This window comes from Engystomops pustulosus, chromosome 1 (genome assembly GCF_040894005.1).
Source record: "Engystomops pustulosus chromosome 1, aEngPut4.maternal, whole genome shotgun sequence".
NCBI lineage: Eukaryota > Metazoa > Chordata > Amphibia > Anura > Leptodactylidae > Engystomops > Engystomops pustulosus.
The window spans coordinates 73,107,644-73,251,822 of record NC_092411.1 but is presented as its reverse complement, the minus strand read 5'-3'; the positions used below and the strand labels follow the sequence as shown (position 1 = coordinate 73,251,822).

At 41.2% G+C, this 144,179-nt stretch overlaps 1 protein-coding gene across 1 annotated transcript; it reads right to left on the bottom strand.

Annotated features, from left to right (window-relative positions):
- Nucleotides 1-56,239: 56,239 nt before the first annotated feature.
- GLT1D1 (glycosyltransferase 1 domain containing 1) lies at nt 56,240-137,781 on the bottom strand. The gene is made up of 12 exons (XM_072144371.1): nt 137,496-137,781; nt 128,320-128,468; nt 127,947-128,052; nt 114,091-114,142; nt 112,763-112,799; nt 107,673-107,729; nt 94,239-94,328; nt 91,734-91,783; nt 85,869-85,912; nt 81,031-81,151; nt 80,158-80,256; nt 56,240-56,737 (listed from the first exon to the last, which is right to left on the bottom strand). Exons 1-12 carry the CDS (start codon nt 137,561-137,563, stop codon nt 56,579-56,581), a joined length of 1,032 nt encoding a protein of 343 aa, XP_072000472.1. The 5' UTR covers nt 137,564-137,781; the 3' UTR covers nt 56,240-56,578.
- Between the last annotated feature and the right edge of the window lie 6,398 nt (nt 137,782-144,179).

Sequence of the window (144,179 nt, the reverse complement as noted above, 5' to 3'; positions counted from 1 at the left end):
AGTTTGGGATTTTCTTCCCTTTCTTTAGCTGGCTGGTTTGTTAGATTAGGCCTTGGAGCCTGGGCCTTGCATGGGGAGCTTCCCCACCCCGGGTGGCCCCGCCCTGGGCTAGCTCCAGACATTGAGAGAGTTCAGAAGCACAAACTACGCACAACCTCACCCTCTAGGAGGTAGGATTATAGTAGTTATATTCTTGTACATGGGGGTAGTATTATAGTAGTTATATTCTTGTACATGGGGGCAGTATTATAGTAACTATATTCTTGTACATGGGGGCCATATTATAGTAGTTATATTCTTGTACATAGGGGCAGTATTATAGTTGTTACATTCTTGTATATAATGTAATGCCCTGCAGTACCCCTCAATGATAAAATGCCCAGCAGCCATGCTTCCTCATAGCCATCCTCCCTCACTAATCCAATGCCCAGCAACCGTGGCCCCCACACTAATTACTAATTAAATACCCAGTAGCCATGTCACTGGCACTAATGAAATCCCCAGCTGCAATGCCACCTTAAAATAAAAAAATTTAATACAGCTGTTAAATATCTGCCTGAGAAGGAATATTAAGTACTGTGACCAATCATTCCTGTTTAAACCTATATTGTGCTGGTTGGATAACCTGAGCTGGACACTCCCATTGGAAGTTTATAAAAGCCCTTTTGGGGGAAAGTTCTGGGTAATTTCTAGTAAGAATCTTCATGGAAGCACATGTGTTTGAGGCTTGCTACCCAGACACATGTCCTACAACTAAGGCCTGCAGGTCTCTGAGACCAAATCAGACTACATAGCAGCTCCTCATCTCTATCTTGAAGCTATTGATGCCAGGATGTGAAAAACCTCTGTTGAACACCAGCCAGCAACCTTGAACTAGTTGAATTGCTCCCTGCTATTGTGGTCTTTATGGTGTTCCACATTAAACGTACTGTGAGTTTTAGGGTTGACATTCCTTGTCTCTGAGCGATCCCTGTGTAAACCTGCAAACATCAAGGGCGCCCCATTAACCATCACCAGGGATCCCTACACCTACATCCGGATTGCCCCAGGGAGAACAATCCTATACCTGCAGTATCTCCCTCTTTTCTTGTCAATCCACCTGTTGGATACCTGCCAGACGTGGGCGAGGCCTGTTCCTCCGTTACCCATCGACCATGACCCAGACAAAAGTTAGGCCCTGCTCTGCCAGTCTCTAAGGTACCAAAGCCCAGAAAGTCAAGGCCCCGATGGGGGATGTTGTATATATACAGTAAGCCTTATTGGAGTTGACATGGCCATTAAGAGAACTTCTATGTCTGGCCATTCATCCTAAATGGAGTTGTCAATTAAATCCTAAAGCTTCCAGTAAATAGATGGTAATGTTGTATGATATGTAGTGATCCTATGCCCATATGTTATGTGAAAGGAGAACTTCAACTGTGAGGGCACACAATATACTTGAGAGGGTAAAGAGATGGGCTAGGTGAGAAGCTTGGGGGAACATTTATCGTAGCCGGTACTCTGTGCAAATGGCATATGATAGTGACGCCCATGGCAGATACATCAAGAATCTTAGACCTCTAGGCCACGTCCCATTCATGCACAAATAACATAGAGGAGGCATAGATACAAGCATGATTGCAATTTCTTGATAAAGCTCCCTCTTGGTCAGGGAGCACTGAGATGTCATATAGAATGGATAATATAAAAAAACACACATTTATAAGAAATAAGCCTCATTCATACAAACGTATGCTACAGCCAGCACACACATGCAGCTGGGTGAAGGAGAGAGGAGGATTGAGCATTCTCTCTCCATTGAAAGCTGAACGACTGCTTCCATGGTACGGCATGCCCTATATTATGCATGGTGGTTCCTCAGCACGGCCAGGGTTTGGTGAGACATTGTGGGATCACCAAACCATAACTGGGTCCCATAGACCCCTAATTTGCGCGGCTGCCAAACTTTTCAGTGAATGAGACCTTAATTTGACTAGCTGTTTTGCTGAAAATATGTCAGAAAATAACATTTTGGGCTAAAATTCCAACTTTATAGATTGTACCAATTTCTTTGACATTGTCAAAATACTAAACCAAAACATCGAACAACAAATCAGCCACCACATTTCCCATTATATCCCAAGCTCTACACATGATGTATCCCATTTATTGCATGAGGTGGCTACAATTAGCTTTTTCATTATTCCTATGATTTGTTTTGACACATGATTTAGAGCCAGTTCATTAAACACTTTATGTGCGATTTCTGAGGCAGAAAACCTGCCTAGCAGAGATGAAGTCTGCACATGTCAACCTCTCTGTACAAGGAGGCTTCCTCTATTAAAGTGCAGAAACAGAGAACCAACATATTGTAATAAAATATGTAATGGTTAGCACTTGGCTCATGATACAGATTATATAATTTCCTTTCCTGTAGGGTGGGATAGTTTCTTCTAGCGGAAGCCCACCACTCATAGACACCACAATAAAGCAGGTCCAAAAAAAACTGATGGGATTATACATGTTGTATGTGGTATAGGCTAGATATAGCTATTTGTAAAAATTGAAGAAATTATCATTTTCCCACAAGAAAAAGTTAACTAGTGATATAAGTCAAATGAGTGCACAATATGTCTGTGCACCTGTCACCTGTCACTCATTTTCAGTAAAGACAGGTTGCAGAAGCATATTACAGTGTCATTGCAAATATGCCTTTGGTTTGGATGCATTTAAAAAACATGTGACTTGTCTGTGCTGCTCACTCCTGAGCCCCTACATTTGTCCTCCTGTACATGCACAAAGAAGAGGGCTGTGGAGTGAGTAGCACTGACAAGTCACTTGGTTTTTTAAATGTATCCAAACCAAAGCCCAACCCCTGGGAATACACAGAGGATTCTGTCAGGATGCATGGTAAAGTTTATACTCGAGTATAAGCCGACCCAAGTATAAGCCGAGACCCCTAATTTTACCACAAAAACCTGGTAAAACCTATATTTTTTTTTTACTTGAGTATAAGCCGAGTTTGGGTTTTCATCACATTTTTTGTGCTGAAAAACTAGGCTTATACTCGAGTATATATGGTAAGTTAGAACACCTGATTATATTGTAATACAAATGCTTAGAGAAAGCAGAATGGCATATGTGCAATGATGGTGTGATGGGCTCTTGCAACCTGGATTACTTTGGCTATTTACATATAAACTTTAGAAGCAAATTGGCACTATGGCCTGAGTGAAAAACGATATTATCAGGGCAATTACAAAAGTGAAAATTAGAGGGCAATAAAATGTTACACTTATAAAGACAAACACATTCCCACAATCACTGTCAAGCATTTCTGTTAACCTCCTTTATGTCACTGTACTATTGTTAAGAGAACCTGTCACCGGGAGACCCCTTTTTAGCACCCCACTTTGTCCCCATAGAGCAGTGGTGGCGAAGCTATGGCACTGGTGCCAGAGGTGGCACTGAGAGCCCTTTTTGTGGGCACCCAGGCCATCACCAGAGATGACTCCAGTCATCTTCCTGCAGTCCCAGACAGCCCAGGACTTGCTTCGCACAGAGGTATTTTAAAGTGACAGTGCTACCTGGCACTACTTGAGGAGTGGGAAGGTGTGGACAGATCTGGATCATCATTGAAGCTCCTGCACCGGCCCTGACAATTCTTCCTGTTTATGGGACCCTGGAGGGAAGCTACAAAGATCATCCATATTTCTTCTATTTTCTGCTTTATTGGTGTCCTCATGTGCTGGTATCAATGAAAGCTGTGACAGAGGGAGGCTAAGGGAGGATAAATCACACATAAAATTTCTGTGTTGGCACTTTGCGATAAATAAGTGGGTCTTGGTTGTAGTTAGGGCACTCAGTCTCTTAAAGGTTCGCCTTCACTGCCATAGAGCATTGCATATACACTGCTAAACAATTTTTGTAAGAAAAATTGGTTTTACAGAACAAAATATATTTTATATATTACCTTAGAATGACTTTGCTGTGTTACTAGTCAAGTCGCCCCATGAAGGAGAGGCTGAGGAGGAGTAGTTTCCCCTCCACCCTCGGAAAACCACTCCTCAGTGTGTGATTTTCAAAACAATCCCCCACCTCACCTGCCCTTCTCCATCATTTTTATGCCCCCCCTGCAGACGTCACCTATCCACGTCCCGCTTGCTCTCTGGAACTCTCATAAGGTCCCCGCATTCATCTGCGCAGGTACAACACTACGCTGCTGACTGGGAGTAGCTGCGTAGTTTGAGTAGCTCCCAGCGCCTCACTGTCTACGTAGTTTTGACTGGGTCCACATTAATTCCTAAATGATTTCACAAAAAAGGCCTGGATATGGCTTCACTAAGACCCATTGGTCAAGAAAAAAACACTTATGTGCACATAAAACAAGGGTGGGGGGTAATCTACTCCTCTTCAGCCGCGATCAGGGGGCGACTTGACGAGTCATTGAGCACATGCCATTCTAAGGTAATATATAAGTTATCTTTTGTTCTGTAAAAGCGATTTTTCATACAAAGAATGTTTAGCAGTGTATGTGCAATGCTCTATGGGAATGGGGACTGGTGGTAAAAAGTGGTCTCCTGGTTCCCTTTAACAGTTTTTTTTTCTCACGCTCCCACGCTCTTCGATCCTTCCTTCGCAAACTCCTCTCCTGTACTCTATACTTTATCTAACCCCCATATTCTGTTTGGTGCTGCTGTAAAGCAGATAATACCACCCTTAACTATCTCCTTTCTCTGATGATCCTTCTACTAGCAGCAGGTGATAGCTCTACTAACTCTGATCCTCCTTCCTTCGGCTCCAAACTCTCCACTTTTCACAGAAACCCTGCTAATTAATAAATGTACAGTGCATCCCCTCTTCTCCTTCTCTTCCTCCTTCAGGCTCAAGTGTGCTCTTTGAAACAGCAGTGTACAATAAACCTGAGTCCATTTACAACCCTTATCTTTCTAAATCTTTTAATCTGAAACGTGGATCCAGCAGGATGACACTCCCTTCCCTGCTGCTCAGTGATATTATCGACTGCAATTATTTATTTTTCTCCACTTGCATTTACCAGTACCATCTTCCCTTCTTTTTTTAAGTCCACCCCCACAGGCTTCCAACCTAGTCTCCCTTCTTTTGGCTGTAGTACATCATTTTCGTGGCTCACCTTACCTGTTCTGCGACCACTTTGTTTCTTGGTTTCCACACATTCTATCCTGTGATATTCCAACACTTATCATGGGGAGATTTTAACAATCCTATCAACCCCCCCATCTTCCCTTCTTCCTCTCAGCTTCGATTGCTAGGTACGTCTTTAGGAGTCCTACAATTCTTATACATAATACATACATCAAATCACCAGGAGGGAAACATCCATGACTTGGTCTTTGCCCTACTTTCTTCAGTCTCAGACTTCAATAATACTACTTTTACACCAGACCAGAACCTTTACTCGTTTACTGTAAATAGTTTTTCTCCTATGCCCACTTATCATATATCTCAAAGAAACTGTGCAGTCATCACTGTCCCACATCTTTTCTCTCTCCTGTTCTAACCTGGCTACTAACCATTATAATGTCCTCCAAAATGCCCTGGATGAGGTGGCACCACCCTCAGTCTGAACCTTTTGACATTGATGTTGGCAAAAACCTGGTTTCTTCTGCATTGCTCCAGGAGTGCCAAGAGTCTGTGGAAAAACTCACAAACATCTGAAGACTTTCTCAACTTCAAATTTGTGAATTGTAATTGAGGGTGGCAAGGATGCGCAGGGTGAAAGACAGGACAGTAAGACCTAGGCAGAGCCCCTCCAAAGCTGTCATCTGACTACTTGCCTCACGTGCTCTAAAGGTGGCACGGGACAAGCACAAGGACGATTTGCCTAAGCCACCGTGCAAACACTAACAAGACAAAAAAATAATAGACAAGAATCACAAGTGGTCTAAATCACAACAAGATAGAAGGTGCAGAACAGAATTGGATATAACAAGCAGATACAACTCCGCTTTCCATCTCGCCAAACATGTCTACTTCACTAATCTCATATCCTCTCTAAGGGTCTTTGATAATTTTCACTCCATACTAACACCATAGGTGCAGCCACCTGTCACAGGCTTTGGGTCTGAAGACCTGGCCACCTATTTTAAAGAGCCAGGCCCATAGAAAGAAGTGTACCAGCCCCATTCCTTTGCGTACCCCACTCCCTGAATCAGTGACCTCATCCCCTCACATTTCAAACAGTCCTATACAGTCCTTCAGTCAGTTCTCACCTCACTAAAACCTTCAACCTCTATCTGTTTTGGTGTTATTCCCCCCTTTTTTTCAAGCATGCTGTTGTTGCCCCAATACTAAAGAAACCCTCTATGGACCAATCCAGTGCTGTTAACTACTAACCAATCTCTCTTCTCCCTTTCATCTCCAAACTCCTGGATCACCTGGTCTATTGTTAATGTATCCCTTATCGCTCTGCTAACTCCCTTCTTTACCCCCTACATCCTGGTTTTCGCACCATTCATTCCACTGAAATTGCTTTATCTAAATTCTCCAATGCTTTCCTCACTGCTAAATACAAAGGTGACTCTTCTCTCCTCATTCTTCTGGATTTCTTGGCAGCATTTGATACTGTGGACGACCAGCTCCATCTCAGGATGCTTTGCTTCATTGCCTGAAGGACACTGCACTCTATTGGTTTTCTTCCTATCTCTCTGACCGCACTTTTAGTGTCTCCTGTTCTGGATTTCTCTCTCCTCCTCTTTCTATCACTTTTGGGGTTCCTTAGGGCTCATTTCTCACAATTAAAACCTCTAAAATGCTAATTGTCACTCTGTTTCACTCTTGTCTAGACAACGGTAACTCCCTACTAATTGACTTCCCCTCACTGAACTCTCTCCTCTACAATCTATTCTAAATGCAGCAAAGAGGCCTGTCTTTCAGACCAAATGCTACATGGATGCTTCCAGTTTATCCCAATCAATGCACTAGTTGCCTGATGGTTGTCTAATCCCAAATACAGTTTAAAATAATCACCCTCATCCACAAGGCTCTGCACAATGCTACACCTCCCTACCTCTCCTCTCTTATCTTAGTCTACTGCACAAACCGTGCTCTTCAATCTGCCAGTTATCTTAGATTATTCTCCACCTTAATTCAAACCTCTCACATCTCCAGGACTTCTCCCAAACGACACCATTTAGTTCAAATCTGTTTAAGGAAGCTTATAACACTCGCTAACTGCATGAAATTTCAACTCGCTCATTACAAACCCATCCTGCGAAAGACATCACTACAGACTAAGGACTCGTTAACTTTTTTTTGTCAGGGACTGGATGGGGACGAGTTAAAAGGGTTGATGATTCTTTTACTTAAGTCGTCCACATGTTTTTGGTACTTTGTACATAATTCCTGCTACTTACTATTGTTATATCCTTCTACGTGCCTGAGCTCTGCTGAACAGGTGGAGCTAGAGCAACATAATGTTCCCCCCTCTCCTCTCATCATGGCTCACCCCTTCTCCTACTCTCTCTCCTAGCTCAATCAGTGTGCGGCATCCAGGAAGTAGATGCAAGGGTTGAAGTGGACGGGCATTGTGAAAAGAGTTTGTGTGTGGGCAACCAACTACAGAGAGAGGCTGTCTATTAATGCAGCATGCAGACTGCAGGAAAAGGCTGCAGATTTCAAAGGAGGCAAAGACCCAGGTGCATATATATGCAGAGATATGTTAAGCCCATTCCCAATGCACACTGTATTATTGTGGTGCAGCATCACGTTGGTTGTAGGGAGATGCCACTAAAGGGTAGAGGCCTCTCAGGGGATATTGTAGCAAACACCCACATTAACACCCACTATCAGTGCTGGCACCAATTGCCGGTGTTAAAGGACACCTGTCATCAGGTCTCTGTCACTATTGCTGTCACCTCTACCTGTTGGAGCAGCTCACAAGGATCCCATCTCAGCTTTTATCTAGTTATATCATACATTAATCATTATAAAATCATCTTTTCTTTATCATGTAAATGAGGCTGGTCACATGGTCAGAGGCAGTGATGTCACCCCTGCTACCCCTCTCCTCCCCCTGCTCATGTCTGTGTGTAATGTATAGTAAAGCATTGCTGGTGTCTCTGCTTTACCTGCTGACATGCTCTCCCTCCTAATACACATGTGTGAGGCACAGACATCAGCTACACAAGTATCTGACATGTTCTGCTATAACATGGCTGCCTAGAGCTGTTGTATCTCTCCTATACACACACAGGCTGCAGGGGCCGCCAGCACCAAGAAGCACATGGAGGAGCCATTACACCATTATACAGGCTGTCAATCAAGCACTGTGGCTGTGCCTCCCACTCATGAAAAAGCTGGACAGCTGAATATGATAATAACTCATTGGACCTCTCTCAGGTCATTTGCATACAGCTTTAGAAACTCATTGCTTAAGTTTACAGGCATGTAGAGGGACAATGAAGGGATAGAGACAATGCTTTCTAATGGCAGTTACTTTGCCTGACGGGTTCTCTTTAACCTTTTACATGTTGCCAGCAAACTTGTGATCATTGCTCCCTCTAACATCATCTTTGTAAGACCCGAGGCCTTGTCATGTACAAAATCCCCATATACTGCCATACTGTAGAAGAAGTGGCATCTAGTTATTTGGTAATTGATGAAAATTTTGAGTTATTGGATCCATAACTACATAAAGAATTTCTGCATGAAGAGATTTGTCTTATCAATACAAAATGGCCACACTGCAAACCTAAGAATTCTAAATGGGGCTCATTTACTAAGGGTCACACGCGCACTTCGGTCGGACTGTGCACCTTTTCGGGGCTAAAACAGCTTGCACAGGATATCGAGCGCATGATCTTAGTAAATTGCGGCATGGCGCCTTATAGTCAGACAATGCACTTTATGTGCACTCCAGTGACCCTGTAAGTAAATATGCCCTATTGTGTCCACTTGTAGTACAGCAGGTCCCTGGTAGCAAAAAGGTTGGGAACCACTGATGCTCGGTAGTCTAATAGTCAGTCTTATTCAGTAACTGACAACTATATCTGTATGCATACTCTTATCAATAAGGCTGCCGTGTTCAATACACTTGAAGAATGGTATCAATTATTTGTGAAGATTATATGTCCTTTAATATTCCTTTGCTATTATTTATGGTTCATATATTTTGATAATTGAAGAAAAAATGTCACTATCAGATCTTAGAATCTTAGAATATCAAAAGTACTTGTAACGCTGGAGATGGCTACTGCTCCTGGATGTGTAACCTGCCGCAAGGTTACTTATAGCTACCTTGCCCAGTGACATCCCAGCAAGCCTCTACCACATACTCATATAAACTACTCTGTGTCTCCAGTCAGGTTCCCTGGCATGTTCTCCTCCAGCTCCCACAATGTGCAGACAGGTCTCTCTCAGATGTTTAAGGGTTAGGTGTGTGCAGGTGGATGTGTTTTCCTTACCTATTAATGCTTACCTAGTTCTAGTAGTCCTTCTGTACAGTTATCCTGCTTCTACTGATTCATCATGTTGGAACCTTGGCTTATTCCTTGACCACATTCCTGATTTGTAACCCATAATGTATGACCACAACTCTCTTCTTGTTCCTGTCCTGACTTCGGACTGTGTCCGGGCCTTTTGTCTCCTAATGTGTCATGCACCCATGTCTCTGTGCAAACTGGGCCAAATGTCTCTGTCCAGACTGGAACCCCCACAAGAGGAAGTATTATGATCTTTCCAAAGCAAAGACCAAATCACTTTCTAGGGTAGAAAGGGTGAAAACTAGAGAGGTCTAGGGTTAATGCCATTAGTGTTAACTGACGTGAAACTGGTAGGATTGCAAGGTTTGTCACTGAGCATTTCTGAAGATGGGTCGACGCTCCGAAACCTCACGATATGCTTGACACCGCCTTTCTCAATGGAGTAGGTGTATGCGCGTGTTTGAGCCTGAAGTCCCGTATCTGACACCGGAGAAATGGACTGTTATATGCTGCACAAGGGTGAATATTTATAAGTGGTAATTGTACCATTGAAAAACACCTGTGGTGTCTGGAAATTGATACATATAAAATATAAAATTGTCTTGCAAACTACCCCCGTGTTTGAACAATGCTTGATTCATTAATGCAGTAATTGGCAGGGTTGGAGACCCGAAGTTGTGAGCGCTGAAGGACTGGCCAAGCTTGTGTATATTGTGTTGAAGGATTGCAAAGTTAGTTCAACAACCTGCTGCTTGCTTTGCCACTGCAGAATCCTAGGGCATGAGAGTGTGTACAGGAAGCAAAACAAATGAACTATAGAAAAGTTCAGTAGAACATACATCTTGAAGTTCATGATTGCTTTAGTGTTTTTAGTCTTCAGGATGGTTAAATGTAGCACATATAGAAGACAAACATATTGTGCATCATTTACTCAATGGACTTCTGTATTTGCATATCATTTTCTCAACAGCTTCTGCTTTTGCTAGGCTTTTAATTAATAAGAGGCCATGTCTGTGACCTCAATCATGAAGGTCATCATTAGCCAATGCTGGATCATTGCCAGGATGGCAGATTTCTACTAATAACACCTATTATGACATTTTCCTCCTACTAGAGATTCAGCACACGCAGTACACAAAATTCATCGAGCTGGGAGAAATTTTTAAAATCTTGTGTGCAAATAGAATCCAAGTGTTATCAAAGTGGGAAACATATAAAGCACAAGAAGCAAACGACTGCTGTTTTTTTATTTAGCAAATCTTATAGTGGTCTGTAAAATTGCAGCTTGGGACTTCTGATAAACATTGCAATTTGTTTTGTGGTGCTCTTTAGAGCGGGTGACAGCTTTTTACTATGTGAAGACATTTGTAGCCTTGGATTAGCACAAATTGCTTACAAATAGTATAAGAAAATGGAAGCAGAAAGTGCCTGCCCCAGACCTGTACAAAGCCTTCTGCAGCAGTATAAATTTACTAAGCTGACAGATTAAAGTCCTACTGGGCCAAAGGCAGCCAGAGCTCTTTTTCATTCTAATTGCTTTGCAGACCATTCCTCCTTCAAAAAAAAAGAGCCTTTGCTAAAATATTGCAGTGGTCATAAATTTGATGTGTACTCAAAGGCCAGTGTGATTATTAGGCTGCTTGGGCTACAGCTGTCTGCAGAAGGAGCCAGAACTGAAAATAGTACCACACATTATTGGGCAGGTTATCTGTGGAAAAATAATATCCATTAGTGATTTAAATAATCTGTGCTCAATGATAGTCTTTATCACAGGAAAGCATCTTAAAGGACTGATCGTCTATCACATTTACTGATAGTAGATGTCCCAAACTTACTCGTCCCCATTTGTCAGGGGTTGTTCTTATTAAGTTATTGTCATTGTTTTAAAAAGACTATTGAATATATTTAAATGAGTCAGAGGGACTTGGGGCTATGTCACCCGATAACCTCTAGGCTCCGCCCCTGCTAATAGATGCATGCCCCCTTCTGTGTTCATGGTGCTTGGTCCCGCCCTCCACTCACTTGACATCACAAACGGTGGGCAGGGTGATGTGCCACAAACCAAGTAAGATGTCAAGTAAGTTTGATGGCAGATGTCCTTTAATGGCATTGCTCACACAATATTATTTATGTTCAGTTTTGTTGAGATATTTTGTTATATGTGAAACCAGCTTAACCTCTTCAGAAATGACTGTTACATTGATCTCAAAATTTAGAGCATAAAAAAACTATGGTGGGTGTTTTTTGATTCAGTTCAATAAAGAATGATTCAATTAAACAAATGCACCGTAAAATGGTGGGTTTAAACACAATGGGGCAGATTTACTTACCTGGTCCATTCGCGATCCAGCGGCGCGTTCTCTGCGGTGGATTTGGGTCTTCCGACGATTCACTAAGGCAGTTCCTCCATGCGCTGAAGTCCACCGGAGTTCACGATCCATTGCCGGGTGAAGGTAAGCGCATGTACAGCGACACATTTTTTTTTTTTTTAATGCGGCGGTTTCTCAGAATCTGTTGGGTTTTTGTTCGGGCACGCCGCCCGATTTCCATCATCTGGACACAGCAGCGGCACCTGTAGCAAGAAGCTCCAGTGTGGGTCTGGGAGGAGAAGATGAGACAGGAAAGCTGTGTATTTATTTTTTTAATTTTTCTGGGAGTCTTCATTATTATTGGTATAGGTAGTGTGGTCTGTGATCTCCAATATTACTAGTTGGGTCTGGGATCTCCTTTATTGCTACCTGGGTTGGAGGCCTCCAGTATTAATAGTCTGGGGTCTCCATTATTAGTAATTGGGTCTGAGGGTCTCCAGTTCAAGTAGTTAGGTCTGGGGTCTCCAGTATTATTTTTGTGTGTGTGTGTGGAGGTTTCTAGTATTATTGTCTTCTCTGGGGGTCTCCTGTATTAACACCTTTCCACATTTGGAAGTTCCTAAGCATCCTTTTGCTGAAAGGGACGTATGAAGAGGGCTAAGCAAAGGTGCCTGGGGGATTGGTGTCTGATTTAATAACTTAAATCAGACACCATGTGGCTTCAAGTACCCTAGAAGGTCTAAAAATACAGTAGAACATGTAAAAAAAAAGTCTAAAAATAAAAACATAATAAAATAAAAACTATTACAAAAAACTAAGTTCAAACTACCCTCATAATAATTGTATAAAGCACAGAACCTAAACTCTACCACAGTGTATAAAGCATACCAACCCCATTATAAATTCATATTTTGCATAGCACCCCCATTATTGTATCGGGGCACAGGTTTATCTGTCTAGGCACTGAAATGTCTTGTCCCGACCCTGGTATTAGGATATATTGTGGGAACAGAAGTGTCACTATGTATTGTGTAAATTTCCTCAGCTATAAGTGGATGGCTGTGAATAAAACAAAAGTGAAGGGACAGTATTGTGTAGCCATCAGAAGCATAAATGCACTCCTATTTATGTCTCCTATTTTAGTGAAATGACAGATATGGTTTAATTTGAATAACAACAAGGAAGTAAAATGAAAAAAATTAGAACCCAAAGTTTTCATCATTATTCAGCTTGACAGGTGGCCAACATATTATACATGATGAGCTCCCTAACCTTGGAACAGCAATCTTTATAGATCATGTAATGGCAAGTGCCAACTTAATTTCTTAGCACAGAAAAACATGATGAGATTTTGAAGACTTCAACCTTGAACTACTCACAGAGCTTTAAAACATCAAATAAAATTAAGAAAAAGATGTTCACATATGAAAATACTTGTAGAAAGTCCAAGCAGCAAAATCAAAACCTAGAAACCAATAGACGGGTGCACACCAATAGAGCCGAGCCTCAGGTCCTCCATCTTATATAAGAGGAAAAAAGCAGTACTCCAAATAAATCCTAAATTGTGCATCTTTATATTCCATACTCCAACTGAGCCCTTTTCAAGCAATGTAACAAGGAATTTGGGCCTATATACATGTGGTCAGATGACCCAAAAGATCCAACTCTCTAATTAACATACATACTATATAAAAAATGTGCAAAAGTGCATAATCCATACAAAAGTGCAGTCAATCATTGTATGATAAAGATCCATATGTATAAAAGCTAATATGGTATAACACAGTGATGGCGAACCTATGGCACGGGTGCCAGAGGAGGCACTCGAAGCACCCAGGCTGTTGCCCGAGGACAGTGTTCACCAGACAGGACTCGTACCTTCATGCAGTTGCAGACAACTTGAGATGCTGCTCTCAATGCTCTTTTAAGGTCACATTCTTGACTGATTGGAACTGCAGGAAGAGTGAGAGTGTGTGAACAGGGCCAGATTATCTTTTGAGGTCCCCTTGCTGGCCCCATGATTCTTCCTGTACAGAGAGACTTTAGAGAGAAGCTACAATGTCTGAATTTGCCCTCCTGTTTTCAACTATATCGGTGTACTCAGGGGGCCGATTGAATGTTGTGGAAGAACAGGGAACTATAGGTTAATGTTTAAATTGTCATGTTGGCACTGGATGGTAAATAAGTGGGTTTTGGTTGTAGTTTGGGCACCCAGTCTCTAAAAGGTTAGTCTTTGCTGGTATAATATAATAAATATGTATATCAAACAAGTTATCAAAGTGTCCAGTGCAAAAAACTGATAAAAACATACCCCATGGGGTAGTGGAGCATTCCCCTGTGTAATCTACATGGATAGAATCACAAACAAGCAGGTCGGCATGTGCATAACCAAAATAAGTATATGTGGAACACATACTTGTAATGTACGACCGGAAGTAGTGATTGCACGTGGAAGGACAGAAACGATACAATGGTGCTATAGTAAGTAAAGAAGTTACATAACATAATGAAAGTCCTAGCGAAAGATTGTAGATAGAGCTAAAGGAAAGTATATAGTAAGAGACTATAAACTACATTAGCTTCCCTCAGTCAAGAATTTACCCTTGCACCCACTGTCTTTTATAGTGGGTGCACTCGTCATGCACTCGGGGAACGGTATAGAGGGAAGGACCCAAAAATTGAGTAAAGTCCTTTGGAAACCATTGCTAGAACTAAAAAAAAACAATGAATGGACACACAGATTTCACCCTCTAAAAGAAGCTTTAAGATATTGCAGAGGGATATCCCAGAACTAGAGGACTGCCGCTTTAACCTCTTCCTGCCAAGGTCCTTTTTCGTTTTTGCATTTTCATTATTCTCTCCCTACCTTCAAAAATTCAACTTTTTTACTTTTCCATGTAAAGAATCTTTGGGCGGCATTTTCCATAACGGAGTTAAACTCCAGTAAAAACCGCTAATATATTTTGATAGATTGGACATTTTTGGACATGACGATACCTTACATGTTTATGATTTTTACTGTTTATTTGTATTTACATACGTTCTAGGGAAAGGGGTGTGATTTGAATTTTTAGGGTTTTTTATTCATTTTTTAAAAAAACTTTTTAAAATTTTATTTCTGCTATTTTTTTAGATCCTCTAGAGTGCATTAACCCAGGATGGCCTGATTGTTCCTACCATATACTGCAATATTAATGTATTGCAGTAAATGGCATTTTTGCACAGTACTGTATTCATTACAATGATATTCAGAAGAGAAGTCCAGCTTAACCTGCAGTTGGCTGCACAAGGAACGCCAGAACTTGGAAACAAACTGGACCCCTTGGGTCGAGACGATGTGTTGAGGAAGCCCATGAAGACTAAAGATGTGAAGAAAGAACAAGCTGGTAAGACGTGGAGCCGACGGCAGACCAGGCGGAGGCACAAAGTGGGACATCTTGGAGAACCTATCCGTTACCACCCATATGACTGCATTACCGGAGGAAGATGGGAGATTCGTAATAAAGTCCATGGCTATGTGAATCCACGGGCAACTAGGTATCAGCTACCGGAGGAGCAGACCTGCGGGCTTAAGACATGAAGAATGTTACGGGCACAGGAAGTACAGGAACAAAATCCCAAATGTTTTTGACCATATCTGGCCACCAGTAGTAACGAGATATGAGAGCGATAGATCTCTGCACCCCAGGGTGCCCAGCCACACGAAAGCAGTGTCCCCAAGTTAGTATCCTCTGCCGAAGAGCTGGTCGGATATAGATCTTGTCAGGAGGAACCTGCTGTAGGTCCACAGGAGCAGCAACAACCAGAAGTTCTGGAGGAATGATATGACAAGAACCCGGTTCTTCCCCAACAACATCAGAGGCATGAGAGAGGGCATCAGCTTTCACGTACTGGATGGAAGTATATCAAGAAGTTGAACTGGGAAAAGAAGAGGGACCAACAAGCCTGTCGAGAATTGAGATGCTGGGCGGTTCAGAGGTACAGGAGATTCTTGTGGTCAGTGTAGATATAGACCGGATGATGAGCTCCTTCCAGAAGCTAACGCCATTCCTCCAATGCTAGCTTAATGGCCAGAAGTTCCCAATCACCAATTGAATAATTCCTCTCTGCAGCGGAGAAGGTTTTAGAGAAGAAGCCGCAGGTAAGGGTTCGACCATTAGGCCCTTTCTGGGTGAGACTGGCTGCAGCACCAACTGATGAGGCATCAACCTCTGGCAGGAATGGTCTCTCAGTTTTGGGCTGGGTGAGATCTGTAGCAGAGGCAAAAGCAGATTTCAGCTTTGAGAAAGCCGGAGGCCAGAGATTGGATTGGCGTTCTTCTTGGTCAGCACCACAATAGGAGATACATGAGAGGAAAAATGTGGAATAAATTGCCGGTAATAATTGGCGAAGCCCAGAAATCTCGGTATAGCACGTAGACCCACTGGGCGAGGCCACTGAAGCACGGCAGACAGCTTGGCAGGATCCCTCTGTAGCCGTGTCAGAAATTGTGTATCCCAAGGCTACTTTGATGAAACTGTCATTTCTCAAGCTTGGCATACAAACAATTGGCCCTTAGGCACCTTAGAACTTGCCGGACATGGACCTGATGAGACTGCAGGTCAGGAGAAAACACCAGAATATTGTCCAAGTAGACAACAACATGTGTGGCGCAAGTCTCGGGAGATATCGTTGACAAATTCCTGGAACACTGCTAGAGCATTGCAGAGTCCAAAGGGCATTACAAGATACTCAAAATGCCCATATTGGAGGACGTCTTCCATTCATCACCTTTGCAGATGAGGTTATAAGTCCCCCGCAGATCCAGTTTGGTGAAAACCTTGGCACCTCAAATTCAATCAAAAGGTTCAGTGATGAGAGGCATGGGTAACGTTTTTTCACCGTGACTTTATTGAGGCCACGGTAGTCGATGCACAGGCGGAGGGAACCATCCTTCTTGGCTACAAAGAAGAATCCAGTACCGGCAGGGGAAGACGACTTGCGGATGAATCCCTTCTTCAAATTCTCCTTGATGTAAGCTGACATAGCCGCAGGCACAGATAACGGGTATACTCGACCTTGTGGAGGAGATGTACCCCGCAGCAGGTCAATTGGGCAGTCATAGGGACGGTGCAGAGGCAGAATCTCCACTTGCTTCTCAGAGAAAACATCTGCAAAGTCCTTCTAAGAAGCGGAAAGACCTGTCAAACGCTTGGAGGAGTCCGGAGACAACATGGTGGGAACCGGATGGAGAGCCATGAGACAGCGAAAGTGGCATTCTGCTCCCCAACAAAGGATCTCCCCAGTCTGCCAGTCGAGCACTGGAGCGTGTTGCTGCAACCACATAAGACTCAAAAGCACTGAAGAGGTAGACAGGGGGAGCACGGCCGTCCGTGCCCCCCTTTCACACTGTGCCCCCCTTTCACACAGTGGACCTTCACCAGCAAAAGAAATGGCTCCCCAAACCATCATTGATTTTGGAAACTTTACACTAGACCTCAAGCAGCTAGGATTGTGCCTCTCCACTCTTTCTCCAGACTTTCAGACTTTGATTTCCAAGTTAAATGAAAAATTAACTTTCATCTGAAAACAGCACTTGGACCACTGAGAAACAGTCCAGTTCTTCTTCTTTCTTTTCCCAGGTAAGATGCATTCTGGCATGGTCAGGAGTGGTTTGACACATGGAATACAACACTTGTAGCCCCTGTCCTGGATGCATCTGTGTGTGGTGAATAGTGAAGCACTGACTTGGAATTTGTCAAGAACTGGACCTCTGTGACCTCTGTGTATCTTGATACATAGCTACCATTTATATCTCTTTCCATTTTCATCAATTTAAGGACAATTTCACCTCACCAGCAGCAGCCAACTTCTTGTATGTGCAGAAGATAGATGGTTTTTCTTACCCTTGCATTAAATACTGTGACTTAAGAAAACTTTGCAGGCAAAAATAAATACTTTTTCAGGAGGAACCCATAAATCGAAATATTCACCAAACTTTCACCTGTAAGATGATTATAATTCACATACGCATCTGATACACATCTGGGGAGGTGACAAGTCAAAAATTGCCTTCCATATCAGAGAGAGTCGTTCTATTTTTCTCTATGCAACGCTCTCAATGTGTTCCAAGAATTCATAAATGAATGACGTCTTCCAGAATGTTTTATGAAACATAGAAGATATGCTGATAGACTCGACTGATTATCAACCATAAACGTATTCATCTGATTTTGACATCATACAGGACAACCAGGCTTCACTAGATCGGCACATCCATTGATAAAAGTTCTTATGGTCTACTTTCTTTCTAGGATTTTTTTTTTTAAAAGTCTCAAAATGCATAAAAAGCAGGGGACTAGAATAACTATGAGACTTTTTGTGGGAGATTTTGCAGAACTCCCAAGTCATGAATCTGGCTTTGCACAGTGCTGCACTAGCAGCAGTTCTAAGTTTACCCCAGGTTAATGAAGTGGCGGATATAGCCAAAAAAGCCCAGGAAAACCAATGGTAAATAACCCTTAATGTCTGAAAGTTAGTTGCCTTCTGTGTTTGATCTGAAAGTATGGAAGGATAGGAAAGATATTTTAACACAGTTTTTACCTGTAGAAATTTTGCCAGAAGATTCCAAGCTAAGAAAGAAAATAAAATTATATAAATGGATATAAATAAAGTTTCTGGCACAAGCCCTTCAGTATTATATTATATAATAGTCTAAAAATTCCACATGCAGCTACGTGTATAAAATAATATAAAATAAAATAACAATAATATTCTAGATGACAATGTAGTGGTAGCCCATATAATAATTGGTGCTATGGTATAACATACTGTAAATAATATTCTGAATACTCTACATAATATATATTATATTGAGTATGATATATTAAATAATATTCTATATACTCTATAATAGTATATACACAAAACTGGTATTACAGAAAATTGTATATTACCATGGACATTTCTATTGATAGATATTGCTTGTACACACAAATCCCCATTGAATACACACTATACCACACAAAGAAAGAAAATTCATAAAACTTTTAGAGTGTACAAGAGCATGCAAGAGCATAAAGTTAATGAAGAATATGTAAAAAATATGTAAAATATGTCATGTTGCCAGGAGTGAGAGACCCGCATGCGTTCGGACTTCAGTGTTGCGGTCAGCTGATGGTGACTTGCAATCTGCTGATACAAAGTGGCGTATGAATAGAGATAAATAAAAGTTGTGTTCCGATTTTTTTTAACTATTGTTTGAAATATGACAATTTGACATGTTCATTTTTAAATATCATCTAGTGCAACATGACACTAAATTGTATAGAATATATATTGTATAAATGTATATATATTGAACTAGTTATCATATATTGTATAAATGTAAAATAGTGTTTTTAGACCCATATTTCAGCCCTCTGTGGGATCATTATTTCAATATTTATATCATTGTCTTTTTTTCTCTTTGTATATTTTATTAAAAGCCTCAAATAAAAAGTTCTAAAGAAAAACTGAGCTGCCTAGAGACAGATTCCTGTGTCATAAACCCCCTGAGATCCTGCACAATACATAATACAGCACACCGGTGGTACACTATACCTGATATTCCAGGAGATGTGTGAAAATGAATTCTGTAGGCCCTATGAACAAGACATGTAGACATGTTGATGCATATTTGTTAATCTGAGATTTTGTAACCAGACATATGGGTGATTGTGTTGTTTAGGGGATTTTAACAAGTTGCTCATATGGAATGGAGAATATATATTTATCATTGTGCCCACAAAAATGCAGAGATAATGTTTTGTAATGTAGCATTAAAAGCTTAACAAATTCATGTTAACATAACCATTTGTACATTTTCTGTGTGGTGTGTAATGTACCCAGGCTCCTGACCAGGAAGAGCAATTTATGTCTCCAATGTCATGCACGACATAGAAGAGCTAAGTGACCAAGGTAATTGTAACGCTTAATCTTCAGCTACTATCAATGTGGCTTCTTAACAATACAAATGCCAATAATTTCTACTCAGTGATTTATTATAGGTTAGTACTATTGACCTATACAGTTAGGCCTCTTGTTTTATGCTTCTGTAAAGCTTTGAATATGTAATGTGTTTAACTATTATAACAAAGAAAATGTACTGAATTATAGAAAATGTGTAATAAACTACATTTTTTAATGTACTGAGCATCTGTAGGTCAAGGTGCCACACAATCTAAAGTAAAGGAAGAAACACACAGAAATTTTAAGGGAAATCCAATGGTATATTTAAGATCTTTTATTTGTATTTTACTTCTGTATTTTAGTCTCCCCTTTAGAAAGCTGGCAAGATTTCCCCAGAATCTAGAATTTTTGTAGGAGTGGGACAAAGATTTTGTTAGGGGGTATCCATGTAAAAATTATGCTTGTGAACATGATGTGGGAAAAATAAAAAGAATATACATGCAATCACTGTATACAGCTCCCCCAGCAATCACTATATACAGCTTCCCCTAGCAATCACTATATACACTATATAGTGATTATATCACTATAATAACTATATAGCGTACCCCTATAATAATTACATACAGTCCCCCTATAATAACTACATACAGTAACCCTATAATAACAATATACAGTCCCCCTATAACAACTATATACACCCCCTATAATAACTGTATACAGTCCCCCTATAATAACTATATGCAGATTTCTATTATTGCTATATACCCCCCCCCCAAATAAATATATACAATCCCCAGATTATAACTATATACAGTCCTAAATAAAATACTAAAATTGTACTCACCCTCCATCGTTCCCCCAATGCGCACTGTCCTCATGGCGGCGCCATCTTTATTTACATTCGATCGTCATTGGCAGTGCAGGGAACTTTGTTGTTCTCCCACTATGCCATAGACTAAAGGCAGACACATCGGCAGGATTCTGCCCGCGGCCCGGGGAGCCCGGCACCAAATACATTGTTGGCGATTCAGGGCCCCATTTGGTGGGCAAAGTGGTGGGGGCCCAGCTATGATCCGGCCCTGGTGGTACATCAAAAAATCTTCCAATGTACAAGGGTAGAATAGTCAAAAGTTTCAGCCAGATACTAAAACAAAACAAATGGATTGTTAAAGTGATGTTTACTTAGGGAATAAAAGAAAAGTGAGTGCACAATGGTAAAGTACCTCATTGTGCCGTGTTGAGCAGTTCCAACTGGCAGCTGTTCTCTAGTCCTTCCTCAGGGATCGTTGTAACTCTGACCGCTTTATGGTCTTTATAAGATCCAGAATCCACTGTGCGACTATCATTTCTGTTTGGATAAAGAATTGTGCATGTGCATGTAATGCAAAACATGTTGATTTAAAGAAATACAGGAATATCAAGGAATGATAGCTTTTACATAACAGTAATATACAAAAAATGGTAAACCAGGAAATAACGAGGACAAAGGGGGTGGGTTAGTGAACTACAGTATAATAGTGATTGCTATTGACCTCTATGGACAGGGTAAAGAACCAGCTGTTAGGTCACTGTGATCATTATATTACAACAGAGTTCTGCGGGCTGGTTAGCCAAACACCCCAGTTGTTTGAATAGATATGACCTTTATCCTGTGAGAAAGTTCCATTTTCTAGCTATTCTAGACATGTTCACCTGCAATGAGTGCAAGATTGTAGTTTTAAGGTTGAGTAAAATTATCAGCAATAATTGGTGCCTAATTTGCTCCACAGCTTTCAAATGTTAGTACAATAATACAATTGTATTTTCTAAAGAGCCTGTATAGTTACACCTCCATCATACACTCGGTATATTGTAGAAGCATGGTGTATAGTAGTTTTCTCTTGGACTCTGATTAAAACATTAAGAGATAGAGGACATGGTTAAATGTGCAGAATAACATTGTGAAAGGTTGTGCTCAGATCACATTGCCATTGGACTTTATATTTACACATACCATTGGGGTAAGAATATATGACGGCTTTGTAGCAGAAGGATATACCTTTTTTAATGAGGGGATATTTCTTTCAACCATTTGGCCAGATGAGTTGATTTGCCTGGAAAATAGGTTTTTTTTATAGTTTTTTTTAGGGTAGGATCAAAGTAAACTTTCTCATAGTAGTCCTTTTTAGGTATAGCAAATTTTTTAAGTTAGTTTGCATTAGTTAGTTGTGTACCCAGATATCACTCTAAAGATTAAGTAGGGGATGCTTGCTTCAAATACCTCAAATTGCAATATAGATGTTTTTTGCCAATGTTGTGTCACCATATTTCAAGAATGGAGGTAATTGTAGGGTAATGAGTAGTGGGCTGGATATTCAGTGTGGCAAAAAATAAAATACAGTAGTTTAGGAATTATCAGCTATGCTGCCTAACAAGGATTTAGCACCTATCTGTAACAAGTTTAGCACCATTATAGTTTGTTTTGGTAGTGGAATATAATTGTGGTAAGACAGGTCTATGAACATTTTGGGGGGGAGCATAAGTTTAGCATTAATTAGTTGCATCAATCAAATAACAGAATGTTTTAGAGAACTGTGTCAGCATTTTAGGAATTGTGGTAAGTGATATAAGTGAAGATGTAAAAGCTACAATAATAATATCATCCGCAAATAAACCTATCCGATGGTTGATATGGTTGACTGTCATTCCTGTCATGGGTGCTCCAGCGACCCATGTCTTCGGTTGCGTGCTCACCTGTGCTCCTCCGTGTGCCCTAGCATCCCGTACTTCCGACTCACCAGCCCTCGCTCCCATTTCCGGTCCAGTAGCTGTGCCCCAGTGTCCTGTAGTTCCAACTCGCCTGTCCTCGCTCTCGTCTCCTAGGGTGTGCGCACGCCGGCTTTAGAAACTTGCAAGTGTCAGCGCGCTGCTGATTGTCGCTGGCCATACCCAGAATCCTTTAAATATCAGCCTCTCCATGCACACCCCGCCGTATCGTTGTGCCTTACAGCTTTAGAAAAAGCTTATTTCTATGTCCCCTGCGATAGTGTTATTTCCCGTTGTGACCCCAGACCTGTTCCCCTTTATGCTCCTCCGTTGCCAGCCCTGACCTTCTGCTCTGCCTCTGACCCTGATCCTGTGCCGTCTGTCCTGACCTCCTGGCTGCCACTGTGGACAAAGTCGAACCTGTGGAACCACCTGGTGGTACCACGCCGCAGTAAGTCCAACCCACTTTTCGTCTGGCTCTGGTAAAAAACGGCCACTTAGACTCTGGTCCCATCTTCCAGTTCCAGTCATGGTTTCTTTTGTGGCTCCCAAGCCTCTGGAGGGTCTTCCAGCTTGCTATCAGGACTTTGCTAACGTCTTTTCGAAGAAGCAAGCCAAAACTTTGCCATCTCACCGCCCCTATGACTGCCCTGTTGATCTGCTGCCAATAACGTCTCCTCCTCGGGGCTGGACCTAACTACTCTCTGTGGCTGAAACCGCAGTGATGTCGGATTACATCAAAGAGAACCTGCATAGGGGGTATATACGTAAGTCCTCTTCTCCTACTGGTGCAGGATTCTTCTTTGTGACCAAAAAAGACAGGTCACTCCGTCCATTTATAGACTACCGCGGACTTAACAAGGTTACAGTTAAGAATCGATATCCATGGGCATTGATCACCGAGCTGTTTGACCATCTATGTGGAGCCAAGATCTTCTCCAAACTTCGTGTCCGCGAGGGAGACGAGTGTAAGATCGCTTTTAATACTCGTGATGGACACTTGGACTCTGTAACGCCCCAGCCATCTTACAGGAATTCATTAATGACATCTTTAGTGATTTGCTGTATACCTGTGTCATGGTCTATCAGGACGATATTCTGGTGTTCTCTTCTTTTTCTTGGCTATATCATCTCTGACAGAGGCCTCCAGATGGATCCTGCTAAGTTGTCCTGCTGTTCTTCAATGGCCTCGTCCGTTAGGACTACGTGTAATAGAGAGGTTTATAATCTTTGCAAATTACTATTGCCAGTTTGTTCCGCACTTCTCCTCCCTGATATCTCAAATTGTGGCACTCACCAAGAAGGGCGCCAACACCCCACCGGCTGCTGAAAAGGCCTTCTCTAAATTAAAGACTGACTTTGCCAGTATTCACTTGGCCAGATATAGAGAAGCCCTTCTATCTGGAAGTTGACGCCTCCTCAGTAGGAGCAGGAACAGTGCTTATCAGAAAGGGCCTAAAGACCGAACTATCACGCGTAGTTTCTTTTCTAAGACTGTCTCCTCCGCAGAGAGGAATTACTCCATAGGAGATCGGGTAATATTGGTGATAAAACTTTCCTTAGAAGAGTGGCGTTACATTCTGCAGAGAGCTCATTTTCCAGTCTGCAACTTCACAGATCACAAGAACCTCCTTCATCTCCAGACTGCACAGTGACTCAATCCACAACAAGCCCGTTGGTCACTCTTCTTTTTGAGTTTTAATTTCCTCATCCATTTACGTCCGGCTGAGAAGAACATCAAGGCTGACACCCTCTCTCATGCCTCAGATGTCGTTGGGGAAGAACCGGCTCCTTGGATGTCATCCCTCCTGACTGACTGGTTCTGGCCGCATTTGTGGATCTTCGTTAGCTACCTCCTGGTAAGTACGACCTGCACTCCGGAGGAAATTTATGACTTGGGGACATTGCTCACGCGTGGCTGGGCACCCTGGGGTGCAACGCTCTGTAGCCCTAACTTCCCGATTCTAATGGTAGCCAGTTCTGGCCAAGGATGTTCTGGACTTTGTGGGTTCCTGTGCTTCCTGTGCCCGGAATAACCTGCCACAAACCTGCTGGTCTTCTTCTACCGTCGCTGATACCCAGCTGCCCATGGACTCACATGGCTATGGACTTCATCACGAACCTTCCGACTTCAGGCAATACCGTCATCTGAGTGGTAACTGACCGTTTTTCCAAAATGTTCCATTTTGTTCCTCTGACAGGTCTGCCGTCTGCTCAAAGCCTTGCCAGCCAGTTCTTCCATCACATCCTCTGACTACATGGACTTCCCCAGCACATCATCTTTGACCACGGGGTTCAGTTTGTATCTAAATTCTGGTGATCCCTCTGCAACCAACTTCAAGTGAATTTGGACTTTCGTTCCACATATCATCCCCATTCTAATGTGCAGGTGGAAAGAGTTAATCAGACTCTGGGCTGCTATCTCTGCCATTTTGTTTCTGCCCATCAAGACAACTGGTCCACTCTGTTGCCATGGCCAGAGTTTTCTTACAACTCCCTGGACTCCGCATATTCAGGCTCTGCTCCACTTTTTATCAATTATGGACTGCATCCATGCCTTCCTATTCCTCTACCTGTGTCCTCGGATGTCCTTGCTGTTGAGGAGTTGGTAAGGGACCTGAAGTCCATTTAGACTTGCCTTTCCTTATAGGCTTCAGCCCGAACCAAGCTCCAGGCTGATAAAAAAATGCAGACCTCCCCCTGTCTTCTCTCCAGGTGACAAAGACTGGTTGTCCTCCTTCAGGTATGTTCGACTAAAGATTGCTGGCTACAAGCTTGGTCCTCCTGCGTGTGCCCCAGCACCCCGTAGTTCCGACTCGCTTGTCCTCGCTCCTGTTTCTGGTCCGGTGGCCGTGCGTACGTGTCCCCATCTGCTAGGGCCCGAGCGCCGGCTTTAGAAGATTTAAAAGGCCAGTGCACCACTGATTGTCGCTGGCCATACCCAGAATCCTTTAAATAATACTAAGACTACTACGTTAAGAACTTGGTTGAGCAAATGCATGGGCTTAAGTTAAATTATAATTTAAGGCAACAATTAAAACCTGATCATTGTTCTGCAATTGTCAAAGTAATTGTGAGAGATTACCATGAAATCTGACATTTTATGCTGCATTAAGAGCTAATTGTAATTAATTATTAGTAGGCACCTCATGCTATTATCTGGCTGTCTTCAGATCTAGAATAATAACTTCTGTATCGTAATTGATAAAAAGGAAATTTCTTGGCCAATAAATTGTTTTAAAATGATAGGTCACCATTCATATTGAACCAAGTTTTAACATTTACTCATTCATCTGTGACAGAGAACCATAAATAATGTCAGAAATCACATGATTAATGCTGTATAACCCTTTAATGCATGTGGGACAGTAATATAACATATAATTGTACATTAGTTTAGCCATCAGCAATTTAATGTACTGGAACGGATCAAGACATAACATCACTGAAAAGTTGTACATGTAATATAATACATGTAACCAGCTGTCAGGTGCCAGCTGGTTAATGCGCTTCCCTTCATTTTCTGGTTATTTACTAAAAGACAATGTCAAGTAAAAGGACATGGCAGTCTTATTAAAAAATACATAGCTGGGACATCTAAAGCCATTTTCTCGAATGTATTTTTAAACTTTGAGCAAGGACACACAAAAGCAATAAGGATAATGTTTTTTTATGAGTAAAGCACACCTTACTAACACCAAAGGTGTAGTCCCCTGTCACTGCCCTTGGGGCTGAAGACCTGGCCACTCTAAAGATAAAATAAATTGCATTTCAAAATATATTATTTCCCAATACACTAACTAATCTCCTTCCCTCCTGTACCTCATCCTGTTCTCTCTCTTCCTTTGAGCCATTTACCAAGGAAGAAGTGCCCAGGCTCTTTTCCTCCTTTACTTTCTATCGTTCCATCTATTTTCCTCTTCCTCTCGCAGTTGGAATTCCTCAGGGCTCAGTCCAAGGTCCTTTTCTCTTTTCTCTGTATACTGCCCCATTGGATAAACCATCAGCAGATTTGGTTTTGAGTATCATCGTTATGTTGATGATATCCAGCTGCATAATTCTGAACACAATTTCATCCCTGCATTACTGTTGAACATCAGTGATTGTTTCTTTACTGTCTCCAACATCAAGTCCTCGTTCCACTTAAAACGTAATATTGAACTTTACACCATCTACTAACGCACCAAACCCTAGCCGTTCCATATCCTGTCTGTGTTATCACATAACCTAGAGCCAGTAATTCTGCTGTCTTGGGGTTTTGCTGGACTCTGACCTCTACTTTGCACTGTGCAGTAGGTATGGAAAGTATTCTGACCCTTTTAATGTTTTTACTGTTTCATTGTAACCAATTGGTAAGATCAAAAATAATTTTTTTGCTCATTACTGTACACTCTGCTCCCCATCTTGACAGAAAAAGTATTCAGACCCTTTACTCAATATTAAGTAGAAGCACCTTTAGAGCTAGTACAGCCATGAGTCTTGGGAATGATGTAAAAGTTCTTCACACTAGGATTTGGGGATCCTCTGCCATTCTTCCTTGCAGATCCTTTCCAGTTCCCTCAGGTTGGGAGGTGAACATTGGTGAACAGTCATTTTCAAGTCTCTCCAGAGATGCTAAATTTGGTGTAGTCATGACTAAGACGCACAAGCGTCGAAACGTGTCGATCTTTTAAGCTGTAACTGCATGTTGTTCCAGAGATATGAATAAAAAGAAGACATTTATTTAAACTGAACCTGGTGGCTTCATGGGAGTGCCGAGATTCCTTGTACCTTTTGTAGATACATTCTTTTGATCACTTTTAATTTCTTTTTTTATGGGGACAGAATAGGTAAACCCACATATGTTTTACCTTTTTTACGGCGTTCAGCGTGCAGGTTCATTATTAATGATTTTATTGTACGGGTCATTACGGACATGGTAATACCATATGTGTAGGTTCTGTGTGAGGATTTTCTCTTTTTTTCTATTAAATGTGATTTTTATATGTAACGGAGGCATTGGGGTATGTTTATTCTTTTATTGAATTTTTTTAAATTCAAAAATAATTATCTTTTTTACTTCCAGTATGGAAGTATGGGAAATTTGATTGCTTGTTCATTATAATATCCTACAATACATGAGTATTGCAGGGTATTATCACTGTAAGAGCCTGTCTGCATTATAGGATCTTATAGAGCAGGGCATCAGGCAGCATGTGTTTTATACCTTTCAGTATCACCATGTTTTTTAAGCTTAAATCCAAGCATGTTTAAGAGAATAGTTGCTTCTGGTGGTCCCTTCCCCCCTAGCTTGGCATCCCTTGCCGCTTTCTGGGGTGCCGGTCCTTGCTCTGAACTGTTCTCTTAATCCCTCTTGGATTTAAGGTTAAAAAAATGGTGGTTAATGAATGGGTTAAAGAAGTGTGATCCTGAAAGCTGACATGCCGCCTGATTCCCTGCTTCTCTGGGGCTTGTACTACAGGCTGTATGCAGAGCTGCTGGTAGACTGTGGAAGCCTCTGCCTGCGCTCATCCCTCATGTGCTACCTTGTTATCTGACTGTTCTCTTCAGCAGGAGAGTTCACAGGGAGGTTAACCCCTTGCTCCTAAGCTCCTGCTGTGAAAACTTCTCTCTAGCCTCTATCATTGCATTATCAGGGCGGCTGGGGGCTGCACTTCAGTGGAGGGCTGGGGGGTATCCTGCAGCACTATATGAGGTAGGGTGTGCTTAAGCACACAGGTCAGGGCAGTGCAGCAACATAAATGAGCTCAAGCACCACAGTGCTTGTCTCACTGAATACTCCTTTGCCCTCCCTCATACACAGGACATGCTTTACCTCTGAATGGTGGAGTGGTGACCAGGTGGAGTATTGCAGATCAACAAGTCCTCGTATCGAACCATTAAGCCTTACTAAAAAAAAAAGGTATCATAAGATGTTGTTGGAGTCAGCCTAAGGAGCAGGAGGAGGTACTTGCTGGGAGAAGCGGTTCAGGATGACCGGCTTGAGTAACGCTACATGGAAGCAGTTCAAGATGCGCATGGTGGGAGGAAGGCGCAACTTGTAGGCCACTGGATTGATGCCCCTCACCATCTCAAAGCGACCCAAGAAACGAGGACCAAGTTTGTAGCCAGGGATTTTTAGCCGGACATACCTGGGGATGACCAGACTTTGTCACCTGGAGAGAAGATAGGAGGAGGTCTGCGTTTCTAATCAGCCTGGAACTTGGTTCGGCAGAAGCCTGTAGCAAGGACAGGTGACCGCGAAAGTCTATACATGGATGGAGTGACCCATCCTTTTTGGTCACAAAGAAGAAGCCTGGGTACACCTGAACCCGAGGAGGAGACGTACCCAGCAGCAGATCAACAGGGAAGTCATAGGGACAGTGCGGTGGCAAAGTCTCAGCTTGCTTCTTTGAAAAGAGATCTGCAAAGTCCTGATAAAAAGCTGGGAGACCCTCCAAAGGCTTGGAGACCGCAGAAGAAGCCATGACAGGTACTGGATGAGGAAACACCATACAGCAAGCCTGGCAATCTGATCCCCAACAAATTATCTTCCAAGTCTTCCAGTTAAGCACAGATGTGTGAAGCTGTAACCACAGAAGAAGTGACAGGAGGGAAAACCAAGTTAGCACATAGAAAAACAGTCTCTCTTTATGTAGTGCTCCTCCTTGCAGTAACAAAGGCTCAGTGCAGTACCGCACCGGATCGGAGAGGATTTGGCCGCTGACAGAGTAAATGACCAGGGGCTTATCAGACCACAGGGAAGTCATGCTGGGAGACCAGAGCAGCATCCACGAAGTTTCCTGCAGAACAGGAGTCCAAGAAGGTAGAAACACAAAACTGGCTTCCTGAGCGAGAGCTGAGCAGAACGGGGATGTTCAGACGTGGAGAAGCTTTGTTCTCGCCTAGGGACACTTCTTCCATAAATTCTAGATGTTTCCCTGACGCTGATGAAGGAGTGGACTGGCCAGATGAAGTGTTCTATTAATTTGATATCAATCCAAGTGGCCAGAGAGATGCGATCACTCAGGTCTCGTTCAGACAGCGCGTCTTTAACAGCCTAGGTTAACAGCCTAGGCTCAGTGGCAGGTGGGCAGACTGGAGTAGCAGGAGAAGCCACAAAAATCTGGCACTGTTGCTGAGTAGCCGTCAAGTGCTGTAGCATGGCGGTGACTTGACCAAGCTGTACACCTTGCATGCTAATCTGCTGGGACTACTGGACCACAACGGTGGTAAGATGATCCAGTTTAGGTAGTGGAACCTTGGCAGGGTCCATGGCCGGATCTTACTTTCAGGGGTAGTAGACCCACTGGATCACCACGGACGATGACGTAAGCAGACACCTGGGACCGGAATCTAAGTGGTACCTGGTTTTCACCAGAGCCTGCCACAAAGCTGGTCGTAGTTGCTGCGGGTTGGCACCACCAGGTCATTCCACAGGTGCGAATTGTCGTCGGTGGCAGCCATGGACGAGGTACAAAGTCAGCAGGTAAGTTCGTGGTCGGGGACAGGTTGGAGGTCAAGACAGACGGCAAAGGTTCAGGGTAAGAGACGGAGCAGGAGGTCAGTGTTGACAGCGGAGGAGCGTAATCGGGAACAGGTCCGGGGTCACAACAGGAGGACAATACACGGGAATAGAGCACAGGTAGCTTTCTCTTTCTCTGGCATAAAGCATGAAGATCCAGCAGGGGATGCTGGGAGAAGACAGCTTTTAACTAATTCCGGGAAGTGGCCAGTGCCAATCAGCGGTGCTCAGGCCCTTTAAATTCCATGCGCGCCCTAGGGAACGTGCATGGTGGGAAGCCGGGACGGGAGCTGGAGCGTGGTGAGGTAAGTGAAGTCGGGGAGAGAGGGCACCGCGGAGAGAGGTACAGTGCATCTGCGACCCAGGGCGTGGGTCGCAGGAGCACCTGTGACAGTACCCCACTTTGACCTCCACCTTTTATTGGTCTGGAGAAACCTTTACAGGAGGCTACAGTCCAGAATGTTTTTCTCAGGCTCCCAGGATCTTTCCTCAGCCCCGAACCCCTTCCAGTCAACATGGAAGAACCGCTTACCTTTCACGGTTTCATGTCCAGAACCTCTTTAACCTCGTAGACTTCAGTGAAGTCAGCCTCTGGAGCAGGAGGAGGAGGTTGCTGTGAGAAGCAGTTCAAAATGACTGGTTTCAGGAGGGAGACAAGAAAGGAGTTTGGCATGTGCATAGTGGGAGAAAGATGGAGTTTATACGCCACAGGATTTATGGGCTTCACCACCTCAAATGGACCCATAAAACGTGGTCCAAACTTTTGGCTAGGGATTTTCAGCCAGACGTATCTGGATAATAGCCACACCTTCTCACCCGGAGAGAAGACTGAAGGATACCTATGTTTTTTATCAGCCTGGAACTTGGTGGGAGCAGAGGTAGAGTAAAGACTGAAGAGGGGAGCTTCCCCAGCAGATCCAGAGTCCAGGGAGTTATAGGAAAACTTAGCCTAAGGCAATAGTTTGGACTAGTCATCCTGACAGGCAGAGGCGAAATGGCGGAGATTACAGCCCAAAGTCTGGTTCACCCTTTCAACTTGACCATTCGACTATGGGTGATAAGCGGAAGAAAAGTCCAGATTCACTTGCAGCTGGTTACACGAGGATCGCCAGAACTTATACACAAACTGAACCCCTGGATCAGAAACGATGTGTTAAGGAAGTCCATGATGAAAGAACAAACTGGCAAGATGTGGAGCAGACAGGAGACCTGGAAGGGGATCAAAATGGAAATCTTGGAAAACCAGTCAGTCACCACCCAGGTGACAGTATTGCCAGAGGAAGGTGGAAGGTCTGTGATGAAGTCCAGACGTTTTTAGGCGATATGGTTTATTACGAGCACAGGAAGTGCAGGAACCCACAAAATCCTAAACATCTTTGACCAGGTCAGTCCACCAGTAGAAACAGGAAATAAAGGGGGCACAGAGTGTTGCACCCCAGGGTGCCCAGCCAGACGCGAACAATGTCTCCAAGTCAATATCTTCTTTCTCAGTGCCGGTCGGACATACGTGTTGCCGGGGGGAAGCTGACGAAAATCCACCAGAGCAGCAACAACCAGTTGTTCAGGAGAAATAATATGATGAGGGACCAGCTCTTCTCCTATTACATTAGAGATACGGGAAAGGGCATCAACCTTGATATTCTTCTCAGCAGGATGGAAGTGGATCAGGAGGTTGAAATGTGAAAAGAAAGGTAACCAACAGGCTTGCCTATAGTTGAAACATTGAGCTGTCTGGAGATACAGGAGTTTCTTACACAGACCGGATGGTGAGCTCCCTCCAAAAGATAACGCCACTCTTCCAGGGCAAGTTTGATGGCCAGAAGTTCTCTATCTCCATCTCCAATGGAGTTATACCTCTCAGCGGAGGAAAAAGTCTTAAAGAAAAAGCCGCAATTGAGGGTTCGGCTTTGAGGCCCTTTATGGTTGAGCACCGCCCCTGTACCTACGGAGGATGCCCCCTGGGGGGGCTGATCGAGCGACATATATTTGAATCATGTGATGAAAAGTAGTGGACAGCCTTAGAGTTTATATGTGTCGGACTGCAACGACTTATCATTAGGTTTAGATTAGGTTTACATCTCTACTTACCTTAGACATAGGGAGACAACTAGATACTAGTGGGGACGCAAGTGTGATACCAGTGGGGACGCAAGTGTGAGTGTGTGAGAACTCCTATAATACCCCTTCCTTGCGAGCATGTGTGAATGCGGACAAAGAGAGGATTAATAACATACCACCAAACAGTGGATTCCCTCTGTTGGCATTGGAGACTGTTGGAGCACCACGGGAAGCTCACAGAAGCCTAGCGGCATTCATAATTGAAGAATTTACTCTTATCTCTAAATTGAGGCAAAAAGAATTTACACGGACACACACCCCACGGCTATAGACCTGGACGGTCTCCCTATATGGTAGTATAACATTTATAAATATCTACCCACTACCATCACAAAAATCTTTTAAATAATTTTCGGCTCAGTATACCTATTTCAAACAAGAGACAAACACAGACTGAGCTCTGGTTTATTTATTAAATTAATACAAATAAAAGTTAAATTTTATATATATCTTCTCACTTTATCTCTTGGTCAAAAGACATCTATTTGCAGAAATGCAATTTGAGTTTAAACATTTGTTGGTAGGTACATGTAAATATAATAGTAGGACAAGAAATTTAAAAACATTGGCTACTAACTTCAGATATTTAAAATGATTCAGGAGAGCAATAATCTAGATTAACATTTATGTTTTTGTTTTTTACTCCAGTCATTTAAAAAGCGGTAACATTTTTATTTTTACATTTTTTCCCAAGATTTGTAATGGCTTGTTGTACTGGGGCAAATTATACTTTTTAGTAACACCACTTAATATTCCATGCAATGTACTGAAACGCTGGACAAAAAATTCCAGTGTGGTAAAATTGACAAAAAAACTAATTTGCTGTGTTTTCTTAAGGGCCTTGTTTATATGGATTTCTATGTGCGCTCCACGTGACACCTTCCCTTTTTTCTTTCATTCTGTACAAAGACAGGCATCTAATCACAGGGATACCAAACTATTAAGTTTTATTTTTTTAAAAAAATGAAATTCTTTGTACAAATAAATTAGCCATTTACCCGATCCCGAGGCCAATAACGTCTACATACTTCGGTGTAGGGACCTGTGTAAGGTGTAAATTTTTACAGTACATTATTATTTATATCAATTTGGGACCAATATGAGTGTTTTTATGGATGGAAAAATGGCGAAATAGTGGCAATTCAGACATTTGGGTGCTATTTTCCATTACAGTGTTCATGGCAGGGAATAATCTTTTTTATATTTTGAATACAGTAGTATTTAATCTTACTGTTGATCCTCAGCCTGTGAGCTCTCACCATACACCCCACGCAGCATCACAATGTTATATGATGTTGTGGAGCAGAAAGAAGTTAAGATGGGTCCAGCAGTGGGAGGTAGTTTTTTGGAAACCTCTTCTGGATTTTCTGATTGTTGTATATAGCGTTACTTATTTCACGAATAGACGGTACATTAGCAGAATTCTTAACTCTTAGTTCTTAACTATTAAGTTTCTAGTCACTTTGAGAGTATGTGAAATAATAGTGTAGTACAGAGTCAAGGTTGAGTGAGATAAGAGCTATTTGTGGGCCACAAAGGATGGGGTCTGGAATTACTTGGGATAATAATATAAAGACTTGATTCCACAGAGGTTGAATAAGTGAACAGTTCCATCAAGTGGAGTAGTGTTCCTACCTCTGCATAGGTTTTGTCTATGATGGTGTTTTTTATTAGGTTCAGACTGTTATCTTACAGGACTAGCCATGAACGAAATGAGCCGGCAGGATCCTGGAGCAGACAGAACCATGCCTCTTTTAACATTCTGGAAAATTACAGAATTTACAAGCATTATCATAATGATGAAATTCTTTTTTTTATTTCTTTCTGAGTTGTTCCCTCTACTATGCAGCATGCCAAAAAATAATTAGAACATTGTCATGTGGGTGGAGGTTTTCTATTTTTAATGCAGAAGGCAATATTATATAAGATGACATTCTAAATATATCATGATTACAGACAGTCAAAGTTTATTTAAGATAAGATAATCCCTTATTAGTCCTACAGTGGGGAAATTCACAGCGTTGCAGCAGCAGAGAGGGTACAGAGAGTGAAGTACAAACAATGACAACAATAATATTAGGGATAAATGAACAAAAAGAAAAAAAGGGGATAAAAAGACAAAAAAGAGACAAGCAATGATCGGCAGTTTGGTGTTCAGTCTGTGGATGGAACCTGCAGGGACTGCTTAGGTGGGGGGCACAGGTTACTTCTGTTTGGGCCTTGTTTGTTGAACAGCCTGATGGCAGCGGGGAGGAATGACTTATGATAATGCTCCCTCTCACACTTGGGGTGAAGCAGTCGGTCACTGAAGGTGCTCCCCAATGCCACCACAGAGCTGGCTTTCCTAATCAGTTTGTCCAGTCTGCTCCTCTCTCTAGCTGAGATGCTGCTTCCCCAACAGACTACACCAAAAAGATGGCTGATGCCACTACAGAGTTGAAGAAGGTCTTAAGAAGAGCCCCCCGCACTCCGAATGCCCTCAGCCTCCTCAGCAGGTGTAGCCGGCTCTGACCCCTCCTGTGAAGTGCGTTTATGTTCTCTGCCCACTCCAGTTTATTGTTGAGGAGTACACCCAAGTACTTATAGGACTTCACTGCCTCAATGTCTGTCCCATGGATAACCACCGGTTGAGAAGGAGGACTGTGCTTACAAAAGTCCACCACCATCTCCTTGGTCTTCCCAGCATTAATCCTAAGGTGGTTTCGCTGGCACCAGTCCACACATTTCCGGATGAGTTCTTTGTACTCCCTGTCATTCTCACCTTTAATGAGGCCATCTATTGCAGAGTCATCAGAGAACTTCTGGAGGTAGCAGCTACATGAATTGTACCTGAAGTCTGTTGTGTATAATGTAAAGAGGAAGGGAGCCAGAACTGTACCTTGAGGTGCACCTGTACTACTCATCACAGTATCTGACACACAGTCCCGGGCTGTGTGTCGGTTTGTGAGGTAGTCTAGGATCCAACTAGAGAGATGGTGGTCCGCCCCAACCAGATCCATTTGGGAAGACAAAATAAAATTTTAATACAAAAAATAAACCAAAAAAGTTACTGTTTTTATAAGAAAAAGAAAAGAATGCCAGCTCACCAGAAGCAACTCACCAGGAATGCTCTCCACCATGCAAAAGATCCCACTCTGACAGGTATAGGCAGAATCCAAAGCCGTTCCTGCACCAATTAGTAAATAAATTGTAGTTAATTGATTTTGTCTCCTATGGAAAATGGTTTATTCATTACATGCCATGTATAGCAGGTTCCATCCCTGGTCTTGCTCCTCTTACCTTCAGCCGCCATGTCTGTCCATGTCCGCCATGTCTCCCTTAGGGCGTGGGCATCACCTCTCTCTCACTCATGAAGCAGCAGGGCGTATTCCAGCGGCATGTTTCAGCCAATCTGGTTGCACCTCCTGTCTTATTGTCCAGCATGCCCTGCTCCCCATGCCTGAGCAAGGTTGTTAGTTTTGTCTAACTTACTGAATGGTTTCTGTTTCTTGTTTATCTTGTGACCCCGGCTCGTCCTCCAACTCTGTTTCTGCTCCGTGTTCTCTGGTATTTGACCCAAGCTTCTATTGAACTTGTGCTGCCTGCCAGGACCCTCTGCCTGTTTACGTCTCTGCTTGTAAGCTGCCTGCCTCAACTTCAGACTGAGTTTTACTGCCCGCTCTGCCTGACCTCTTGGTACCACGTACCAGTGTCTCTGTGGCTGTTGGGATGGCTGCTATCCTTACTGGGATCACCACAGGAGGAAGTGCCCTTGCGACCTCTTCGCAGCGAAGTCCAGATCCCTATTCAGGGGTTAAAGAGTGAATACCGGAGAGGTCCAGAGATAATGCGGCAGATTTATCAAGCTGTCTGAAAGTTCGAATATTTGTAGTTGCCCATGGCAACCAATCACAGCTCAGCTTTCATTTTACCAGTGCTCATGAATATTTTAAAGGGGAACTGTGATTGGTTGCAATGGGCAACTAGAAATATTCTGACTGTCAGAAGGTTTGATAAATCTGCCCCAATGCTCTTGGTGTGTGGCCCAAAGTCAAACCAGTGCTATAGCACAGTGGGTTCACAACCCACTGCTTGTTATACAATGTTTTCTAACTATTCAGTCATTTCTAGGTACAGAAGGTACTACAGGGAGTAGTAAGTGATGAAGATTGCATGCAAAATTTCACTTAGATCTTCAAACCTTTATTATGGATCTGTCTGCAATATATTTTTAGCTTGCAAATAATTATCCCTGTGTTGTGACATCTGGTGTGATGATAGTATAGTAAAATTACTGTTTAATTTTTCATTATACTGGGATAGCACTCTATACACAATATATATTCATTTACTGTGGCTTCAGAGTATTATCCCTGTAATGTGACATGCATGGCCGCATTATCTAAGTCTTTTAAAACATATTGAAAGTGTCATGTTGTAGTGGAGGCCCAATCACAAGTTTTGCCATGTGGCCCAATAACTAGTGGTTAGGCCTCTGGGCACACGTAATATCTTTACACCACATCTTTGTTTATGGTTTTATGTCTAAATGTGATGTTGTCCCTCTCTCACTTTCCTTTAAGTTTTGTATATAAGACCCAGTTTATATCTCCATGAGATATTTCCGGTATTATGTGAAAAAATAACAAAATAATTATCTTGTGTAAACCAAAGCAATGGTTTCCCTTCCATTAGGCATTTTATATTTATTACAGGTAATAGAGTTGTGGCCTGTATTATTTTGTTAGTAAAAATATTAAGTGTATGATGAAGTGAGCCTTTCAGTACTTCAAATAAATGGAGACTGATGGTACTTGCTGTTTGATATCATTATTTTATTTCTGTTATTCTCTTCCATAGAAGAAGCTAATAAAGGAAATGCATAGGAAGGATGGGAATGTAGCATATAGTTTTTATTTCTATGTGTATATATAAGTAGCAGACATACCAGGATTTAGATATAACTGCAATGGCAGGAGTCACATTGGGGCAGATTTACTTACCCGGGCCGTTCACGATCCAGCGGCGCGTTCTCTGCGGTGGATTCGGGTCCGGCCGGGATTCACTAAGGTAGTTCCTCCGCCGTCCACCAAGTGGCGCTGCTGCGCTGAAGTTCCCCGGAGGCGCGCTGGAATGCCCTGAAATTCACCGGCCTATACCTGGTGAAGGTAAGTGTAATTTTCCCAACACATTTTTTGTCTTAAATGCGGCGGTTTTTCCGAATCCGTCGGGTTTTCGTTCGGCCACGCCCCTCGATTTCCATCGCGTGCATGCCAGCGCCGATGCGCCACAATCTGATCGCGTGCGCCAAAATCCCGGGGCAATTCAGGTACAATCGTCGCAAATCGGAAATATTCGGGTAACACGTCGGGAAAACGCGAATCGGGCCCTTAGTAAATGACCCCCATTATGTTATATTAGTGGCTATGGGAAGAGTGGTGTCTACTAGTAGGTCACTTTACTTTGTTAGGAAGTCAAAGCTTAGAACAACATTAGCATTAGGCTATCCTTTCATATTTTTTGGACATAACGCTTGTTGAGTTATGGTATAAGTTAAGTGACGGTGTTAAGTTATATTGAAATAAAGAATTTGGAATTGTTCCCTTCAGTGAAGACCTATTTGGAGGGATAATATGAGCTTGTGTGGACATAATTTAACATATATTTCATGAATTTAACTGGAACAAAATAAGAGGATGGGGGAAAGGTGAATGTTTCCTATTTCTGGTGCTGCTACATGATTATGTATGGAAAATAACTTTGGACTCCGAAGGATTTGCGATTATTGGTTTTTTATTGTTTACATTTGAACAGTAATCCACATGATTATCACCAAGGTGACATATACCTTTTTATAAAGAAGTATAATCGCCCACTATGTCATGAAGACAGAATGCTTTTTATGGCTACGATGGAGATGGCTTGCTGGCTTTCTTCATAGTTGACAACTAGAAAAACATTCCAGTAGTTGTATCAGCAGCAACACGTCATATACAGGGACTTCACAAGGAAAAACATATGTAATAATGTTTAATGGAAACCTTTCCTGCTTGTACAGTCCTGCTTCCCTGCCCATTTCACACTTCCATGCAGGGCCGCCACTAGGATTTTTGCCCCTCCCCCCGCTCACGTTAGTTCCCATATTATTCTACAATGTCACATCACATAACAAACAGCTTCCACAATGTACAGATCAGGATTATGATTGCTTTGCTGCAATCTCTGCCCAGAGCAGCCCAGGATGTAAAGCACAAGCATGCTCTGCATTTAACTCTTACAGCACATAATGTATTCATCAAAGCTGAATGATGATGTTATATGAAATATATTATTTGTTACCTGCCATGTATTGTGTTTTTCCATGTACCATCTGTGCTGAAGGGGGCGGTGTTTTTTACACATGCTTGTTTAAATATTTGGTCAGCCATGATTACGAACAGTACATCTGTTTGAAATGCGTTGTATGTTTTACTGGATGTCACTATTAAAATTGTAATGTTTTGCCAATAAAGTTACAGCGTCTGCAGTTCAGCTGGTCCATTCAACTTTTCATAGGATCACTTACCTGTGCTCTCTGCAGTTGGCCCGTCTTCACTACCTGGGTCTTAAGGGCGGTGATGGATGCCAACATCCACTCTTCTCTATGACCCAGGCACCGCTGCCACAGTTGCTTAGGCAATGGTGCCTGTGTCATACAGAGGAGTGGATGCACTGAAGTCTTCCAGCATTGACTCCTCTCTATGACCACAGCGCCATTGCCTGGGTTGTACAAAGGAAACAGGAAGCAGTAACATCGCTGCCTGCATCAAATGATCAGCTCTGTGTGTGTGTCAAACTGCAGCTCGGGTCCATCCAGTGGCTGGGCCCAGGACTGCAGTTTGATGTCTACCCCTATGATGGTGGCCATGCTTCCAAGTAACAGACCCAGTGTAAGAAAAACATAGGACTGTAGTTCCCAGCATCATAATGCTGATCAGGATTCAGAGAATTGTGCCCCACCTGCTGACCAAGTCAACTCACTGCCAATGGGATCAATGTCACCAAGCATTCAACAGAGACCACTGTGCATATAATAAAACCCCACAATACGGGTTTTTTTTTTCTATATGACACACTCTTACAGAGTAGAATTTAAAATACATTGTAAACGATCAGTAATACAGAATTGAAATGTTGAACATTGCAATAAACTGTCTTAACCAAGATGAGCTGTGTCCAAAGGTGATATTTTAATCTATTCAACACATAGTCAACTGGAACCAATTTTACATTACTATAGGGCTCCAACAGTTAAAAATTATTAAAGGAAACCAATCATAGATCCAGGCACTGTGACTGTGGACATCTTCTTATATGTGTTGTCCAGGGCCTCCTTCCTTCTAAAATCTCTTCTCGGTTACAGGAGAAGGACTTTTGGAGGGAGCAGGGAACTTTAACTGTACTTTCTCATCATGTAAATGTTACAGGCATATTTACAGCTCAGGCTACTCCAGGCACAAAGGCTATCGGACTCCCTGCATGAAAGACAGTGATGGCTTAGGAGGCTGGTTGTATTTCATCTGTATCAGGGCTTGCACTTCAGCAAATAAGCAATTAAAAAATAATGCAATATTAAGTTACAGTGGGGAACTAGCCTTGGTGCTGATTCTTACCTACTGGAAAAAAATCTCTGTAGTTATGGATAAGGTTATTACAATACTAACAGAAGGGACACTTGATTGTGACAAACCATGCCAATAATTTTAAATATTGAACTTATACTATCCTGTTATAACTGTAGTGTACTGTACCTATTAGATTTATGTCCCTTTACCATAAATGTATTGTTCGATAACCCAGCACATCAATTCCATCAAACCCACATGAGCAGATTGTAAACTCATACTCAAATATTAAAACTATATTTCAAAAAAACGTTCTAGCCTAATACACTTAAAGTAGCAAGTAGGACATTGCACAATCTAACATATTAATAAACAGAATTTTACCCTTGAAGATCCTGGGGACGTGCGCTACTGAAAAGTCATTTATTTGAAAGCAAAGCCATCACCTGCATAACTCCTCTTTTAGAGTGAATAAATAGCATGTCTGTTCATGACAAGTCCCTTGCCAAGAAAATCTAATACTTGTCTATTGTAGATATTCAGAAAAGAGAATATCTTGCCAGCTGGAAGATTGTCCTCTGACATCATTATTCAGCTACCGGCAGAGTTACATGATCTCAACAGTTCAAGCATAATATGTGTTGGATTTAATATACATCCCATCTATCAAATGCAGAACATGGAGAAAGTTTAGTAATTGTAGACTGTAACTACAGAAACCTTAAAGCATTTAATCCATGCTCACTATTTTATATGGCGGTTTATTATCAACCTTTTTGTAATATATTTTATTAATAAAATATTTATTTGATTAAAAAACATCCCCTAAACATCCTTCTAAATGAGTGTTGCTGCAGAATCATACAAATTCAGAGCATATAGAGAGGGTTTGCAGGTTTTTATTCATTTTTTTACTTGTGCTGTTTATTATTTAGAAGGGAACACATGATATATGTATACATATATTTTGTGAATAGATTCCATTGAACAGTAAGCTAATGGTTACAGCCAATTAGAGTGTTGCCGGTGATCTGTGCACATAAACAAGGAAAGATAGCACACATTTGTGCACATTTACTTACCCGGTCACTGGAGTTCACCGAAAGTGCATTGCATTCACTAAGATCGTGTCCCAATTTCATGAATGTGTTGCTTCCCCGCTCAGGTCGGACAGAGATCACCATATTTTTAGTGGTGTATGTAAGTGCTTGGACTTAAGACACAATTTAAAAGTTAAATCCCGCACTCAGTCATAATCAGTCGGATCGTCCGACGGCACGCCACCTGATTTGTGCCGCATGGAAACCAGCACCGCTGCGCCAAAAAAGGGTTGTGTGTGCCACAATCCCAGTGCACAAACTTCTTAAATACCTGTGCAAGCCGTGTAATCCCCAAAAAGATGTACAGTCCGATGAAAGTGCAGTGCTCAACCCTTAGTAAATGAGCCCCATTTCATCATACCTGCATGCTTCTGAGCCCACTCTGGGACGCTATCACAGCTCAGCCACATTCTGGTGCAGATCGCTCAATATCACCTCTATTTCTGAGGATCTTTCGTGATTGGGAACTGATATTATCGGTCCCCTGCCACAGTACGGGATTGTGCTTTCAAAGTGACAGCCTCATCCTTTTGATGGAATTGTGTACAGTACATCAAAAACACCTTTGTAAATTAATGGGATGCAGCAACAGGCATCAGAAACCAAAAATAAACACAAATTGGAGCCGATCCAAATCTGTACAGTAAATATTACACTTGAATACCTACTAGTATAGACAGGAAACAAAAGTAAAAATAGAAAGTAAACTGTAACAAAGTAGTTGTAGAGACCTTCTGCTTACCATAATTTTAAAAGTTGATTTTAGATGGAAGGAGGCCATGTATAGCAAATATAAGAAGATAACCACAGTCACTTGGTGCCTGGATCTATGAGTAAGTGTTCCTGGTTTTTCATAATTGGTTTTGATGTTGGATTTGCTTTAACATTCTGTGCAATGTACAGAAAAGTTGGAAGACTCTCCAAATGAGGTGAACATGATGCATAATATTTGTCTGGCTGGTGATAAAGTATCCCTGTCTGTTTAGGAGAGCTACTCACAGCAATGTGCACTCTCTCAACCCCTTTTTTTGCTCAGTTTTGTACAATAAGTGTGATACCAGATTTATATATTATATATTTATATATTAATACATTTTCACATATAAAAACAATGTATACGGGGAAAAAAAACAGTTTTGTTGTCTACTGACTCTAATAACTCTTTTTTTCCTTCGTGTATGGAGCTGTGTATTTATTTGCAAGGTAAGCTGATGTTTTCAAATCTACCATTTTGAGGACAATGTGACCTTTTGATCAATTTTTATTGAATTTATAATGTTATGTAAAATGGTGTAAAAGTCGCGTTTCGGACATGTGGGCACTATTTTGTGTTTTGTAGAATGCAACGATCCAGTACAGTTCTCTTTGGATTTTTTTTAAAACTATATCATCTTTTATTAAAATTTCTAAGGATTCCCCTGAGTACAGTAAAGTAGATTGACGTGTTTCAGCCATGCCGGCTTTAGTCATGATCCGTTAAGTGGTTCACTGCCAGCAATTACCGTTTTTATATTATGATAGATTAGGCACTTTTGGGATGCGGTGATACCTAAGATGTGTATGATTTTTACTGTTTATTTTGGTTTATATCAGTTCTAGGGAAAGAGGTATATCAAGCGGCAATCAAGGGGTTAACACCTGCAATCGGCGCTAGCACCGACCTTGGGTGTTAGCGATGGGTGTTTGCTGCAATATGCAGCAAACCCCATGTCTGTATGAAGAGGGCTCAGCCCGTGAAATCTCTTCACACATCTTTAATAGCTTACTGATGGATATATACATCATTGAACGTTAAAGCCTTCACTGGACATTTTCAATAATAATATTTATTTCATTTTTGGTTATATTCACACACAATAGATTTGCTGCACAGATTTGTTTAAAAAGGTTTTTTTAGATGGGAATGTATTTCTAAAAGCATATTCAGATAAAGAATAGCTGGACCATTGTGCAAGTATTGTTCCCTCTTGTGCCATTTCATAGTCTGAAAGCTCTTGTGAGAAGGGCACTCATTCCTAGTGTTTCACCTGAATATGTTATTGCTCTGTAACTTTTTTTATTAAAATTTTTAATTCTACAAAATCATTACAGTGCTAAAAAACAGCAACAATAACAGATCCAAAAGTGTAAATGTCCTTTGGATATAAAGATGTCCTAATCTCGCGTTCCCGCTGTAATGAGTCCTAGGGAAGAAGAGTGAAGGAGAAAGCAAACAAAAATGGGGGAAGGAAGGAGAAAAATAAAAGAGTGTAGAAAAATATAGAGATATCTTGTTCTATTTAGTTAAATAGCCGACCACTATCTATTGTTTAATCAATGTTGTATCCATTGTTTCCAAAAAGATTTTGCAACTCTTTAATGATTGTAATCTCTTATTTTGTCTGTATATGTATCTCATGATCTTTAAAGCACCAAGGAATATGTTGACGATATAGAAATATATTTTTTATGTGCATAGCTACTAAAAACCAATCCAAACAGATTTGTGGCTGCCATTGTAGCTAAAAGGTAATACTACAAATAATTGATTTGGGGCTCAATAAATATATTCGCCACACGTATCAGTTTTTTAGTGTGCAAGAATTTACAAAACCACTTATCATTTTCTTTTCACCTCTGAAATTTAGTATTTGATTCTTTTATCACATAAAATATTCTTAAAATACAGACAGTTCCCGGGTTACATACAAGATAGGGTCTGTAGGTTTGTTCTTAAGTTGAATTTGTATGTAAGACGGAACTATATATTTTATCATTGTAATCCCAGCCAGAACTTTTTTGGTCTCTGTGACAATTGGATTTTAAAAATGTTGGGTTGTCATAAGAACCAGGATTAACACTAAAGTTTCAGTATAGACACCTGTGATAACTGTTACAGCTGATCATTGTAGCCTAGAACTAAAGCACAATAAATTACCAATATCCAGAGGTCCGTTTGTAACTAGGGGTCGTATGTAAGTCGAGTGTTCTTAAGTAGGGGACCGCCTTTACACTTAAGGTAATGGTTATAATATTTATTATTGCTGGTAAGGGATAAAACAACAGCGGTAGTTCCATGTTCCTGGCACAAAATCCAATACAAGACAATTTAATGCACTCTAACAAGACCATAAAAGCTGTTGCAGTCAGGATTGCTGTTGTAGAACAATATATTACATTGCAGTAATGATGAATCAATAGCCATCAGACCAGTTGTTTGTACCATTGACAAGTTCACAGATGCCACATTACCTATCAATGAAAAATTGCCAGAATAATACAACTCTTACACCTGAGTACAGAAGTCACAATAGAACTGAACTGTTAATCTTTTGATGTTAGAGAAAACAAGCAGTATTTTATATGCAGTTCAGATTATAGATTTATCCAGTCACTGGGGTTGAGCCATGTTTTTTACTTTGATATATGCAGAAATGTGATTTAATAAATATGCAAATACATTTTTCAGAATGGGATATGGAAAGCATGGGCTCTTAGCTTCCTTGTAAGGTCACCCCCTTTAACATGAATCAGCACTTTTATTTATCATGAGACCAGCTCTTTGGGACAGTTCTATGTCTAATTTTGGAGCTCAGCTGCCCATCAGATTCATTAAAGTGGCTTTGGCCTGTTAATAAATGTTCTGTTTTCTGTCTGCAATATTTCTTGCGGTATATAGAGTTATAACAAAATGAGTCCTCAGGACCTTATGCAGAAAACAAACTCTGAAAAAATGTAAATGCAAAAACAAAAAAGGGCTGGGTCATTAAAGGTGTTAAATGACAATATCTTTGGAACAGCTTTAAATATCATAACAATTTTCAATTATTTATAATTTTTTTAATGAAATGTGAGACCTTAACATGGTGGATAGTTTGATTAATTACATGTTTTTGTTTATAGACAAATGACTAAAAACAATTACATTTTTTAATAAGCAGCTAAATTGAATAAACCTTTAACAAAATCAGTTAAAATTGTGTATGGTCTCAATCCGTCACACTCTTCCCCAGGTTCAGCTACCGCAGAGTGTGCATGTACATCTGAAGCAGTCAGTTTAGTCTCCCTGCAGCCATCTTCTCCTTCTACTCCATGCTTTCTTCAGATCATAGATTTCAAACAGCTCAACCTTCTGTACTATAGCACCAAGAAGCACAGTTCTGGTGTCAAATGAAAAAGGAATAATCTATAGGAGCTCTATACAATTCACACTCCTGACTGTTACTTTAACAGTGGATATTTCCAGTCTCACCTAGAAACACGATCCTGATGCACTATTAAAAAGTAGATTGTAGATTTTTCTACTGATTTGTTAAACTGACACCAGAACTATGTGCCTAGGTTCAAAATATTTAACCATTTTAAGTGGGTCACTGCCATGTGCCCCTTACATGTACACATTATCAATTTGGATGCATATAGTTGAATGGCAATTGTGAAATGGTTAGAAATCAGAAATATTGCACGCCATTATATTAAGACATAAACCACGTGTTAAGAGTCACTTGAATGTGGTAGCTGCTACCTCTTGAAGCTCATCAAGAGAATGGCAACAGTGTGCAAAGCAGTAATCAAATCAAAAGGCGGCTATTTCCAAGAACCTAGAGTATAAGACATATTTTCACTTGTTTGACGCTAATTTGTTAATTATAGAATTCCACGTGTGTCAATTCATAGTTTTAATACCTTCAGTGTGATTCTATCATTTGTATAGTCATGAAAATACAGAAAACTCTTTGAATGAGAAACTGCGTCCAAACTTTTGGTCTGTAATGAATTTGTGAAGATAAAAATTATGCATAAAGCATATGAAGCCCTCTCCAGACAACTGCTGTAACCTTTTCAGTGCCACATTCAAACACGAGCATGACATGTAAAATAGCGCCAGAGAATGTTCACTGCCATATTGCATAAGGCCGTCGACCACCATGACCCCAGAGGTGGGTTTCTTTGATAGCCAGGAGCCTCTCCGAAGCTCAGGAAGTGACCTGTATTAGACTCTGCAGAGGTCCATATTGAGAACCGTGGGACAATGCTTAAAGTAACACAGCACTTTATATATATTTCACCACTAAATGAGTAGAGATGAATCCCTTCCATTGTTGAGGCCCATAGCTGCTGATACGCCTACTACCCTCAATTACTCCCACGTAATTCCTACTCATTCTTGGTTTGGGTCCAGTAAATGGTCTTATAGTATGAGCACTAAAATGCTCGAGTGCTCGTTATTCGAGACAAACTTTTCCAGATGCTCGAGTGCTCGTCTCGAATAACGAGCCCCATTGAAGTCAATGGGAGACTCGAGCATTTTTCAAAGGGACCATGGTTCAGGAATAAAATGTGTTTAATTAATTGAAAAAGAATGTCTTCTGATAAGTTAGCAGATGTATGCAAACATCTGCAATCTATTCTTCACTGTTCCGCGCGTATGTTATCTCCCGACAAGTTAGCAGATGTGAAGAACAGTGAAGAATAGAATAAAAACAGTGAACACAGTGAACACAGGATCATTTAAGTGAAAAACACAGTGAAGAATAGATAGCAGATGTTCGGCACATCTGCTTATTGTCGGGAGATACGCTGTCCCGGGATCCGCTGCTCTTCTTCCACTGAAGTCTCCCCGATGTCTCCGTGCTGCTCCCCGTGTCTCCGTGCTGCTGCCCGATGTCTCCATGCCACTCCGTGCCGCTGCCCGATGTCTCCGTGCCGCTGCCCCATGTCTCCGTGCTGCCGCTGCCCCATGTCTCCATGCTGCTCCCCGGTGTCTCTGTGCTGCTCCCCGTTGTCTCTGTCCTGCTCACCGTGTTCTTCACACATATATATTGTTCTTCACATGCTATTTTGTTCGCACCGTTCCGCGCGTATCTTCCAAGTAAGCAGATGTGCCGAACATCTGTAATCTATTCTTCACTGTGTTTTTCACTTAAATGATCCTGTGTTCACTGTGTTCACAGTTTTTATTCTATTCTTCATTGTTCTTCACTGTGTTTTTTTAATTAAATGCTCGATCTCGAGCAGGGGAAATACTCGTCCGAGCAACGAGCCGTTTCGAGTACCTTAATACTCGAACGAGCATCAAGCTCGGACGAGTATACTCGCTCATCTCTATTATCTACCTATGTATGTTTGTGAGCAGAACCACTTACAAAACTATCTGCTCATTTCCTTCTTCTGCTACAACATGCTGTCTGCAGATTATACTGCATTTTCATGGGGACAGCTTTACTTTAAATGTCTATGCTATAAAACAGTGATGGCTAACCTATGGCACTGGTGCCCTTTCTGTGGGCACTCAGGCCATCACCAGAGATGACTCCAGGCATCTTCCTGCAGTCCCAGACAGCCCAGGACTTGCTGTGCACAGAGCTATTTTAAAGTGACAGCTGTACCTGGGACTATTTTCTGCTTTATTGGTGTCCTCAGAGTGCTGATATCAATAAAAACTGTGAAAGAGAATGGAGTATATATCACAAATTAAATTTCTGTGTTGGCACTTTGCGATAAATAAGCAGGTCTTTGTTGTAGTTTGGGCACTCGGTCTCTAAAAGGTTTGCCATCACTGCTCTAAAATATATCTAAAATGGTTGTTTTTCATAAAATACACAAGAAAAGTTTTGCTAAAAATGTGGGATTACCTTAATGGAACTGCATTAAAACTATTTCCCGACAAACCAGAAATGTTTTTAATAACTACAGGTCATGATGTAAGGCTGCAGTAGATGCACATGGACATATATTTATGTGCTTCCTGAAATGGTTCAAGTACAGATTATGCTTATGGAAAGTAATGTTAGAAAAATAGTAGATGATGACACATAATAGCTGAAGGTTCACATTTTAGTAATGGTTGAAAAAAATGAATTTTATTCAAAAAGGTTGCATCCAAATGTCACCATGCTTTTTAGTTTTTAAATATATTGTGATGCCTTTACACATGAAGAAACACATGTTGGAAATATATAATATTTTAGGGCAGACACTTAAGCACCCCTTACGCCACTGTTACAAAACATGGTCATATTGGGTTATGGCAAGACATGGGATGTGCTTATGCATCTTGACAGTAATATACGTTAAAGTGGCATAAATTGTACATGAAATCTACTCCAGTTTCACGCTGTTCTATAGTAGAGTTTATGATACAAGCGGCGCACCCAATTCATCATGGGAAGAGCACTTCTTATTGAATAAAGTACAATTCTTTACATTGCAGGGAGAGTCAAGACAAGAAGAGAATAGGTTACACTGTAATTCAGAACAAGTGTGAAATGACTGTAGTGCATGTAAAGAATATGGCTCATGATAATTATGTGGCCTGAATACCAATACAGTAAAAATAAGAGTAGAACTGATACTGCTGCACCCGAGGAAAATGATAAGGCAACTCCTATATGGGTCAGCAAAGGGAGAAGACAGATCAGAAAGGCTGCTACCAAACTCTGCTAAAATCTAAAATCACGAAAAAACACACATATTTGGTAACTTTGTTCTAAAAAGCAATCAAAAAAGTTAAAAGCATATAATGACCCAGTATAGATTTAATCTCCCATTTAACATTAGTATCATCATGTGACAGTATTTGATCCCAGTCAATATCCTGTAGTGCAGCCCTGATTTTCAGGAAATTCAATGTTTTCAATTTTCTCACATACTTTTGCTTTTTACAGTTTAAGAGGAAAATAATTATAAAGTTGATAAAATGTCTCCCCTTCACAGATGAAGAAGAGCCCTGACCCCAATTTATATTTGGAAAGTTAAAGTCTCCCATTATCACTACTGTCCCCTCCTGTGCAGCCCACTCCATCTGTTTATATAGTTATACCTATTAAGATATGGCGATGCTAAAACAAATGTGATTTTCTCCATTTTAGTTTTTCTTCAGTAAAATATAAAGAAAACAATATAAACAAGATATCCCTGTAATTGTTTTAATCCATAAAATAGAGATTCTAAAATGCTAAAAAATCCTAAATAAGAAGTGATTTTTTCTCCCACATTAAAGCGTTAATAAAATCTCATCAATAAGCTAAATATCCACTAAAATGAAGTATTTTTAGAGTGCATCTAATCTCACAAGAAAAAAGCCATAAGTTAAAATTGTCCATGAAAATATAGCCTTTTACCCCGTCCCAAAGTGCGTCATAATAGAAGGGTGCGGAGGGAAGTGACTTGCAGACACAGTGATCGGGGCAAGATGGCAGTTGGTCCATGTTGCCTCATAGACCGGAAGGGTTTCTACCCCAGTTCAGGATTGCTGCTGTTGGCTAGTCAATGCAGATCAGCCAATAGCAGCAATTTTACTTATGCCAGCAGTAATACCAATTACTGTGTCTGCAGACACGGTGATCGGGGCAAGATGGCAACTTACCCTGACAATCAACCATTTTGCCTCATCTCTTTATTTTTCCTCCTCCTCTGGTGATGAGGGGTTCTCAAGAAGGCACAGCAGAACCACCACTGAGCATGTCCCCTAGCCTACAAGTGATCCTTGTTGGACCTTAACCCCTGAGAATGAAGTACTCCAAATTCCTGAGTTTGTGGGCAGGTAATGGCCTCATTAAGGGAGGGGTGTCCTTGTTCTCACCAGAATCCATGGGGACTCCACCACCCTCAGCCCTGTACGAGGTAACACTGGCTCACAAATAATACATGGGCGGGGTTGATCTGTCAGATCAGGTGCTAAAGCCAAACAGTGCCCTACGGAAAATGAAAATATGGTACAAAAAATGGCCCTGAACATTGCACAGATAGAACAGTCCAGCTCTAACATGCTGTTTCAATGTACAGGCCATGCCACATCATTCATCCATGTTCATGAATATTGGGACAGGAAGGACAGGGCCCTTGTTCCTTTGGATTAAATATCTCCAGTCTTGCGCTGGGCATCACATAATGTGCACTGACCTGGTGTATTTCCATAAATAAATGCAATTTTCATCTTTAGCATCCTTTGTACATAATATTTGGAAACCATCTGTATGTTCAAAATTCTCCAAGGGTAGTTCAGAAATTGGGGGTCACTTGTTGGGTTCCCCTCTGTTTTGTACCACTAGGACTCTCCAAATGCATCCTGACACATGTAAAGGATTTCTGTCAAATTTGGCTTCTGAATGGCCTACAACCCTCTTTCCCTCTACCGCGTACCCACACAACATTGCATATGCACATGTGGGGTACTTCTACACTTGGGAGAAATCGTTTTACACATTTTTGGGGGTTGTTTTATCTTTTACCTCAATTTTATCTTAGCCACAAGAGATAAAAGTGACTTTTTGGGAAAAATGTTCACCTTTTTCCATTTTGTGGCTTAATTAGATCATACAACAGTAGAGACAAACACACATATTACACCTTGATATATGGGGGCTGTACATTTCAAAATGGTGTCACTTGTTTGGGTTCTCCTCTGTTTTGGCACCACTAGGGCTCTCCAAATGCATCCTGACACATGAAAAGTTTTTCAGACATATTTGTCCTCCAAAAACTAAACAATGTTCTTTCCCTTCCAACTGTCCCCTGTGCCCGTACAGCAGGGTACAGTGACAAAATGGGCGTTGGCATACTCAGATGGAATTGCCCCAAACATTGTGACATGCATTTTCCTTTTTAACCCCTTGTGAAAGTGCAAATTTTGGTGTTCAGTTAATATATTGTTAAATAAAATGTTTTTTTTAAAATAATATTTCATTTTCATATAATTTCATTATCCATTTATTTTTCACAGTCATGAAGCCTTCAAAGGTATTTCAAAAGTTGTTTCAAATATTTTGAGTGGTGCATTCGGTGGCATTTGTTCTATCATATAAGCCTTATAAAGTCACTTCTAACTAAATTGGTCCTTCCAAAAACAGATTTTGATTAATTTTGTAAAAATCGGACAAAAAAATGCACCTAAAGTTACAACTCTTCTAATACCTAAAAAAAGGAAAGGATGTTTATAAAATTATGGCAAGTTGAAGCAGACATATGCAAAATGATAGTTATCAAGTTATTTTGATGATATGACAAACAAAAAAGTAGGCCCTATAACTTACTGATCGGTGGGAGTCTCAATGATAAGAACCAGACACATCATGAGAACTTGTTGTGTGATGTACCTTCATTGGACCTCTCGTTGCTTTATAGGTGATCTGTGTATATGTGAAGGCTGTTACATTAAAGTCAATAGAATTCATTGAAAAATATACATACATAAGGATGATGTACAGCATAAGCGTTCTACAATTTCTTGCCTATTCATGAAGTCGCTTATCCTACAAAATAATGCAGGTTTAGGTGCACGGTTTCTGAAGTCTGCGAATGATGCTTTACATAACATAGTGCCTCACATAAACAGCCCCTGGATAGTATTTAATACCAAACTCTTGTGATTGCAATTTCCCATAAATTTCACAGATCGTGTATAATCAGATCATTACATATTCATTACAAAATAAGATTAGATATTTCTTTCCAGAGCTTGTCTCCTGTGTATAAAAATGACTGAGAATTATCTGGGAACGACAGAAAATCTAAGTTGCTTTAAAAAAGTTTTACATCCCATTTAAACCCCATGTAATATTGCATATTTGTTACTTGCTGCAGTTAAAGAGGTAAGTAAATGTCTGAAGCTCCAAAGAGTCAGTGCCCCCCCCCCCCCTCCCAGTAAAGGAGACGTCATAGACATCAGTGAATGCAAATGGTACACGCAGAGGCTAACCAGAATTGACTTTGTACATATCCTATCCACATGTTGTGTAAAAACCTGTATAGAAATGGAGGAGGTGTACAATATGTGTAATATATTATCAAAGAGGATTTGAAGTACAGATATCTACCTATGTGATGCAAAGTATAAAATCCACCCACTGCAGGTGTACCAATTTATCCTCTCTCCGCCCCTTTGCCGGCATTATGGCCTCCTCTGCGGACACCTCTCACACTTCATGGGACTAAAACCAGTTACTTCACTTCTATTCTAAACATAAGAGACGTCTCAACCTCCATCGACAACTGCGACCCTTTGAGTGTATGTGCACTTCCCCCACGGCTATTCCCCACCCGATCTCAGCACTCTATGGCATGTTTCAAGACGAGTGGGCTAAAGTAAATCCCCCCTACGTAAGCACATGGGAAAGAGAATTGGACAAATCCTACAGTGGTCAAAAGCTTACAAACTTAGTCACAAAGTTTCTGTCTCAGGTAAAGCCCAGGAGACCAACTTCAAAATCTTGTCCAGATGGTACTGGACCCCGGCTAAACTACACTCCATCTATACCTCTTGCCCCGAGGAGTGTTGGAGATGCCGGCAAAATGTAGGTAGTATGCTACAAATATGGTGGGAATGCATGGTACTACAGCCATTTTGGACTCGAGTAGGGGACCTGGTAAACGAATTGAGTGAGAAATAACCCTGCACACCTCCTATTATCCATACTCCCGTTGCCCATCTCCAAGGCAAGAAGGTCACTTGCAGGTTTCTTGCTGATTGCGGCACGTTCGCTGATCCCGCAACTATGGCAGTCCACCTGGGTGCCAACGACGTCAGACTGGTTCGCAGAGATTCTGTTTCTGCAGAGAATGGAAGAGCTTTCGGCGGAATTACACCGCACAGGGCAAAGCCATATTTTGCCATGGGGCCCATGGATGAACTTTATGCGCTCCCCCACTTAAACCACGATGCAGGACTGAGATTCCTCCTTAACCTCCCCCTTCCCCTTTTTCCTCCCCCTCTCCTCCTTTTGTTCCCATAGTTTGCAATTGCTTTTCTTTTCTTAATGAACTCTGATGTAATGATAGTGGGTCAGCTGATTGTAATATCTACAATGTACTTTTGTACCATTTCTTGAAATCTAGCTGATGCATTTTTTGAAAGTTCGAAAGCACTACAATTGACCAACAGGTAAATGCTTGAACATTATGTTGTACCCTTTGTAACTTATTTGTATTTTCAATAAAGCTTTGAATTAGAAAAAAATAAATAAATAATATATATATATTTCTCTAAAAAAACTAATAAAAAATTATGTTCTACGTCTATTTGTCCACTTCAAGATTTCTGTATTTGAAATATAACATTCTAAGAGGTGAAAACTTTTGACATTTAAGGCATAACTGTAAAGTTACTGACATAAAATAGTTTTAGCGTAGTTTGATAACAGTTCCATCAATACATGTATTATGCTTCTGGCTTGAGATATATCTGGTTGATAGAACATTAGATACAGCTATTCCTGCTGTGGGTGGGCACTTTCTGGTTGTGACATCAGCTCACCCCACTGTAGCCAGAAGAGGAGAGCTTGTTTGTAATTGGCCGATACGAAGCATGCGATAAGTCACATACTTGTGACATCACTGAAGGTCCTTTGAAAGTACTTAGTGTGATGCAAATGATGTAGGACAGCTTGTTTGTACCTCTTGTGTCACCCACTTCATCCTCATAGAATGTAAGCAGGGCCCTCACTCCTCCTGTTCCATATGAATTTTATATAAAGTAATATTATATTTGTATATTTTCCTTATGATTTGTAAAGTGCTGCAGAATTTGATGGCGCTATATAAAGATTATTATTGTTTCTAATTGGCTGACATGAAGCATGTGATAAGTCACATGCTTGTGATATCGCCACAGGTCTTACAGCCCCTTTCAACAAGCCTCCTGTCATCTCTAGATGTACTAAACGGTTTCCCATGGCAACAAGAAAGCAAGGCAAATGGAGATTAGCCTGGGGGAGCAAACCTTTGCTAGCAGCTAATCATAGGAAGTTAGAGATTTGCTTATTTTTCCTTAGTGCAGAATTAGGCAAAGTTTTCATACTTTGTAAACAGTTTTATACAGTTGTTCTTTAATATTTATATTACTTTTGTGCCATATATTTGGACTTCATATGGTCCCAAAACAGAATCAAGGTGGAGGGATTATCGGCACATTATGCCCCAGTCGTGATACTCCCACAGTGTGCATGTACCGTGTTGAATTCCACAACATGTGCGGCCAGTTTTGTCCCACTTCCTACCCACTTATCACGGAGATGGTATAGGGCAGTGATGGCTAACCTATGGCACTGGTGCCAGAGTTGGCACTCGGAGCCCTTTCTGTGGGCACTCAGGCCATCACCAGAGATGACTCCAGGTATCTTCCTGCAGTCCCAGACAGCCCAGGACTTGCTGTGCACAGAGCTATTTTAAAGTGACAGCTCTACCTGGGACTATTTTCTGCTATATTGGTGCCTCAGGTGCTGGTATCAATGAAAACTGTGACAGAGAAGGGAGTATAAATCACAAATTACATTTCTGTGTTGGCACTTTGCGATAAATAAGTGGGTCTTTGTTGAAGTTTGGGCATTCGGTCTCTAAGATGTTTGCCATCACTGGTATAGGGGGATTAAAAGTCAAAATTCTAGGCCAAGTGCAGTTTTTTTTTTATCATGGATTACATGTTACAAAACTGGCATACAAGCCATCATAAATGCCCCCACCTCCTGTTTCTTTCATTTTTGAGATTACATAAAGCAGAATGTTTTTGTAATGCACATTGGTAGCAATAGGGTTCATCAAATGTTTTATACAATACAATATTTGTGAATATTTAGCAGTGAAAATCACAAATATACACTGCATCACAGCCAGTGGTATATGACCCTACCTCACTGTAGAGAAATATAGGATGTTTTGGGCTATTCAGCATGACTTGCTGTTTTCTCTGAGCTTCCTGATTTGTATGGTATTTTTACTAGTATGCTCTCACACTGTGCTATGAAATACAAAGCAGGCCACTGGGAATGGCTGTCTAATAAAATAACATTTCTTCTAATGTACGACTTTCTTTAAGGGTACCAAAACCATCCAGTCCTGTGAGCATTCACTAATAAGATTTCAAGTAAGATTTGCAATAAAAGACTTGAGAATATAAAATCCAGCAGTTAATGTACGCCGTATGCTCGCTGTGTTACTTTAGCTTCACACAACTCATTATTAGCCTGCAGCATAAAATAGATGCATTCATTGAAGACTGAAAAATAAGAATATCAACTAATATGATCTGATGTGTAGTGCAGAGCGACAGTCTGTTAAGCTACAGCCAGATTATAGATAGTCATCTAGAGACCGCTTGTCAAGACTCATGACCTGCAAACGCCAGAAACACTTGCTGAAAAGGCGGAAATAAGGTAGAAGGCAAAGAACACACAGAATGTAAGATATGATTTCCACAATAACTCCAGTGCTCAGAGAAAACTAACCAACAGAGACCGAACGGTTGGACTTGTATGATTCAGAACTTTGATGGATAACTTTATTTGATATATTAGAATGCTCTGTAACTATGGTTACATAGTTTATACGGTTGAAAAAAAGACACATGTCCATCAAGTTCAACCTCGGAAGGAAAGGGATTGGATAAGAGATAAGAGAAAAAATTCTATATAACATAACTGTCAATGTTATTTAGGTGAAAAAAGGTATCTAGACCCTTCTTGAAGCTCTCTGCTGTCCCTGCTGTGACCAGAACCTGAGGCAGGCTATTCCACAGATTGACAGTTCTCATAGTTAAAAAAAGCCCTGTCGATTTCTCCAGATGCAGGCAGTGCCCCTTGTTTTTTTTATTTGATTTAACTTGAATTTAGGGGGTTACATATGGTCTATGCTCTACCAACATCCTGTAAAGCTGTCCTGCATAGGCAAACAGAGAGGCCATGCATACTCTGCTGAGGTTTACCAGTGTTGGAAATGATACTAGTCAAAACAGTTAGTCTCTTCTAAAAATAATAGGTAGGCCAGTCTAGCAGAGAGCTGGGTCGGTGGTTGGTGGGCAGGGGCGTGAACTACCCGGTCTGACGTATTTTCTATAACCTCAGCCAGAAAACTGGTGGAAACTATAGCAAAAATCTCTGCTGGGAGGCCGCAGCCTGGTAATGTGTTTGCATATTACCATCCGATACCATCTATGAAGTGAATTACATTTGGTTGTCTTCAAATAGGGCAGCACGGTGGTTGAGTGAGTAGCACTTCTGTCTTGCAGCACTGGGGTCCTGGGTTCGAATCCCACCCAGGTCAACATCTGCAAATAGTTTGTATGTTCTCTCTGTGTTTACGTGGGTTTCCTCCGGGTACTCCGGTTTCCTCCCACACTCCAAAAACATACTGTTAGGTTGTTTAGATTGTGAGCCCCATTGGGGACAGGGACCGATTTGGTATGCTTTGTGCAGCGCTGCATAATCTGTGGGCGCTATTTAAATAAAGAATTATTATTAACATGTTTTCCAATGGATATGTGCAGACAGATATGCAGAGATAATTCAGCCTTCGTTAGTAGAGAACCTATAGTTCTTTATTACAGTACATTTAGATGGCCCCCTGCAAACCACTGTACAAACTGCATGCACTACTGTAAAGGGATCTATCCAGTTCACATAAAACAAGATTTGTAGCACCACAACACTAATGACAAACGCTTTTTTACCAAAGTCTTGTTTTTTTCCCACCCACATCAAAGCGATTCATGGACAACATACAGTACAGTTTATAAAACCTTAGTCTAATACTGAATTACTGGATTACTGGATTGAAATTGACAGAATTAGGGCAACTAAGTGACACCAAATAAATATATTCCCAATTTTTCCCTGTATACAAAAAAATGTATTCCCTTTACTGAATGAGGTATTAGTTTTAAACTAAAATGTAGTTCAAAAGCAGATACAATGTCCAAGTCCTTATGCCACCAAGACAAATAGATTATTTTTATAAGAAAAACATTTATATCTTTAAAAATAGTTCAGATAAAATTATTATTAGAAAAAAAATCCCTTCTCAAAACTAAATGCACAATATGAAAATATCCAGTCAGTTTCCGCTGAAATACATATTTATCCATGGGGTTGGTTTCACTTCAAAGTCCATCAGTTAGGCAGATTTGAACAAGATTTTGATAGGTTTCCCTTTCAAGCTCCCATGAATGGTGAGAACGAATATAGTTCTTCGCATTATTAGTAATTTTCCTTTTCAGGTCTGGTTCGCTCATCAGTCTCTTAGCCAGTTTGACAAACTCCTAAAAGAGAACCAAGAAGATCAATAAGAGCATCATAATCATTCAAAGAGATGTCACATGATCTGCAAAGAGAGGATGCACAAAGAAATGGGCGCTTTACACTGCATCATGCACGAGTGGTTAGAAGTAGAGATTTCACTCTCTACAACTGAAACAATTTATAGAAAAGGACTTCTCAAAAAGAATATATGTCATTCAAGAGTTTTCTTAAACACTCAAGAAAAAAAATCAATAATTGGACAATAAGGTTGTCATTCTTATACAGTCTTCCCAGAGAAATGACCAGATATATCATTGCCCAGCGCCTGCCTGTATATTATACTCGACACTTGGTATTTTGCAGTGCAATCCCTCCACCTTTAAATTTATTCTTTATTTTTCCTTCAGTGGCTCACTGGTATCCCATGATTCTTTAGCACGGCATGTGCTGTCTGGCTAGCAGACAGGGACTCCCTGCATTAAATATCACTATGATGCAAGGACTCGTATCCCCAACAGTGTGTAAGGACCATGGGATCTGACCAGCACAAGGGTCTGTTTTCACAGAGAAGGCATGTCTATGTATGAGCGGCCTAAGGGTAGTTTCACAATATTGATAAGAGGTTTTCATAAGTCTAAACTAAATTGGAAGGTCCCCTTTCGTTATGCATAATGGAAGTGATGGTGCTGAAGTCTACATTAGTTTTGCCTTTTTACAGAACAAGTGGTGGACACAAGTAACAGTGATAAGGTGTGAAGACAAATTATGTAACCTTAACATACAGTAAGGCCGAATTCAGGCGAACATATCCCCACCGGGCCATAGTCAGGCGAGCATATGTGCAGCGCGATGGAGAAGAGGAGGGGTGGCCTATCCCCTCACCTTAGAGATGCACGGCCGTGCACTTGGGGAAAGATAGGACATGTCCTATCTTTTCCCCGTGTACGGAGCCCCACGTGTTTGGCACCATATTGCTCCGTGCATCAATTGCCGTCTGTGGGGGATGTATGTATGGCGTGGTGTGAATTCGGCCTAACAGTAAGAGAATACAGTACACAAGCACATTTTAACAGGACTATCCAGTCGCTGCAAAAAAGGTTATACGCATATATTTTGACTGTTTTGCAAAAACGTTTATGTTAAATATAGTCCTATTCACTAGTGAATGCATTTACAATGTAGGAACTGCTGTTCGGGCGGCAGACAAGGAATCCTTGCATCATATTTCACTATGACGCTAGGACTCCTGTGCTTGGTCTGATTGCACAGATCAAACATGTTTTTGTGCAGACACCCAAGTATGAGTAATTTGCTGATTTAGTTGTGGTTGTTTATGTGAACAATCCAGTTAGGTTCACGCGAAGACTCCAAACAAGATCTAATCTGAACTCACACTGATACACACTGACCCAGTCACATCCACATCTTTCAATTTGCTTAGGTTGACGTTTTGTTTGACCCATGCCTCCACAGAGCTACAGTATGACCAGGTCTGACTACAGACATCAGTATATGTTCATACTTATAAATCATATGGGCCTACCCAAGATTCATCCAGCATTTACACATTAATACAGGCGGTCCCCTACATAAGAACACCTGACTTACATACGATCCCTAGTTACAAACGGACCTCTGGATGGTGGCAATTTACTGTACTTTAGTCTTAGGCTACAAAAAACAGCTATAACAGTTATCACAGGTGTCTGCAATGAAGATTTATGGATAATCCTGGTTCTTACGACAACCCAACATTTTTAAAATCCAATTGTCACAGAGACCAAAAAAATATTTGGCTGGGGTTACAATGATAAAGTATACAGTTCCGACTTACATACAAACTCAACTTAAGAACAAACCTACAGTCCCTATCTTGTATGTAACCCGGGGACTGCCTGTATATTATTTTTTTCAGTCTTAATTTTTTCCCTTTGCTATACATCTAACAGCTACCTTAATGAATGTCAACTGCTTGAAATTTTTTATAACAGTAATATAATTTATTCTTTAAAGACATGGTAGCTTTTCTTGTATGGTTTAACATCAAAATCAACCATGGATACCACTTGCCTGTTTCCCTGGTTTATCATGGTCAATTTTGATGGTATATTTCCTTTGATGACCAGCTAAATTTTTTGAGGTCTACTCAGTGTTCCTTAACAGCCATAACTTTTACACTGATGCAGCTAAGGAGAAACTGCATTATTTTTTAGCATCCTTTAGAGCAGTGATTTTCAACCTTTTTTGAGCCGCGGCACACTTTTTCTACTTAGAAAATCCTGGGGCACACCACCAACCAAAATAGCACAAAATGACACTAAAACAGTCATATTATACATATAGTTAATAATATAGATTCTAAATTTATTTTACTCACTCAGTGTGAACCCTGGGCCTGTTTTGATGAACACAAAAGGGATATCCTCCCTTTACTAATAAAAAGCCCCTAGCGGCCTCCCTTTCCTGATAAAAAGCTCCTAGCTGCCTCCCTTTACTAATAAAGAGCCCATAGCTGCCTCCCTTTACTAATAAAGAGCCCATAGCTGCCTCCCTTTACTAATAAAGAGCCCATAGCTGCCTCCCTTTACTAATAAAAAGTCCCTAGCTGCCTCCCTTTACTAGTAAAAAACCTCTAGCGGCCTCCCTTTACTAATTAAGAGCCCCTAGCGCCCTCCCTCTACTAATAAAAAACCTCTAGCAGCCTCACTTTACTAATAAAAAAACCTCTAGCGGCCTCCCTTTACTAATAAAAAACCTCTAGCGGCCTCCCTTTACTAATTAAGAGCCCCTAGCGGCCTCCCTTTACTAATTAAGAGCCCCTAGCGGCCTCCCTTTACTAATTAAGAGCCCCTAGCGGCCTCCCTTTACTAATAAAAGACCCGAGAGGCCCCCCTTTACTAATAAAAAAAGACCCTAGCTGCCTTCCCTATACAAATAATAACCTTATATACTTACCCTCCGGTGATGTCTTCTTCGGCGTATCTTCACTCCTAATGGCGGCTCGGCTCCTTCAGGTTGCACCGCGCGCCTCTGGTCACGTGACTGGGCTGTATATTAATTATATACAGCCCAGGCCCCTCTCACCAGCCATAGTTTAATTATATGCATCCCCCTCATCGCCCATTATATGCAGCCCCCTCCTTCTCTCCCAAACATTACAGGCAGCCCCCTGCATGCACCCCCCATTCATTATATACAGCCCCCTCCTCATGCCCCCATTCATTATATACAGTCCCCTCCTCATAGCCCCCCCATTCATTATATGTGGCCCGCTCCTCACACCCCCCCCCCCCCGTTCATTATATGTGGCCACCTCCTCAAACACCTCCCCCTGTTCATTATATGTGGCCCCCTCCTCACGCCCCCCCCCATTCATTACATACAGCTCCTTCTCATCCCCATGGACTAGTAAATGTGACATTTAAAATAAAAGAATAGTACTCACCTCAGTCTTCTACTCAGATCCGGAGCTTCCAATTCGTTGTCTTCCTCCTCCTGCCGGCAGCCGCACAGCGCTTCACATGCAGCATCCTGCAGCATACCGCGTGTCACTTTACGGCGCTAGCACCCAGCACAGCCAGGCTGCTGGGGATTACACCACACAGCAGCGTCTTTCGGCAAGCGGAGCGCCGCTTAGCGGTGCCGGCACCCGGCATGGGCCGGCTGCAGGGGAATGAGAGGGGTGCTAGTTCGGGGATCTTTCCCCGCGGCACACTCAACCATGTGTCGCGGCACACTAGTGTGCCGCGGCACACAGGTTGAAAATCGCTGCTTTAGAGTTTACATAATATACCTGTGTAATTTATATCATTTTTGGTGGTGCAAATTAAGAAAATACCCTTTACAACTCAGACATAAACACTGAGCGCCTCTTGGCTCTGGCATGTGGTCAGAGTTAACAAAAAAAGGCATAAAACCTTTAGCCCTCATGCATGGACCTGGCCGAAGCAAATTCTCATCCGTAGCCAGAACCAGCATTTGATATTTCACAGATCCACAAACAGAAACATCTCAATCCGATAACATATATTACACAGTTTCTTATTTTTGTCTGCATTATTGATTTATGGATAGAAGTGACTGTTACACTTTAAGGCAGTAAACGTCCTTTATGTTATCTCGTATGAAGAGATCCCTTCTCCTGCATTACCATAATTCCTCTTTAACATAATGTGATTAGCATCCAATCTCAAGTTTTATCATTAAGCATCCGTTTGCTAATTTCATTATTCACCAATCAATCTGGAGTATCCTTTCCAGCCTAGGTCACTGCAGAAACAGTAAATCTGTAGAAAACTAATGTGCAGTATTGTATTCTATTAGATAGGTAGCCCTTTACACAACTAGTAAAGTAGTCCTGCAATACCGGCGTCCTCTCTATAAAAGTGATATTACACTCCAAGGAAAGAACTCCAGCACTTCCTCTTGCTTCAGATTCTTGTATGTGAGGGACATCTTGTAAAACTGACAGCAGTAGACGATTTGTATAAATCTGATCCATAGAATTAAATAAGAAAACTATTAGAGAAATAAATAAAAGTCTGCGCAGAAATAGGAAGTTATGTCGGTGCAACAAGTATAAATGCGAAGGGTACAGAAACAAATCACATTTTATTTAGAAGCCGGAGGAAGCTTTCTTCTGGTTATCTGTAATAATCAGCAATTTTTAAAGGACACTGTATCTCACTGTCACACGTTCCATAAACTTGCAAATTCAGGTAATAGAAGAAATAAAACAAGGATTGAAAAGCTGAATTCATCTGATCACCTGCGTTGCTGATCTATGCTGAGCTGGGCTATTTGTGAAAGTGTATCTGGAGGTTTAGAGAAAATTGGAAACGACAATATTACTGGGTAAGACAGCTACATAATAATAAACTTCATTTATATAGCACCATCATATTCCATAGCGCTTTACACATCATAGGGGACATGTACAAATATAACATTACATTACAGAGTACAAACAGTCATATGGAACCATAGGAGTGAGCTATAGTGCAACTAAGGGGTTGGGGGATCTTTGAAAGGACGTGTACATGTCATCCAGGGAACCTCCTGTTCAAGATTAGGCTGCATTCACGTATGTAAGTATGTATGGTCCCAAGCTACATCCGCCATAGACCGTCAATGGCCGCACAGAGCGATACGGTGCAGTCTCTGTACATGGGAAAAGATCTTCTCCTGTGTTACGGGCTGTATATAATGCATTGCAATGGAGAGGTGAGGGGTCATCCCTCCTCCTCTCCATCGCTGCTGACGCATTTGCCCGCCCGGCCGTAACCGAGCAGGCATACATCGGTGTGAATGCAGCCTTAGGGTACCAGAGATACCATAACAAAACATCAAACACCTAGGGTGCAAGAAACCAGACCTACAGTCATCAAGAGTTGTTCTCAGTGACCCTGTCACCATACAAAAGTGGAGTGCAATATTTAGAGAACATGTTATAGTTCTGTGGTAAAGGTTATTGTATCAGGGAACGATGGCCTTTGATGCCGATTCACTGAAAGGACCGCCTCCCTGACTTCCTTGCACAGAAAGAATGGGGATTTAACTTTATTACATACAAATTAGAAAGCAATGATCTGATCGTGCTCTAGCAGGAAGAAAAAGAAAATGAGGAGAAGCAAATGGATCCATTAAAATAACATTGATTGAAATGTATCTTTAATGTCTTTTGTTGATGTGCGTTTCCATTCCTTGTGTTATACTTCTGAAGACAATGACATGGGCTGCTGCTATATCTTCTTTTTAACCTCTTAACACATAAACCACCTGTACATGATGGTGTCATAAGGATGTACTGACTGGGCATTACATGGAAAATTCTGTATTGTGCAGCCAGCACCCTGCTGTTAACTGCTTTGTGTAAACCTGACTACTGAAGCCGATTATTACCCATAATGATGTCACTTGGGGGTGGTGATTGTGTACCACGATAGTAAGCAGCCTCTCAGGAGCTGCCACATCTCTCACAATCTGTTTAATAGAAAATCCAAACAAAAAAAAAAAAAAACACAAGATACCAAAATATATCCAAATCACCATCCATGTATTGCAGTGCATTGGAAGTGTCAGCCTATGCATCTGCAGGTATGTGCCAATGGCAGACCAGGGCACCTTCATTAGGTCCCCGGCTGCGTGGATGAGAGGACGGCAGAGTGCCAGGTGGGGCTCCCTCCCTCTAAAGGGACATAGATCCCATGGTCACAACATTGACCACGGGATCTAACGGGTTAACAGTCGGATTGGAATGGACAGACAGAGAAATCCGTATGGGTGGTCACTAAGAGGTTAAAAAGAAGAAATCTCCCTTCATTATGATATCTAGGTGTCACAGTTAATCCTTTAAAGACTTGTGACATACTAAAAGGATTGTTCCCACAAAGACACGATTCTTAAATATACTCAGGATAACAAAATAACACATTCTCTAATTCACTGTTATCAAAAATACAGAGTTTCACAGATATAAGTCCAACCTGTCTCTATCTGTCCTGGTGTATACAATTTTGGCTATCCCTGGATACAAACGTAAATCTTCTGTCTATGATTGGATTCTTCTCATAAATAGCTTCTCTTTTCTGCACTGCTCTCTACCTTCTGCCCCTCCCCCTGCATTACTAGACCAGCTCAGACACAGGCACTTCCTGCCAGCAGAGACTCGCTCTTCTAACTACAGGCATTATAAGCAGAGCTGACTGTGTATTTTATTAATTAGGTGAGGGAGCAAAACTGAGAATTGCATTGTGTGTTATATCAATCTCATGGATCTCATCATTTCTTATCTTTCAATATGTCAAATACTAGAAGAATGTTCAGAAGCTAAATAAAAGTGTAGATAAACCCTGATAATCTAACCAAATTGTTAGCATCTCACAGCACTAGAGGGATCATGAAGTTTTTGCCTAGAGGGTCCCCACCCACACTCTAGAATGATACACTGACCATCAATGAGTGATTGGAGCTAAACATCAATGAAACTGAGTAAAATTGTAAAGTAAGGTGCCAAAAATTATATTTATTGTGTAAACATCACTAGGGGATTAAAATTTGACAACATACTTTCATGGGCAAACCCCTTTAAGTACAAAAATGAAAGTATGGAGGGGACTTATAAGCAGGTCCCTCTACATACTAGCTGGGTGTTTGCTGCATATTACAGCATACATCTGGAACCTTTTCAAGTGTTTTGTGTCTGCACAACACGAATTGTCATTCATAAAAAAGCATGAACATCCTGCAAAAATTTACCCATTTTCGGTTTTGTGTTAATGTTTCTATGAAGAAAGATTTTTATTAGTGCTAAGCATGCAATTTGCTTTAGAAATAATCAGTACTGTATGGAAGCTTTCAAAGACTTTCCAGCTGCTGACAGTAGAGGGTACTAGTGCAGCACTTGAGTATGTTTTCTAGCCACTTATTCTTTCAATCTCTCATACAGATTTGCAATTAATTGTTACATCATGTACTCTGAACGGTTTCCACCCATTTTCGCTAAACACAATAAACCCATTTAACCCCCGATCCTGCAAACTTCTATAATAACAAATTGAAAAAAACATGTTACAAAGACTAATGGTTTCTGTACACTTAGTATGTGAATAATGGTAATGTACACTTTGAATGTAAATCAAAAACATTTGAGTTCAAGGAAAAACATTTATTTCACATAATTCTCAGTAACAAAAGGCTCTGTGAGCCATGTGTTTATTGAATTAACCTCAAGAAGACAAAAGTGAAAACTGTTCCATTAATGATTTTATGGTGTAACATGTAAGGTCAGAACAGGTTTACATAAAGGAAACCTGTCAACATATAGAGCCCTATTAACTAACTGATACCCTTCTTTTAGCTAAAAATTGTTTCCCTCAGATCCCCGTATAATCAGCTTTATGAATTTGCATGGCATCCAGGGATATCTTTATTTCGATTTCAGAGTAAAATCAGTCCAACATAGTTCAGTAAAGTGGGGCAGAGGTAGGAGCAGGGGGTCAAGCAAGGCGGCAGCCATTTTGCGCCGTCCGGCGCTTTCTCTAGCCTATAGAGTGTGGCGTCCTCACCTGGTTCTTAATGCAGCCGGTGAGACGTCACTTTTCCAGTAACCCAGCAACCTAGACGCTATTGTGCATAGCGGAAGTGAATTTACTTAGTGGTGCACAAGAGCGCTATACGGACAGGAGAAAACATACAATATAAAAACCATATAACAGGATGGACTGAACTGTATACATAGCTCTACTTCTTGTAAATGGTATATCATTATACATATGAAGAAAACAATGTAAAACGGCTATTGACGATAGCGGGCTATAGATAAGCAGGGCTAAAAGATACGGCTACAAAGAAGATGGATATAATTATAGAAAAACTCCCATATTTTTTTTTATCATTCCGGCCCAGGGTGCCCATGGCGTTAGTTTTCAGAATCCATTGTGCCTCTTCTCAGCAATTCTCTATGACGATCGCCGCCATTAGGCGGTACTGGGACATATTCCATACTGCCGAAGTAGCACCTCTACCACTTCTTACTGACTGACAGTGTTCACTAAATCTAACATGTAGGGTTCGGATAGTCTTACCAATATAGCAATGGCCATAAGGACAGAGGATAACATATACTAGGTACTGCGATTTGCAAGAAAAAAATTGGCGGATTTTGACTCCTCCTATGCATAAATTTCGCATTTTAATGTTTTGGGAACAGTGCATCTGATGATAACACAAGTAATCAACTTCAACAGTCGCAACCTGGAACATTCCAAACCTTCGATAAGAACATCCCTTTAGGAAAAGGACGAGGAGGGGCGCAGAAAGAGGACGAGGCAAAAAACGGAAGCAAGTGTCTTGGAGACAATAACTGAGGAAAATACAGATAAAGCAAAAGAAAATAATGACATGCTTCTAGTGGTTAATCTAACTGATATTGAATCGAGTCCGGCATGCACATCTGTGCTGTCAAAAGGTCGGGGCTCTCGTTTGTCTGAAAGCTTCGATTTTGTAGATATCGAAATTGATCTCTTTAAAGGGGTACGCAATATCAATTTGAAAAGGATTTTTTTTCTATAAATGCATCCAAAAATATGCGTAGTACAACTCAGAATCCAAAAAAAGAGGGGGCAAAATACCTATCCACATAGGCCCATTGGGATTTATGGTTCATGACCCTTTAGAACCCCAAGATAGAGAATGCCTATTAGCTTTAATGGACCTCAAAAACCCGCAAACCCCTAGGGTGGAGTCTGAAACGGGGACAATTTTTAGGGGAGGTAATAAGTCCACATTCAACCCCCCATTAGTCCCAGGTGGAGCTCTTGACCAGTTCCCAAAAAATTTTTTAACAAATCCTTAAAGCGCTAATATACGAAAAAGACCCTGATAATATCACTAAAGAAGGTAAATGGCTCTTAATTGGTTAAAAGGCAATGACACCTTAATAGTCAAAAGAGCAGACAAAGGGGGTAAAGCGGTGGTCATGACCCCAGAATACTACAAAAAATTAGACAATCCAGAAGTCTATAAAAAACAAACCACTGACCCCACCACAAAAATTAAAAACAAACTCTGTTCTTTGCTCAGAGTAGTAGTAGAAAAGAACATACTAAGTAAAACTATGGCGGAAAAACTATTACCTCCCTTCCCCCAAAAACCAGGGTGGTATTTCTTGCCAAAAATTCCTAAAACTCTCCAATCCCCTCCAGGACGTCCTATAGTGGCAGGAGTTGGCTCCGTCACCAAGCCTCTTTCTTACTTCTTCTTACTTGAAAGACACTAACAACTTCCTACGCAATCTAAAAAATGTTTTGTGGCAAGATGGTTTTAAATTAGCAACTATAGACGAGGAAAGTCTATATACACGAATCCCTCATAAACTAGGGACAGAAGACGTACGGAAGGTCCTGGTCAACTCTAACAGGGACAGTGACTTCATTAATTTCATTTGTGATGCAATTTATTTCATCCTCACCAACAACACTTTCAGATTTGAAAATACTTGGTACAAGCAGATAGATGGAACGGCCATGGGTACCCCCATGGCCTGCAGATATACTGATATGTTTCTAGCTGTTTTTGAAGACAAATATATCTTTTCAGAGGGTAATCAATTTACCAGATACATACATTCATTTTTGAGATATGTGGACAACATTTTCGTCGTATGGTCAGGGACAGAGGCACAATTTCATGAGTTTATGGCTTACATCACTGCCAACACTATGAACATGATTTTTCATCCAAAATCTCAGACACGCAGTGCGAATTTCTTGATGTGCTAGTTAAGATACAGGATTTTACATTGACCACTACCATCTACAGAAAAAGTACAGCCACCAATAGTCTTCTACACCATGATAGTTATCACCCTCAACATGTTAAGACAGCAGTCCCATATGGCCAGTTTGTACGCCTCAGACGAGTAAATAGTGAAAAAGCAGCAGCTCTGAAACGCGAGGACCTTCTACACCCTAAGAATGTTAAAAACAAACATAGAGAACAGAAACGCTTTACTTTCACGTTTAATTACAGCCCTATGGCCCAAAAAATTAATAACGCAATCCATAAAAACTGGTATATGCTGGCAGAGGACCCTCTACTAAAAGATTTAACAAGGTTACCTTTAATTTCCTTTAGAAAAACGAAAAGTATAAAAGATCGTCTGGTACGTAGCCCTTTTCCCCCTATACAAAAGAATTGGCCCAACAAAACGATCCTAGCCGAAATTTCTGTTGTGGCCTATGTAAATTTTGTTCCCAAAACATTGAAATGCGAAATGTATGCATAGGAGGAGTCAAAATACCTTTACAACAATTTTTTTCTTGCAAATCGCAGTACCTAGTATATGTTATCCTCTGTCCTTGTGGCCATTGCTATATTGGTAAGACTATCCGAACCCTACATGTTAGATTTAGTGAACACTGTCAGTCAGTAAGAAGTGGTAGAGGTGCTCCTAAACTTATAGAACATGTGAAAAGGGTACACGACGGGAACACACGCATCCTCCGCTTCGGCAGTATGGAATATGTCCCAGTACCGCCTAATGGCGGCGATCGTCGTAGAGAATTGCTGAGAAGAGGCACAATGGATTCTGAAAACTAACACCATGGGCACCCTGGCACTGAATGATAAAAACATTATGGGAGTTTTTCTATAATTATATCCAGCTTCTTTGTAGCCGTATCTTTTAGCCCTGCTTATCTATAGCCATTTGCCTACTCGGTTCCCTGTATCCCGCTATCGTCAATAACCGTTTTACATTGTTTTCTTCATATGTATAATGATATACCGTTTACAAGAAGTAGAGCTATGTATACAGTTCAGTCAATCCTGTTATATGGTTTTTATATTATATGTTTTCTTCTGTCCGTGCACCGCTAAGTAAATTCACTTCCGCTATGCACAATAGCGTCTAGGTTGCTGGGTTACTGGAGAAGTGACGTCTCAACAGCTGCATTAAGAACCAGGTGAGGACGCCACACTCTATAGCAGTGGTGGCGAACCTATGGCACGGGTACCATAGGTGGCACTCGGAGCCCTTTCTGTGGGCACCCAGTACAGAATTTACCAGATAGGACTCAAGGCTTCTTGCTGCGGTCCAAGACAACCCGGGATGCGCCACGGTCAGTGCTACTTTAAAGTGACACCTACTTGGCTACCAGGACTACAAGAGGAGCCAGAAGGTGTGGAAACAGATGGATTATCTTTGGAGCTCCTGCTTCCTCTTTAGGGGACCTTGGTGGGAAGCTACAATCCAAATGTCTCTGGCTTTCTATTGCATTGGTGTCCTCAGGACGCCAATACGATTAAAACTTGTGATACATCAGAGATCAATAGGTTACTGCTAAAATTGTCATGTTGGCACATTGCGACATAAAAGTGAGTTTTGGTTGTAGTTTGGGCACTCTGTATCTAAAAGGTTCGCCATCACTGCTCTATAGGCTAGAGAAAGTGCCGGGCGGCACGAAATGGCTGTCGCCTTGCTTGACCCCCTGCTCCTACCTCTGCCCCACTTTGGCTGAACTATGTCGAACTGATTTTACTCTGAAATTGAAATAAAGAAACTTCCAACGGGTGAGTGCAGCGATTGTTCCTTCTTTCATTGTTCTATGATATCTGCTTCTTATACGCTGAGCACTGCCCGCATGGTCGTTCATGTTCACTTTTTTATATCATCTCTGAAGACATAAACACACTGCTGGTCTATAGGGAGTAATGATAGTGCCCCGGTTGTATTCACTACTTCGTGCAACTTTTCATCCAGGGATATCTATAGCAACATATCTGATCACATGAAATCACAGCACGTCTCCATGGAATTCTTTACATGGCAATTTACATTGCGGTTACATTTAAGTTTACATGGGATTTGCATGACATTTACACTGCGGTTACATTTGCGTTTACTGTCACATGACATTTGCACTGCATTTGCATTTACATGGCGTTTTTATTGTGTTTGCGTTTACACTTATATTGCGTTTGCCTCATGATTACTTTAAAATTTACATTGCTTTGCGTTTACACTGCATTCACATTTCCATGTTGTTTACATTGAACTCACTTTTTCATCATATTTGTGTCTCTATATTGCTAAATCCAGTTTGCATCGTAATTTGTAATGTGTTAACACAAAGTATAGACGCAGAACGTAGATGAGCATAGAGAGATCACACGCGGTATGGCACTGATTTAACAGTATGAGAGAAGATTAGCATAAGACACCTCCAGCTCCTCCTCTCTGACCATACATAGATTATAATGGTCAGATAGTGGGGCAGATATCTCTGCAACTGCAAGGGCTAGAAAGAAAATTCAAAGTGCCCCTCAATTTGTGTAGAACATTAAGAATTATCATATCCACTAGTGTGAGGTCCTTTTTAAAATAAACGTACCATCACGTACCTACCTAATAGGAAAGATCCAATGGAGGGTTCCTATACTGTGCCCCAGCCTTATGCTTTTTCACAAATTTTACTGTTCCAAAACCTTTTAAAAAGGTTATCTTATATATAGGCAATTTTTGTTTTGAGGCTACAGGGGTGTGGAGTAGCAACATCGTGGAGTGGAAGCTACAGATACTCCATGCCGCAGTAGTCACTCTCTGTGCATGCGCAGTAGCTCCGGCTACTGAGACAAGTGCGTGCAGCTACAGCAAGCTAAAGACAGGAGGATAGGAGGGATCAAAGGAGGCTACTGGTGCGTGGAGAACCCGTAACTCCCGGTCCACAGCACCTCTAGATTAAATTTAAATGTTTTATAAGACTAGAACAATATAAGTTTAAATTTAAAAAAAGCATAGGGCTGGGACACTGTATAGGAACCTACCATTAGATAAACCTTATTATGAAGATCTGTGATGGTACGTTTCCTGTAAATTAGAAATCAGGAAAGGTGGAGGAAAGATTATGTGGTGCATTTACATACCTGGCCGCTGGAGTTCACCGAAAGTGCATTGTCTGACAATAATGCCCCGTGTCGCGATCGACTAAGATCGTGCACCCCATATCATGCATGTATCACTTCCCCACTCAGGTCCAAAAGAGTTCACCATCTTTTTAGTGGTGCATCTAAGTGCTTGGGCTTGCAACAAAATTTGAATGTTAAATCCCACGCTCAGTCCGAATGAGTTGGATTGTCCGAAAGCACGCCCCTAAATTGTGTCACATGGAAGCCAGCGCCGAGGCACCAAAAAAGGATTGCGTGCCCCAAAATCCCAGCGCAGACACCTGTTAAATACCCGTGCAAGATGTGTAATCCCCGAAAAAGGGGATCACAAATGGCTACCACTAATGATTATAACATTACTGGCTTTTTGCATGAATAATTATTAGTAAATCCACCTGCACTGTTATGGATTATTAGACTCTCCCCTTTGTGCTTCTTTTCTATGCTCATTTTAGTTCTAGCATTAGATTTAAGAATCAGGAAACTCAGTATGAAAGTTCTTATCCAGACAACAGTGAAAATGTACTGCATATATTACTGCAGATTAAAGCAGTCTCGACTGCAAGGTGAATAAATAAGTTTGTCTCTTGATTTGAGAATTATTGAAAAAAAGAAATTGCCCAATTGGGGCACTTGTCTAAACTGTGCCAACTAATAATTCAACTTGTCATTTCAGGTCCTGGGACCATAACTTTTGCTGCGACTAAGACATGTGAATACAGAAAATCAGTTCTCATTGTGTAGTCTTGATAAGCAATCGGTAAAGAGTCTGAACTTGATGGAAATAACAGCATGGCGCATAATTCAGTTGCATGTCTAGTTTATGCTATTCACAAACAACGTGCAAGGGCCAATAACCTTAAAATTGCACCCAACAAGAAGCTACACTGGAACGGCGGAACCACAAGGAAATGTGGCACTTGCAGACATGCTTGGACAGAACTCCATTCACTTATATGCAGAATTGGAGTTTGCAGGGGTATTTCAAAGTAGACAATATTATTCAATATACTCAGGATAATAAAATAACACATTCTGTAATTCCTTGTTATTAACAAAAATACAGCATTTCACAGATATAAGTCCAACCTGTCTATCGGTCCTGATGTATACATCAGGTATATTTGGCTGCCCCGGGATCTGACCATAAATCAGAAGTCTAGGGTTGGGCTGGGCAAATTGTTCTCCTGTGACACGGCAGTGATCTTCTCTCTGCATTGGCCCCTTCCCCCTGCATTCAAAGACCAGCTCACTCTCTCACACACAGACTTCCGGCAGGCAAACAGCAGCATGAGGAGACTAAAGCTACAAGCTGATAAGTCCTTTATCCTGGGAAGGGAGGCATAGCAGAGCTGAAAGTGCATGTTATGGCTGAGATAGAACTAAGAATGTCATTGTGTGTTATATGCATCTCATGGATCTCTCATCTCTGACTTGTCTCATCTCTCTTTTTCTATTACTATTGCTTGTACAGAAGCTAAATGAAAGTGTATATAAACCTGTACCCTGATAATCTAACCACACTGTCAGCACATAGCATCTCACAACACTAGAGGGATCATAATGAAAGTCCACACCCACAACAGTAAAATTGTAACATAAGGGGTTAAAAAATTACCTTTATTGTGCAAACATCATTAGGGGATTGAAATGTAAGAATTTTGTTTCATCTGCAAACCCCTTTAATTAGCCAACAATATTTTTAGTGAACTTTTCATGAAACAATAGTACAGAGACAAAAAAAGTACTATGTAATATGCCCCTTTCTATAATTAGTATACTCTTTTTCTATTCTACTTTTTCCTCCTACTAGAAATCTCTTCTCAATCCTTTACTCTACATACTCTATTACTATACTCAACTACTTTTAGCGGAGGTTCACCTACTGAGATCTTTTGTCAAGTGAAAGCCCAAATGAACGACAGGAAAGCACTGACAACAACAACTTGGAGGCAAACAACTATGATCACTTACTGCAGCCATCACAGCAGGAGCCCCATTGTTAATCACCACTAATCTCTTGTGGTGATCGTGCACAGCCCGGTCACCCCATCATAGCTGTATGTCCATTAGCACTAAATTGTTGCACATTTGGAACTACAGCTAGGTCATTTGCATGAAGGATTTAGGGGGGTTTCCAGATTAGAACCCCCTCCATTAGAATCTCCTACCATTCCATCAATTCATTCCATCACTGCTACCTCCCTTAACCCTTTCATCAATGCCTTTTTTTATCCCCATCTATTCCCCTTTATATACTCCTATACCTTCTATAACCACTGCCTCTTCCTCATATACCCAGTCTGTTCTCATAGCGCATCAATCACTGCCTTCCCTACCATTCCTGCATCTTCCTGCCCTTTGACATCTATACTCATCACTGCCTCCTCCCGCCCCTTCACATAGCCCCCCTCCACCAACAAAATCTCTAATGCCACTGAGTGTCACGTGAATTTTTCTCAAAAGTTGTATTCCTTCGAGCCAAAATACCGTCTATGGACACCAGAAAATGGATCAGAATTATAGAATTCCAATAATTACAGTTCCAATTATATAAAGGAACACATTTTCTACACCAGAAACACTGGTTACAGTTTGCAGAATGCACTTTGCAGTTTCTAGAGTGCAACAATTTAATCAGCAAGCAATAATAAAAGACTTAGGATGTAAAATTAGCAGAATGCAGCTAACACAGTTCAGAACATAGGAAGGTAAGCAGTAAGAAATGCAGTGCACATTATTTTTAACTCAAATTTTATTATATATCCCATATAAACTCAAGTATAAGCCAAGACTGCTAATTTTAACACACAAAAACCTATTGACCGAAGGTGGGAAATGCATTGGTCACAGCCTCCCCAGTATATAGCCTGCCAGCCCCTGTAGTGTATAGCCTGCCAGCCCCCTTTAGTATATAGCCTGCCTGCCCGCCCCAGTATATAGCCTGCCAGACTCCTGTAGTATATAGCCTGCCAGTCCTCTGTAGTATATAGCCTGCCAGCCCCCTGTAGCATATAGCCTGCCAGCCCCCTGTAGCATATAGCCTACCAGCCCCCTGTAGCATATAGCCTGCCAGCCCCCTGTAGCATATAGCCTGCCAGCCCCCTGTAGCATATAGCCTGCCAGCCACTGTAGTATATGGCCTGGCAGCAACTGTAGTATATAGCCTGCGGGAAACGGGACGTCAGGGGGTGAGTACACGGAATGTTTGTTTTTTCTTGACTTGAGTATAAGCCGAGTTAGGGTTTTTCGGCACATTTTTTGTGCTGAAAAACTCAGCTTATACTCGAGTATATACGGTAATTGAAACCAAAAGTTTACATCAGAATCAAAATAAACCTATCATGTTTTACGTCAATTAGGATTACAAAAGTTATTTATATTTGCCAAGTGCCAGAATAATGAGAGATTTTTTTAAAGGCTAGGGTGCACAATTTCTAAGGACTTTGCACCAGTTTTCTGTCGGACTTTGCACGTTCTTTTAGATGTAAACTGCTTACACAGGTATTTAAGAAGTGTCTTCACCACAATTGTGGAGCGGCTGCACTAGGCACCATGCGTCACAAATCTGGGGGCGTTCCGATGCTCGGTTGGACCAAGTTGCACCACAAAAAAGGTTGTGAACTTTGCCGGGCAAGTGCAGGGAAGTGACAGAGTCATCATTTCTGGTGCACATTCTTAATGAATCTGGTGAATCCAGCATTATACACAGGCAGAGCAGTTTTAGTGCAGTTTCCTACATTCTTAGTAAATGTGCCCCATTGTATTGCTTTTTGTAAAATAAAAAGTTTACATACATTAGTATTTGGTTCCAGTGCCCTTAAAACTGTAGGACTTGGATGAAACATTTTGGTTATCCTTTCACAAGCTTCTCACAATAGTTTATAGGAATTTGTACCATTCCTCATGACAGAACTGGTGTAACTGAGCCAGGTTTAACCCCTTCCCGAAGCGCCAAGCCCTCTCCATAGCCGGTAAGTCTTTGCTGCATATTGTAGCAAAGGTCTTACAAAGAACTGAGGCTGTCTCGTTTTAACCCATTCATTACAATGTGCTAATTGCACATCCCGCTTCCCAGTACACGGCATGGAATATTAAATACCATCACTATGAAGTGCAATTTGTTACACAGAAAACAAGCCATCACAGAGCTCTTTAAGTTGAAAAATAAAAAAGTTATAGATTTTTGAAGGGCCAGGTCGTTAAGGGGTTAAAGGCCGCCTTGATCATACCTGCCTTTCAGCTTTGCCCACAAATTTTCCATAGGATTAGGGTTTTGTGATGGCCACTTCTAAACACTGACTTTGTTATCCTTGAAGAAAACCCGTCAGCAAAAATGGACGTAATAAAACACTACCGGTAAATTGCCAAGCAAATTAAAGGAAACCTACCACTTGAAGTGGCAGGTTTCCGATGGCAATACCGGGCACCAGCTCAGGGTGAGCTGGTGCAGGAGCTTATTTTAGTTAGTGTTTTAAACCGCGGTATCGCGGTTTAAAACACTTTTTAAACTTTATAGCCGGCGCAGGCAGGTACGCGCTCGGCGCTTACCGTGCACGCGGCTACATAGGAAGTGAATGAGAGCCGCGCGCATGGTAAGCGCCGAGCGCGTACCTGCCTGCGCTGGCTATACAGTTTAAAAAGTGTTTTAAACCGCGATACCGCGGTTTAAAACACTAACTAAAATAAGCTCCGGCACCAGCTCACCCTGAGCTGGTGCTCGGTATTGCCATCGGAAACCTGCCACTACAAGTGGTAGGTTTCCTTTAAAACCTTTCTGCTTATGTTTCTTTCATATAATACATAACAAGCACCCCTTCAATTGTAAAGCAATGGTTCTTTCATGTCCCAGTGTGGTGACATCATCTTAGCCCTTGAAGTGAGATGTGATGTGAGTTGTATCACGTCATGGGGATGGAGAGTTCAGAATTCATGAACAAGGCTTCTTTATAGCAGATTAGTGATGTCCCTGGACGCAGTGGTGTCATTAACAGTAAGGCTACATTCACACAACCGTTGGGGGACGTATATACGATCAATTTACATGTCAAATCAATGTTTGGTTTCTGGATGATGCCATCACACTGGGCCTTGAAAGAAACAGGATCAGGAAGGTGCCAAGAAGCTTGACAACATACTGGTAGTAGTTTACTATGTAATTTTCTGCTGACAGGTTCCACTTTGACCCAGAGCATACTGTCAAACTGTTAACCTTGTCCATTCGGAAGATCAATTAGCACCAAAGATTTAACTTCCTGCAATTTCCAGATAATGTTCTTTTTCTCATGATGCCATCTATTTTGTGAAGTCCCTTCTGCAGCAAAAATTAAGATTTTTGGGCAAGTTAGATAATATTTTTGTATTCACAAATCAATAGATCTTTTGATATACAACAACTTTGCCTATAACTTTGCATATAACCTTAAATACCTACATGCAGCCGTTTCTTTGCTATCTTCATAGACTGTATGCTTTTGCGTGCAGGGTTATCACTCCTATTGTTTTGTATCTTATTATACTGCAGTATTTTATCAAATCTTTTACAAAATATGGGCTTCATTTCTGAGAGCGACGGCGACGCACTGGTTGAAAGTAAGAATGGTCAAGTGTCAAATTTTCAAGCCATTTAGCATTAGCCGGTGTCACAGTTCGTGTAGAGATAATTTTTCAGCAAAATATAGTATACGTATATATATAGTTTCAATTAGGAACCAAAATAAATCTAAGCAATCTTAACCATTTAGAAAGGTGATCCACCTCACAAGACACCTCGCATTGCTTCCAATCACCAGGGTACCTTGCTACCTTTCACCCCATACCAAACTTGGGGTGTCTAGGCCTAACATTAGGGGTGTTCTGCCATTGGCTGGGTTCACCTGCAGCTAGGCTTTTGATTGTCGGGCCATGAGGGTATCCAGATTCTATAACTCTCCCCTATAACTGGGGACCCATAATTATGAATTATGCCCCAGTTATGACCAGCTATGATATTCCTTTGTGTTTTTGGAGGGAAAGTAACACACAGGTCCACTATTCCTCTCCTTCCCCAGAGATGAGCCAGGAGAGGTGTGAATTTTTGCACTCGGGGTTGAGAAGCTTCCTCCTAAACTTTGGTCATCAAGAAGGTGTTGGCTCTAGGAGACAATGAAAGCAACACACAAAAAAAAACTGTACAGTGGTTGCAAAATTATCACAAACACATTTTTTGTTATAAACATAAAAAATAGCCTGAATTTCTATTTGTTTCCGATGGCTTGCATAAACTATAAAAGTCAATCATTCTGAACGGAAGCTACAGCATGTATTTAATAAGTGTAATTTCCCCCTAGAAATAGAAGATTTCTCATCTGAACCATATTTATTGTAGGTATGTAGACAACTTTCTGACCTTTCTTCCTGCACATGCCTCTAAGTGTAGCTTTTTTATTTGATTTCAAATTTTACCTTTGGCAAGTGCATTAAATCAATACAACTTATGTATTTTTCTGCATCCCTCACAGCACTAACTGGATTTGAAAGGAACATTTTCTTCCAAATGTAAGGTTCTTCTGGAGGCCCATAATTGTGTGCTGGGTTAACACTTTCAGACAGCGGGTGCATCTTTTTACAACCAGCAAAAAGGATTAGTGTAGGAACAATTAAAAAGAACTCATTGAGATTGTAGGCCAGAATATGGGAACAGCAAGATTGTACTGACCTACAGCAAAGTACTATTGTATCTGCAATAAATCTAAACAGGACCTCTGTTACAGAAAACCCTGTGTGTACATTAAAGGGGGCGTCCATGTATATATGTTTTTTTTTTTACGGCTGGGATCTTTAAAAAAAAGCATATACTCGCCTCTCACCCGGTCTCTTATTGTGTACAGAGGATGGCAGTGCTGCCCAGACCGCCTCTACAGCCAGATGCTAATCCTATATTTATATACATATACTTTATATAAAAAAAAAACTGTACATAAATGGATAACCCCTTTAAAAAATATACCATACCTCAGGATCAACTTCACTTCTGTACAGACACAGCCAGATGCAGTTAGAAACAGGCACTTTTTGGGAATGGCGCATCAAGGCATAGGTTATATGATGGCAGGTTCCAATTTCCTCTGTCACGTTGATTTCAAAAATGTGTTAGTCGTGCATCTGAATAATTTCACAGCTTTATATTTGTTTCTTTAACATTACCTGCCAGCACCGGGGAGGAAGCAGACGATAGGCTGTTGGGGGGGGGGGGGGGGGTGAGGGTGAGGGAGAGGAGGTAGGGGGATGGCGAAGAAGTGAGTAGGAGACAGTAAGGTGAAGGACAACTCGCACCATTTGAACTACCCCCCTTTCCCTGGGAGCCGCACGCTGCTGGCAGAAAGCCAGATAATGTTAAACAAACAATTAAAAAGAAGTGGAATACAACAAATTCATTTTTGAAATCAACATGAAAGAGGCTATTTGAACCTGTCATCATGTAAAAATGACCTATGTAGAGGGCTGAGCCCTCTACAAAGATGGTAAGTGTTTGCAGCATATTGCAGCAAACACTTAACGGTAACACACGCAATCGGGTGTTAACTTGTCCATGTTGTCATTGGGGAGCGGTAATCTGTTGCTATGACTAAGGCTGTCATTGTTGTTTTAGTCTATTTATTGCAATGAACGATTTGCACATTGAAATAGATGATGTGCATAATTCCCTTCTACTGCCATACTGTAGTATGGCAGTATATGGTAGATCAATCAGACAGTGTAGGGTTAAAGTACCCCAGGAAGTCTGAAAAATTGTAAAAAAATAAAATAAATAAAAAAATAAATAAATAAATGAAAGAAAGAAACCTAAAAATTCAGATCACCTACTTTCCCCAGAACTTTAGGTATCGCCACGCCCCAAAATACAATAACTGTTATTCCCAGCGTTTATTCCCATAATGAAAAATAGCACCTAAAGGCAAAAATGCCACTTTTTTGCCATTTTGAAAAAAATTAAAAATTCAATAAAAAGTGATCAAAAGGCTGCAAAGTCCTAAAAATGGCAGCATTGAAATGTCATCAAAAGCTGCAAAAATGACACCACACACAGCTCCATACACTGAAGTATGAAAAAGTTATTTACACCAGAACATGAAAAAATGAAGAATTTTTTTGTTTTTGTACAGGTTTTAATTTTTGTAAATGTATGTGAAATGTATGAAAACATTATAAAACCTATATGAATGTGGTATCCCCATGATTGTACCGACCCAAACAATAAAGGAAAAATGTCATTTGTGGCGCACAGTGAAAGACATTTGGAATTTTTTATACGATTCCCAGTACACGGCATGGAATATTAAATACCATCACTATGAAGTACAATTTGTTATGCAGAAAACAAGCCCTCACACAACGCTTTACATGGAAAAAGTTATGGATTTTTGAAGGTGGGAAGTGAAAAATGAAAATACAAAAACCAATAACTGCCTGGTTGTTAAGCGGTTAAGGAACCTCTAATGTTGTAACATTTGTACAATAAAAATTATTTAATATATTTTTAAAATAAATTATTAATAACCTCTCAGATCCTCTGATGCTGCTGTTCCTATGCAACTATCGATAATCCATCTAGCTACCGTATATACTTGAGTATAAACCGACCAGATTATAAACCGAGACCCCTTATTTTAACACAAAAAATTGGGAAAACCTATTGACTCGAGTATAAGCCGAGGATGGGAAATGCATTGGTCTCAGTCTCCGCAGTATATAGCCCAGACCCTGTAGTATATAGCCTGCCAGCCCCCTGTAGAATATAGCCTGCCAGCCCCCTGTACTATATAGACAGCCACCTCCCTGTACTATATAGACAGCCACCTCCCTTTAGTATATAGCCAGCCACCCCCCTGTAGTATATATAGCCAGCCAGCCCCCTGTAGTATATATAGCCTGCCAGCCCCTGCAGTATAAAGCCTGCCAGCCCCCTGTAGTATAAAGCCTGCCAGCCCCCTGTAGTATAAAGCCTGCCAGCCCCCTGTAGTATAAAGCCTGCCAGCCCCCTGTAGTATAAAGCCTGCCAGCCCCCTCTAGTATAAAGCCTGCCAGCCCCCTCTAGTATAAAGCCTGCCAGCCCCCTGTAGTTTAAAGCCTGCCAGCCCCCGCAGTATATAGGATGCCAGCCTCCTGTAGTATGTAGCTGTAGTATATAGCCTGCGAGCCCCCTTTAGTATATATAAACTGCCGTCCCCTGTAGTATATATAAACTGCCAGCCCCCTGTAGTATATAGCCTGCAGCCCCTGCCCCCGATATAATGCCTGTAAGAAAAAAAACAAACAAACAGTGTACTTAACCCCCCCCCCAGCAGGTCCTCTTCTATGCAGCAGTGACATTCTACTATGTGCGCCGGCATCGGCACACGCTATGATGTCAGCGAGCAGCTGAAGTCATGGTGCCTGCAACGGATGCTGGAGCATCGCTGGATAGAAGAGGACCTGCCAGGGAGGGGGGGGGGGTTCTGCATCAGAAGGTGAATACACTGTTTGGGTTTTTTCTTGACTCGAGTATAAGTTGAGGTGAGGTTTTTCAGCACATTTTTTTGTGCTGATAAGCTTGCCATATATTCGAGAATTTACCGTATATATGCATAGAAGGGAAGGTACTTTGGGACATTAAAAATATATATATATTTTGCCTCCAATCTAATTCCTGCATTTATAATTATTAATAATACTTCTATGTCTGCATCAGTTTTAGTACAGCAGAGGACAAAATGGCTTCTGTCACACCACTTGCGACAGCTCATCTCTTAGAAGATCAGTCCTTCTTTCCGAATCCAAGAAGGAATTCTGAGAACAGCTTTTTGTTTTTCAATGTTACCATTCGAACAAATGGAACCTGCACCTATTTGCATAAGTAGATAAGGAGAGTTCTCCATCAAGTATTTTATTTTTCCAAATGTTTTGCTTAAAAAATGACAATGTTTGTAGCAGGATATGTTTTTGGAAATGAAAGGTTAGTAACTTAGTAACTTACCGTGGGGTTTGAAAAAATTAAACCAGTGTCTTCATGATTCATTATTGCAGCATTCCCTGGTATATCCCTTGCCAGTACAGGGACTTCTAAATCCATCGCCTAGAAAGACAGAACAAAACATGAATGGTTCTTTCTTAAAAACACTGTACATTCACAGGAGACTTTTTTTTTAACATATTGCTCAAGATAGGTCCAACTGAAACGGGAAGCATCACTTCAGACATAGCCATCATGGACTCCATAGAACCCAATAACATGTAGGGGAATCTCAGCTTTAAACGAGATCTACAATCAGAATCAAGCATAAAACACCAGGGACACCTTCCGATGAATCCAAGGGCTATGACTGTGGGTAACCTTATTCTTGTTATCCGTGGCCTCCATCATTCTAAACGAAACTTTTATAATTATGCTAATGGGTCTGAAAGGCTCTGGGTGGCATCACCAGGAAGGAGGCCATGCATAACAAATAAGATAAGATTGCCACTGTCAAAGTGCCTAGATTTATGAGTAAGTGCCCCTTGTTTATCATGCTTCATTTGATGGCATATTTCCTTTAAAACATAAATCAGAGCCATCATTTTTGTGCAATAGAACCAAAGCAATTTGCACAATTAAAGACATATTTGGAAAACGAAGCGTACATATCTCTGATAGTTCAGCACACATAACTTTAATTCTATGTTTTGCTGAGATTTTCATCTTTAAAACAGAACCAGAAGCAATGTCCGAAGAGAGGTTGCTGCCGCCAGCCTCTAAATGTGAGCCTCCAGCATGCACTTCCAAAATACAGTTTTCTGTACAATATAATTAGTCGTTTCAGTGGTACTTGCTCTGTACCATAGATAAGTGCAAATAGAAGATTTTAAGTACCTCAAGTATGGCAGCCGACATCCCCTCAGATAAGGAGCTGTTCACAACAGCAAAACTACGCTTGATAAGAGCCTGTACATCTGCCAGAGGTATTTCTTCTACAAGGTAAACTCCATCAATGCTGTGAAGATTAACACAACAATGTGTATCACAACGTGTTAACCAGATATTTACATGTCCAAACCTATTGCTATATACTCATCCTATCAGCGTCTGATATATGACTGGATGCAGATGACAGACATATTTACAGATATGCTGTAACAAAGTTACTACAGAATCAGATAAATGAACAGTATGTTTAAAAGGGAACCTGTCACCAGGGACCTCATTTTCACTAAAGACAGGTTACAGAAGCCCATTACAGCTGCAGTGCACATATGTCTTTCTGCTTTCTCTAAGCATTTGTATTACAATATAATTGTGTGTTATAACTTGGATTGCACCCTGACAAATTCCTTCCTCTGTGTAGTCACAGGGGTTGGACTTTGGTTTGGATGGATTTAAAAAAAACAACATGTGACTTGTCTGTGTTGCAGACTGCTCAGCTATCAGCCCCCTTGGCTGTGCTCCTGTACAGCTCCTCCCTTCTGCTCCTTCACAGAGGTCACAGCCTGGTGAGCTGACATCAGTGGGGGAGGTAGGAGCTGTACAGGAGCACAAAGGTAGGTGCTAGGAGCTGAGCAGTCTACAACACAGACAAGTCACATGTTGTTTTTTTGAAATTCATTTGAACCAAAGCCCAATCCCTAGGGGTACACAGAGGAATCTGTCACGGTGCAAGGTAATGTATAACACACAATTATATTGTAATGCAAATGCTTAGAGAAGGCAGAAAGACATATTTGTAATGCAGGTGTGATGGGCTTCTGTAACCTGTCTTTATTGAAAATGAGGTCAATGGTGACAGGCTCAATTTAAGTTTACGATTTCAATCATCTAGTCAAATAAGGTAGTGCTGCTGATACCTAAAAGTGTACTGAAAATGGAAAACCCTACAAAGCCATATTTGTCGCACTATACGTTGCACCCCAGATTTAGTAATTCAAAAAAAAAATCAACTATATTAATTTAACCAATTTAACATTCCCTGTTAGTCACAAGTAAAGCACACTCAGGTCTGTTGCATGCATTCACACAACCACACTCTGCTCTGCCAAGCACACACACACACACACACATATATATATTATATAGTGTCACATACATATAAACACACACTCCTCTTCTTTATATCCATTCCCAACTTGTTCTCTTGCCCCATCCAACATCATCTTATTGTTGCAGTCAGGACAGACCTTCAGACTATTGTAATCCAAAAATATGTATATGAAAAGATCACTAACTAGTAAGTTAGGTGGGCAGCAATACCACAGACATAACCATTTATCTCCATTTGCACAGGTTCCTCTTTTACAGCTTATTTTCCCAACATTTTAGAAAAAGGCACTGAGAGCACATCAAAATATTATACATTGATCTATAATTCTCAGCAAAATCTATGAATATAAACATGAAGTTCTTTGTGAGGGATGCAAAAAGTAAATTGATGTAATTTCCTTGCCAAAAGAAAATGTATAAATTAAATAAAAAATAGAATCTGAAAAAAAACCCACACATGTCTGGTGACAGGGATACTGGTGAGTGCCTCTCTTTGAGGTGCTGTGCTGCATTGCTGGCCGTTGCAGTGTGCTGCAACAATATAGAAAGCATGCTAAGGGGTAAAAATAAATGTCTAATGAAATGGCCAGCAGCCCTCCCCACTAATGAAATGCCAAGCAGCTTCCCCCACTAATGAAATCCCCAGTCCCCTCCCCTACTAATGAAATGCCCAGCAGCCCCCCCCCACTAATGAAATGCCAATCGTCCTCCACAACTAATGAAATGCACAGAAGCTTCCCCCACTACTAAAATGTCCAGCAGCCCTCCCCTCGCTAATGCCCAGCAGAGTCCCCCACTAATAAAATGACCAGCAGCCTCCCCCACTAATGAAATGCCCAGCAGCCTTCCCCACTAATGAAATGGCCAGCAGCCCTCCCCACTAATGAAATGCCAAGCAGCTTCCCCACTAATAAAATGCCCAGTCCCCTCCCCTACTAATGAAATGCCCAGCAGCCTCCCCCCCACCCCCACTAATGAAATGCCAATCGGCCTCCACAACTAATGAAATGCACAGAAGCTTCCCCCCACTACTGAAATGTCCAGCAGACCTCCCCTCGCTAATGAAATGCCCAACAGCCCTCCCCTCGCTAATGATATGCCCAGCTGAGTCCCCCACTAATAAAATCACCAGCAGCCTCCCCCACTAATAAAATGACCAGCAGCCTCCCCCACTAATAAAATGACCAGCAGCCTCCCCCACTAATGAAATGCCCAGCAGCCTCCCCCGCTAATGAAATGGCCAGCAGCCCTCCCCACTAATGAAATACCAAGCAGCTTCCCCCACTAATGAAATGCCCAGTCCCCTCCCCTACTAATGAAATGCCCAGCAGTCTCCCCCCCACCCCCACTAATGAAATGCCAATCGGCATCCACAACTAATGAACTGCACAGAAGCTTCCCCCACTACTGAAATGTCCAGCAGCCCTCCCCTCGCTAATGAAATGCCCAACAGCCCTCCCCTCGCTAATGAAATGCCCAGCAGAGTCCCCCACTAATAAAATGACCAGCAGCCTCCCCCGCTAATGAAATGCCCAGCAGCCTCCCCCGCTAATGAAATGCCCAGCAGCCTCCCCCGCTAATGAAATGGCCAGCAGCCCTCCCCACTAATGAAATGCCAAGCAGCTTCCGCCACTAATGAAATGCCCAGTCCCCTCCCCTACTAATGAAATGCCCAGCAGCCTCCCCTCCACCCCCACTAATGAAGTGCCAATCGGCCTCCACAACTAATGAAATGCACAGAAGCTTCCCCCACTACTGAAATGTCCAGCAGCCCTCCCCTTGCTAATGAAATGCCCAACAGCCCTCCCCTCGCTAATGAAATGACCAGCAGAGTCCCCCACTAATAAAATGACCAGCAGCCTCCCCAACTAATGAAATGCCCAGCAGCCTCCCCCACTAATGAAATGCCCAGCAGCCTCCCCCGCTAATGAAGTGGCCAGCAGCCCTCCCCACTAATGAAATGCCAAGCAGCTTCCCCCACTAATGAAATGCCCAGTCCCCTCCCCTACTAATGAAATGCCCAACAGCCCTCCCCTCGCTAATGAAATGCCCAGCAGAGTCCCCCACTAATAAAATGACCAGCAGCCTCCCCCGCTAATGAAATGCACAGAAGCTTCCCCCACTACTGAAATGCCCAGCTGCCTCCCCACTAATGAAATGCCCAGCTGCCTCCCCACTAATGAAATGCCCAGCAGCCTCCCCCACTAATGAAATGCCCAGCAGCCTCCCCCACTAATGAAATGCCCAGCAGCCTCCCCCACTAATGAAATGCCCAGCAGCCTCCCCCACTAATGAAATGCCCAGCAGCCTCCCCCACTAATGAAATGCCCAGCAGCCTCCCCCACTAATGAAATGCCCAGCAGCCTCCCCCACTAATGAAATGCCCAGCAGCCTCCCCCACTAATGAAATGCCCAGCAGCCTCCCCCACTAGTGAAATGCACAGAAGCTTCCCCCACTACTGAAATGCCCAGCTGCAGCCTCCACTAATGGAATGACTGGCAGCCTCCTCCTCTAATGAAATGCCCAGAAGCCTCTTGTTATGTATTAAAACATAAACTTACCAGTACTTACCTACAGTGCTCCCCAAAGATCCTATTTTCTCTCCGGGTTCCTGTGTAACAGAGGGTATAGGGAGGCTCCGTGCTCTCTGCCTACACACGATACGATGTCATCAACATTGCCATAGTGTCACTGTCATAGTGTGTGTGCAGAGTGCATAGCCCGTCTCTATGTGCGCTGCTACACAAGAACCCTGAAAGAGAAGAAGTGCTGCAGTGAGTTCCAGAGGCAAACACTAACTTTATTTGTATTATATATTCAAGTTATATATACGAGTGGGGCTTTTTCAGTATGTGGTGAAAAACTCTGCTTATAATCAAAGTATATACAGTAATTCCCCACTGTCTTCTAGATCTCTTCACTTCCAGTGGATAGAAATCTATCCCTGGTCATACACCTGTGTTACATGACCATGGAAAAGATTTCCATCCGTAGATAGAAGTTTCATATAGACTGACAGAAAGCAGAGATCTATTGGGAACATAGAAAGTATTTTGGAAAATTGTTTAAACTTTTAGTATACAAACAATGATATTTATTTGCTGAAACACAATAACTCCTTTAATGCTATTTGAATCAAATGTATCCTGATAAGCACACATAATAAGATTATTTTGGATATGTGGCTCATATTTTTATGCTAAGGCGTTGGTAAGCTTCAAATTTCCTGATGCTTAACTAAATTTTGCAGTGTTGTACACAGTCACTCCACCCTTCATACTTCCCACATTAGGGTTAAGGTCATAGAAAGCAAATATGCTGATCTGTATTCTTTAACGTGCACGAAGGATCTGTAGCCTCTTTCATTTGCTGTTTTTCACACAAAACTTGGACCTGGCACCACCTGCGGGATACATCAAGTGGCATAAGCCTCTCTATGTATCCGGCAAGACAAGGAGGAGTGGGGGGAGGGCTTGGCCGCTGTCATCCTCACAAGGGCCAATGTCACCTCTGGTCAAGAAGAACCCAGGAATGACTCAGGAAAATTGTACACTGTTGTTAAGGACAGCAAATACCGTAAGGAGTATGTTACTGCAAGGCCTTTATATCAGAGTTATCTTCCCAAACACAGAACAATGTACAGAATTATTTATTAAACACCAATTAATATACTTACTTATGAAGCTTTGATCTAACCTCACTAGTAAATACTGGGTCGACCTACAACAATAAAAAGGTTTGTTAAAAGAAAACACAAGAAAATAATAAAAACTATAAAATATTATACAATATTGTGAAGCATCAGATCTACCAATACAGCACTGCTTGCATTACAGAAGGAGAGTAGAGCCGTAAAACAAAACCAGACGACTGAATTGGAATATCTTAAAACATCTTTAAAACTATGGGGGAGATTTATCATACACTGAGCTCTGGGCCAAATACAGTATAGAAGTTACCTACTGGAACAGGTTAAATCGGGTAAAAATTAGAGGATCTTTCAGGATAACATAAAACCAAGTGCATCCGGTCTTACATATAAATGCATTGAAACAGTTTGATGTATCACGGGATCAGAAATGCTGCATTTGTCATGTCATTAGTATGTAACGGAGAAAAAGAGGATTTTTGGAAAGAACATACTGTACTTTTAACTAAGGAGATCCTTTAACAAGAGATTTACTTTCCATTATCCTGAGCTGGTTAGCTACTGAAGGCCTAGCCGTACATCAGAGTGGCTCTAAAGTCTAACTAAGCCCAAAAATATCTTCTATTTCATGAAGGAGGAGAACAAGGTCAACTCATCTTGTATTGCTATGAATTGCACAGAATATGCTTTAAGAGGAGCAGATTTTCTGAGGTTACTGCACAAAAGGCAAAATATCTACAGTCAACAAAATAAAACAACTAAAAAAAATTACAAACTGACCCCTTCATGAATGTCATACGCCTATATACGTCCTATTTGCATTTGTCATTAGTATGTATAAAAACCTCATGACAGTGTCAAACTATAAACAGTCAGATCTCCTGTACCATAGCACCCAGCACCACATATTTGATGTCATATTAACCCCTTAAGGACACAGGTTTCTTTCGCTCATTTCTTGCTCTCCACTTTAAAAAATGAATAACGTTTCATTTTCCGTGTACAGAACTGCAAAAAAATTCCAAATGTGGTGAAATTGGCAAAAAATCCTGAGGTCTCAGTTTTTCCGAATTTCATTGTTTGCTTCAAATATCACCTCTGCTTTATTCTTTGGTTTGGAACGATCACGTTGATGCTAAATTTATTCAGGTGTTATTGTGTTTTCATACATTTTCAAAAATTAAACAAAGGTGTACAAAAAAATTTAAAATTTTCGCCATCTCCTGACGCTATGATTTTTTCATACTATGGTGTACGGAGCTGTGTGAGGTGTCATTTTTTGAGAAATGATCTGACTTTTTTATTGCTACCATTTCGAGGACTGTGCGACACTTTTTATGACATTTTTTATGTGATATAAAATGGAGTAAAAGTAGCAGTTCGAACATTTGGGCGCTATTTTCCGTTATGGGGTTAACCGCCAGCAATAACTGTTTTTATATTTTGAAAGATGGGGCATTTTCACTGTTTATTTAGTTTGGATATTTTTGGTGATTTGGTATGAAAAGGGCTCAGCCCGAGAGCCCTCTTCATACAACCCCCGTAACTCTGCGCGATACATGTACGGCGCAGAGCATGAATGGGTTGTAAAATGAATGTGTAAAAAGTAAAAAAATTTTATTTTTAAATACAGATCTTGATTCCTGACTAACTTTAAAAGGGAACCTACCACCACAATTCTACCTATAAAAGCTAGAACGCGTGGCAGGTGCATGTATAGGATATGAGGATAGCCCTTTTTAGAGCTAATCCTCACGACCCCGCTATCTTTTTGAAATCTTTATTGCCCTAATATGTAAATTTTGTAAAGAGGCCTCTGGGGCGCGGAGTAGCCAGACATGAGGCTACATGACACGGCTACTCCACGCCCCAATAGCCCCTTTACTCCACCTACCCTGATATCTTCGGCACCCAGCTCCTCGTAGCTGCGCGCCCTCGTCCGAGAAGCCGGACTTGAGAAACGTGTGAATCTCACAGGCAGCAAACAAGTGTTTCTTTTTTTGGGAGGCACATGTGTCATCGGCATGTGAAGTCCACTCACACCCCGAAAAAAGTCATCAAAAAAGATAAGCAAGACAGCAAAACATGGAGCTTAATATAATGAAGTATGGTTATTGTATGGTTATTGCACCAGTCCCATGTACCTTAATCACCATTTTTCCCCCCATGAATGTCTGGGCATGACTGTCTTTACTTATCTGTGTATCACCATTACAGTCACTGTATCTCTATGTCACTGTAATCTTGTTTCATCAACTATCCTCATCCATGTCTTTTAGTTTTAGCATTTTGTTAATAAAGATTGCTATGCTTTATTTCATCGTGTCATAGTCTTGCCTCTTCTCCCCTTTCTTTTGAAGGGTAAAATTGGATGTACATTTATAATTTTTCGGGGCAATCGACCAGGTGTAAATTACTTGTCGGGGGTACTACACTGTATCTTGGACCTTCTTTCTGTTCCTTCCCCTGCTTTTTCTTGCTCCTATTGTTCGATTATAGTGAGGTAGAAGTAAAGTGACTGGCAACCAGGCTAGGCTACCGGGTGCCGTCTGTATCAGCCCACATTTTTGACACCTCATTATTGTGGTTGCCGAATAGAATAACAGATATAAAAATGGTGAGGTGATAACAGGACAGGAAACGAACGCTTACTATCGGTCACAATGTTACAATGAGCACGTTTTCCCACATCTCTGGAGGTCAGGAAGAATGAGCCTATGCGAAGAAGTAGCTTCAAGGCTGTCATAAAGATGATATAGTCATTATGGCCGAGGCTTTCCTGTGCCTAACACATTGCACTAAACACTCAACAAACAATACAAATAAGATGAGTAATTATTTAGGCAGCTACAGATTACAATAATGGAAAGTGTACTGAGCATTCTAGCATTGCACATTTATCTTCCACGCCACTTCACTTGTAAATATTTTTGTTTAGCAGAGTGTAAAAAAATGCAAAAGAGAAAATTGGATATTCTATATTGTATTATGAAAACATATGCTGTGAATCTAGACTGGAAAAAACAATGAGACAAATGGAAATTACATTTACAACTGGAAATTTAAAGGGGATCTGCAACATGTCATGTGACCCCACAAATTTCTATTGGTGGAAACAAAGCCGGTGTGTGACCACCCAGATACAGTATCACACACACACACACATTTATCCCTAGTAAAACAAAGTAGATCATGGAGTGGCAGGCCTAACACTGGGTTTAAGGCTACATTCACACAATCGTGTGCCGACCGTGCCATAGCACCGGGTGAACACGTCAGCACCCGGGAGAGGAGAAGGGGTGAGCGCCACACAAGGCGCCGTATTGCAGGGAAAGATAGAACATGTCCTATCTTTCTGCCGGCTACGGAATGGTACAGCTTCTGTACGGCGACATGAGACCATTGCCGTCTATGGGGGACTTATACACGGTGTATATATGTCGCCCATATATACATCCCCCATACGGCCGTGTGAATGTAGCCTAAGTGTTGCAGCATGTCAGGGGAACAGCCACAGCACTCCCACGTTTTAAGGGACATCTTCCACAAAGATCAAGGATTGTTAACCAAGCACAATGACATGCTGGTGTGTGCCCCCTCTGGCAGGATCCACTCTTCTTTTAGCTTCTTATCTCCTGGTTTTTACAAAAAAAGGTTTTTAAATTTATGCAAAGGAGTGTAAGGGGTTCTGTGCTCCATAGATGTTAAATGGAGCCTACAGCCCGAGACTCATTTGCATAATTTGTAAAGTCTTATCTTGTTAAAAACAAGGGCATGAGAAGCTAAAAGAAGGGCTATCAGAGGAGGCACACACCAGTATGTATGTCAGTGTGCTTGATTTACAATCCTTCTTCCTTGTGGTAGATATCCTGTACCCCTTACCGACATGTGACGTAATAGTACGTCACACGTCGGGTCCCGGTGCATGGAGAGGGCTCACGATCCGTCGCCATGGTAGCTTCGGGTCTCACGAAGACCCGAAGCTACTTCGGGTTAACCCATTCATTACATTGTGTTATCAGTAGTATGGCAGTATATGATAGGATCGTACAGACACCCTAGGGTTAAAGTACCCTAGAGTGTCTGAAAAATAGTAAAAATAAAAAAAAAATAAAAATTATAATAAAAAAACCTAAAAATTCAAATCACCCCCTTTTCCTAGAACTGATATAAATATAAATAAACAGTAAAAATCATAAACACATTAGGTATCGCGGCGTCCGAAAATGCCCGATGTATCAAAATATGATAATGGGTTTTCACTGCAATTAATCCCATAACGGAAAATCGCGCCCAAAGTAAAAAAATGACACTTTTTTGAAAAAAAATAAAAATTCTATAAAAAGTGATCAAAAGGTCGTACAGTCCTAAAAATGATCATGTAAACGTCATCAAAATCCGCAAAAAACGGCACCACCCACAGCTCCATACAAAATAGGATGAAAAAGTTATTAGTGCCAGAAGATGGCAAAATCCCCCCCCCCGAAAAAAAGGGCTGCGGCGGGAAGGGGTTAGAGGAAATCTACTGCTAAAATCCAGCATGATTAACCACAGGCACTTCCTCATAGATCCCGGCACTGTGACTGTGCTAATCTTATCATATTTGTTATCCATGGCCTCCTTCCAGAGGGGGAGAGTTGGACAGTTTAACAGTCTGTAAAGTGAGAACACAGCATAATTTAATACTGGTAGATATCCTGTGACCCCCAAGGGTCATCTCTACCTGAATGTCCGGGTCAATTTTCACAGCTCTATTCTGCTCTTATTAAAGGGCACCTACCACCCCGATTCTGCCTATAAAGGTAAAAGGGGTGGTAGGTGGATGGATGGGACGTGAGGATAGGTCTTTTTTGGGCTAATCCTCACGTCCCGGGTGTCTTTTAGAAAACTTTATTGTAGCTATATGCTGATTTTTTTTTATGCGGCTACTGGGGCGTGGAGCAGCCGGACATGAGGCTACTAGTCGCGGCTACTCCACGCCCCAGTAGCCACGTTACTCCGCCTACCAGATAATCTTCGGCGCGCAGCTACAAGGAGCGCATGCGCAGAACGCAGGCCTTCGGCTGCGCGGCCGTGGCTCCGGGGCCGGAATTACTGCGCATGCGCAGTAGACGGGGGACTCGGATGAGGGCGCACAGCTACCAGGAGCTGCGCGCCGAGATTATCTGGTAGGCGGAATAACGTGGCTACTGGGGCGTGGAGTAGCCGCGACTAGTAGCCTCATGTCCGGCTACTCCACGCCCCAGTAGCCGCATAAAAAATTAGCATATAGCTACAATAAAGTTTTCTAAAAGACACCCGGGACGTGAGGATTAGCCCAAAAAAGGGCTATCCTCACGTCCCATCCATCCACCTACCACCCCTTCTACCTTTATAGGTAGAATCTGGGTGGTAGGTTCCCTTTAAATATCTTTCTAACTAACTTTCATTTATACATTTTTTTTTAAAAAGTTAAAAAATTTAATAAAAATGTGAAAATATAAGGTTTTTTTGTCGTTTTAATAATACTAATCTTTATTTATATAGCACCATCAAATTCCCCTTAAACATTCTTTAACAAGTGGTAACATTGTATAAACCTTTACAAAAATATGTACAATCCAAATTAACTTTTCAAGGTGCAATGATTCAGGAGATATGACCATTTAATGTTTGACACCGGCATGACGTTTATATACGTGCTATCTGCAAGGGGCATGTGCAAATAGGCCGTATATAGCCGTATGGCAGTCGTGAAGGAGTTACGTTCTAACATAAATAAATGCTATTTATCAATCCATATACTTAATCTGGCGCCGTAATAACTAAATAGTAGTGTACATGTTATCCCATCTCATATATTTGTAGGTAAAATACATACTTTACATGGCTGTGAATAAAGGCAATACTTACTGTTGGACCAATGATGACCAAACAAATACTCGGATCCCTTTCATGCCACTCTAGGAGAAAGTATGTATTGTTACATAATGGTGGGTGGAAGTGTTCTAAATTACAGAGTTATTGGGATTAATTGGCAGATTATCAGTGAAAATGGTTATTTGTGTTATTGGGTTTCTAATCATCTTAGTAGAAGATGCTTCTATGAAATAGATGAAATCACATAATCATATAAGCTAAGCAACGGTCAGAGGTTCTCCACCTGGTTAAAACTCCACTTTAAAACAGGAACATCTGCAAAAAAAGCACAGGGTTCGCTCCCAAACATCTGGGACAGCGCAGACAGCCACAATCTCTCCTAAAAAGGTGATGATGCTTTACAGTTTGGGGACTTTAGGCTTTGTAGTCAATGCCTGGCATATGCCAAATGTAACAATTGTGGGCCGTTCACCCTACAGAAAACCAACGGCAAGTTCTTTTTACCTTCGTTGGACTGGAATGTTTGTATAGTAATAAGGAAACCATGGCTGGGTTTCTCGGTGTTAAACCAATTTTAATCTGGTGAATACAGTCCTACTGGTAGAGTTTTAAAAAGTATTTTTTTTTTTCCTGACAGATTTGTTCCATTAAGATGGAGTATAGAACAGTGTAACTGCTGCCTACCTCCCCTGGCCCCTTTTCCGTTTCTAGAACTTTTAGCTGATTGATTCCAGTCAGAGGGGGAGATGTATCAATCTGTCTATACCATAAAACTTTTCCTTCGAAAAGGAGGAGTGTCCTCGGTAATTAGGGGGAGTGACTAGACAGAAAATAGCCTGTGCACCAAACAATTCAGTATCGCGGCACAGCAAACTGGATCAACTAATAGGTGGTGCAAAGTAGGACTCGCAAGTGTTACGGTGTCTGATGCTGGATGGTTGAACTGGCGCCGCAGAGAAATGTCTACTCTACGCCATTGTGTTGGCCAGATATTCCAGCCTGAAGACACCGCTCTGACCTGCACTCACAGGACCCTAGTTTTCTATGATGCCATGACATCCAGCCGCATTTCTACACTAATGTCTCCTCCTATTCAGATAGGACATTAGCCCCATAGCGAAGCTGGAACGCACAGTATCATGTTAAAATGCTGACATTTCAATACAGCGAGTGTTCCATAATCCAGAGAAGATACACAAAGACTGTTTCCCAGACTCATAAAAGATCATTCACAACGTTGTGTTGTCAAATCTGTTCCCACAAAACTACATATAGACCTGCACCACTTACTTTGTATCTTAACTATCTTTTTGGTAGAGAACCTCTTGAAGCTTTCCGTGTATATTAAATCAATAGATCATCAAAGGTGTTCAAGGATATAGGAGCAGTGCAAATTCTAGAGTTTAATGTTAGACATGAACAAACAGTGCTGAAAACTATGAAAATGATTATTATAAAGCCAGCTAGCGCTTCTGGTCAGAGATAAGCTTCACATACTAAAAATGAGCATCCTTCCACCAGTCTGTCAGAAGAGCCGCCTGTAAAAAGAGGAGACTATCATTACACTACCCACCTGTAGCTTCTGCTATATCTAGCAAGCCGATACGGAGAGAGGACCAAATAAAACCGTTATCAATTAGTTGTTTGAGACCTAAAATTTGTCCGAAAGTGACTGATGAAACCATTGTCTGTTCCTTTACTCATCAGCAAAAAATTCCATTTAAAATATTATTCTGTGTAGTTTTTATTATTACAAACATTATATGGTCAATAATGTTATAATAAACAGTGTCAATGGCCCCTTGCACACAACCGTATATGGCGGCAATATGCTAGCTGTACAAATGGCAGCTGGTATACGGCCGCCATAGGAGTGTACTGTGCACGGCACAATACAGCCCAGCCGCATGTCTCCCTATGGAGAGGGGAGGGGTGAGCGCTCCTCTCCATCCGGCCATATGCATGCCCAGGGCCTGTGTCTATGGAGCCTAATACAGTGTTTCAGTAGAGATATTAGGTCTTTTTATGCAGCGTTTCTCTCTGCCAAGATAACTCCAAAATCTATGCAGAAGACGATAGCTTACAATACACGTTGGAGAAAAGAGGTGTAAGCAGGGTCCCAGGGCGAGGAGAGAGAAGCAGGCACTGTACTGTATCTTACCCCAAGTGTTTTATTCACAAAAAATAAAACTAGTAATGTATGTACTAAAGTCTAAGTAAAGATTAGGAACACATGAAGGTTTGAATTCATAATAAACAACCTTCACAGCTAATAACTATACATAGTATATTTCTCTGAAAATAAGCCTAGGGGATTATATTATTTTTTGTTCTGAAAAACGGGTTAGGTTTGTCTTATTTTTTTTGTCATGAATCAAAATCCACATTTATTAAAGAACAAAAAATAATAATCAACATTTATTTAAATATCTTCATCTTTTGGCTATATCAGCATAGCTACTGAGCCACAGACGGCAATTAATAGTTTAGGTTTCTTTATATGAAGATGTTTATGATAAAAGCTATAGAAAAGCTCACCTGCAAAAGCCTCAACGAGGTACAGAGGGTCTTTAACTCTTCTGAGACCACAGATTAATAGGAAAATGTGTGCTGCGATATGCATCATCCCTACAAATCAGAACACAGATTTATCACACAGCCAAGAAAACCTGTGCAACAGATAGAATGAAAGGTTTAACTACATTGCAGAGATGATTGGTGGACTACATCTGGAACAGAAATGATATGAAATAAAAATAGTCAACGTAGGATAAAGAAATCACACAAACAAACTAAAAGGGAACCTGTCATCAGTAAGGCCATTAAGGTCATTTTTACATCATGACAGGTTCCAATAGCCTCTGTATTCAGATGCACAACAAAGGCTTTTTTTTAAATCAATTTGTCAGACAGTCTCCAGGTTACTTACAATATAAGTTCTTTAGGTTTGTTCTTAAGTTGGATTTTTATGTAAATCAAGACTGGTATATTATATAGTTGTATCTCCAGAGAAACAATTTTTTTTGTCACTAAATTTGGTGCTGTCATGGGAACAATGATTATCACTAAAACTTAATTACAGACACCTTTCAGCTGATCATTGCAGCCTGGGACTAAAGCAATAGCACCCAGGGCCACAATGGCCAGACAGGGCCGTCTGTAACTAGGGGTCGCCTGTAAGTCGGAGAGTGCCTGTAATTTCACAGCTTTTAATTGCTTCTTTAAAGAGAACCCGTCATGCAAAATAACCCCCCTAAACTAAATAGATGTTCATAAACTGCCATTAGAGAGCATTGCCTCTGTCCCTTCATTGTCCCTCTACATGCCTGTAAACCTAAGCAATGAGGTCCTAAAGCTGTATGCAAAATGACCTGTGAAATGTCCAATGAGTCATTAGTATATTCAAGCTGTCCAGGTTATTCATGAGTGGGAGGGACAGACACCCCCCAGTGCTTCACTGACAGCTGCTCCATGTGCTTGCTGGTGGCCACTCCCCCTGCAGCCTGTGTGTGTATAGGAGAGATACAACAGCTCCAGGCAGCCATGTTATAGCAGAACATGTCAGGTACTTGTGTAGCTGATGTCTGTGTCTCTGTGTATTAGGAGGATGCAGCATGTCAGCAGATGCAGCACACACACTAGCAATGCTTTACTATACATTACACACAGACATGAGCAGGGGGAGGAGAGGGGAGGGGGAACAGGGGTGACATCAATGCCTCTGACCATGTGACCAGCCTCATTTACATAATAAAGAAAAGATGATTTTATAATGATTAATGTATGAATTGACTAGATAAAGGCTGTGAGGGGATCCTTGCGAGCTGCTCCAACAGGTAGTGGTGACAGAAATAGTGACAGAAACCTGATGACAGGTGTCCTTTAACATTGGCTCTGGCTCTCTACCAGCAGCATGTGCTGAGTGGCGAGGAGGGAGCTGCTCATATGGTACAATGTCACTTCCCTTTTCTTCACTCTCTGCCCTGCCCTCTCCCAGCCTCCCCACTGCTCACTCCCCCTTCACCAGCAATCACCACATGTTGCTCACAGGGAGCAGGTAATGTTACAGAAACTATTAAAAAGCAGGAATTATTCAGATGCACAACAAAAGCATTTTTTTTTTAAATTCCACTTGGCAGAGGCTATTAATACCTGATATGTAAAAATAGACCTCCCTGATGACAACCTTGTAATAGGAGAAAAATACATAAAACAGTATTTTCTGACACATTTTGGGGCCTTGAATATGCCGTCCAGTTCTAGGCACCACTCCACTAAAAAAATGGAGCTGGAGAATGTCCAAGAAGAGTCACAAAAATGACAAGTAGTATGGAGGGTCTCAGTTATAAAGAAAGATTAAACCAGCTAGATTTTTTTTAGTCTGGAAAAGAGATGACGAATATATGAATGGTCCATACAAAAATATGGTGGAAAATTGTTCCAGATTAAATTAAGTCAAAAGACAAGGGGGCACCATCTCTATCTGGAGAAAACAAGGTTAAATAACCAGGACTTCTTTACTGTGCGAACTGTAAATCTGTGAAATAGCCAAGCTCAGGCTCTGGTTACAGTAAAGACAGCAGAGAACATCAAGAACGATATAGATGCCTTTTTACATCTAAATAACATTGATGGCTACTGTATATACTCGGTGGCAGGCTGGGCTGGCTGTATACTACATTGTTCTGGCTGTATATTACAGGGGGCAGGCTGTATACTACAGGAGGCAGGCTGGGCTGGCTGTATACTACAGGGGGGCAGGCTGTATACTACAGGGGGGCAGGCTGGGCTGGCTGTATACTACAGGGGGGCAGGCTGGGCTGGCTGTATACTACAGGGGGGCAGGCTGGGCTAGCTGTATACTACAGGGGGCTGGCTGCGCTGGCTGTATACTACAGGGGGCTGGTTGTATACTACAGGGGGCTGGCTGTATACTACAGGGGGCTGGCTGTATACTACAGGGGGCTGGCTGTATACTACAGGGGGCTGGCTGTATACTACAGCTGAGCAGACTGGCTCTATGCTACGAGGGGGCAGACTGGCTGTATACTACAGGGGGCTGGCTAGCTGTATACTGGGAGGCTGTGACCAATGCATTTCTCACCCTCTGCTTATACTCAAGTCAATAGATTTTCCCAGTTTTTGGTGGTAAAATTAGGGGTCTCGGCTTATACTCGGGGTGGCTTATACTCGAGTATATACGGTATGTCATTCAATCCCTTCCCTTCCTCGGTTGAACTTGATGGACATGTTTTTTGAACCATATTAACTATGTATATATTTATGCATGTTCACAAATAGATAACATAATAGTAGTTGAAGGGGGTATCCTGTCTGCTACCTTGTAAATATTTCCCTAATCTTGTCTGCAAAGCCATGGCTGTTATTTTATCTAGGTTCTTTAAAAAAAAAAAACTGGAGAAAAATTGTACACATTGTAAAAAAGCTAGGTTAACAGCATAACAATAAATCAATGTGGACTCATTTTTTGACAGGCCATTTTTCCAGAATTATTAAACAGACACTTTAACCCCTTGCCACCAAAGCCTTTTTTCACCTTCCTGACACAGCCCTTTTTTCAAATCTGCCCTGTTGTTATAACTTTGGAACGCTTTAACATATCCAAGTGATTTTTACAATGTTTTCTCGTGACACTTTGTACTTCATGTTAGTTGAAAAATTTTGGTGGTATGTTTTGCATTTATTTATGAGAAAATCAGATGTTTGGTGAAAATTTTTAAAAATTCTTGATATTCGAAATGCAAAATGCTCTACTTTTTCGATAAAAAGTCATAACAGCAAAAAATAAATAAAACTTAAAGGAAACCTACCACTTAGAATGGCAGGGGTAAGCTGTAAGTAGCGAGCACCAGCTCAGGGTGAGCTGGTGCCGGTACTTACTTTCGTTAGTGTTATAAACTGTGGTATCGCGGTTTTAACACTTTTTAAACTTTAGAGCAGAAGGGGCTTCGGCGCGCGCAACATCTCTGTTATTTCCTATGGAGGCGCGCGCGCAGCGCCGAAGCGTCTTCTGCTCTAAAGTTAAAAAAGTGTTAAAACCGCGATACCGCAGTTTATAACACTAACGAAAGTAAGTACCGGCACCTGCTCACCTTGAGCTGGTGCTCGGTACTTACAGCTTACCCCTACCATTCTAAGTGGTAGGTTTCCTTTAATACCTAACATTCACCGAAAGTCTACTTTATGTTGACATGGTTTTTATGCATATTTCGTAGGATGTCATGGGGCTCTGAACTTTAGGTGTGCTGTTTCTCATTTTCATAAAAAATGCAAAACCCTTCTTTTGAGGGACTTGCTCAGGTTTCAAGTCATTTGAGAGGCCTAAATAATAGTGAAACCTTATAAATTACCCAGAAATACAAACTACAACCCTCAACATATGTAATACAACTTTTAAGAAGTTTGTTAATCCTTAAATTGTTTTACAAGGTTTAAAATAAAATCGTGTGCAATTATTAAAATTTTTATTTTTTATGCTAAATGATTGTGTTTTTCAAAAAATATATACATTCTTAGTGGATAAAATACAAAAACCTTCGACAACGTTTGATACCCAATCTCTCCCGAGTATAACAATACTCCATATGTGGTGGTAGCTGCTGTACGGGCACACGCCAGGGCATTGAAGGGAAGCTTCAAATCATGCCGAGCAGATTTGCAATGGATATACAATCTATTTTTTTTGTCAATTTGGACATATAAGGGCTTATTTTCAGCGACGTGAGATGCACTTTACAAATACTTCATTTTAGAGGATCATTAGCTTATTGATGAGATTTGATTAACTCTTGAATGTATGGAGGAAAAGAAAATCGTAAATTCTGGTTTCCTTTCTTCTTGTATTTTTTTAGGGCCATACACAATACCATAAAAATAACATGTTATCTTTATTCTATAGATCACGGTGATACCTCATTCATATAGTTTTTTATATGTCTTCTACATTTTTCATGAAGAAAAGCTAATATAGAGAAAATCTCATTTGTTTTCATATCACCATCTTTTCGGAGACCTAGCTTTCATATTTTTTGGTTGACAGAGCTGGTTTAGGGCTTACTTTTTACGCGTTGAGTTGTCCTTTTCAGTGGTACCATTTTGGAGCACATAACTTTTTTTTTTAACAGTTTTTGGAACATTTTTGAGAAGGGATTTTATGAAAAAAGTTTATCAAGTAAACCTTTATCAAGTTTTTTGGGTTTCATTTTTACGGCGCTCATCAAGCAGGTCCAATAAGGTTTCTAAGTTATTGTACAGATTGTTACGGAAGCTGCAATAACAAATAAGTAAAACATTTTTGGTGATTTTGTATTTTTTTTTTACAGGCTGGCTGTATACTACTGGGGGCAGGCTGGCTGTATACTACTGGGGGCAGGCTGGCTGTATACTACATGGGGACAGGTTGGCTGTATACTACATGGGGACAGGTTGGCTGTATACTACTTGATGGCTGTATACTGGGGGGGGGGAGAACTGTGACTAATGCATTTCCCACCCTCGGCTTATACTTGAGTCAATAGGTTTTCCCAGTATTTGGTGGTAAAATTAGGGGTCTCGGCTTATACTCGAGTATATATGGTATGTCAAATGTCGGAAAGGGTTAAACACTACTAATATATTTTTGTAATTATTCTTCCCTCTATGTTTTTAAATAGGAGACATATAATTGTGTGTTGCAAAGGCAAGAATAGAAGCAGAATTGGCAGCAATTTTTTAAATGATTTTTTACGTATTGTTTTCTTTTTCCTTTATTCTCTTTCTCATTGTCCCACAGAAAGAAGACCAAGTAAGTCTCTGAAAAAAAGGGAAATTACCAAGACAACGAGTGATGGCAAATTAACAAACAAAAATATCACTAGCGAGGACCAGAAAGTGCTTATGGAAGGACATGAAAGTTGGGGCAAAATGACAATGTTGTTCTCCTCCCCATCCAAATTCTTATTAGAATAAGATGTGTAGAATGAGTAGAATTCTAGCAGCTCAGGCTACTTGAGTATTCATGACTGCTTGACAATTGTAATATTAGAGCGCCTGTGTACTTCAGCAATCAACAGAAGTGCCGATGCCTTGGCTTACACATGGAACGATGAGCAGCAACGGTTTCATTCTTTATTAGGAGGCAATAAGCCAGCACTTCAAATGACTGAGGAAGAATAGCCAGCAAATTGTTACACAGGAGAAAATATAAAATGAAATAATGACTGTAACGACTTTAGGATGTAGTTAAATTAAGTGCACGTAAAGAGAAAGAGAGTGAGCAGTGATTGGATTAAATAAACACTTTACTCGGCCACATTTCTTATACAACTAGATAAAAAAATACCTTTTTTTGAGGAAAATTGTTCATATTTTCAGAAATACATATAATAGGAAAGCTGTAATTTATTTTATAAAGGAAAAAGGCACTCTGTGCCTATATTCTGCTCCTTAAGGAAAACCTGTCAGGCAAATTAACTCCAAAAACTTAATATATTTTTATAAACTGCCATTAGAAAGCATTGTCCCTATCCCTTCATTGTCCCTCTACATTCCTGTATACTAAAACTATCAGGGTGCGGTCACACGTTGCGTTTAACAAATTAGTTTAACCCCTTAACGCCGAAGCCACTTTTCACCTTCCTGACATGGCCCATTTTTTCAAATCTGCCCTGTGTCACTATAATGGTTATAACTTTGAAACGCTTTAACATATCCAATTGATTTCGAGATTGTTTTCTCATGACACTTTGTACTTCATGTTTGTTGAAAAATTTTGGTGGTATGTTTTGCATTTATTTATAAGAAAATCAGATATTTGGTGAAAATTTTGAAAAATTCTTGATTTCCGAACTTCAAAAGGTTCTACTTTTTCCACACATAGTCATAACCGCAAAAAAACTAACATTCACTGAATGTCTACTTTATGTGGACATGGTTTTTTATGAATACCCTTATATTTGTAAGATGCTATGGGGCTTTGAACGTTAGGTGCGATTTTTCACATTTTCATAAAAAACGCAAAATTCTGCTATTGAGGGACCTGCTCAGGTTTCAAGTCACTTTGAGAGGCCTAAAAACAACTTTTATGAAGTTTGTTAACCCTTCAATTAGGGGTTACAACAAAATCAGATACAATTTTGAAAGTAATTTTTTTTTGGCTAAATTAATGTGTTTTTCAAAAAATGTACAAATTCTCATTGGATAAAAAAACAAAACATTCTACAAAATGTGATACCCAATCTCTCCCGCGTATAACAATACCCCATATGTGGTGGTAACCTGCTGTATGGGCACACGCCAGGGCATCCAAGGAAACCTGCGCCATTCAGAGCAGATTATGCATTGTCACTTTTTATTGGCTATACAATCTTTATTTTTTTGGCAATTTAGACATATAAGGGCTTATTTTTTGCGACCTGAGATGCACTTTACAAATACTTCATTTTAGTCGGTCATTAGCTTATTGATGAGATTTTATTAACTCTTGAATGTATGGGTGAAAAGAAAATTTGGTTTCCTTTCTTTTTGTATTATTTTGGGGTCGTACACCGTACACTAAAAATACTATATTCTCTTTATTCTACAGATCACTACGATTACGGTGATACCTCATTTATATAGTTTTTCATTTATTTTTACAATTTTACTGGAAAAAAAACTAATATAGAGGAAATCTCATTTGTTTTTGCATCGCCATCTTTTCGGAGACGTAACCTTAATATTTTTTGGTTGGTAGAGCTAGTTTAGGGCTTATTTTTTACGTGTTGAGTTGTCCTTTCAATTGTCCTTTCACTTTTTAAAACATTTTTGTGAAGAGATTTTATGAAGAATGTACATTTTTTGTACGGCGATCACCGAGCGGACCCAATAATGTTATTGTACGGATTGTTACGGACGATACCAAATATATGGGCAAATATAAATTGCCAAATATGTTTTTTTGGCAATTTTGTTTTTTTTTACTTTATTACATGTGTATAGGGAATGTTTGTGTTTAGGGGACTTTAACTTTATTTAATTAATTCTTTTTATTAAAAAATGTTTTTATCTAATGATTTTAACTGTTTTTATTCACTTTTACAGGTTAGCTTGAACAGGCGATTCTTCACCTTACACAGTGTAATACAGATGTATTACACTGTGTAATGTAATGTGGTGTAATGTAGTGTAATGTGCAGATGTATTACACTGTGTAATGTAATGTGGTGTAATGTAGTGTAATGTGCAGATGTATTACACTGTGTAATGCTCATGCTCAGTGTGTTACAGCCGGGTCCTGCCAGAAGGCAGGGACCCGGCACCAGGGAGCAGATCGCGCAGGCTGGGCACTGGCAGTCCCGGGGCTGCGATCGGAACCACGGGGCGTGAGGTGCCCCTAACACGCCGCGGTATATATAATATATAGCCGACACCTGCAGCTTTTGGCCAGAAGTTTGACGTAATACTACTGCATTTTGCGGGAACGCACCTCCCGCGATGCAGTACTATTACGTCAAATGTCGGGAAGGGGTTAAATCAAACAGCTGAAGAGAGATTTGCCTAGTTAAACAGCTGTTAAGACTTGCACCTACAAAATGCAACCATTAACGGATTGTTAACGCATGTGTTAACATCACATTAAAGCATGTGTTTGATAACGCATCTGTTAACGCATGTGTTAACATTTGCGTTTTGTAAACGCAAGTGTTAACTGCTGTTTAATTAGGCAAATTTCTCTTCAGCTGTTGCAATGCGGTTTTAAACGCATGCATTAAACGCGACGTGTGACTGCACCCTCAGGTAGTAAAGCTGTATGCAAATTACCTGAGAGACGTCCAATGTGAATAGCAGAACATTTCAGATACTGTGTAGCTGATGTCTGTCTCACACATGTGAATAGCAGAACATGTCTGGTACTTGTGTAGCTGATGTCTGTGTCTCACATATGTGTATAGGAGGACACAGCATGTCAGCATTACACACAGACATGAGCAGGGGGAGGAGAGAGGAGGGGGAACAGGAGTGACATCACTGCCTCTGACCATGTAACCAGCCTCATTTACAAAATAATGATTCATTTCATAATGATTAATGAATGAATTGACTAGATAAAGGCTGGGATGAATCCTTGTTAGCTGCTCCAACAGGTAGTGGTGACAGAAATAGTTAGACAAGCTAGTGACATAATTTGTCAGCCTTCCTTTTTTCCTTTTTGGCGGATCTGCAAATACAGCACACCTTCATATGCAGGTAGCCTTGGTGAGCAGTGTATCTGAAAGACTTCCCGGGTCTGTACTCAACAGATAGAGATAAGACAAATGAGACTGTAAAGAGTCAAAGGGGTAATCCCATCTGGACAGTTACCTTTATTTTATTTCATTTGTCATATGTAAACATTTCTTCAATTGGATTTTTATTAAAAAAATTACCTATGTGAAGACAATTTCTTATAAATGTAGTCATATGGTCCATTAGAAACAAGACTGTGTGCTTGGATACGACCATCGCTGCTGGAGTGATTGCACAAAGAAACAAAAGGTTTTTATATATAAAAATGGCCGGAAGTTACTGCAGGTCCCACAGCCGTCCTGTGGTAAACACTGAATCCACGTGGTCAAGCTCAATAGCGCATGTCTGGCCACCGCTGCCAGACATAGGGTGATCGTATCCGAGGAAGCTATCTTGTTTCTAAGGGACAACGTGGCTACATTTATTAGAATTTTTTTTCACACAGGAACATTTTTTTAATAACATCCAATTGAAGAAATGTTTACATATGGGAAATGAATAAAAATAAATGAGAATGGCCAGATGGGAACACCCCTTTAAAGGGGCTGTCCACTTGCAATGTCTATATCTGTCACTGTTACTTTTCTTAAAAAATACACAAAATCTCACTTCTAAATGCAGATTACAAGATACTGACAAAAGTATTAACATCCTGTCTTAATAAGGTTATGATACACAAAGATTAATGCGGTTTTTCAGGGTTATGGTACGGCGGCTAATTTACGTCGTACTAAGATACTGCTACAGATGGGACACAAGGAGGATTGGGTCTTGGCTTCACTGGATTCAGGCAAGCGAGGCCTTTGACTTGGTAGTGTGGACCTTGTTACTCCACTCCCTGTACAGGTTTGGGTTTGACCCTGCATTTAATGGGTGGATATCTATAATATATAAGATTCCTCAGGCCTTTATCTCGTTAAATGAACAAGGCTCTGAAAAATGTACTTTGGAGAGAGGTACAAGACAAGGGTGCCCCCTCTCGCTATTACTGTATGCAATAGCAACGGAACCTTTGGCTTTCCAGCTGAGGTCAATTCTGATCTACGTAAGAATACACCATGGGAAGATCGGCTTTGTATGCCAACGACCTTCTTCTCTATATGGCAAAACTGAAAAGGTCCCTTGAGCATTCATGTTCCTACAGGAACCCATAACTGATGATGACCAAGGGAAGGGCCTGAAAGTCGTATTCCATTATAAATGTCTAGGGGTAATCCTTGCCAAAGACACCTCCCGTATGGATGACCTAAACATTAAAGGGGTATTCTCGTCTGGGCATTCACATTCAGTCTCACTAATCTTTCATTTATAAACATTTCTTCAATTGGATGTTATTAAAAAAAATGTTTCTGTGTGAAGATAATTTCCTATAAACATAGCCATGTTGTCCCTTAGAAACGAGATAGCTTCCTTGGTTACGACCACGTCACACTCTGGCAGTGATAGCCAGACATGCGCTATAGAGTCCTGCCTGACCTCCTGGATTCAGCAATCATTACCACAGGATGGCTGTAGGATATCCAGTAGCTCCCGGACATTTCATATACAAAAACTTTTTGTTTCTTTGTGCAATCCCTCCAGCAGAGGTGGTCGTATCCAGGGAGGCTTGTTTCTAAGGGACCATATCACTACATTTATGAGAAATTATCTTCACACAGGACCATTTTTTTTAATAACATCTAATTGAAGAAATGTATATATATGGCAGATTTATCAAACTGTATGTGAATGCCCAGACGAGAATACCCCTTTAAGCTCCTAACAGACCTATTTAAAACCACATTTGATATCTGGTCGAAGCTCTCAATATTTGTGGCAGGGTGAATTAATTTAGTAATAATGGTTTATGTCACCAAGCACATATTCTCCCCTATTCCTCAGTTATTCTTCAGCTCTGTGGAATCCCTCATAGTACCCTTTATATAACATAAAAGGTATAAAATCTAGCTCAACACTTTAGAAACCTGTAGAGGCGCTTTTGCAACAGAAGGTCCCTCAATTAGATCTTAAAAAATGGGGTTACGGTAAGTGAATGAAAGAACAGAGAAGAAACAAAAGATAAAGGAAGGGTGAAGGAGGGGGAGAGAGAAAGTAATACAGTGCAAATGGGCCAGATATAGCAAGGTCTAGGGGTGCAGAGAGGTTGCACCGGAGGAGGGGTGAGTAAAGTCCCAACAAAGAGATAAGATGGGCCAAAACTTAGCATGTCCTTCATTGAGGACAGAGGGGCTTTTCTCATTTAAACATATGAATGCAACAGGGATCAAAATACAACAGGAAACATTGTTAAACCATGAGCTGTCAGTTTTCTTTTGGCATCGGTTCCCCAGACACTACACGTGTAAAGCGCAAATCCTCTCTTCTTCCGAAATAAAGCTTCAACAGCTGAGGTGACAGATGCCAAGGAGCTATTTACTCTAATTTGTCTTTACTGTAAATGATCCAGGTTGCGTGTCCTCAGAAAAAAGTTAATCCAAGCCAACCACAGGGATGATATTTTGTGTCTGAGCGCTTCTTACAATTCACGAGCAGCTAAAGCTCTAATATCGTGGGCTGTGATTTATGCAGTATGTCACCGGCTGGCGTTGTTCTCTTGTAAAGTAGGACACAGGTACTGAATGATGACATGTACTTAGAAATGTGATGAGCCTATTTTCCGGAGCTGGTTCATTTGTTCTACACAGTTGGAATACTGGCATGACAGCCCGAGAGAAACTAAATCCAAAGCTCTTAACATCTTCATTTATCCTAGGCAGCTTGTGTTTTGGCAGACTTCAAGTTTGCCGGATTAACGTGAAGACAAAAGGTCTAAGTGTAGTGTAACACTTTCCCTAGTCCATTCTCCGCTGCTGAAGAGCCTCCTAATCTCTGACCGCAAGACATTTCTAGGTCGCTAGCACTAGTGAGGAACCCTAGAAAGTGCAAGACATTATTCACCTATTGTTTTCTAATTACACTTATGAACACTACAAGCCATCATGCACTGATATGCAAATTCTGGCCGTGTGCTAGACAATGTTTCAGCAGCTGGAACTTGACCATATTCACTTCTATGGGCTCATGCACATGGCTGTCCAAGTCTATTATTATTGTCATCTGCAAACAAGTGGAGCGGACGTTGTTTGAGTCCTGTGAAACTGCACGCATTGGCCCACATTTATTGACCCCTTAACGCTGAGGCCCTTTTTCATTTTTGTGTTTCTATTTTTTACTCCTCACATTCAAAAATCCATAACTCTTTTATTTCTCCATGTAATGTGATGGATTGTTTTCTGCGTAACAAATTGCACTTCAGAGTGATGGTATTTAATATTCTATGCCGTATACTGGGAAGCGGGGAAAAAAAAAATCCAAATGCAGTGAAAATGGGACACCAAATCTGTAAATGTTTTATAATGTTTTCATACAACTTCTGGCGCTAATAACTTTTTCATACTTCGGTGTACAGAGCTGTGTGTGGCATCATATTTTGCAACTTTTGATGTTTTCAATGCTACCATTTTTAGGACTGCATGGCCTTTTGATCACTGATTGATCACTCATTGATATTTTAGATATTTTTCAAAATGTCAAAACAGTGGTATTTTCTACTTTGGGCGCTATTTTCCGTTATGGGGTTAGAAGCCGTGAAAAAACGTTATTAAATTTTGATAAATATATAACTTATTGACCCAAGTAAAACCTATAATTTTTTTACTCGAGTATAAGCTGAGTTTGGGGTTTCAGCACAATTTCTACTCTGATTGATCCTACTATATATTGCCATACTACAGTCACGGAAGACCCAAGGCTGTCATGGCAACCGATTGCTGCCCCCAATGGCGTCAAGTCCAAGATGTCGCCAGGAACCAAATGTCTCCGGCCGGAGGCATTTAGGGGGGTTATCACCCGCAAATCGGTGCCAGCACCGACAAAGGTTGTTACCGGTGAGAGTTTGCTGCAATACAGTATATAAAACATCAAATGCACACACATATAGTATATTACACATGCAGTATATTCACATACATGTATACAGTATAAACACACCATATACACATACAAAAACACACAGATATTATATAGACCATCTATACACATATAACTGTTACAGCTGTTTATTGTAGCTCAAGGATAAAGCACAGTAATTTAACAATATCCAGAGGTCCGTTTGTAACTAGGGGTCATCTGTAAGTCGGGTGTTCTTAAGTAGAGGACCGCCTATATATAGTTATTGTCAGTCAGTGAGTCTTTTTACCCAAGGCCCATTAGCTGCCGACCACATAGGGGAAGTAGACGCTAAGAAGTAGCGATGAAGCATTTCTAGTGCTGCCGTTCTGCTCTCCCCTTCCCGACATTTCTTACTCGGCTGCCGGCTCAGCTGTGTATGTGGAAGATGTGCACTTTGTACAGGGAGTATATAGTTTTTTTTGTTTTTTTTATTTGACATCCTATTCTTTCCACCAGTAATCCCCAGACAAGTGAGCAACAATAGGGAATGTTTACATTTCCAAACTAAATTGTCTTGAGGTTTGTTTCATATATCCGCATTTAAAGTGAGAAAACGAGGCGGATGTTATCCACACCTCAAGCATGGAAAATCTACAGCAATGCAGGTATGTATGAACCTAGCTTACATCTGTATCTACCGGATAAATGCACAAAATAAAATGCGGCAACCATGCGGCGTACTTCTAGGACCAATAGTTTCCGTTGGTCAGTACTTACCTGAATTCTGAAGGAAAGTGTCAATATCAAAAGATACATTTGGTGTAGTTAAAATTCCTACAATGAATCATAAAAATAAATATTACATAAGGTTAGCATGTCAAACATGTCGCTCATGACATATCTATGAATTTGCTTTTAAGGTATTGTATACTTACATTTCAGAAATGCACTTATTAGAACTTTTATTTTCCATAAGTTGCTCTCTATATCCAACTCTTTCAAAATCTATGTTGTGTGATTAAGCACCCCAGTGTATTGTGCAGCCATTTTAGAGGTAGAGTCAATTATAATAAGTAATCAAGGGTCTGCTCTCTCATGAGACAGACCAGAACCAGTAACTAGAGACCATTTAGATGATTAATATTTCCTACAATTGATATAATGTCCAGGGATTATTATACTTACTTTTCTCTTCAGCTACTAAGTGACATTAAATATCTACTATTTATGTCCAAGTGCAAAATGACTATAAAGTAGAAGTTGATACTAGGTTTAGGAAATGGGTCTGCAGCGAGCAATTTCATGTAGCCATGTAATCAGCTCTTCTTATTTATGCTAATTTCATTCACACTCTGAAATACTAAACTTTTAAAAGTTTGGCTTTTTAGCACATGAACCATATTTTGTCTCAGATTCATATTCCAGGAATTAGCACGATTCATATTCAAATGGGTTATTAAAATATAAGCTAATATGTAATTAGTTGTTATTTAAAATTTTACTCCCCTTAGCAAAAAAAATGTTGTGGACATACATTATAATGGAGAATTAAAATGCTACTGGCCCTTGACTGTGACTTTGTCCTTGTGGAAGAGATGCAGGGCAGAAGATGGCCGCTAGTCACATGTCCACATCACATGTCCTGCACCTGCCTGAGCTGGTCATGTGGTCACCACTATGTTTGGCTGTAGTCGGGTGGTTGCAGTGCATCCTCTATGACCACTGTTATGGTGAGACATCATCTCTAGCAGTTACACACATCATTACCATGGTAACAGAGCAGGACAGTCTGTTGCATAATCACTGGGAGCAGTTACTCAGAACTGAAGGATCACGGGAGTTGTAGTTTTAGATTTGGAAATAACTCTACTTTAGAAAGCCCATAACATTTTGTGAATAATTAAAGCAAACTATTTAAAGGACATCTACAACCACGATTTAAGATTAAACGCAAATGAGCCTCAGGGGCTCCGGACTCCATTAATACCTATGGAGCCTGAAGCCCCTCGGGCACATTTGCATTCCGTCCTTCATCCTTGTGGTAGATGCCCTTTACGCTCCATTTTGTGATTAATGGCATTGAGTTTTGTTGTATTCCTTTATTTATAGCATTTTGGGGGTTTTTTGTATCAGGAATACACCTTTAAATAAATGCACAATAAAATCATATAATAACAAGCTCAAAAATTACTCTTTCAACTGAAAAACTGTTGGGTACCAGGGCAGAGGTTGGCAGACCTGCCCCCAACACAACGAGGCATGCAAACAAGGTCTTTAAAACTAATTTCACCTGTAAGGCTAGGTTCATAGCTCTGATTTTCTCATCTGTTAAGACGGATGATGCAACGTACATGTCTAAAAATTTATATTACATTGCCGCATACATTTTTGATCATACGTCTAGGTTTCTTTAACATATATGTCGTATAAGTCACATACGTTAGCATCCGTTTTTACACATAGAAAAAAAAATAATGTTTTTCAGATCCATATTCAGACAAAATAAAAACACATTTCAGGTTCATGCATACACTTTATGCATTCCCTAGACACCAATTTAAAAAAACAAGTTTACTTTTTGCATATGTTTTCCAAAATGACATGAAAACCGCAGCAGCCCACGTTTTCCTCAATCAAACGCATTGGACAACAAACATTCACGGTTTGTGCATTCGTCCTGCCCATAGCAATTGAGTGATAAACCAAGGGACACGTTTAGAAAGATAGGTAATTGGATTTCCCCCTTGGCCTCCACAATGGTGCACACCTTGTGTGCCTCTGCGGAGGTGTGGGGGGAATGTTTTTTTCAGTGAAAAATGTGTCTGTCAGCAGTATGCAAAAGCAAGATATGAACCCAGCCTAAAGGTTACCTTCAAAGGAATTTTCCATAAGCTATTTAACTTCATCACTTCTGTGATCTCTCACCCGTTTTCTATAATCATTTCCAATCAGTACTGTCTACAGTTTGGAGCCTATTCCTTTTGGAAAAGACTGGTTTGGCTATTGTACCACAACCCCACGTCATGTCCCTAAACTGCTTGAAAAAAAATACTTTGCATTGCCATATTCTGAAACCTATAACTTTAGGTGTACAGACCTGGTTAAGAAATCACTGCAGGATGAGACGAAATTTTCATTGTAACCATTTTGACAACTATGCGACCTTTACGCTTATGTGGGTTTGCCACCAGGAATAATCATTTTAATATTCTGACAGATCAGACAGTTTTGGAAGTGGAAATATGTAAAAGTATTATGATTGCCATTACTGTAGGCTCCTTAATGTACTTGAAAACTAGGGTTCTGATCAACTACTACTACAGTATATTATGAGTATTCTGCTTCTTTATTGTAATCTCACTCTATAAAACTGTAACAGAGTGTCGAATAATAGATTATGGTAACCAATCAGCGCACTTCAATCACTGATCCAAGATATCGGCACCCATGTGTAGTAGTGTAAGGTGCTGCAGTCGAGTCTGCCTGCAGCACTATTGGGTTATCTGCTGCAAAGGTTTCAGTCTTATTACCCGCCGCAAATTTAGAAGTGTGCAGTCCGTGAGCCCTCTCCATAGACCACTTCACCAGCAGCATATTAATTTTGGCCAGTCATGAAATAATGGAGCTGCCATATATAAGGTAGCATTGGAGGCATAATTTCCTATTCCTACTTTGAAAAACCTACTTTCACATTTCTTACTCAGAATTTCTTGCATTAAGACTACTTATAGCCCACAAGATTTACTTTCATTTTGTCCCTATGTAATCCAATCGAGCACAGTTTCCTTTGATCATTCTTACTGACTTCATGCAATGTCTAATGCAGCCCCACAAAACTAAAACAGTTGCCAAAAGGTTGTTGTAAGTTTACATACTCAATAAAGCTATTTTAAAACTGCCTTGGAGATTCTCCTTGGAGCCTCTTTTGTAGATTTTCTCAAAAAGTCCTACATGTAGCACTAAGACCCAATTTCCTACTGTTATATACTGCACCGAATAGTAAAGTAGGTAATCCTTTGGGTTATAATGACATATACATACTTCATTATGCCACTAAGGGCTCATTCACACTGCCGTCTGCTAGGCCGTACATGCGGCCGCAAGTACATCCCCATAGACGGCAATAGCGGTACGGCGGGGATCCGATGTGTGGCACCGATCCGGGCCGCACACCGCAAAAAAGATAGAGCATGCTCTATCTTTCGGCAGATGTGTGGCCGCGTGCCGCCATTTCCTATGGAGGAAGGAGGGGTCACCTCCTCCTCCTCTCCAGCACATGGCGGGATGCCCGCACGGCGTGTGCATGTACCCTAAGTGTTTATGCAGAGGGTTTATGAGCTGTGCCCTTTCCACACAGAGCAGGTGTCTGCTGTATTATACTACAAAAAACAAGTGTAAACCCACCACCATATTTGCTCCAAATGGCAACTCCCGATAAGGAATGATTTGCCTCCAGTCATTATGTTGTCGAAACCAGTCTATAAAAGGAGCCTCTGTATTAGAAAAACAAAGCTCCAATCACTATTTGTTTTTGTACATTTATTAAATGGAACCTGTCAGCAGAAATTGAGCAAATAGACCACTACCAGTATGTTGTCAAGCAGCGGAACACCTTCAAGATCATGTTCATTTCATGGCCCATTGGGGTGGCATCATCCAGAAAATCAACTTTGAAGAGAGATGTAATTTGGTTATGATGCCAATCACAGGGGAGGAGGCATCTAGAGATGGAGAGAGCTGGACATCAATAATGAGCTCTCAGCCTCTGAGCTTTGTACAACCACTTTACGTCTCACTTCAAAGTTTATTTTCTGGATGATGCCACCACGCTGGGCCATGAAAGAAAGATGATCTAGAAGGTATTAAGTTGCTTCACAACATACTGGTAAGTGCTATTTTATGTACATTTCTGATGTCAGGTTCCCTATAATAAAAATGTAACATTGACTGAAGCTCAATTAAATACACTTATCTCCTATTACAGAAAGTGTTTAACTGCTGGGGTCTGGCAACTAGGAGCCAAAAAGTACCCTGAAGTGACGCATTAATGCTACCTGCCATTCATATTCTTCAAAAGACATGGGTGGGGGTCTTCTATAATAAGTGCATGATTTTGGTATTGGTAAGCATAACTTTTGACATTCTTAAAGGGAACTTGTCACTTCTGAGTTTATTTTCTGGATGCCACCTCCAACCTGGGCCATGAAAGAGACATGTCCTAGAAGCTGTTAAGCTGCTAGACAACATATTTAGCAAGTCAATTTCTGATGACAGATTCCCTTTAAATACCCTTTCAAGACATGTGAAAACTGGCATTTATTCACAATGATTATGCATTAGGCTACAGAGGACACACGGGGACCTCCTATAGAGACTGTGGATTATAGGCCACGCTTCAGAAGTAAACGTGTCATGTGAAATGACAAAGTTAAAATATTAAGAAGTAAAATCCAGTAATGCTGGATGCCCCCCTCAACTCCACTGATAACATGGTTACTTTTATTTGTCTAGACACAGAAGCCTCAGGGGAACATCTCATCTTATTAGTAGTGTTTTACATTTGTGATATTTTACCCCTAAAACATGTCTGAAGACATCATTGCTTGCTTCAGGGAAACAAAAATCCGGAATAATTTCACTCCACCTCCCATTTCAATAACAGATGCATCATAAAAAACCCATTTCAATAATTTTCAAATATGCAGAGAGTCTATATTATGAGAACTTCACTTCCTTCACCAAGTAAAACATAGAGTTTTCTTTGGAAGTTGTTAACACAGATACTATTGTCAATTCAGAACCAGTAAAACATTGGCGCGGCTCAGGACATTGGCAGCATAGCATTTAATATCACAGTAAAGTCTTACCTTGAGGTTGGATGTGTATTTTAGATATTGCTTGAGGCTAGGAAATAATGAAAAAGGAAAGAAGCCCTTTACTACAGAAAACAGAACATAATTCATACATCAGTAAGCGCAACACTCACGGGCAACTTGTTTCTCCATTCACGGCAAGGCTAATGGGAAGCATCAGTATTTTGGAGGATAAATGTGTTGGAGACAGCCACACGGCTGCCCATAAAACCTTCATGTTTTGCTTTCAGAAGGAATAAATTGTCATTTGGAGAAACATATTACAAACAACAGTAAAACAGACTTAAACACCTAAATCAAAAAGCAGAAATATCTGGAAATTTCAAGTTCAACCAAAACTTTGGTGATAGCAAACATGATTTATTTTCTGGATTTCTATACATTTAAATAATAAAAATTCATTATTATAAAAAAGTTCAAACTCCCACCCACCCCTCACCATAAAAATATTGATCAATAGGGGTTAAAAAGTGTTTAAAGCACGCCTAACCGTTCATGACAAATTTTATAACTCATGTGTAGGTGAGGAAAACATTGTGGGGCACATTTACTTACATGTCTGACGGAGTTCACCTAAAGTGCATTGTCCGACGATAATGCACTGTGCCGCGTTTCACTAACATTGTGCGCCCGATATCCTGTATGTGTCGCTTCCCTGCTCAGGTCCGCCAGAGTTCACCTTCGTCTTCCTGGTGCATGTAAGTGCTTGGTCTTGCGACACAAATTGAAAGTGAAATCCCGCGCTCGGTCCGAATCCGTTGGATCGTCCGACGGACCCCCGATCTCTGTCGCAGTGCAGCTGTGACAAAATCCGATCCCGTGCGACACAATCCCAGTGGAAACCCCTGTTAAATACCTTTCAAAGCTGCAGAAATCCAGAAAACCGTGAACAGTCCGACGAAAGTGCGATCCATAATCCTTAGTAAATAAGCCCCTGTGTGTTCACAGTTTTCCCCTCTGCACAATCTATATGTTATTTATAATTCCCCTAACACTGCTGCTATAACTGCCTCCATCCCCCTCCTCTCTCTGTAGGCAGATATGTAATATGACATGTTCGCCCCAGTAGACTTTCAGGCTCATAAGCATAATTATAAAAGTTGATTTTAGAAGGAAGAGGCCATGGATAACAAATAGAAGAAGATTACCACAGCCACCATTCCTGGATCTATGAGTAAGTGTCCCTGGTTTATCATGATGGATTTTGATGGTAGATTTTCTTTAAGTATAACTCCAGCCAAATACACAAAATTGAAGAAATAGTGTATACTAAATTTGGGATTACAATACTAAATACAATTAATATTTCATTGGTTTCTTACCCAATATTTTGCTGCAGCATCCTTCATCTTGCATGTAAATGCAACTGCAAATCTAAATACGATAGTAAAAATGAAAAAAAGATTGCATAATGAGTTGACAAGACTTTAACATCTGCATCACCTACACAAATAAACTTACTACCGAGAGGTGTAAAAGCTCATGTCTTGTAGGAAAAAAAGAAAGCAGTCCTTGTAATAAAGTTGGCTACAAAAAGTAACAGCTTTTTTAACCCCTTACGATTTGGCACTACTTCATAGTGACTGTATTTTTATTCTTTGCCTTGTACGGTATTGAAATTGGATGAAAAACGCATCCGTGCCATTTACTTGTGGGCTCGGTTCTTACCACTTCACTGTGTGATCCAAATGACACATTTCCTTTATTCTTTGGGTAGGTATGATCACAGCTTATGAAGTTTATATAGGTTTTATTGTGCTTTAATAGATCTTAAAAATTAAATCCTGTACAAACTAAAATTTCTTAGTTTGGCCATCTTCTGTCAATAATAACTTTTTCTATACTCCGGTGGACAAAGCTATGTGAGGTGTGATTTTTTTGAGCTGACGTTTTCTACCATTTTGAGGAGGTTTGACCTTTTGATCACTTATTATTAGATTTAATATGTGTTGAAAAATGGAGAGAAAAAAAGAAAGCAGAGAATAACCATTTTATATCTTGATAGATCAGGGCCTTTGGGACGTAACAATACCTAACATGTTAAGGATTTTATTAATTTATTTTATATTAGTTCTAGGGAAAGGGGGGTCAGATTTGAACTTTTAGGGTTTTTTTTACCATTTTTTTGGACCCCCTACTTGGTTGATCCTACGATATACGGCCATACTACAGTTAGCAGTATATGGAAAATTTTCTATAGGTCTATAAAAGTGTGGCACTGGATCACTGTTACAGATCTTCAGCAAAGAGTCCAGACTTTCATGGCAACTGGTTGTCTCTCCGTGACGTAATGAGGAACGGCGATCAAAGCCAAAAGGTTGTGCCCATGTGCTTCCAGCAGCAGTCAAAGGGTTAACATCCTGTTACTTGTGGGTTTTTACTGCAATATGCAGCAAACACCAAGATTGAATGGAGAGGGCTCATCCCTTGAGTTTTTATGCCACGAAACTATTTACTACAAAAATCTGTCAAAGAGGTTAATATATTTCAAAAATCTATTTGTAATGGTTACCTGGAATTAAAGATACCTTTCTATCTGTTATTATGATGCTTGCTCAGCCTCTATTCTGCTCCAAACAGAAGCAGATGTGGGAGGGGCCTAGCCAGGCACATGCACAGCACTGACAGCGGCAGTTATTGCACAACTCAGTGCTACAGAGCGCTCGGCCTTCAGAGTCTCCTTCCACCTGCTGTGCTCAAATAGTCCCTGCATTTACTGATCCCCACCACAGAAGGAATCTGCTATTGGTGCTGTGTGTCACCTACCAAAGCCCTGACACTGCTTCCTCTCCTTTTATTCAATGTCAATATATACTTGAATAAGAAAATACATGACAAATTAGGGGGCATTCTGGTGCTCAGTCGGACCGTGCGCCAGATTTAACATGCAATATCCAATAGAGATGTGTTACACGCCCCATGTTAAAAGTGCAAAAAAAGTTGGTGCACTCTGTCGGGGCAGTGCAGGGGGCACCAGATTCATGAAGAACGTACGCCAAAAATCCTGAATCTGGCGCCCACTGCACATTACACAGGACACATGTACTATGTATTCTCACAGCATCATGGTCGGTCAGGTTGACATGCATGGCAGAAGTGTAGGTGGGTGCAGGGGAGGCAAACCTGACGTGTATCGTCACTCCAAAGTGACTTCGAAGTGAGGATACGCCTGGAGTTTGCCGTCCCTGCATTTTTCTAGACCTCCAACATATTTACACTTTACTGTCCGTCTGACCGACCATGATGCTTTGAGAATACATTGTTCTGCTCTACTTGTATGCATTGATTTTACAAAATTAGGTGCATTAACGTGGACCTTTTTAGTTGCTTTTATGACTTTTACTAATAAACTTTTGTATTTTTGTATTTTACTTTGGGGCCGTTAATTGCATCTCTTTCTGAGATAGATATAGATGGATGGATGGATAGACATGAGATAGATATGAAAGATAGATATGAGAGATAGATAGATATGAGAGATATATAGATAGATATGATAGATTGATATGAGAGATAGATATGATAGATAGATACTGTAGATAGATAGATAGATGACAGGTGATGGATAGATAGATAGATATGAGATGGATGGATACATATGAGATAGATAGATATGAGATGGATGGATAGATAGATAGATAACAGGTGATAGATAATAGGACTTGGATAGATAAATAGGTGACGGCTTCTCACATGTTACTGATCTTTAGCTACTTCCCTGCTAGTCAGGGACAGGGGCCCCTTTGCAGGACAGCAGGGTAGCATGGAGGGACAGTGAATGAAGGAGAGTACAGGAGGAGGACTGCAGCACAGCAGGGTAACATGGAGGGACAGTGAATGGTGGAGAGTACAGGAGGAGGACAGCAGTGTAGCATGGAGGGACAGTGCATGGTGGAGAGTACAGGAGGAGGACTGCATCAGGAGAGATCAGAGCTCAGCCTGTTACTTGTGTTATCTCTGCAGCCTCCTGTGTGACCTGACTAATGGTGGAGGGAGGGAGGGCTGCTACATTGCTATGCTCCATGTTAGGGGAGGACTCCTCTGTGCAGCAGATGTCATGTCTGGCTGCAGTTACCTTGTATCTGCTACTGCAGCCTCCTGTGTGACCTGACTAATGGCGGAGGGAGGGAGGGCTGCTACATTGCTATGATCCATGTTAGGGGAGGACTCCTCTGTGCAGCAGATGTCATGTCTGGCTGCAGTTACCTTGTATCTGCTACTGCAGCCTCCTGTGTGACCTGACTAATGGCGGAGGGAGGGAGGGCTGCTACATTGCTATGATCCATGTTAGGGGAGGACTCCTCTGTGCAGCAGATAGTCATGTCTGGCTGCAGTTACCTTGCATCTGCTGCTGGAAGCTCCTGTGACGCTGGTAAGCAGTGGCCATCACAGCACAATCTCTGCCCCTCCTCCTCTCTCACCTCCTATTGGCTGCAGTGTGTCAGCTGATCTCTGAGTGTGGAGAGAAGCTGTGAGCCTGTGGAGTGATCTGTAGTGCAGAGCAGCTGGGGGAATCCCTGTGCGCAGACTCAGCTGTTGCTCAGGACGGGACACAGCTACCACTAGAGGGCGCCAGCAACCAGGACAAAAGGAGTTATCTCAGTAAGGCTGCATATTTATAGTATAAGCCGACCCGAGTATAAGCTGAGACCCCTAATTTTACCACCAAAAAACTGGGAAAACCTATTGACTCGAGTATAAGCCGAGGGTGGGAAATGAATTGGTCACAGACCCAGCCAAGTATATAGCCAGCCAGCCCCCTATAATATACAGCTTGCCCCCAGTAGTATACAGCCACCCCAGCCTGCCCCCAGTAGTATACAGCCTGCCCCCCAGTAGTATACAGCCACCCCAGCCTGCCCCCCAGTAGTATACAGCGTGCCCCCAGTAGTATACAGTCAGCCCAGAATTTTAAAACAATAAACGTGCGGCGCCTAGTATGACGCGCCGCTGCTGACGTCATACTAGGCGCCGCACGGGAGAAGAACAATGGCGGCGCCCAGCACGATGTTAAAGAAGACAGAAGACCGCGCGGAAGCAAGAAGAGGAGCCGGGAAGCCAGAAGAGGAGCCGCAATGACATTGGGGGAGCAGCGCTGCGCATCGGGCCACCGGAGGGCGAGTAAATAAGTTTATTTTTTTTAGTCCATTTTTAATTATTTTTTTACAAGTATTGACTCGTGTATAAGCCGAGGGGACGTATTTCAGCACATTTTTTGTGCTGAAAAACTCGGCTTATACACGAGTATATACGGTACTTGTCACAATGCATTGGACCCAATTACAGCCATTTGCTATGGTGACACAACCCCTTTAATGGACTTGTGACGTACTAATAAGACACAAGTAGTCAAAGGATTAAAGGGGTGAACCCGTTTAAGCACATAAACTATGTTTATTGAATAATGAAATATTTTCCAATTTACTTTCTGTATTAATTACTTTGGTTGCAGTCTATTTACAGTCAATTTACATGTTTACTTCTTGGGAATAGAAATCTGTTCATGGTCAAGTGATGTCACACAGGTGCACAAGCCGTCATCACACAGAGTAACAGAGTGCACCTGTGTGACCATGGAAAGATTTCTGTCCACTGACAGCTTCCGATAGAATGACAGCAAGCAGAGATCTGGAAAATCAAGAGGAAAGGATACAGAAAGGATAATGGAGGATAATGGATAACTGTGTAACTTTTCACTATACAAACAATAATGTTTAGTGTCTAAAACTCTCATTCTAAAAGACAAAAAAATATAGAAACAAAAATGGTATCAAAACCTGCAGCTAAATGTGATTAACACTGGTGAGAAATCCAAAATATGTGATGGTGGAAGTCATTGAAAATATTTTATGATATTATAATATGGGAACTATAGCAAACTATGTGCTCAAGGTTTTTTATCTTTAGAGAAGGCATTTTTGGTAGTTTTTGGGGATGTCAAGCACACTTTATAGAAAGTGAGGGGGCCTCAAAAGTCACAGTCAGTCATTCTAATGTATTCAAGGAAGAATTTCAGGCCATACTGCTTAAAGGTCACCTACCACCAGGATGAAGGATTGTAAAGCAAGCACACTTACATACTGGTGTGTGGACCCTCTGGCTGGATCTGCTCTTCTCTTACCTTCTCATGCCATTGTTTCTATTAAAAAAGGCTTTAAAAATTATGCATATTAGACTGAGGGACTCCAAGCTCCATAATTAGTGTTAATGAAGCCTGGAGCCCCTCAGGCTCATTTGCATATCTGTTTTGCCTTTTTTCTTAAAAACAAGTGAATAGGAAGCTTTAAGAAGAGTAGATCCTGTCAGATGGGGCACACATCAGTATGCAAGTGTGCTTAGTTTACAATCCTTCATCCTGGTGGTAGATGTCTTTTAAAGAAAAAGTATGGCTAAATGAATGGATAGATAGGCAGATAAATTGCTGTGTACTAAATTTAGATGTTGCTCCTATTTTTTGAAAATTAAAAGAAAAAAAACCTTATATAATGCATATTTGAGCTAAGCTCCCTTACTGTTTGCTGTGTTGTTACTGATAAAAGGTGGTACTTTTCATTGGAAAAAAAAGTTTTAAAATCGGGCTTGGACACCCCAGCGTGTCACTGCTGGAACGCTCAGCACTCTGTACACAAGCATCTGCTCCTCCCTCCCTCCCTTTCCCGAGAACCGGTGACATTAGCAGTCTCTGCAAATGTTCTATAGCAGTGGTGGCGAACCTATGGCACTGGTGCCAGAGACGGTATTCAGAGCCCTCTCTGTGGGCACCCAGGCCATCGCCCCAGTATGAAGTTCACCAGACAGTAGACACCAGAGGAGATAGAGGGACTGGCACCACCTGAACACAGGCACAGAACAAAGTCCAAGTCCGACAGTCACAGCCACACATTGGGACCGGCAAACAAAACAGTACTGCTGCGGGGTGCTCGTCCAGGCTTCACGGTTCAGTCAAAATACCGGCACGGCAATTGGCACGCCTGGTGCGTGCACATTTGCAAATATTTTTTTGCCCGTGGTTCGAGAATAAATATATTTTTACTACTCGGTACCCGTTCGTCAAACATATTGTAACTTTTTTTCGGTATGTGGACGACATTTTCATGGTGTGGGCAGGCACAGAGAACAAATTTCTTAATTTTGTTTCCTTTCTGAATAAGCAGAACACTATGAATATGCGGTTCACCGCTGTACTTGAGGGTAAAACATTAGAATTCCTTGAGGTTCAGGTAGCGGTGAGTGATGATAGACTTACCACCACCCCCTTCAGAAAGCCTACAGCTACTAACGCCTTATTACACCACACCAAGGAAGGGTTACCTTTCAGTCAGTTTCTCCATTTAAAAAGGTTAAATAGTGACTCTGATTGCTTTGAAGTACAAGCTCTCATGTACCTGTTTTGTGCCCGTGCCGGCACCCATGATACTGTGTGTTTTCATGTTTGTGTCTCGTGACTATGCGCACCCTGTCCTGATTACTTCCTCAATAAAGTTCTCCTGCTTGTGATCGGTGAGTGCCGCTTTCTCTTTCTATGGATGTTGGATTAGTTCACCAGATAGGACTCAAAGAATCTTCCTACAGAATCTTCCTACAATGATAAGCGAATTTTCCCTCCTCCTTTCAACTGCGTTGGTGTCTTTAGGAGGCTGAACGATTGAAAGTTGTCAAAGAACAAGGAGAAATAAATTACTGCTTAAATTGCTGTGCTGACACTTTGCAATAAATAAGTGGCTTTTGGTTGAAGTTTGGGCACTCAGGCTCTAAAAGGTTTGCCATCACTGTTCTATAGCAATGTTATGCAGCTGGCTGCCGAAGAGGGAGGAGAAGGTGCGTATGCCCACAGGAGCATGATTATGCAAAGCCAGAGGGCTGAGCATCCTGGCAGCAACACGCTGGAGCGCCTGAGACCAATTTTAAAACTTTTTTCCCCCAGAATAAAGATTGTTTCCTGTAAAAAAAAATTCCTTTAAAAGGGGTATTCTGGGAATATGAACGTCCCATAATGCTATAAATGAATGAATATAACAAAACTTAAATGTCACTAGTGACAAATGGAGCTTTGATAGATTTTATGGTATGGTCTTTCTAAAGTAGGCGATGCTATCACCAAGATGGCCACCACTGGAAACTACAAGTCCCATGATCCTTCAGTTCTTAGTAACACCTTCTCCCCCTTATGCTCTGCTCCCAGTGATGATCCAACAGACTTTCTTGCACTGTCACCATAGTAATGATGTGTGTAACTGCCATCACTGAACATTACTCACTGCACGGATGACGTCTCACCACAACACTGGCCATTCAGGATGCACTAAAACCTATAGACTACAGCCAAACTGGTGATCACATGACCTGCCCAGGCAGGTGATGTGGACATGTGACCAGCAGCCATCTTCTGTCCTGTGTCTGCTCCGTGTGGAGGAAATCAATGGACTGATTAAAGGGCCAGTAGCATCAAAATTCCTTATTACAGTCTTTGTCAACAGCAGTTTTCTGCTAAGGGGAGTAAAATTTTTAAAAAACAATAATTACATAATAGCCTATATTTTAAGGAACCATTTGTATTATGAATTATGATTATTCATGGAATACCCCATTTCAAGAATCATTTATTTGATTTATACCATTGTTGGTCACTAGGTGGTGCACCATCAATTCAAGCCACAGAACACATGATTTTTACGTGGAAAAGATTGGGGGGCGGGGGCTGAGTGTTTCACTCTAGTTTTTGGTTATTTGCGTTACCTCTTTACCAACAGAAAGCTGTTATTTTAAATTTTTTTTTTCTATCCAAAAAGGAAAAAGAAAACGGTCACCAGTCAATCATAACAGATTAATTACATCCATAATGGATTAAAGACAGGATTCATACCCCCTACTGCTATACACCATAAAGTGTTCATGCATGTCTTTGCAGTATGGATGCACACAGGCTTTGTAGTGTATGGATAATAATAATAATAATAATTCTTTATTTATATACCGCACACAGATTACGCAGCGCTGCACAAAGCATGTCAAATTGGTCCCTGTGCCCATGGGGCTCACAATCTACTGGTATGTTTTGGAGTGTGGGAGGAAACAGGAGTACCAGGAGGAAACCCACGCAAACACGAAGAGAACATACAAACTCTTTGCAGATGTTGACCTGGGTGGGATTCGAACCCAGGACCCCAGTGCTGCAAGGCAGAAGTGCTACCCACTCAGCCACCATGCTGTCTCACAGCATCCCAACTGCATTGGGCAGTCATTTGCCATGGGTGTTGGAGCCCCCAATAATATCAGTTTACTTAAAGCTAAGATAACACAGTGCACACATTTATTTCATATAGTGGTCAGAATGTGGAAGTCACTTAACCCCTAGGCGCACCACGACGTTATACTACGTCCCCGGGGCTAGATGCTTAGCGCACCGGGACGTAGTATAACGTCTAGCTTCTGGGACCGGTACCAGAAGCAGCGGCTGTCAGCTGTCTATCACAGCTGACACCGCGCTGTAACACCCGCGATCGGAGCCGGCTCCGATCGCGGGTGTTAACCCCTTACACGCCGCGGTCAAGCATGACCGCGGCGTGTAAGGGTGTTCCTGCTGTGGATCGGATCCCCCGTGCCGCTTACCGGGGGATCCGATCCTCTTCCGGGCAGCTCCGAGGACTGGCATGTGCCCCGGAGCTGCCCGGTCTCCATGGCAGCCAGACCCCTTCCGGGTCTGGCTGTAAACTGTCTGAGCATGCGCAAGCTTGCTCAGACAGTTTACACTGCTCTACAATAAAATAGTATTGTAGAGCGGTGTATTGAACTTAAACCAGTGATCAGAGCATCACTGGTTTAAGTTCAAGTATGTATAAGTAAAAAAAAATGCAAAAACAGTTAACACTACACATTATAATAAATAAAAAATAAATACATAAAATATAAGCCCCTAAAATGTCACTTTCCCATAAAAAACTTAATAAAGTATAAAAAAACATAAAAACACAAAAAAACCTGCATATTTGGTATTGCCGCGTCCGTAACAATCTGCATAATAAAACAGAATTGTTACTGGACCCGCACGGTAAACGCCGGAGGAAAAAAACGCAAAAAACGTTCCGAAAAAAGATAATTTTTAATTAATACCCTATAAAAAATGCTCTAAAAAGTGATTTTAAAAATTTTTTGCACTCTAAAATAAGCCCACTAAAAAGAACAACTGTTCTCGCAAAAAATAAGCCCCTAACCAGATTTGTCAGCCAAAAAATAAAAAAGTTATGCATATGAAAAGATGGTGATGCTAAAATGAATAAGATTTTCTCCAAATTAGTTTTTATTCAGTACAATTGAATAAAATACACAAAACCCCCACATATTTGGTATCCCTGCGTCCGTAACAATCTGCATAATAAAACAGAATTGTTATTAGATCCGCAAAGTGAACCCCGTAAAAAACAACCTAAAAAAACTCTCTCTGAAAAAGATGATTTTTTATTAATGCCCTTTAAAAATGCTCTAAAAAAAGTGATTTTAAAAAGTTACGCAATCTAAAATAAGACCACTAAAAAGAGCTATCATTCTTGCAAAAAATAAGCCCTTAAACAGATTTGTGAGGTGAAAAATAAAAAAGTTATACATATGAAAGACGGTGATGCTAAAATTAACAACAATTTTGCCAAATTACTTTTTATTCAGTAAAAATGGTAAAAAATAAAAAATATATATAAATGAAGTATTTTCATAATCGTGGCGACCCATAGAATAAAAATAATATACTATTTTTATGGTATGGTTAACGGCCAAATAAAAAACACATAAAAATTTTCCTAAAAATTGATGATTTTCATTTCCTCCACCAACAAAGAGTTAATTAAATCTCACCAATTAGCTGTAGATGCCCCAAAATTACATACCAGAAAAGTGCATCTCATGTGGCAAAAGAAATAAGCCCCTATAGGTCCACATTAAAAAAAAGAAAAAAATTATAGCCTGTACAATGTGACATAGCAAATCTGATTTGGATGGCGCCTCCTTCCCTTCTATGCCCGGCCGCGCGCCCATACAGCAGGTTACCAGCACATATGGGGGATCGGTGTACTCGGGAGAAATTGGGTATCAAACTTTGTGGAGCCTTTTTTAATTTAATCCATTTTAAATGTTTAATTTTCCACCCAAAATGGGTGTATTGTGAAAAAATATTACAATTTGCAGACTCCACCTCCGTTTTGTTTTAACCCCTATAAAACACGTAAAGGGTTAACAAACTTCTTAAAAGTAGTTTTTCATACGTTGAGGGGTGTAGTTTCCACAATGGGGTAATTTACGAGTCTTGCTATTATTTAGGCCTCTCAGTGTCAATTAGAAGTTGATCAGGTCCATCTAAGTACGGGTTTTGGCGATTTTACAAAAAATGTGAAAAATGGCACCCAAATTCTGAGCCTCATAACATTCTAGTAAAATATGTGGAATCTTAAAAAACCATGCCAACATAAAGCAGACATTTGGGAAATGTAAGTTATGAATTTATTTGGGTGCTATGACTATCTGCATCAAAAGTAGAGAATTTAGAACGTTGAAAATAAAGAATTTTTCCAAATTTTTGCCAAATTTAGTTTTTTTTCATAACTAAACACAAAAGATATCATCCAAATTTTTAAACTAATTTGAAGTACAATGTGTCACGAGAAAACAATCTCAAAATCCCCTGGATATCTCATAGCGTTCCAAAGCTATAACCACTTATAGTGACACAGGTCAGATTTGAAAAATGGGACCGCGTCCTTAAGGCCAAAATAGGCTGTGTCCCCTAGGGGTTAACAAGGACAATATGTGGAGCACTTCCCCAGTGACACCAGTGCAAACTTCATGGTGACCTTTGGTCTGTAGTGATCGGGGCCTGCTGACAAGTTCAGCTTTGTATTAAAGAGAACCGTCAGGTAAATTAACCCCCTAAACTAAATATATTTTCATAAACTACCATTACAAAGCATTGCCTCTATCTCTTCATGTCCCTCTACATGCCTGTAAACCTAAGCAATGAAGTCCTAAAGCTGTATGCAAATGACCTGTGAAATGTCCAATGAGTCATTATCATATTCAAGCTGTCCAGCTTATTCGTGAGTGGCACCCAGTACTTGATTGACAGTCTGTGTAATGGTGTAATGGCTCCTCCATGTGCTTCCTGGTGCTGGCACCCCCTGCAGCCTGTGTGTGTATAGGAGAGATACAACAGCTCCAGGCAGCCATGTTATAACAGAACATGTCAGGCACTTGTGTAGCTGATGTCTGTGTCTCCCTCTAGGAGGGAGAGCACGTCAGCAGGTAAAGCACAGACACTAGCAATGCTTTACTATACATTACACACAGACATGAGCAGGGGGAGGAGGGGGGAGGGGTGACATCACTGCCTCTGACCAGCATAATTTACATAATAAAGAAAATATGATTTTATAATGATTAATGTATGAATTGACTAGATAAAGGCAGGTATAGAATCCTTGTGAGCTGCTCCAACAGGGGACAGGAATGGTGACAGACACCTGATGACAGGTGTCCTTTTAAAATGTTAAATGATCTGTAGTAACTTGCATTAAAATATTCAAAACTTTTGAAACCTTGTGCGACTTTATGCTTGGGTTTTCGGAGGACTTCTGATTGGGTCATACTTTTAGCCAAATACATGAAAGCTTCCACAAGCATAAAGTTCAAATTGTGTTTGGTACTTGCTTCCAAATAAGGAATTGGGAATGTAAAAATGTTTTTTTTTCTGTTTTATAAAAGTCATTATTTGTAAATGTTTCAATTGTGAAAGCCCCAGAAATTAAACGGTTAAAACTATTTCAGACTTTCTGCACTATTCTTCACCTCAGAAATGGAGAGGGGTGTCCCCTTTAAAGTTACATCACTTTCAGTTCCTCATTTACACAGGATAACGCAAGTTCGGCGTGTACCAGTGACCAGTTCTGGGATCACTTTCAGGTCCTGCAAGAACTACCTCTTTATTACTGTTTGCACTTTTTCTGTTTTCATACAAAGTAAGATTAAACACCGGATGTATTTTCTTATGACTGAAAAACAAAAACCTAGTTTCATTAAAAATACTTTATCCTAAAATATTTTACTCTGGCCACCAGATTTAATAATAGACTGACACATGTTAATTCTGTAGTAGTAGGAGGAGAAGTTATCACGTTCATTACATCCAGCGCTGACAATAGATCACAACTCATATGCTCCCACCCGACACAGATCACGTCTACAAAATCCTCCCATAGTCCCATAAATGGGCTGGATCCAGTCTATTACCACTTAGGGTCCTGAGGCCTCTGTAAAGCATCTCACTTATTGCTGTTAAAAGCAGCCTAAGCAACAAGCCCGTAAATTTAAAAAAAAAAAAAATGTAAATTTTAGTACCACATTGATCTACTGGATAAAATTTGTTTCGAGTTTTGGCCACAGCATTTTTATTTTACACAGAAGGAGCTGTATGCGGACTTGTTTAATCTGTTTTTTTAATTATTTTTAAATATGTAATTTTTACATTTTTTCTATATATTACTTTTTGATTGCTTTTTATTTATTTATTTTTTTTGAAGGTGAATGCATAAAAATCTTGCACCACATTTATGCAATTTTTTTTACATCATTCATAAAAAAATCTCAACAGCTACAGGGTGGGGGACATCTCCCCCTCCCTGCCAAGGGAACAGGGCGGGAACACCCTGCCCACAAGATTTACTATAGCTGGAGTACCAGTGGAGAATATACCAAAAAAAAAAAACCTCTGCCAGTCCAGTCCTGGTCTCCAGGTCTTAACTGGCAGAGTTTACTAAGAGGACGGCGCGTTCAAAATGCAAGACTTAAAGGGCACCTACCACCCCGATTCTACCTATAAAGGTAGAAGGGGTGGTAGGTGGATGGATGGGACGTGAGGATAGCCCTTTTTTGGGCTAATCCCCACGTCCCGGGTGTCTTTTACAAAACTTTATTACATCTATATGCTAATTTTTTTATGCGTCTACTGGGGCGTGGAGTAGCCGGACATGAGGCTACTAGTCGCGGCTATTCCACGCCCCAGTAGCCGCGTTACTCTGCCTACCAGTTAATCTTCGGCGCGCAGCTCCTGGTAGCTGTGCGCCCTCGTCCGCGTCCCCCGGCTACTGCGCATGCGCAGTAGTTCCGGCCCCGGAGCCGCGGCCGCGCAGCTGAAGGCCTGCGTTCTGGTAGCTGCGCGCCGAAGATTATCTGGTAGGCGGAGTAACGCGGCTACTGGGGCGTGGAATAGCCGCGACTAGTAGCCTTATGTCCGGCTACTCCACGCCCCAGTAGCCGCATAAAAATATTAGCATATACATGTAATAAAGTTTTGTAAAAGACACCCGGGACGTGGGGATTAGCCCAAAAAAGGGCTTCCTCACGTCCCATCCATCCACCTACCACCCCTTCTACCTTTATAGATAGAATCGGGGTGGTAGGTTCCCTCTAATTATGTGCATTATTTTTACATTAAAAATGCATTTTATATTATATAGAGAAATAAACTGATTTTTTTTTTTTTTTTTTTTTTTACATTTGATGGCACATGCAATCATTTGTCCATGTATAATACTTCTATATTGCAATGTATTATACACTGACAGGCAGGTTATTAGACACCTCATCTGAATGCAGGGTCTACATGGCAAAGCTAGGATCTACATGGCAAACCAAGACCATAACAGTAAGAAATGGAATAATTGTCATTTTGCTACCAATAAAAATATGAAAAAAATTTATAAAAGGTCATTTAAAAATGGTAATAATTAAAATGATAGCTAGCCCTGCAAAAGTACACAGTTCCATACAATTAATTATATTAAGAGTTACTGGTGCTATTCTGTAGCAATACAAAAATAAGTAAGTTTGGCATCTCTGTGATCTTACTAACCCAATAAGGGGATTGTCTTTTAAAGATGGAAAAACAGAGCCCATAAAACAATGGGACATTGCTATTAGCAGATAGATGAACAATGTTACCTGAAATATCAAAAGAAGAAGTGGAAATGATTTGTAAGAGAATGTGATTCATTAAATAAGAGGAAGCTGTGATGCGCTCAGACATTTCATGTGTCCTGGGGAATTAACCCGTTACCACCCACAACCTGATGTCTCAGATATTACATGTGACTCTAGGAAACATTTATGATATGTGTATTCTGAATCTAAGCGAGCATACCTGGCCTCTTCAAGCACGGTTCCCATTACCCAAAATTTTTCCTCATTCTTTACATCTTCATTTATATCTGTTCCACCAAAGATTACCCCAAAAGGTATACCGTTATCTGAAAAAAGAAATAAAAGCAACAAATATTAGAAACTTAGTAAAGGAATTGAAGACAGCTGCAAGGGAACGCAAGTCCTGGCCCGGGACCGGATGCTCCACAGCCTAGTCTTGTGCCACATCCCAGTGGTTGTAATACATCTTATCAGAACACACCAGAAAGTCCATTACAAACTCAAAGACAGACAGCAAAGATGAGAGCTGCTTTGAAAAGGAAGATTACAGTCACATAATAACCAGTAAGAATGCTACATAAAGAAATAGTTACCAAGTAAAAATCTTCCAGCTTTGAAAACGTGAATCGCCAGTCCAGCATCAAACTTCCGTTCAGATATGAGGTTTGCTACCTCCACAGGGCTCTGCACTGCAGATGCATCTCGGAGTTCACATTCATGGCCTGCGGCCTCAAGGTGGCTCCTGGATTTTGTGGGGAAAAAACAATTTAACCTTAGGTCAAAACCGTTTGTGCACAGAATATCAGGAGCCAACCCAACAATATATTAACATAGTGGAACAACTTATAACTCCAGGGCCCTATGCAAAATCTGTAAGAGAGCCCTCTATTTGCATATATATTCTCTATTTTATTGGTACAAAACGCAGCCTGACAAACTGCGGCATTCTATGCACAATCACGGTGCGGTGAGCACAACATGTCTTTCCGCACCATGACAGAGGAGGGAAACCGCTCTACAAATGATATAAGCATGCGGGTGCACTTACACTACCGCTCAAAACTTTGGGGTCTCTTAGAATGTCCTTATTTTTGAAAGAAAAGCACATTTTCTTTCAATGAAGCGAACAATAAATGAATCATAAATACACTCTATACATTGTTAATGAGGTAAATTACTATTCTAGCAGCAAACATCTGTTTTTTTTAATGCAATATCTACATAGATATATATAGACCCATTTCCAACAACCACCGCTCCAGTGGTTTAACGGTTCATTGTGTTTGCCAACTGTGTAAAAAGCTAATGGATGTTTAATAAACTCTTGTTCCAAGTATGCTAGCAGAGCTGAAAAAAAAATTGGCTGATTAGAGAAGCTATAAAACGGACCTTGTTTTGAGCTGGTTGAGAATCTGGAGCATTTGTTTATTCTATGGAACTCCCATAATTGCCAGAAAAAAAGAACTTTCATGTGAAACACTACAGTATTCTTGTTCTTAGAAATGAAGGCCATCCAACAAATTGCCAAAACAACTGAAGATTTTCTAGAGCAGTGTGTACTACTCCCTTCAGAAGAGAACACAAACAGGCTCTAACCAGAGTAGAAAGAGAAGTGGGAGGCCCCGCTTCACAACTAAGCAACGAGACACAGTACATTAAAGTCTCTGGTTTGAGAAACCAAAACCTCCTTGGTCCTCAACTGGTAGCTTCATTAAATAGAATCCGCCAAGCGCTAGTGTCAACTCTGTGGGGCACATTTACATACACGTCCCTGGCGCGTTCCCCTATGTGCATTATCCGACTGGAATGCACTGTGCAACGATTCACTAACATGGTGCGCCCGATATCCTGCATTTGTGGCTTCCCCGATCAGGTACGCCGAAGTTCACCATCTTCTTCCCGGTGTATGTAAGTGCTTGCGACACAATTTAAATGTTAAATCCCACGCTCAGTCCGAATCAGTCGGATTGTCCAACAGCCCGTCCCTGATTTCTGTCACATGAAAGCTGCGCCAAAATCCGATCGCGTGCAACACAATTACTTTCTAAATACCTGTCCCAGCCGTGCAAATCCCGAAAACTTCGGGAAGTCTGACGGAAATGCGATACGCGGACCCTTAGTAAATAAGCCCCAATGTATACAGTGCAGAGGCGACTCCAGGATGCTGGCCTTTAAAGAGTGGCAAAAAAAAAACATATCTGAGACTGGCTAATAAAAGGAAAAGGTTAATATTGGAAAGAGGGGAAAAAGTATTATAGACAGACAAATCAAAATTTGAGGTGTTTGGATCACACATAAAATTTGTGAGATGCAGAACAACTGAAACAATGCTTTGGTGCTGGTAAAGTGGGAGATTTGTACAAGGTCAATGGGATTTTGAATAAGGAAGGCAATCACTCCACTTTGCAACGCCATGACATAACTTGTGGACAGCGCTTCATTTGGGCCAATTTCATCCTAGAACAGGACAATGACCCGAATCACCTCCAAATTATGCATAAACTATTTAGGGAAGAAGCTGGCAGCTGGTTTCTATCTGTAATGGAGTAGGAGCCCAGTCACCAGAGCTCAACCCCATTGAGCTGTTGTGGGGGGAACTTGACCATGTGGTACAAAAAAAGTGCCCGCAAACTTGTGGGAAAGGCTTCTGGAAGCATGGGGTGACATTTCTCCAGATTACCTCAGCAAATTAAAAGCTAGATTGCCAAAGGCCTGCAATACTGGAATTAGAGCAGGGAGTATTCTCTGATAAAAGCAAAGTCTGAAGGAGGAAATTATTATTTCAAGTGACAAAAAAATATTTCAAACCTTCCCAATGTCTAGACGTCTGGATTATATTTTCTATTCATTTTACAACTTTTTCATGAAATACACAAAATTGTCTATGTGACCCCAAACTTTTCAGTGGTAGTGTAGATACTTGCCTCTGGCTCTTCCTGCATCCCTCTGATACTTCCGTCTTTATCACAACTTACAGCTGGGCACACGCACCAAAGATCCAGAGCATTATGGGAACCAGGCTTTCCAGATTTTTTTTTCCAGTATTTCAAAACCCGTTGAAACTGAGGGTCCTAGACCCTAAAAGCATAAAGCCAAATCTGCTGGCTTAGCAGCCTCAACCCTGTTAGTTCAGTTTAAGCCTGTGTTCACACGTGGCATTTACATTGTGTTTCAAAACACAATTCAACAGCTGAGGAGAGGAGATGTGCCCAATTACATTGTGTTAACGTTTCATTTAAGTAACCTCAATGTTAATACAATGTAAACGCACTAATGGAGATGCATAAAAATAGACCAGTGCAGAGTCAGGCTCAACAGTCTTACAGGCAGTCCCCAGATTACGTAGGCTCTTTAGGTCTGTTCTGAAGGCAAATTTGTTTGTACCGGAAGTTGTAACTGGCATATTTGATAATTGTAGCTCCAGAAAAAAAAAAAAAAAACTATTTTATCCCAGAAACAATTGGATTCTCAAAAATGTTTGCCTTTAAGGATTCTCAATAAAACGTCATCATCGACACCTTCCAGCTTATAATTGCAGCCTGGGACTAAAGTAATGAGTTAAAAGAACAAAATAAGAGAGTTAGTGGGGCGCTAATAAGCATTCCAAGGAATGCCAAATACTAAGAGCCAATCTTCCAGAAAAATCCACTTTAGATAGTTAAAACCAAATAGAATAGAATATAAAATCAAAGGTGCTGAATTTGCTACCTCAGCTACCAAGGACACACCCAAAATCAAAGGCTGCAGAATTTGCTACCTCAGCTACCAAGAACGCACCCAGATGGATCTCCTTAGAATCACAACAGACAAATCCCTCAGCACTTCCAGGACTATTTTGGTCAACAGGACTGCTACCTGGTACTAAATCTCCATTTACATCACACTCTTTAAAACTACGGCGCACACTTAGGTTCCAATACAACCTACAATCCTCTCACTACGGTTGTCGGTAATCCGTAACCCTGCCTTCATCTCAGGCCACGAACCGGGAGCCATTAGGTGGTTGTCAGCTAAGTGTGTATTCCGACTGAGGCATTTGACTTTGGGGGGGAAAACCTTTGTCCTTTGCAGAAGTAGTTACTAAATTTGAGGTGCCCACCCCTGAATATTTTCACCTTAGACAACTGTTACATTTTGTTTAATCCATCTCCTCAGATACGACCTCAGAATCATGTACAGTCTTTGAAAATATTTGCCTCAATGACCCTTTCAGTCGCAGAACCTTCTCTAGTCTGTACTCCATACTTAATGCCGAGGTCAAATGACACTTTATTGCACAAGAGGAACCTGACCTTGTTTTAAGCTCTCTTTAGAGCACTGGAGACATTGCTGTACAACCCTGGCGAAGGGAAGACAACAAGTCACCCTAACTGCAACATCTCTTAGATTGTTACACAGAGTTTATTATGTTTCTACACAACTGGCTAATATCTACCCACATTTATCTGATCGTGGCTTCTGGGGTTGTGATGCTCTAGGCAATACACCACACATTTGGTGGCACTGTCCCATAGTTGAAACCCTCTGGAACAATGTGAAATCCCTTATCTGCTCCATGTTTAGCCGCTCTATGCCCCAATAAAGAACACTGGTTAATACAATTTATTGCGTGAGCTGCTAGGATCCATATAGCTGCTAAATGGAAAAACTGACTTGTCTAACCTTATATTGCTCTTTGAAATAATTGAAGCAACTAGATCAGACACTTACCTGCTATGTGAGGGGATATGGATCTGGAGGGATAACCTCACAATGCTCTCCAATACTTGAAAAAGAATCAGTATTGTCTCCCTAGCAGTTACTCAGTCCTCCACTTGACTCACTCCTCCTGAACAATCTGATATGTCCATGTATTATCAGGCTTACTTCTGTGAGGATTCTGTAAATTTCCAACAACACCTACCCTCCCACTGTGTCCCCTTCCCTCTGACGTGCCCCTTGCGTTTTATTGTTTTACCTGTTTTTAGTTTATTTACTGTGTAGTGACTGTTTTCCCACACAATTTAAGTTGCACCCTGCGTGGGGTATCCTTTTTAGCCAAATTCTTCTGTAAGGCAACTTTAGACAATTTAAAACAATAAAACAATTGTTGAAACTAAAAAAATAAAAAACAGCAAATGATTTCTTGGCTGACTCACAAAATACATCACATATCAGTCATGTTCAAGGATACTAAGTGAAGTGGTAGTGCAGAAGGCTGACAACCGGTTTCCTGATCAGCAGGGGCTCAGTGCATAGACCCCACTGAGGGTAGAATATTCACCTTTTCTGTGCATAGATGATAAACTTTTTCATAAAAAAAGGCTATAAGCAACACATGTCAGATAAGCCCCACACAGACTGTTCCCTGAACAGAGGTTGAATGCATTTAGATGTACTGAAGGGCTGAAAGGCCATGACTTCAATCACCCTGGTATCCCTGCCATATAGATACATCTATCCTGCGGAGTCTGACTATGACATATGATCAGGGAAATACTCCTTGTACAATTCATTAGAGATGAACTTCTGCTTCAACAGAATTGACCTGTACAGACTGAAGCATAAAGGACAGAGACGTAAAGACGTATGCAGTAACATCACATCAAGAATAATTGACGGTTACAGGGCCACTTGTCACTCCACTTGTCAGGAGCTGCGCTACTTATGAGTCCAAGTCTAAGAATAGTAAGAAGCTCTATTACCTCTCATTAATAACTACGATTTAACCCACAGTATACAGGATTGCGATCCCAAATGATTCGATTGAAAATCAGGGATTAAAATGAAACGGGCAGTCCACAAATTAATATAACACGATATACAGATGACCCCACGTTACGGACAGACCTCGGGGGAAAATATTTTGATACTGTAATTTACTAATTTAGTCACAGATTGAGGGTGGATTCACACATTCAGATTTTCAGATCCAGTTTCCGATATTCAAGCCAAAAATGGAGCGAAAAGAGAGAAGGAGTAGCATCTCTCAATGATGATCCTCACCCATTATGATCCACACCTGCATTTGGCGTAGAAAACTGCATGTGAAAAACTGAGGGTGCGGTCACACATCGCGTTTACCGCATGCGTTTAAAACAGCTGAAGGGAGATTTGCCTAATAAACAGTTGTTAACACTTGTGTTTACAAAACGCAAATGTTAACGTTTGCGTTAACAAATACATGCTTTAACCGCGAGGTTAACGCGTGCGTTGACAATGCATTTACAGTTGCGTTTTGTAAACACACGTGTTAACAGCTGTATAATTAGGCAAAACACTCTTCAGCTATTGCAATGCGTTTTTAAACGTGACGTGTGACCGCACCCTGAATGTTTGAACGCACCCTGAAATTATTAACAGTAAGGTGTCTGCAATGAAGCTTATTTGTTCATCCTTGTTCCCGTGTCAACCCAAAATAGTTGAAATCTAATTGACACAGTGACCAAAAAATACTTTGTCTGGAGTTACACTTACAAAATAGACCAGTCCCTGTCTGACCCCCACTCTAGTAATGCATGTAGGAAACATGTCACACCTTTCCAAACATTACCTATTTATAAAAACGCCCCCACCATATGACAATATGAAGCCCACATATTTATAGATTTAGCAAGTGGATATCTTATAGTCCATCACAGCAGGACACATGGGACTGACTAATAATATGGCCTGATACAATTCTGGTTTCTGTCATTTTGGCCACAAGAATTGAGTCACAAACTGAACTGTTCTCATTGTGAAACGTAACATCTGTAAGTGTGAACAGACCAAGACCTTGCTAGTCACACCTCTACTACATCATTTTCCATTGGGGACCAAGATCAGCCTGCAAATGTACGAAGATATCATTGGTCTGCCAACCACAGGGCTTTAACGTAGTTATTAAACATTATTTCCAGGGTAGAGAGCCCTGCGTTTGGTTTCACATAGTGGAATTATCTTGTTTACTGTTAATGCCTGGTAACATAACTAAGAATTGTTAGAGATTTTTATCCAGGGCTTTTTTCCCAGCACTGGGATACGTAGCACATAAAAGACACAGACTCCTGGGCATAAGCTGCACTCAAATTACCCTTTATTCCTAACGCGCAGTTGTGTATATAGAAAAGCAGAAATATTCTGCATAGGGGCGTGAAAAGTTGAATACTGAAATGCTTTAGGTTAGCTTGAATATAACAGAACCTCCCCTTTAAGCTATTTTCTCAACTGAACTTTATATATTGTTTCTTTTGGAAAAACACTAAACAGAATGTTATCACTATCCCAGCTACAAAATATACCGAGAAGAAGGCTCCGAAGACTCCTCAGTCGTCGATGGCGGCTGAATCATAAAATGGATAACAGTGGACAAGATGGCGTCTGGAGAGAAATATCATATCTCTCACAGAACAAAAGCCAAACTAAGAGCCATCTCCAAAATGACCGCATAACAGTCAAGGAGTTTTCAACAAGCATAGCCTTTATACACTTCTGTGTTCTTCAAGCTCCCACTATAATGTATAACAGCTCATGGACCATGTCACACACCACTCATCCACTATTACTTCCCTAACCAGAAAGGTCAGGATACCTCCTATAAACTAGCAAACAATTACTATAGGGCAGTTTCTTGTACTAGGTGACATTACATAGCTTTCTTTTTTTCTGGGAGAGAGTTCATCTGAATATATACCTCCCTATAGAAAAACCTGTCAACCCCCCATCCCTCTCCACCATCTGACAAACTAAAGATAGTAGTTGAGTGTCAGAGCCCCATGCATGGGGAATAGCACATGACTAGCCCTGTCTGCTAGGATAACTCTATGGGTAAAGAAGGTGCTGCCATATTTTCAGGTCCAGGATCTCCACTAAACTGCGACCAGTTATACAAGTTAAAAGTGGAGTTCCCCTTTCATAAGCCTAAGAAAGAGAGTCCCCATCTCAAATATTTCCTAGGAGCAGTCACACGTAGTGGCACATGTCCTGATAATACAGGGAAATGACAGCTCTACAAATAGCAGCGTCTCAGTAGTATCTGAGCAGCTTATTGTAAAATAAAGGATTGCCCAGTGTAGAGTCATGTGAGGCCCTTAAAGGGAGTAATATGTGACAAGAAAGCACTTTCCAGCTGCCGTATGAAAGGGGAAGTTACCGGCTGACATGAATATACAGTAACAGCTGACGTGGATCGCCAAACCAGTTACACAAACATTCAGTGTACTGATAAGGCTCAGCAAACAACTAAATACACAATCATGAGGGCCAGCAGCAGTGCCGGCAGGAGGATATTTCTGTTACATAGTATATGGCATTATAATGAAATACAGCAGACAAAGTCCTAATGTAAAAGGAAAGCCTTACACCCAAACCCTCTACACTAGGACACCCCAATGCTGTACTTCTCAGAAAACTCAGCTTGTCAAGGCTAGCTGTAGGCATGGTGTAGCATAGCCAAAAACCTGTTAAGGCTGTGGGTCTATCGCACGGTGCCAGGCTACTGACCCTGGTCGTCACATGAAAACTCAGCCTCACAAGAATAGATAGGTACTAACTCAATCTAAAACAGCAGTCCCTGTATCCTCTATCCACAAGGAATCCAGAGGCCAAGCCATCAGAAATGCACTGAATGGGTTCTCAAGGTACCCCTGCTGGATGGTGACCCATCACAGCTCCATCAAAGTGAATGGAGCAGCAGCAAGTCGCAATAGGACAATCATTCCCCAGATGTGGCCCACAGCAGTGTGTAACTTATCCCCTATATGGAGAGGAAAGCCTGGAGACAAAGTACTACTGTGGAACAACCCTTTAAATTAACATACTCTCATCTGTACTTCCTACTTTTAGAAACTGAAGGGGAGACTGGTACTCCAGCTGAGCATAAACCATGAGAAGTCATTTCCATTTTTCAAAGCGACAACAAATTGTTTTTTGCATTTCTTTCAAAGTTTTATTAAATTTGCTGTGTGAGGGCTTTTTTGTATTACAAATGCCATTTTCATTTGTACAGCCTTGGGATTGAGAAAGCTTTGTGACCACTTTTAGTATTTCTTTTTGTGCCATGTGCGATTTAAAAAAATAATGACAGAGTGAAAGGGCTCTGGCTCCTGGATGCGCCATTTTATCTGGAATATCAAAACTCTGATATAACATTCTATGCAATTGGCCTGGCATTCAGGAAAACCCAGAAGTGACCAGCTCTGCCATGGTACAGATCTGTGCAACTCACAAGTCTCAGCTCACACATTTATTAACTTTGAATAAAAGCTGCGGTCACTGGGATAGCTAAACACAGGCAGCAAACGTCTGCATCGTTTACATTGGCATGGATTCCTGAAGTGCATCACTGGCGCCACAAAGGATTAATAAACTTGCCTCCCTTCATTGTGTATGTTATTACCCCCTTTAAAAGGACACGTTCTAGTTGGTGTTAAAGGAATTGGCCCAAGTTGTATTGTTGTCCCCTACCCCTATAGGGCGCAAGTCTCCGGTTACATCCATGAGAGCGCCAGGGCGGGTAATCTCAGCTATGTCTGTTGGGAGCTCTCCGTTGAGCCTTGCTATGGAGAAGGGGTCACGACTTTTATTGAGGTCCTGACAATCCTTACACACAGGAGTTGGTCTGATGCACAATTTTCACTAAGAGAGATGGACTCTGCAGCCTGTACTGATCTTATTCTGCACACCTGCTGTTGTGCAGTGACACAGGTTCCTCCTGAAACCCTGCAGTGTTTATGTGACGTGTGAACAGCGCCTTACTTCTGTAGGCACAGCGGTGGCTGCCCCCAGCACAGCACGAGCTGTCACCCACCTGATCCTCTGGGCAGTGGTGGAGTTACCGGTGTTTGCTCTCAGACAGGCGAGAAAGAGGATTCTCATGGCGGCCAGCTCACAGCTACCTGCTGCCGTACACCCGGATCAGTAGCCCAGACATGACCCACACCCAGGGGAGGAGTGCGGACACACAGCGATCACCTGCAGCCCGATCACACCTCGTCCGTATCCGTACAGATGGACACAGTCCTGCGATGAAATGTCCCCCCCAGGAACAGCGCAGCGCAGGCCACGTTCCTACACAGACTGCTACTGTACATACATGGGGAGGGGAGGCTGTGCGTGTATACAGACGGGGATATGAGAGGGTATATACAGAGGATGTGTACAATTACTACTCTATTATATAGAGTGGGGACTATGTGTTACAGGTAGATATATAGCATGTGCATGTATTGGTGATGGTACCATAGTGATGGTATTTATTATTCCATGCTGTGTACTGGGAACAGGGTCGGATTAAGTGTTCCATGGGCCCCGGCTGTTCACACAACTAGTCTCCCCCCCATCAGTGTCCAAACCAACATGTACCCAGATGTTAGAACTTAATTACTTCTGTACGTCCTTTATCTCGTATTGTTCATTATAGTTATTTAATTATGAACTTGAACTTCAATTGTCCTCTTATCACCCGTCTATTTAGGAAAGTCAATCACATTCCCTAACTGCATGAAACCCTCCACCCTGACTACCATCCAGATCTCCCAGAGAGTGTAGGAGATTTGTAATGCTTCCCCTGCCTGGCCCGGACTCTGTGCACCCTGCAGCTGAACTCTCCCTCATACAGCAAACACTTGTGTATAAGCCAAGGCTCCTAATTTTACCACAAAAGAAAAACTAGGAAACGTTACTGACTGGAATATAAGCCCTGGGGTACGAGCCGCTACTCTAATTCCACAGCAGATGTCCCCTTTACAGAAATGTCCACAGCAGAGCCCCCCCTTTACAGAAATGTCCACAGCAGAGCCCAACTTTACAGAAATGCCCACTGCAGAGCCCCCTTTGCAGAAATGTCCACTGCAGAGCTCTCCTTTACAGAAATGTCCACCCCAGACGCCCCCTTTTAATGAAATGTCCACAGAAGATGCCCCTTTAATGAAATTCCACAGCAGATGCCCCCCCCCCCTTTAATGAAATGTCTACCCTAGTTGCCCTCTTTAACTAAATTTCCACAGCAGATGTCCCCTCTACTGAAATGTCCACCCCTGATGGCCCCCTTTATTAAAATGTCCACCCCAGATGTCCCCTTTTAACCCCTTCGCGCTCCGCGGCGGATATATCCGCCACGGAGCGCAGTGACTTAGCGCTCAGTGGCGGATATATCCGCCACGGCTCCTATGCCGGCTCGGCTCTGGATCAGAGCCGAACCGGCATCGGGAAACACGGGGTGCCGGCTGTAACTAATAGCCGGCACCCCAGTGTAACACCCGCGATCGGAGTTGTCTCCGATCGCGGGTGCTTAACCCGTTAGATGCCGCGGTCAGCGCGACCGCGGCATCTAACAAGTATCTGGGGGGTCTTTCCCCCACGATCGGCCCCCCCGAACCGTTTTCGGGGGGCGCCGATCGTTGCTATAGTAACTCTGGGGTCCGATCTGGACCCCAGAGTTACTAGCAAGAATTGCCAGTAAGATGGCGTCTGTGACGTCATCTTACTGGCAAAGTGCCAGCCTATGCAAGTGCATAGGCTGACACTGATAATACTCTGCAATACATGAGTATTGCAGAATATTATCATGAAGAAGCAATCAGAAGATTGCTTCTTCATGTTCCATGGTATAAAAGTGAAAAAGTAAAAAAAAAAGTTATTCAATAAAAAAATAAAGTCATAAATCACTAAAAATGCCCCAAACCCCCAAAACATATAAAGAGACATATAACTCAAAAAAAAAGTCTAAATCATAACACAAACCCCACATATATAGTATCACCGCGTCCGTAACAACCCGTAGAATAAAAGTAAATCATTATTGAACCCCCACGATAAACGCCGTAAAAAAAAACTGTTATAAACCCTCCAAAAATTATGATTTTTACCTTTTCAATCCCACAAAAAATGATATAAAATGCGACCAAAAAACCATATGTACTCAGACATGATACTGGTGCAAAGTACAACATATCCCGCAAAAAACAAGCCATCAACCAGCTCCGTAGCCAAAAACGTAACAAAGTTATGCCACTTGGAAGATGGCAATACAAAAATTATAGATTTTTCCCCACATTAGGGTTTTGTTTGACAAATTTAGTAAAACGTAAGAAAATATATTCATGTCTGGTATCCCCGTAATCGTATCAACCCATAGAATAAAGATAACATGACTATTAGTCTATACGGTGAACACCAAAAAAAAAAAAGTCAAAAATCCAGTACAGAATTGATGCTTTTCTACTCCTGCCCTCAAAAAAAGTTCCTAAATTTTCAACAATAGGTGATACCAACCCCAAAATGGTAACAATGGAAAAAGCATCTCATCCCGCAAAAAAAATGCCGTCACATGGTCCCGATAACGAAAAAGCGAAAATTTTATAGCCTTCAAAAGGGGCCAATGAGGAAACTAAATTCCTGGCAGCTGCAGCGCCCTCCTTCCCTTCTGCGCCTCGCTGTGCCCCCATAAAACAAGTAACGGCCACATGTGGGGGGTCTTTGTACTCAGGAGAAATTGCAGAACAAATTGTATGGTGGGTTTTCTCTTTTTATATTTTGGAAATGTGTAAAATTTGGTGCTAAATGAACGTATAAGGGAACAATATGACCATTCTAAATTTCACCTCCATTTTGATTCAATTACTATGAAGATCTCAAGGGGTTAACAATCTTCGTAAAAGCTGTTTCTGATAGCTTGAGGGGTGCAGATTTGAAAATGGGTTGGTTATATAGGGGGTTTTGATGCTAAATATGTAAAATTTCATTCAAAACTGTATTTATCCCCAAAATAGTCAATTCTGAAAATCCGGAAAAGCGATATTCTATTTGCAAGCCGCGTGACGTCAAAATAAATTATCCAGATATTTCAGAAATTATGAAAATGTAAAGTAGACAAATGGGAAATGTTATTCAGCAACTTATTTAGCTGGTAAATCTATCTGCCTGAAAACGTGATGATTTAGAATTTCGAAAATGGCAAATTTTTCAAAAAATTCATCACATTTTCTTTTTTTTGTAAATAAACGCAAAACTTATCTGCCAAAATTTACCACTAAAATGAAGTACAACATGTGGGGAAAAAACAATCTCAGAATCGTTTTGATAAGTAACAGTGTTCAAAAGTTATAACCATATAAAGCGAAGCAAGTCAGAATCCAAAAAATCGGGCTGAGCCTTAAGCTGTAAAATGGCTGCGTCCTTAAGGGGTTAATGTAAAGTCCACAGCAGGCCCTCTTGAAAGAATTCCGCGATTCCGTCTTCTCCTCGCGGCTCTGTCTTCTCCTTCCAGCCCAGACGCATCTCTTCCACGCAGCGGTGTCATGGCCGCATGATATCATAGTGTGTAGCGCATACTACACTATGACATCACACGGCCGCAACACCACCGAGTCATAGGACTATTCTTTAGTCCTTCCCTTCATATACTCTCAAACAGCTTATACATCTTCATACCATACCTTGCTCTTGTTTGGCAGGTACTGGCAGAACTGAAATGTACTAGGGACTTCCATAAATTTGGAAGTCAAATGATCTATGATGGGCCTGACCTTATATAAATGATCTAGGGTCATCTTTGGGTGGGCACCGTATTGTCAGCATAATGCAAAAATTTATGGATGGCTTCAAAAAGCATCCTGCTCATTGCAATATGCCTGTGCTCCAATAGGTCCTGATTTTGGAATTTTTTACCAGTCCCATAAGAATTACTATGCCCCAATATTTCTCCATCTCTGCTGCACTGACAGGGGACCACCTGTGGGGTTGTGTGTAAAAAGAAGTGGGGTTTGGAGCAATATGTTGTGCAACATAGAGATTGGTCTGGGATACTATCATACCAATTAGCAAGTTTAGGGCAGGCTCTGTAAGGTAGAGTCCTGCAGGACTGATGGAGGGGGATGAGACAGCAGCGGCAGGCTAGTAGTCTGCAGGCCTTCTGTCCTCTCACATTGTGGTCTCAGATGTTTCTCTCAGAGAACTCTCTCTCTGAGAAATCTCTCTGGAACCTCCGATCAGAGGGAGTATAAGTTAGTTTCCACCTGTGCGGAGTTTCAGGCATCCACCAATTAGTAACCTTGGGGCAGAACAGGATTTACAATGGTAAAACATAACCTGTTCAAGTAACAGCCAGGTCAACATCTGCAAAGAGTTTGTATGTTGTTTCCGTGTTTGCGTGGGTTTCCTCTGGGTCCTCCGATTTCCTCCCACACTCCAAAGACATACTGGTAGGTTGATTAGATTGTGAGCACCATGGGGACAGGGACTGATTTAGCAAGCTCTATACAGCGTTGCATAATCTGTGTGCGCTATATGAATACAGGAATTATTACTACTTTTAATTGGTTAAAAAGTAAACCCTGCATTACCAATTTAGGACAGTAGATGGCGCATAGAGGTGATCAGGTTATATAGACCAGTGATTTTCAACCTTTTTTGAGCCGCGGCACACTTTTTATACTTAGAAAATCCTGGGGCACACCACCAACCAAAATAGCACAGAATGACACTAAAACAGTCATATTATACATATAGTTAATAATATAGATTCAAACTTTATTTTACTCACTCAGTGTGAAACCTGGGCCTGTTTCGATAAATACAAAAGGGATATCCTGGCAGGAATGGTGGAAAGACACACACAAAGCTCTTCCTCAACAGTTCTCAGTTTCTCCCTGTTTTTAGTATATGGTGCTGATTATTATGTGGCTCATATACTGCAAAATATAGGGGTACAATGAGAAGTACTATGGCCATGAGGTCAGAGTACAAGTGCCAGATCATATACTCAGCATATGAGCTGGTACTTGTAGTACTCCAGCCTCATGACTATAGTATTTCTCATTGTTATATGCAGTATACTGCTGGAGTACTAAAAGTCTCTCCGCTCTCAGGATGATGCGCCGGCCTCGGTGACGTCATTTTGTCGTGCGAGGTTCTAAGCTTGTGCATGTGTTATTGTACACGTCTCCTACATCCAAGCCATGACTGCGCATCGCTGGGAAACAAAACACAGGGGGCACCATAGTTTGGGGAACTTTCCCAGCGGCACACCCGACCATGTGTCGCGGCACACTAGTGTGCCACGGCACACTGGTTGAAAATCACTGATATAGACATATAGCAATCTAATAGAAGCACAATATTTCATAATGATCACATTTACTGGGCAATACATACGCAGTTACTGTATTATGCTGCAGATACACTGTGCAGAAATGTCACATTTCAAATCCACACATTATAGGTGTGCAGATACCATAGGTTGAATACTCCCCCCCACACTTTATGCCACCGCAATGGCAAGAGGGCAGGGAAGTACACTGAGGCTTCTGCCTGTTATTGAATTGGCTAGAGTCTAAGTTTATTCAGCAGGGTGGGGGAAACATCAAGAGCTGGCACACAATGGGGCACATTTACTTACCTGTTCCTGCGCGATCCCTGAGGTGCGTTGGCGGAAGATCCTGCACAGCTGCCCCGATTCACAAAGATCGTGCGCCCGAGATTCTGCATGTGTCGCTTTCCACCTCAGGTCCGCGAGAGTTTACCTTCTTCCCGGTGCATGTAAGTGCTTGCCATGCAACACAATTTTAAATGTAAAATCCCGAGGGTTGTCCTAAACTACTGGATCACCCCGATTAGTGTCGCATGAAAGCCGGCGCGATTACGACACAATCCGACCCAATGCAACTCAATTCCCGGCGCGATCCCTGAAAACGCCGGAAAACGTGACAGAAATGCGGCCAGGGGACCTTAGTAAATAAGCCCCAATGTCACAACTTTTGATAAATTCTCCCTCTTTGATAAATCCTCCATCTTGATTACTGGGCACTACGATGTAAAACAGCCCCAGGTCGTAATATCTAGATCTCATTGAAGAACACCGCATCAGCACTGTTATTTCTTTTGAACTTTAAACAAGGATAACAATGAGACCACCTCAACAACCACACGAGCAAGAATGCCAAGTATAAGCAGTTGTTCAAGGTTGCTGCTCTCAGCGTTATATCACTGCCAATGGTACTTGGCTACTGTCATAACTTCTATAGACTTAAAGGACCTTCCACCAAGTATTATAAAGCAAGCACACTGACATACTGGTGTGTTCCCTCTCTGGCAGGATCCGCTCTTCTTTTAGCTTTTTATTCCCTGTTTTTTTTTAAATAAAAGCCTTTCAAAATTCTGCAAATTAGCCTGGAACACGGAACGCAGGACACGGGAACTCAGGAGCAGGAACACATGGGAGCAGGAACGCAGGATACAGGGGAACACACAAGAACGCAGGAGACACAGGAATGCAGGAATATGGCTGGGCAGCTTTCTCTAAGGCTTAGGCACATAGATCTGGCAAGGGACACAGGAAGGGGCTGGAATTTAACTAAAATGGCTGGCCGGCCAGCGCCAGTTGTCGGAGTCAACGCTGGATAACGCTTATATGACCCCCGCAGAATCAGCTTAGTGAAAACTTTGGCACCCAGAAAGCAATCAAAAAGTTCAGTGATGAGAGGCAAAGGGTAGC

Excerpts from the sequence above, each read along its gene's own strand:
- GLT1D1 (XM_072144371.1), bottom strand. The coding sequence starts at position 137,563 with ATGAGAATCCTCTTTCTCGCCTGTCTGAGAGCAAACACCGGTAACTCC. Across the intron at positions 128,053-128,319 it reads AGCTGGAAGATTTTTACTTG|ATAACGGTATACCTTTTGGG; the intron begins GTAACTATTTCT and ends TTCTTTTTTCAG. Across the intron at positions 114,143-127,946 it reads ACCGTGCTTGAAGAGGCCAG|ATTTGCAGTTGCATTTACAT; the intron begins GTATGCTCGCTT and ends TATCGTATTTAG.